At 38.4% G+C, this 118,568-nt stretch overlaps 1 protein-coding gene and 2 non-coding genes across 3 annotated transcripts; 1 reads left to right on the top strand and 2 right to left on the bottom strand.

Annotated features, from left to right (window-relative positions):
* Positions 1–16,924: 16,924 nt before the first annotated feature.
* Positions 16,925–116,814, bottom strand: LOC127214786 (melanoma inhibitory activity protein 2-like; the record flags this gene model as incomplete). Its single annotated transcript, XM_051175048.1, is given in 26 exon segments — positions 16,925–17,147; positions 20,623–20,681; positions 23,964–24,186; positions 28,418–28,476; positions 42,825–43,065; positions 44,190–44,248; positions 55,310–55,434; positions 73,767–73,819; positions 81,385–81,420; positions 81,897–81,957; positions 83,347–83,448; positions 92,430–92,577; positions 96,591–96,681; positions 97,460–97,506; positions 97,802–97,823; positions 98,321–98,431; positions 101,331–101,453; positions 102,575–102,583; positions 105,327–105,422; positions 106,668–106,739; positions 107,891–107,995; positions 109,187–109,258; positions 110,804–110,888; positions 110,984–111,009; positions 112,332–112,463; positions 116,739–116,814. Coding segments are annotated over 26 exon segments (2,398 nt in total), but the record flags the coding sequence as incomplete, so codon positions are not given.
* Positions 95,230–95,358, top strand: LOC127214787 (small nucleolar RNA SNORA61). Its single transcript, XR_007833902.1, has one exon. It is a non-coding gene; the product is annotated as a small nucleolar RNA SNORA61 (small nucleolar RNA).
* Positions 113,680–113,801, bottom strand: LOC127214788 (small nucleolar RNA SNORA26). The gene has a single exon (XR_007833903.1). It is a non-coding gene; the product is annotated as a small nucleolar RNA SNORA26 (small nucleolar RNA).
* Positions 116,815–118,568: the final 1,754 nt, after the last annotated feature.

Genomic DNA, 118,568 nt, shown 5'->3' with positions numbered 1-118,568 from the left:
AGATCTCAGCTTGGGGTAGTTACGCCTGGAGGTGTACCACCAAATCTGCCAGATCCCAGTTCTGCCCAAAAGTGTACCACAAAATAGTGTCCAGAAGTGTACCGCCAAATAGCTTCCAGTAGCAGATCCCGGTCCTTGTAGAATAGATGTTAACAAACTAAGGCAAGAGAAATTTTGTTAAATGAAGGAGTCAAACGAGCTTTGTGCAAATTGCTGGGACTGCAGGGCTAACAGGTGCCGCCTGCAACTTGCGATATCTGACTGCAGGAATGCACAAATGAACAAACAGGGAAGGCCCTGAGTCCCAGGCTTGCATGGGAGCATAAGAGAAGGCCTGGGGTGGGGTGGGGGACTCTGTGGGAATGCAATGTGAGGGAATAGGGCAGGAGATGAGCAGTTGTCTCAGGGCCATAGGGGATATAAATGTAGATGTAGGGCAGACACAAATGTCTTACAAGCTGTGGTGTGTCTGCCTGGTTAGGCAAGGCAACCACCTGTTCAAGGATGGTGGGGGAAGGGAATGGCAACTGCCGCCTGGGTGAAACCCAGGTCCTGTGAAAATCCTGATCCCACTTCTGACACCAGAAATTGCAGTTTAATAAGGATCATGATAAACAAATAGTCCGAATAGATATTTATTTAGGGAGAAATTACTTACAACCTAGACAGATGAACACTAGCAAGTGCCACCAGATGCTCTCCTCTCTGCATCCCACCAGCAAGAGAGTGTTCCCCAGCTCCTCCTCAGACCTCCTTCCACAAGTTACTTCTTCCCCTGGCCCCACCCCAATGGGCGTGGTCAGTGCCACAGAAGGAGACAAAGTGAATATCCAACTACACTTGTATTTTACTCACCTCTAGGATTTCTTAAATCTTCATGTATGCAGGTATCACACTGATGATCCCATCAATATCGCAAGTAGACCCCTAAAAGCCTATATTTCTAACAACCCTAGGTGGTGCAAAGATCCTCTCTTGAGGCCTTTGACAATAAGTTTGTTTCCAAACATTTGTGTAAACCTACCCTTTACTAGATACTACATCAAACCTCCATATAAAGCAATTTTATTTACTCAGTGTTCTATTGCTGTGAAGAGGCCCCATGACAATAGTAACTGTTATAAAGGAACACATTTAATTAAGCCCTGATTACAATTTCAGATATTCAGTCCATTGTCATCATGGTGGGAAGTATGGTGGCACACAGGCAGACGTGTTCGACATCTGCCTACAGAAGTAGTAGGAACAGAAAGAGACTCTGGCCTGACTTGGCTTCTAAAACCTCAAAGCCCATTCCCCAGGGACTCACTTCCTCCAACAAGGCCACACCTGTTAATCTTTTCAAATAGTGCTACTCCCTATGAGCCTATGGGAACCATTTTTATTCAAACCACCACAGAAGTTACTAGTCATTTTTAAAAATATAGGTACGGGATTCAGCAATTTGGCTAGCTGGTACAATTCCAATATGGAAAAAGAAGTATGAGTAGTAAATAATCCCTACCATCAATGAACCACAATACCACAGAGAAGACAGGTAGGAAAGTAAGTAGCAAGATGTGAGTGCTGTTGATAAGCCCAGGGTGTGACAGGATCTTGGTAAGAGGTACTTACTCTACTTTGGATATCATGAAAGGCTTCCAAGACAAGTGATACCTTTCTTGAAGACAAAGTTATCATGACACTTGATAAGATAGTATATAACAATTTAGTTAAAACGGTTATAGTAGATATTAAGGCCACCACACTAAAAAAGGAATGGGTCGCCAATTCAAACATAGCAGATACCTGGATATTATAGCCAATAAGCAAAATGAAGAGATATGCAAAATGAAGGGATAAGCAAAATGAAGGGATAACTCAAGGGTAAGAGTTTCTTTCTAAACCAAACATTTTGGGTATGTATTGTATTTACTTACTGCATCTAGCAGTGTTTTGATACAGATGTACAAAGTATATGAGGAAGAGTTAAGCCCCCTCACACAAACTCACAAAAATTAGTGTTAAGTATGAACATATAAGACATCTTTATTTTTGTAGAGTAAGTACTTAGCATCCATTTTCAGATTTTTTTCAGGAGTCTAGTATGTCTTCCAGTCGCAACACCATGGTATACAGTAGTGCTCGCAAACAGGGCTGTTGAGGAAAACAGAACAAGGACTCAATTCCAAAAGCAAAGGGTGACAAACTTAATAGAGAGGGAAAGATTCCCCTAAACTCATTTAGCTAATTTCTTGTCAAAACTAGACTTAAGAGGCTAAATGAAGACAGGACATCAAATAAATTCAACTGAAGGGAATCGCAGAGATCCTATTCACCTGAAAAAGGCCAGACACAGGACTGAAATATCTGACTGGGGAGGCTCCCTCACTACAAAAGACCTGCAACTATAAATTCCCCATGAACATGCTTACAATTATTCTTTTGAACCATGGGTTTCAAGAGTGCACACCTTCAGTTTAGTGCAGTTTCTAAATTTATTCCCTTGGTTTGAATAGGACTTCTGTCTGATAATGAGTATTCATAACCCAGATCCTTAGTGTTTGTAAATACAGATTCCATTCTATTTTTGACTCATAATTATGATAAGTACTTGAATAGGGCTTGGTTCACATGCCATAAGAAATTTCATATATTGAGTTTAATAGTAAGTTCAATAGGTCCACTATTCAACCTGTGTACAAAGGATAATTGAGGCCTAGAGAGAATAAGTACCTTGCCTACATTACCATTCAAAGTAGAGCTAGGATTTGAACCAGGGACATTGACTGTATAATTCACATTACATTCTTTTAAAAAATGTTTTTATGTTATTTTCATGCCAGTGGGTATTTTGCCTGCATGTATTTTCTGTGACGTTTTCAATGCAGTACCTTCAGCAGCTAGAAGTGGATATTATATTCCCTGGACTGATTGTGAACTGTCTTCTAAATGATGATAATCAAACTCAGGTCCTCTGGAAGAGTAGCTAGTGCTCTTATCTGATGATCCATCTCTCCAGCCCCTCGTTCACATTCTTAACTAATCATTCCCTGGAAATGAATGAAATCCCATACAGCTACAAGATTTTGGTGTGATTATCTTGGGGAGTGCATCGACTTAGCACATACTAAGTGATTTTAAAAATACTATGTCATCTCCCCCTTCAAGTCCCTTCACCAGTGGCTTACATACACTTCAGCCACTGAATCCATCAGAGGCGCCCAGAGGCAGAACAAAGCATTGTCCATCAGCTGCCACTCCACAATGGGGTAGAGAGGTCAGTAGTGGGTGGATCATCCAGCCCAGCCTCCCTCTTTGAGTCCTTGTACCTACAGCAGCTAGACGGTTTCTGACACTGAATTAGCCAGAGGGACTCAGAGGCAGAACAAGCATCCAGAAACAGCTGCCATTGCTGTCTTACTCCTACACCCTAGGGTAGAGGGTGGGTGGGGGGTGACCTGGAACAGAGCAAAGCATCCAGCATCAGCTGTCATTCCTGTCTAGCTACTGTACCCTCTATTAGTGAGGAGAGGATAGAGCCTTGAACCCATAACCACAAGGAGAGGGAAAGACCATACTTCTAGCCCTGGAAGAAGAGGTTGGAAGATGACAGTATCATAATACTTCCAACAACAGAAATACTTCTATGACATTACCAGAGTATAGGGATTCTATACCAGCAAGACCTGAATGTCACAACACAGCTGAAGCAGAAGAGAATGACCATAAAACAACTTCATGATAATGACAGAGGTCCTCAAAGAGGATATGAGAAAAATCCCTTAAAGAAATGGAAGAAAAAATAAACAAACAAAAAAAATGAAATGCAAGATACCAATAAATCTCTTAAAGTATGCATGGAAAGCCAAGAAAAAGCAACCAAAAAGATCAATGAAAAAATTCAAACAGTTCAAGACCTGAAAACTGAAATAGGACAATAAAGAAAACACAAACTGAGGGAATACTGGAAATAGAAGAGCTGAGTAAATGATCAAGAAATATAAATGCAAGCAAAATCAATAGAATATATGAGACAAAAGAGAGAATCTCAGGCGACGATGAAAATAGATTCATTGACTTAAAAAATGTTAAAACTCACAAATCCTTAACAAAAATATCCAGGAAATATGGAGCATCAAGAAAAGACCAAAGGTAAGAATCATAGGGATAGAAGAAGGCAAGGAAGCTGGCTCTGAACTGCAGAAAACATATTCAGCAAAGTCAAAGGAGAAAACTTTCCCAATCTGAAGAAGGACATGCCTATGAAAGTACAAGAAGCTTACCGAATACCAAATATACTGGATCAAACAAAAAAGATCCATAGCCACATAACAATCCAAACACAAAGCATGCATAAAAAAGAAAGAATATTAGGTGCAGTGAAGGGAAAAGTCCAAGTAATAATATAGGCAGACCTATCAGATTTACATCTGACTTCTCCATGGAAACTCTGAAGGCCAGAAGGTCCTGGATAGATGTTCTACAAACATTAAGAGGCCATGGATGCCTACTATTCCCAGGAAAACTGTGAATCAGTATAAATGGAGAAAAGAACATATTCCATGACTAAACCAGATTTACACATTACATATCCACCAATCCAGCCCTACTGAAAGTTCTGGAAGGAAAATCCAACCCAATGAAGTTAACTACATTCAAAAAAACACAGGCAATAGATAATCACACTTTGCCAAAAGGAAAAATTGGGGGAGGGGATTCACACACAATACCACCACCAAAAAAAATCCAAAACAAACAAGATTCACAATCAATGGCCATTAATATTTCTTAATATCAATGGTCTTAACTCACCGTAAGAAGGCACAGGCTAAGAGAAAGTATATGAAGACAGAGACCATCATTCTGCTGGATACAAGAACACACCTCTACTTCAAATACAGATGTTACCTGAGAGTTAAGAATTGGAAAAAGATTTTCAAATCAAATAGCCCCAAGAAGCAAGATGGGGTAGCTATCTTATTATCTAACAAACTGGATTACAAACTGAAATTAATTAAAAGATATGAAGAAGGTCATTTCATATTCATCACAGGAGAAATCCATTAAGATGTCTCAGTTCTAGACATTTTTGCCCCAAGTACAATGGCACCCACAATCATAAAAGGAGCATCACTAAAACTCAAATCATACATTACACCCCATACACTTATGCTGGGAGACTTCAACAGCCCATTCTTAGCTCTGGACAGGGATTACAGACAGAAACTTAGCAAAGAAACAAAGGAAAAAACAGAAGCTTTGACACAATAAGTCTTACCAGACATCTATAGAACATTCCATCAAACAAAAAGAATATAACTTCTCAGCACCACATGGAATGTTCTTTAAAATCAACCCCATATATGGTAATAAAGCAAACCTTAGCAGACACAAAATATTAGAATAACCCCGGTATCTTACTAGAACACATGCCTTAAAATTCTAACTCAGCAGCAACTCAAATTGCAGAAACCCTACAAACTAATGGAAATTGAACAATGCTCAACTGCAACACTCCTGGATAAAGGAAGAAATAGAGAAAGAATTAAAATACTTCCTAGAATTCAATGAAAATGAAGGCACAACATATACAAACCTATGGGATACTCTAAAGCAGTGCTAAGAGGAATGTTCATAGTACTAAGTGCCAATATGAGGAAACTAGAGAATAGACACAGTAGAGAATTACCAGGACTCCTGAAAGCTCTAGAATAAAAAGAAGAAAACTCACCCAGGATTAGTAGATGACAGGAAATAATCAAACTGAGTGCTGAAATCAATAAAGTGAAACAAAGGAAACAGAGTTGGTACTATGAGAAAGTCAGCAAGATGGACAAACCTATATCCATCCTAATCAAAAGGCAGAGAGAGAACATGCAAACTAACAATATCATAAAGGAAAAAGGGATTATAGCAACAGACATTGAGGAAATTCAGGGAATCATCAAGTCATACTTTAAAACCTGTACTCTGCAGCATTGGAAAATTTAAAGGAAATGGACAGTTTTATGGATAACAAAATTAAATCAATAACAAATGAGCAACTTAAATAGAACTAGAACCCATAATGAAATAGAGTCATTCACCAAGATTTCACAACAAAAACAAGCCAAAGGCAAGACAGTTTCAGTGCAGAATTCTAATAGAAATTCAAAGAAGAGCAAAAACTAATACTTCTCAAATTTTTCTACACAGTAGAAGCAGAAGGGTCATTACCAAACTCTTTTTATGAGGCTACAATTACCTTGATACCCAATTCACACAAAGACAGAACTAAGAAAGAGAATTACACAATAGTCTGCCTCATGAACATTGTTGCAAAAATACTCAATAAAATACTGTCAAATCAAATCCAAGAACACATGAGAGAATTGATCAACCATGATCAAGTAAGTATCTTCCCAGAGGTGAAAGGCTGGATTAACATATGAAAATCCAACAATATAGTCAACCACATAAACTGAAAAGGAAAACCACATGATCATCTCACTTGATGCTAAAAATGCCTTCAACAAAATCCACCATCCCATTCATGAGGAAGGTCTTAGAGAAACCAGGGATAACAGGAACATTCCAAAACATAATAAAGGCAATACACAGTAAACTAAATTGAGAGAAACACAATGGGATTTCTCTAAAATCAGGAACAAGACAAGGTTGTCAACTCTCTCCATATATCTGCAATATTGTAATTGAAATTCTTGCTATCGCAATAAGACAAGAAGAGGAGATGAAGCAGATACAAATTGGGAAGGAAGGAGTAAACTTGTGCAATTTTAAATGATTTGATAGTTTACATAAGTGATCCAAAGACTTCTATCAGGGAACACCTTCCAGCTGATAAACATCCTCAGCAAAGTGGCTGTATCGAAGACTAACATAAAAAAAAATTAGCCCTACTATAAATAGACAACAAAGTGTATGAAAAGAAATCAGAGAAACAACACCCTTTACAAAAGACACAAAGACAAGCAATATCTTGGGGCATATCTAACCAAACAGGTGAAACACATGAATGACAAGAATTTTGAGTCATTAAAGAAAGAAATTAAAGAAGATACCAGAAAATGGAAAGATCTCTCATGCCAAAAGCAACCTACACATTCAATGCAATCACAATCAAAATACCAGCACAAACCTTGAAATGACAATATTCAACTTTATATGGAAAACCAAAATCAAAAATAACCAAACAAACAAAAAACAGGATACCCAAAATAGCCCTGTAAAATAAAGGAATTTCTGAAGGAATCACCATTTCTGACAGTTTCCTGTTTACTGTCAGGTTTTTAAAGGCAAAAGTAACAGGAATACATCACTAGGTATGGATTGGTTTCTGACTGATTGACATTTGGAAAACAATCAGGGGAATTTCTCAAAGTCATATTATTGAAGTGAAATACCTTTGTTCCAATTACTATCATTAGTTAATGCTGTTAGGAAACATTCTCTGGTTTCTATACCTTTGTGTTCTTACTTCAGGTGACCTATTGTTCATAGATACAAATAGTATTTCCAAATGTATCCTGGATACCCCAGGGAAGGGTTTGGTCTACCCCAGATTTTCTTTTATGGCCAAACAGTTTCCAGAACCAAGTATTTAGGAGGCTAAAGGTGATGTCTGGAGTTTCTTTGTATCCAGGTTTGGCCATAGGCTCTGGGAGGCCAGGGGATCAGGGGGGAAGTTTCTTTGTGTCATGTGCTGAGTCAGAGGCCTCCATATCTTTTCTGTAGCCTGTCAAGGCTGATAATGCAGGGGTCCAAGTGAGGGTCTGGTCCCTTTTTTAGTTTAGCCCTTTCAGAATTAGTATTCAGTGGTATTTGAATTAGGAAATGATGAGTATTTAAATTTAGGGGTTTATTGAGAATTATGTGTTAATTCCTGCAATTTTGTTGTAGTATTTTCCTTGTTGACTCTTCTTTTTACTTTGTCTTAAAGGTTTGCTGGCTTACTGACTAAAATGTTTGATTCTTCATCATTATATATTCTGTTACAATTTTTTGTTGTTTTTTTTTTTTGTTTGTTTTTGTTTTGATTTTGAGGCAGGGTTTCTCTGTGTGGCTCTGACAGTCCTGGAAATAGCTCTGTAGATTAGGCTACCCTCGGAGCCAGGAGTATTTGCTTGCTTCTTTCTCTCAAGGTGTGTGCCATGAATGCCTGACTTTACATTCATTTATTCTTATTTTTTTAATTTTTTAAAATTTATTTTATATAACAAAGTCCATTTAAATGAAAACAAACATTTATACACAATATTTGGGAATTTGGGCATTGATCTTTCGAAACTACTTCCTGCTGGTGAGGGGCAATGTCATGGGGGATTCGAACAAGATGCAGAAGTCCTGGCTGTAAGTCTGTAAGGCTGCTTTGTCCAGCTGTGTTGAATGTAGGATTCCCCTCATACTCTGTTTCAGGCAGTCTCGCTTGATCAAACCACATTAGTCTGGAAGGAATCCACATCTTTTCATTTTCTGTGGAAACAAAAAGAGAAATCCTTTTCCCCAGAAACTTGTCCTTGAACTTAAATTTTGGAGTCAAAGCATTTTTTTTTTTAAATTTAATTTATTATTTTACATGTCGATTCAAGTTCCCTCTCCCTCTCTCTCTCCCTCCCTCCCTCCCCCCTCCCTCCCTCCCTATCTCCCTTCTTCCCTCCCTCCCCCCTTCCTTTTACCCTCTCTGCCCTCTCACATGCACTCTAACCACCCTCACCTCCCTTCCCCCCACCCCAATTCCATATGTAGGGGAATTGGGGTTATGTAGATCTGACAGGTCATTTGAAGTAGGGACTAGGGCTTCTCTCCTGTCTCTATGTTAAGGCAGTTATCCCTCCATGGGGAATGTGTTTGCAAAGTCCTTTTGTGCTCCAGGGATACATCCTGGCTCCACTGTCTGAGGTCTCTTAGACTGCTCAGTCCTTCTGGCTGAGACCCATATTCAGGGGGGCCTGAGTCAGTCCCATGCTGGCTTCCCAGCTGTCAGTCTAGTGGCCGTTAGCTCCTCCTTGTTCAGGTAAGCTGTCTCTATGTGTTTCTGCCGCATGGTCTTGTCCTCTCCATCTGCATCTGGGTTCTAGTTCGACTCAGTGTTTATGTATGGGTGTTTGCTCCTGTTTCCATCAGGCATTAGTTGAGGGCTCAATGGATAAGTTAGTTGTCGATCTCACTCTCCGGGAAGGGCATTTATGATAGCCTTTCCACGGAAGCTCAAATTGTTACTTGGGAGCAGTCTTGTAGTTCTCTAGACCTTTCTTTGTGTTCAATTTTATCTTCAAACCAATATTGGCTCCCTCTTTTATGTTCTCTCTCTCTCTGTCTCCGTCTTTCTCTCTCTCTCTCACCTATCTTCTATTCCTAACCAGGCTCAATCTTCCTGGTCTCACATGTTTTCCTCTCCTCCTCCTCGTTTTCTCCTACTTCTCTCTCCATGCGCTGCCCCCCCCACTTCCACTGAGCTCTGGGGGACTTTTCCCTTCCCAGTTATGTGAGGGACTTTATATGAATCTCTTCGAATACACCTTGTATCCTAATTCCTCTTGTGATGTGAATTATAGGCTGGTGATCCTTTGATCTAGGTCTAAAATCCATATATGAGTGAGTACATACTGGGTTACCTCATTCAGGATGGTTTCTTCAAGTAGCAGAGTTTTACACCTTGATACTCAGGCAATGGGGTGGGGCCAGGGGATGGGGATAGACTTGACCTGCCATGGGCTTTTGACACTTCAAATGCCATCTCCTGGGCAAACTACCTCCAACAAAGACACACCTACTAATTTTCACAGTCTACCAATTGATGACTATGCATTCAAATATATCAGCTACAGGGACTATTCTCTTTCAAACCATCACAACCAACCTCAGTTACAGGCCACACATCCTAATACTTCCTAAAGAGTTCCACCAACTGACCATCAAATATTGAAACATAAGCCAATGGGCCATTCTTATTCAAACCATTGTAGACATCTACTGATGCAAGTTTGAAGCCAGCTTTGGCTGTTTTAGACCATACCTCAAAAAAAACAAACAAACAAACAAACAAACAAACAAAAAAGGCTCTAGACTGGTTAACAAAATCCCTCTGTACTATACATTCAGTATACATTATTAGTAATTTAAATGGTCTTCTTTTTGCATTTATTAGATGCAGAGATTGTTACCACTGTTTGATACATGCTAAGCCCTATTATTATTTTCTTCATATGATCTCCGTTCTTGGTCCTTGATATTAACTGCTATCATTCAAAGGGAACGAACATAGCTTCTTTATTTCTCTACTTTTCCTTACTTTATTGTTCTAGACTCTGACTTCACAGGCACTGCTTCTCCTTGAACTTGTCTAGTGTCATTTGATTTTTTTATTCATAGACAGATCTGATAACTTTGACTGTGTATGTGTAAAAATAAAATGTACCCATGTGTTTGCAAAAGAAAGAGTAAAGAGGATTGGCATCCAAGTGACGAATGAAACACTGAACTAAAAGGCTCAACTTCTGATTCTTTATCCATCTGCCTAATTCCAGGCTCTTTTGTCAGTTTCCTTATCTCTTACATAAGAACTGCACTTGGAGCCCAGTAGTGGGTCCTATCAATCCCAGCAAGCAGATCTCCTGGAGGCCAGCTAGAATACACAGTGAGTTCCAGGATGGAAGAAAGGAGTTATGGAATAAAGTCTGGGGTGTTCCTGAATGGAGGCCTAGTACAGAGACCATTGTGAAAAAATATGAAGGTAAAGCTTGGATAGCCTTAGAGAACCCAATTATTAGAGATGCCAGGGTCAAGGAATACCTGCTAAAGAGAACTACTCTCAGGGAGTGCAACCAGCCCAAGATAGAGAAGTGCCTTATACTTAACAAACCTGAACATCGTTAGAAATCTGAAAGAGTGTTTTGAGATCACACAGGGAGATGTATGATTGAAGTTTGCCCAGCTGATTTTCAGTCTTGCTTTGGTAGAGTATTTCTTCACTATGCTCCCTTACTTATTTTTGGAATGGTAATGTATATTTTGTGCCATTATGTATTAGAAGCATGTGATCTGCATTTTGATATTGATTTTTATAAGAGATTAGAGGTATTAGATTGCATGAACCTTAGAAGCAAATTTAGACTTTAAAACATTGTTGAGACTCTGTGACAGACTATGGGGACTTTTAGATTTGAAAAAAACACGTTTGCATTATGTTATTGTTCCAAATTTCTGAGTGTTAGTGAGTGGAAAGTGGAAGTTTGAATAAAACTGCCCCCCATAATTTCACAGGTAGTGGCACTGTTAGGAGATGTGGCTTCTCTGGAGTTTAGTGTGTTTGGTCTTGCTGGAGGCAGTGTAACACTGTGGGGACAAGCTTTGAGGTTTCCTAAACAAGGATAGCACCCAGATTTTTAGTACTACCTATGGCCTGCAAGGGGTAGGATTCTCAGCTCTTCCTTGAGCACCTCTTCTGACTGTGTGCCACCATGATCCCCCTGCTGTAATGATAATGGACTGAACCTCTGAATGTGTAAGTGAGCCACGCCAATTGAATGTTTCCTTTATAAAAGATGTTGTGGTCATGATATCTCTTCACTGCAATAAAACCACTAAGACACCATCCTACCACCAGACACTTGCCCAGTTATGTTGTAGCAGCTTCATTAGTAAGAGTCCGAGACTAGAAACAATCCAAAGAAACAATAAATCAATATGGTACATTTCAACCATGGAGTGTCACTCGGCGCTTAGACAAAGAAAAATATCATGAAATTGCAGGCAAACAGAATTAGATAAAAATCTTCTGGAATGAGGTAACAGAGACCCAGAAAAACAAACATATTAAGAAAGGATAACCTTGTTACATTCACAGAACCAGAGAGTCTAAGTAACATGGAGTGGGGGAAGCAATATTCAGGAATCTCCCTAGGAATGGGAAATAGAGTCGATTTAGTGAGTGGACTGAAACCAAATGTGCATGGAAGCACTTAAGCATAGGTTAGGGTGGAGGGTAGAGGAAGAGAGTACTAGGAGAGATGAGTAGATTATGGTGCACATGTCAGGGCTGACCTAGAAACCTAGGTCAATAGAAACTCCCAGGAATCTACAAGGGTGACCCCAGCTAAGACTAGTAATAGGGGATCCAGAATCTCAACCTGCCATATTCTAGAACAACGTGACTTGTCCAGTGGAGGGACTGAGAGACCAACTCAGCAACAAAACCACCAACTTGCATGTAGTGGAGCCTACAAAATGAGGTGGGGTAAAGGTGTCTCAAAATCTGAGAGGCCAACTGTGGTGGTTGGAAAGAAAATGACTACTAAAGGGAGTGGTACTATTAGGAGGTATGGCCTTGTTTGTGGCAGTTTGTCACTGTGTGGAAGAACTGAGGAAAAACTGGGATTTCTTTCTTTTTAATTTTATATAACCAAGTCCATTTAAATGAAAACAAACATTTATACACAATATTTGGGAATTTGGGCATTGTTCTTTCCAAACTACTTCCTGCTGGTGAGGGACGCTGTCATGGGGGATTCAAAGAAGATGCAGAAATCCTGGCTGTAAGTCTGTAAGGCTGCTTTGTCCAGCTGTTTTGAATGTAGGATCACATGGTACTCTGTTTCAGGCGGTCTGGCTTGATGAAACCACATTAGTCTGGAAGGAATCCACATCTTTTCATTTTCTGTAGAAACAAAAATAGAAATCCTTTTCCCCAGTAACTTGTCCTTGAACTTAAATTTTGGAGTCAAATCATTTTTTAAAATTTAATTTATTATTTTAATTTCGATCCCAGTTCCCTCTCCCTCCCTCCCTCCTTCCCTCCCTCCCTCCCTGCCTCCCTTCCTCCCTCCCTCATTCCCTCCCTTTTCTCTCTGCCCTCTCACATGCACTCTAACCACCCTCTCCTCTCATCCCCCTACCCCAATTCCATATGAAGGGGAATGCCATCCAGTTGGGGTCATGTAGATCTGACAGGTCATGTGAAGTAGGGACTAGGGCTTCTCTCCTGCCTCTAGATTAAGGCAGTTATCCCTCCATGGGGGATGTGTTCGCGAAGTCCAAAAACTGGTGTTTCTATGTGAAATAAAAATTTTATTTTAAAAATATATTCATGAATCTATATAAGTATCTCATATGATATCAATGCATGAAACTATATTTAAAAAGACAGTGGAAGGACAAAAGCCACATGGCAACATATTCTGAAGTGTTGTAAACATCACTTCCTAACAGATGTTTTCCATTGATTCAACCATTGTCTACTTTACTAAGTATTGTATACTGCTTTTCTGTTTTCTTTATAAAAGAAGATGAAGCAGAGATGGTTACTCTTATATCCTATAATTACACACTCACATTGCTCAAAAGTAATGCCCAATTCAATTTCATGAGCTTTCACCTGTCCATTATTACTTCAATTAGTCTAAGTATAAGGGAAACTCAATGTGTTATCATGTCAGGCTCTTGTTTCAGGCTTTGAACAGACTATGACAGCAAGAAACTGGGTCTCTAGGATTCACAGAGCAGGAGAACGACATTTAGTATGTGATTACTGCAGGCCAGAATTAGCACTTAAATAATGAATTCGATTTCTTGAGTTGCAAATTTTAGGTCAGATATGGAACAATTTTGCAGGTTTTTATGCCCAATTAAATTAATAGTATTTTGGGAATCAAAATTGCTAATACAAAGTAAAATACTGATCCAGGGAGATAAAGAAGAAAGTGGGTTTAAACAGAGATTTAAGGATGTCAAGATCACAAAAGTTTCAATATAAAACTTGATTGTAGATAAATACCAGTCATAAGTTCTTTTAAATTTGCTGAATCAAGAAATAAAATGGGAATGAAGAAGTAGATGTACATGTTGTAAAATTCTAATTAACGGAATAGGGGGAAACAGTGCATTCAGTACAAATCTTTGCTTTCTGTCTGGAGCAGAAATACCTCCTGTTCACTGAAAGTCCCCATTGCCACTAGGGAACCATTCCAGTCACGATCACACTGATGTGCTAGAGAATGAGTTCTTATGCTGTCCCTTTACACTGAAGCAAAATATAATTGAACAGGTGAAAACCACTGGTTGAATACACCGATGGGAAATTCATTCATTACGTCTCACTCTCTATTCCTATCAGTATGCAAGACCAAGAACATGAACACCAGTCTGAAGATACTTGATCTCCCTACCTCAGAAAGAGGTATCTCAAAGTAGTTACATCATGGCAGCTCTCTCAATACAGCCCATGGAAAACAGTCAATATCTTATATGTTAAGAATAAAATGACAGGCATGGTGGTTCACACCCTTAATTCCAGCACTCTATGGGCAAAATCAGGAATAACTCCAAAGTCAAGGCCAGCCTGGTCATCACAGCAAATACAAGGGCTACACACACAGACCCTATCTTTAAGAAGCAAGCAAACAAAATTAATCAATGTATAAATAGTTAAACTGAGAAAAGAGGAAATATATAAAAAGCCAGTCAGTCTGACAGGAAGGGAATAGGGCTCTATGCCTACTGTGTGAGCTGAGAACCTCAGCTGTCACCAGAATGTACTGTAGAAAGATAATCTTCCAGCTGTCAATTAATCACCATACATTGAGCATCAGAATAGGAATGCCTGTACCTACTTGTGCTCTCTCTCTCTTTCTCTGTATCTCTGTCTCTCCCATCTCTTTCACCCATCACACACAGCATACACAAGCACACTTTTTTTGAAGTGTTAAAACTAGTCAGTGAACTAAGTTGAAAAAACCATGAAGTTCATCATTAGGCAATATTCTGGCTTCTTTAAACCATATGTAAATTTTTAAAGTCTCTTATTTTCCATTTTTGGTCATTCATATCTAACTGCAAAAAGTAGGGTACATATTTTGTAAGATAACCAAATCACAAAAACTAAAAATGCTTTACATCTTTTTATATAATTTATGTCTGCAGATATATGCATTGTTGTTCACTACTCCCATGTTTGATGAATACTTGCATGTCTGTTGTACTTGGAAGCAGAAGTGGCCACTGGAGTGGCACTCCTTAGATCTGGAGTGCTTTAAACCCCAATATGGATACTGAACTCTGGTTTGATGTAGCAGCCAGTCTTAACTACTGAGCCATCATCTCTCCAGCCATAGACATTTCCCCCTTGAACCACTGAATTATTGGTACAGGAAAAAAGACTACATTATGGAATCATGTTTATGGAAACCTGGCTGGGTTTTTGGTTATTTATTTTGTTTTGTTTTGTTGTTTTGTATAATCAATGCCAAACAAGATTATTTAATCAATTGAAATTTATTTGATTAAATATACATTACCTCTACATTTGTCTAAAACCATGGTGAACACATTCCAGGTAAAGATACAAAGCATTTCCAGTTTATGATAGACCAATAATAAAATTACATTTATAAAACTACCATAATTATGAATAGGTAGTCCACCTGAAAAATACTATACAGAATTAAATAAAATGGAAAAAAATTACCAATAAGATTCAGAGTTAAATCATCCTTATTTACAAAATGCTATTCTTTTACCATTTGATTTGAGGAACAATATTATCACATAGGAACAGCAGTTACCTAAACTTCATGGAAAAAGAAAATGGATGCCGAGGAATCGGTCAGGTCTCCTCTGTCTCCAGATGTTCCAGTACAGGCTGGAGGTTCTGGTGCATGTTGACTGGAAGCAGGATTCAAGTCAGGAGAGAACTCATTTCTACTTTGAGATGTAAGAGTGGTGGAAGAACTTGAATCTTGGGGGAAGATAAGATGGAAAGCCCCTTCATTTGCGCACATTTCTCCCTGTTCCAAGAGACAGGAAAAAGACAGTGGGAGTTGAAACCCTGTACTGCAACCTTGTTAAACCAATAGTTCCAGCCCTTATTCTGGTATCCAAACATTCATACCACAATATTTGATCTGCCAAATAAATCTTGACATTACACAATGGACATTTTAGCTACAAAGGACTAATAATAACATCACAAAAAATTTCAAGGGTGTTTGTCAATGGCAGCTATGCAAGATCTCAATACAGTGCAGACTTAACTGGAAATAAGCTTTTCAATACATTAAAACTTTGAAACTTAACATTCAGGTCAGTGAATGTTATCCTATTTGAAGCATTTCCTGTCATGCCAAGGACAACCTTAAATCCCTCCACCACCAAAAAAAGCCTCATGGCATGCTCATAGAAACTTAAGACTAAAGGTGAGGGCACAGAGCAGACACCTAGGACAACTAAGCTAGTTCTTATCTAGTATTGGAAATATGATTTTCTGTGTGGAAACATGTGATTCCAAAGGGGGAAATTATGCTGTAAAATCAATAAATTACTTTTATTTTCAAATGTAAGGGTAGGAAAGAATTTCAAAAATTCAATTAATGACTAAATATGATCTTAGATTTTAATTAGGATCATGTGGGAACCACTTCTTAGGAGACATACTTAATACTTTAAAACAATTTAGCCAGTAATCATAAGACAAACATCTAAGTAATTATTTTAAAGAATTTTTTATTTTAAATATTTTAAATATACACTTATATTACATGAAGTACACATATACTTAACATTAAAACTGCTTGCAACTGAACATTGGTGGCACAGGCCTTTAATCCCAGTATTTGGGAAGCACAGACCAGGCTAGCCTTCCAGTTAAGGCTCCAAAGCTATAGGGAAACCCAGCCTTGGGGAGAAAAACAAAGCAAAACAAATACCTGCTTATACATTCAATGATCTTATGACCTATCATATTACAGTTAAAATTCAAATTCAAATTTGCCTAATATTGATCAAGGTGAAGCTTTTACTTCCTTTGATGCTGGACAGTAACCTGTGAACCATATAAACCCTTTCCCTCTCAAGTTGGTTCTGGCTAGTCTTTCTCCCAGTAAAAGGAACCAAACTTGATGGAAAGCACAGATAAGCACTGATACAAACACGGACCTTTAAAAAAGCCTACATGGCATTGGAGGAAACTGCAGGCCTTCAAAATCCCTTATTGGGGCATACTGTTGAGGATCTGCACAGGTGTTTCTTGGTGGAGGAGTTGGTGGGATCTGTCCCCTAGGATCACCTGGTAAGGCAGGGCCTCCAGGGCCTCTAACCTTGGGAACAAGTGGAGGAATCAAGCCATGGCCAGCTGGTTGGCATTCAGCATGGACATAGTTGGGCACACCTGCCTTCTGTAACAGAGAAACAATCAGCAGTAAGTAAAGACATTTGATTAACAGCTCCTTTCCTGGGTGTGTGAGGCATAGAAGAAAGCAGTCCATTACATTCTAGTTAGGCTGGGGATAGGCTCAGTATCCCATAAAGGTGCAGGAGCTGCTTATTTGTTATTCTAAGTAGTTTTACTGACTTCACTCTCTCTACACCTCTTCCATATTGTAGTTGAAGTTCTAGCTAGGGCACTAAGACAGCAAAAGGAGATCCACGGAATACAAATTGAAAGTAACAAGTCAAACTTTCACTATTTGCAGATGATATGACAGGTTACATCAGGGAATACCTACCACTGATAGACACCTTTACCAAAGTGGCAGGATACAAAATTAACTAAAAATATAAAAAAATAATCACTAACCCTACTATATACATATGATAAAGGGGCTGAGAAAGGAATCAGAGAAACATCTCCTTTTTTGCATTATCCAAGACAACATAAAATAGCTTGGGGTAATGTTAACCAAACAAGTGAATAACTTATTTAATAAGAATTTTGAGTCTTTAAAGAAAAAAAATTAAAGAAGATACCAGAAAAATGGGAAGATCTCTCATGCTTTTGGATAGGTAGGATCAACATAGTAAAAATAGTAGTCTTTCCAAAAGCAATCTACAGATTCAATGCAATCCCTATCATAAACCCCAGCACAATTCCTCACAACCTTGAAAGAACAATAGTCAGCTTCATATGGAAAAACAGTAGACCCAGGGTAGGCTAGACAATGTTGTATAATAAAGGAACTTCTTTCTGGAGGCATCACTATCCCTTTCTTAAAGCTCTACTGTAGAGGTATAGTCCTGAAAACAGCTTGGATCTTTCACCAAAATAGACAGGAAGACCAATGGAATGAAATTTAAAACACTGATATTAACTTATACATCTACCAATACCTGATTTTTGACAAAGCAGCTAAAATTATACAATGGAATATAAAAAGCATTTTCAACAAATTGTGCTGGCATAACTGGAGGCTGACCTGTAGAAGACTCCAGATCACCATAAATAATACTTAAGTCTAAATATATCAAAGAAAGACCTCACCATAAATCCAGCCACACTGAACCTCCCAGAAGAGAAAGTGGGAGGTATCCATTAACACATTGGTACAGGATACAGCTTCCTGAACATAACTCCAGTACCACAGACTCTGAGATCAACAATTAATAAATGAAATCTCTTGAAATTGAAAAGCTTCTTTAAGACAAAGGACACAGTCAACAAGACAAAATGGCAGCCCATAGAATGGGAAAAGAGCTTCAACAACCCCACATCTGACAGAGCGCTGATTTCCACAATGACAAAGAACTCAAGAAGCTAGGTACCAAAACACCAAATATTCCAATTGAAAAGTATGGTACAGAACTAAACAGAGACACCTAAGAATGTGTTCAAAATCCTCAGCCACCATGGAAATGCAAATCAAAAAACTCTGAGATATCATTTTACTCCTGTCAGAATAGCTAAAATCAAAAACACCAATGACAGTTTATGCTGGAGAGGATATGGGGACTGTAGTCCATTCTTCCACTGCTGGTGGGAGTGCAAACTCATACAGACACTTTGGAAATCAGTATGGTGGTTCCTCAGAAAAATGGGAATCAGTGTACCTCGAGTTTCAGTAATTCCACTCTTAGGCATATACCCAAAATATGCACACTCATACAACAAGGACATCTGTTCAACTATGTTCATTGAAACATTATTTGCTCAACTGAAGAATGGATGGAGAAAATGTGGTACATTTAAAGAATGAAATACTATTCAGAGAATAAACAACGTAATCTGGAAATTTGCTGGCAAATGGAAGGAACTAGATGAAACCATCCTGAATGAAGTAACCCGGTCACAAAATGACAAACATGGTATGTACTCACTCATATATGGCTTTTAGACAGAGCAAAGGATGACCAGCCGACAATCCACAATGCTAGAGAAGCTAGGAAATAAGGCGGACCCTCAGAGAGACATACATGTTGCCGTGGAAAAGGAGAAATGGGCAAGATCTCCCTAGTAAATTGGGAGAATTGTGGATGGTGGGAGTTAGGGAGAAAATGATGAGAGAGGTAGGCATGATGGAACAGGAAGATTGAGTTAGGGAAAGATTAGGGGAGAGCAAGAAAGGAGACATTATAATAGAGGGAGCCATAACAGGTTTTAAGAGAAATCTGGCACTAGGGAAATGCCAAGAGATCTATAAGAATGACTCCAACTCACAATGTGAGCAATAGTGGAAAGGCTGCCATAAATGGCTTACCTTGATAATGAGATTGATAACTAACTTATATGTCATCATAGAACCCTCATCTAGTAGCTGATGGAAACAGAAGCAGCACCCACAGCTAAACACTGAGCCAAACTCCTAGAATGCAGTTTCAGGGAGGGAGAGATGTTGAAAAAAGGGTGAAGGTCAGGCTATAGAAACTCACAGAGGCAGCCTACCTGAACAAGGAGAAACTCATGTACCCAAAACTGATAACTGGGTAATCAGCATTGTACCGATTTAGACCTCCAGAACTTGGGTCTCAGGTAGAAGGCCTGGTAAGTCTAAGGGGCCTCTGAGAGTGTAACCAGGATGTATCCCTGGTGCAAAAAAGGACTTTGGGTGCACATTTTCCATGAAAGGATATTCACTTAGCGTAGCGCCAGGAGGGAGGGCCTAGTCCCTACTTCAAATAATTTGACAGATTTAGATGATCCCACCTGGAAGGCATCACCCTCCCAGTGGAGGGTTACGGGAATAGGATGGGAAGGGAGAGAGAGGAATAGGGATCAGTATCTAAAACAAGAAAAAATAATAAATATAACTAAAAGAAGATTCAAATAAGAGTTCAAGGGAGAAAATCTGAAATCGTGTACAGCACCTAAACAAGCTTTGAATTTCATGTAAACGTTGTACTTCTTTTAGGGCAATATATTGGGCTTCTTTCTCTGTTTTTTATCTTAATATATATATTTTTTTCATTAACAGGAATGGATGTTTTCCTGCATGTACGTCTTCATACTATATACATTCAGTTTTCTGGAAGGATACAATAAGCCTTCAGATCCCTTGAAACAGGAGGTAAGAAGGTGCTGGGAATTAAACCCAAGTTCTTTAGGAGAGCAGCCAGGGCTCTTAACCTGTAAGCCATTTAGCAAGCCTATGTGGATTTTTGAGACAAGATCTGCTTATAAGTCTCACACTGGCTTTTAATTTACCATCTTTCTGATGTAGCCTGCCAAAATGCATGAATTACATGGACTATCAAAACCTGTCTTGTGATCTGTACTATTTCACAGAAGGTTACAAGCCAACAATGAGAATGTTAACTCTAAGTACAGGTATATTATATTAATATCATAATATCACAAAGTAGAAGAGCTCTCACCTTGTTCTAATAAAACAGAGAAACTAGTTGTGAATTCTTGGGTAGAATTCAGTTTCCAATACTTACCCCAGGGTCTGTTGTGGTGGCATTCTTCTTGTATTCCAACGTGGAGGATGCTGGCCCATCTAGACAGGAAAATTAAACCAGGAGAACTTCATGAGTTCTCACTTTATCCCACGACTGTTTCCAGATCCAAGTGACCCTGACATGTTCCACTCCCCCTGGCCAGTACAGAGAACAACTGGACACAAATACAATAGTATTCCTCATTAGGGTCCCCAAAGCACCATGAGAACCTTGGAAATTTCAATAGGAAAAAAACACATTCTTTTGCAGTGTGCTGGTGACCTTTCCAACAGGCTCTTAGGTAATCTTACTGAGGTATCCTAAGGGAAGAACTCAGGATGAAGCATCTGCTTCCTCTGTCTATGTGTGCCATCCCTTCCCTCAGTATATAACATATATTTTTGGTAAAAAGTGCCCTTATAGATAACAAATACACAATGAAAATTTAAATGCTTTCATTTTATACTTAATGTGATTTTGTGTCATACCTACAATAGATACACATCTTTCCCACCTTCAGAGGGTAGTGAGTGATAACTGAAGAGGTCCTGGGAGAGTCACTCAACTAGATGAAAAATGATTAAATAAGGTAACTAATAAAGAACATGAAACCAAAAAATTTTACTGGTTGTCTTACACATATCAACTTACATTTTCCTGGCTAAAATTTTTCACTACTACACTGGATATAAATAAATGGTTTAAAAAGTTGAGAAGTTAAAAAAAAAGTTAACAGGTTTGCTATTGAAAAGAGTATTACAACCCTTGAAGGAAACCCTTCAAATGGCAACAAAACTAACCTTAACACATACATTAGATGACATACATGAAATATGACACAACAAGAAAGGGCTAGAGAAATGGGTTTACAGGGTAATGGTATGGGCTGCTCCTCCTTTAGGACTTATGCTTAATAGCAAGCCACTACACAGCAGCACACAACCATCTGTAACTCCACTTCCTGGGGCACTGATGTCCTGTTATAGCATTCTGTGGAATCATACACATATATCATACACAGAAATCAGATGGTAGAGATGACAGATTAATGGGTGCTAACGGGGAATGCAACTAGGCCAAAGGAGAGAAGTGACTTATAGTGAACTGCAATGTGGATGGTGTCAGGGAAAAGAATATAAACCTATGACAACTGAAATGGTACTTGTCTATTACTTGAAATCATGAATTACTGTGTAGAAACTTGAGTAACCAAAGGGGACATTAGGATGTAAAACCAAAAATTATTTTTATTTAAAAATGTAAGTGTATAAAAAAATTTCAAGGACTTCAAAAATACTTATGTTGGAGAGGCTGTGGAGGAAGAGGAATGATCATCCACTGCTGGTGGGAGTGCACACTTGTACAGCCATTTTGGAGATCAGTATGGCGGTTCCTCAGGAAAACAGGAGTCAGTCTACCACAGGTCTGGCAATGCCACTCTTAGGCATATACCCAAATGATTTACATCCATGCAACAAAGACATATGCTCAACTATGTTCATAGCAGCATTATTTGTAATAGCAAGAACCTGGAACTGAAGAATGGATAGAGAAGATGTGGCACATTTACACAACGGAATACTACTTTACAGAAAAAAAAAAAAAAAAAAAAAAAAAAAAAACAATGGAATCTTGAAATTCACAGGCAAGTGAATGGATCTTGAAGAAACCACCCTGAATGAGGTAACCCAGTCACAAAAAGGGGAACATGATATGAACTCACTCATATATGGAATTTAGACATACAGTAAAGGATCACCAGCCTATAATACACACCTCCAGAGAAACTAGGATACAAGGAGGATTCTAAGAGATTCACTTAAGGTCAGTCAGAGAAGGGGAAAGGGACAACGTCTCTGAGCATTTTGGTATTGGGGGGGGGGACAACAGTGAGTGTAGAGGGAGCTAGGAGAAAGAGAAGGGGAGTAGAGGAAAGCACATGGGACTTGAAAGATTGAGTCAGAGGAGCAATAGACGAGAGGAGAGAGAGAGACAGAAAAGAGAGAGAGAACGATAAAAGAGGGAGCCATTAAAGGTTTGAAGAGAAAACTGACTCTAGAGAAATATCCAGTGACCTACAAGACTGACCTCAACTAACAATTTGAGCAACAATGGAATGGTTACCATAAATGCCATTTCATGATAAGGAAATCAAAGACCCTAACCCTAACCCTAACCCTAACCCTAACCCTAACCCTAACCTAACTAACTTATCCTGCATCATGGAGCCCCTCATCTAGTAGCTGATGGAAACAGAAGCAGACACCCACAATTAAACACTAAGCTGAACTGGAATCTAATGCAGAGAGGGAGGACAAGACCAGACTTCAGAAACACACAGAGACAGCTGACCTGAACAAGGAGGAGCTAATGGGCCCCAGACTGATAGCTGGGAATCCATCATGGGACTGAATCAGACCGCCTGAACATGGGTCTCTGTTAGAAGGCCTGGGCAGTCCAAAGGACCTTGGAAAGAGGAACCAGGATGTATACCCGGTGCACAAATGGACTTTGGGAGCACATTCCTTTAACCTGGAGGCAGAAGGGGAAGCCTATTCCCTACTCGAAATGACTTGACAGATTTAGGTGACCCTTCCTGGAATGCATCACCCTACGTGTGGAGTGGGGTGGTGGGAGTGGAGGGTGGTCTGAGGGCATGGGAGAATGGGAGAGAGGGAAAGAGCAAGTGAGGGAGAGGTAACTGGGATTGATACGTAAAATAAATAAAGAAACAAACAAATAAAAATTGTATATCTCCCTCTTTAAAAAAATAAAATACAATCATGTGGGAACTGCTATTCAGGAGTAATACTTGAAACCACTTTTAAATAACTTTTAGAAAACATATAACTAATTATTCAAATAATGGCCCCAATGCATTCCTATGAAATGAAACACACATAATTAAAATCTAAAAACTACTTGCAAGTGGGCATTGTTGATACAGGCATTTAATCCCAACACTTGGGAAGCAGAGAGATGTAGATTTCTGTGAGTTCACAGCTAGTCTGTTCTACTGAGTGAGTTCCAGGGCAGGCTTCCAACATATACAAAAACTTTGCCTTGGGGAGAATAAAACAATCAAACAAAAATACCCCACAAACAGCCTGTACATTTGCTGATCTTCTGGCCTATCACAGCACAGTTCAAATTCAATGTTCCCTGAGGTGGATCAAGGTGAAACCTTGTCTTACTTTGTTGATGGAATGTATCTTTGAACCATGAAATCGGTTTCCCCCTCAAGTTGGTTCGGGACAGTATTTCTCCCAGTAACAGAAACCAAACTTGAGTAAAAGAACAGACAAACATTGATACATGCAGGGACCTTTAAAAATGCCTACCTGGCACTGGAGAGAAAGGTGGGCCTGCAAAGTCCCTGGGTGTGACATACTGTCCGGAATCTCCACAGATGTTTCCAGGAGGAGGTGGAGGCAGGATTGGACCTCTTGGATTCCCTGGAAAGGCAGGGCCTCTAGGGCTTCTGACCAAAGGATCCAGTGGAGGAATCACGTCATGACCAACCGCATTGCATTCAGGAGGGCTAGAGTTGGGCAAAGGTGCCTTCTGTAACAGAGTCACAATAAACAGTCAGTGAAGCTTCTTGATTCATAGCTCCTTTCCTGTGAGTGTAGGAATTCCAGAAAGCCTGGAAACAGCCTGAGTTTTCCACATGTGTGTGAGAGCCACTTATTCACAGTCAGAAGTAGTTTTACTATCTCAACAGAAAGCTTTATGGATGGAACTAATCTTCTACCTAGCTCCACCTCAAACACAAGTACAGTAAAAGCAGATCAAAACAGACACTTTAAAAAACAGATATACACCAGGATATGGTGGCACAGGTCATAAATCTCAGAACTTGTCTATTAGAGAAAGGTGAATATCTGTCAGAATGAGGGTGCCTGGTCAATAGAGTGAGTTCCAGGACTGACTCAAGATCTACTGGGAAATCCTACCTCTAGGAAAAAACAACAAACAACAACAACAAAACCCCCCAAAACATAGAACTTTTATCAAACATAAATGCAAAAGGAAAATGTTTAACATGTTGGTGATATCAAAATGATCCAAATTAATTTTATATTTGAAAAATGAAATACATGTTTAGATTCAAATACGATTCAAGGAAGAAAATCTGAAATAGTAGACAGCACATATACAAGCTTTGAAGTTCTTCTAAAAGTTGTACTTCTTTAAGTAGGAGATATCAAGTTTCTTTCTCTTGCTTTTTTTTTTTGTATATTTTTAATGCCAAAGAAATGGGTGTCTTGCTTGCATGTATATCTGCATACTCGACAAATTCATTGTTAAATTTTTGGTTGTGAGCCTTGCCTTTAATGGCTGAGCCATCTCTCCAGCCCTATAAACTCATTGTGAAAGAATGATAGGATAGGGCTTCAGATCCCTTGAATTGGAGGTAAGGATTGTCTGCCTGAAATCATGTGCTGGGATTCAAACCCAGCTCCTATGGGAGAGCAGCCAGTGCTATTAACCTGTTAGCCATTTCTCTAGCTCAGTAGTTTTTTGATTCACAATCTATGTATATTGGCTACACTGGCTTTGAATGTACCATACTCCTGCCTCATGATGTGGGAGTTGGAAAAAACTCGGATCTTGCGGTGAGGTAAGATGGAAATACCCTGGGTTCAATCACATTTCCCATGTTCCAAGAGATGGGTAAAGGACAGTTTAAGTTCAAAGCCCAAATACAAAACCGAAATCTTCAGCACTTGTACTGATATCCCATCACTCAGACATTACTTGATCTAAGAAATAAATCTTGACATTGAAAAAAAAAACTTCTTAGCTACATAGGACTAATAAGAAAGAAAGTCTCCAGCAATTTCAGGTATATTTTCCCTATCTTGGAAGCTATGCAAGATCTCAATACATTGGAGACTTACTGTAAAATAGATTTTCAATAGAGTAAATCTCACAGACTTAACATTCCCATTATGATCCTGACCTGATATCCTACAGGATACATTTCCTGTGTTGCCAATGAAATAAATTCCCTCCAAAATTCTCATATCATTCTCCTAGAAGGTTAAGAGTAGTTGCCATGGCAAAGTACAGACACTTAGGACAACTTAGCTGGTTCTAGTCTAGTACTTGAACACTTGATTTACCGTATAGGAACATGTGAAGCAAAAGAGAAAATTATGCTGTATAGTATAAACAACAAATAACTGTTATTTTCTTTTTTTATTTGTAAAGGTTTATTTATAAAATGCATGCATATTACCCAGACTGATTTTTAGCAAGTATAATTGCAAAATTACCTTCTTCCAAAGGTTCATACATTTTTACAGTTACATATGGCTTTTTCTATTACACTAAATTTATAGCAAGTATAACTTTTTATTAAAATGACAGGAGAATTAAATCCCAATGTGATTAACCACAAATAACATATTAAAGGTAAATGTTTTTAAATGCATGAAATAAGTTTCTTTTTTGTAAAATAAATGAGCATTTCCTCTAAAAAAAAAAAAAAGTGTGGAAGATGTAGCCTTATAGCCCAGATGATAACGTATTTGTCTAACATTCAATAAGCCCTGTGTTTGATCCTCAGCATAAACCATGTGTACTGTACAGTATGTAGTCCCTGTTCTAGGGAGACACTGGCAGGAAGATTAGAAGTTCAGGCTAGTCCTCAGCTAAATAGTAAGTTTGAGGTTAGCCTGGGCTACAAAAACACCCTGTCTCAAAGGCAGAGAAGAAGAGAGGGAGAATCAAGGAAAAAGGAGGTAAGAGGAAAAGGAGAGAGATGGATGTATAGATAGATGATAGGTAGATGGATAGATGGATAGATGGATAGATAGATAAGTGGATAGGTTGGTAGGTAGACAGACAGATGATGATCCTTGGCCACGATATACCTGAAGGGCTATTAAACCTTTCAGATGGGAAACTGGCTACTGTTGGGATTGAGGACAGTTCAATTTGGCAGCAAGAGATGGGCTTTGAGTTTCTTTGCCAGTGAGGCGATCAGGCTTTGCATCCTGAGGTCTTTGTAATAAAGTATCATCTTGATCGCATCCCTGTGCATACCCAGCCCCATTATACAACACCTTCTGTCTATGGCGATCTTCTCATAGCTGTTCAGGCACCTCGCTTGTGTTGATGGATTTTTTTTTATTTTATTTAATTTTATATAACAAAGTCCTATTAAATGGAAACAAACTTTTATACACAAGATTGAAGATTGATCCTGGTTAGGAATAACTGTTATTTTCAATTGTAAAGGCTGGAAAGAAGTTGAGGAATTCAACAAATTCAGTGAGGTCCATGACTGGCACTATATTTAATGGGAAATGGGAACACTATCTCTAGTAAAAAAAAATAGAAAAGAAAACATAGACACTTTTTAATCGAACACACACACACACACACACACACACACACACACATACACACAGAGGAAAATGATTGATATGTGGACATTTATAAAATGACAAAGTCATTTGAAAAGTAAAATACATACATATTAATATTCAAATAAGATTCCAAGGAAGAAAATATGAAATTTTGTAAAGCAAGTAAACAAGCTTGGAAGTTCATGTAAAAGTTGAACTTCTTGAATGGGAGATATCTGGTTTCTTTCTCTTGTTGGATTATTTTAGTATTTTTTTTTAATTTCACAGATATGGTATATTTTCCTGTATGTATGTCTGCATACTATAGTCATTCAGTGTTCTTTAAGGATAGAATATGCAAATCCCTTGGAGGTAAGATGGATTGTGAGCCACCACTCCTAGCTTGGGAATTAAACCTAGGTCCTGTAGAAAAGGAGCCAATGCATTTAACTTGAATGCCATTTCTCAAGTCTGTGTGGTTTAATGAGGCACATTCTGCATATATAGCCCACACTGGCTTATATATTCCCATCCTACTGCCTCACTCTGGAAACTGCTGGGATCACATGTACCATCAAACAAAGGCTAGTGAGCTAAACAATTTCACATAAGGTTACAGACCAACAAAGAAAGTTAATGCTAAGTGCAAGTATATTTAACTCAAGCCTTGCTCTAAAGTAAAGGTGTGCATCCACGGGTAGAATTCAATGTTCAGTAGAATTCAATGTTCAATGATGTTTGATGGCATTCTTCCCAGAATACAATGTGCAGGATAAATACATATATAATAGGTAAAATACATACATAATAGGATCGCAAAAAGATTTCAAGAAAGAAAATCTGAAAGAGGGTACTGAAAGTAAACAAGCTTGGAATTCATCTAAAAGTGTACTACTTGAAGTGAGAGATATCTGGTTTATTTCTCTTGTTTGTATATTTTAGGATATTTTTTATTTCAGAGACATGGGAATTTGCCTGCATGTATTTCAACATATTGTATTCATTCAATATTCTGGAAATATACGATAGAGCATCATATCCCATGAACAGGAATTAAGAAGGATGGTCATCAACCACACAGGAGTGGGGAGTTAAACCCATGTCCTGTAGGAGAGCCAGCCAGTGGTCTTAAAAGTGTAAGCCATTTCTCTACTCTAGGTGAATTTTTTGAGGCAAATCATCTTAAATAACCCAGACTGGCTTGAAATTCCCCTCCTCCTGGGTCAGCCAGCAAATTGCAAGGAACGCATGGACCATCAAACTCTGGCTTGTATTCTGTAAAATTTCACAGAAAGTTACAAGCCAACAATGAAAGTGTTACACTTAATTGAAAGTATATTTAATTAATATCACATATGAAACAACTCTAGGCTTGTTCTAATAAAATAAGAAACCAGTTGTTGATCTATAGGTAGAATACAATTTCTAATACTTACCACAGGGTCACGTTTGGTGGCACTCCTACCAGATTCCAATGTGGAAGTTACTGGTGCATCTAGACCGAAAAATGAAACCAGTGAAACTCATGAGTTCTCACATTATTCCCAGACCATTTCCAGATCCAAATGACAGTGACTTGTTCCACTCCCCTTGCTGGGACACAGAACAGGTGGACATGAAGCGGCCCCAGATTTAGACAAAATTCAAAATTACGGACATACTTTTGTAGTATGTGGCTGATGCATAAAAATGACACTTGGCAAACTTGACATGTCAACCTAAAGGAACAAATTTGGATACAGCATGTACTTCCTGTTTTCAAGGTGTGCCAACCTTTCCCTACTATCATATACTTTCAGTTTATAGGAACCCTTATAGATAATGCAACAATTACACAATGAAAATTGAAATTTCTGAATTTTATTATTTCTTAATATTAGTTACTATAATATCTATAGTAGATAAACAGCATTCCCTACATTAGTGAATAGTTAGTGATAGCTGAAGACATCCTGAAGGAATCAATCGACTGTATATAAAAATATTAAATTAGATAATTAAGAACAAGAACACAAATTATTTTACTGGTAGTGTTTTACATATCCATTGATATTTGCCTGCCTAATGTCCTTGTGTGGTAAACAGGATCTATGTAAATGCCTTAAGAAGAATGATGGAAGCTATGGAAGAGTAAGTTTGTATTACGACCAAATACAGGAAACCCTTCCTCTCCCATCAAAGCCAATCTTCAACACATACATTGGATTACAAGCCAAAAATATTAGACAAAATAAAGGTCTGGATAAATAGCTTAAGTGGTGAAGGGTATAGGAAATCATTACTATGGCATCAAAACTAACCTTACACACATACACACATTAGATACATGCCTATATCTGACACAGCATGAATGGTGTGCTCAAATGGCTCCAGTGCTCAAGTGGAAAATCTATTCTTTCTTTGGACCCGTGCTTGGTTCACAGAAACCACACAGCAGCTGACAGTCATCTGTAACTGCAATACCAGGGTCTCTGATGGCTCCTTCTGTCCTTCTCACTTCTCACACATGAATACATGAGATACACAGAAAGAAGATTGAAACATTGGAACAATCATGGGATATCTGCCAAGGAGGGCTGATAACAGGGCATACTACCAGCCCAAAAGAGACAAGTGCCTTGCACCGAAGCTCTATGTAGATGCTGGGAGCAAAGCCCAAGTCCTAAGTTTCTGCCGGAGAAGCCAGCATTAAACAGTAACCTACCCTTTTATCAACCACAGACGCTTCCCTCTAGAAACACAGAGTAAAACATAGTCATTATGGAACCATGTTGATGGGACACTGCCTGGGTCTAATATTAACACAGCCAAATAAGACTTTACTTCAATTAAAATTTGGGTGACTATAGCTGAAGGACATATACGTTTGTCTGGAACCAGATGTTTCTACTGTGCCTCTTTGGGGAAAGTAAGATGGAATGCGACTTGGCACCTCCACGTTTCTCAGGATCCAAGATTTAGGACTAGGACAGTGAAGTTGAGCCTGTGTACGGTTCATTTATGCAACCAAAAACTCCAGATCATGTTTTTGATGGGCCCAACTCAACACCACAATACATGATCAAACGAATAAATCTTGAGTGGAAATATGTACTTGTTAAGTACATAGCATTAATAAGAAATAACATCACTAACACTTTCAGGTGCATTTGTCCTATCTAAAGAGCTATATGAGATCTCAGTGCACTGAAGACTTAAGGTAAAAGAGCTTTTCAATGGAGTAAATTTTCAGAATTCACATTCCTATCATAAGACCAACCTGACATCCTAAAAGTGAAATTCCCTGTAATGTAAGAGAAAGCACTTGCACCCCAAAAAAGGCATATCATTCACCTAGGAGCATAAGACTAGAGGCCATGGCAGAGAGGAGCACTGATTGGTTCTTCTTATTCTTCTTCATGTTATAGACACATGGATACATGATTCACAGCAATAAAATAGTAAGTGTATTTTAGATTTTAAACATGATTGGGTGGGAACAATTTCTTTGGGGGAAAACTTTGAAGTAATTGACTCCAGAATTTTTAGCCAAAACATCGAGTCATTACATGCTATATTGGCCTCGTTACATTCTCATCAATGAAGACACAGAAATTTCATCTGAAAATGGTTTGCAGTTGGGCATGTGTGGCCCTGGAATTTACTCTCCGCACCTGGGAATAAAATATATGTGGCTATCTATGATATTAGGGAGGCCTGATGAACAGAAAATTCCGGGACAGGCACACCATGTGAGGTGGAGAGAAAAAAAAAGAAAAAGAGGCAATAAAAACAGACACAACTTGGAAATTTACAGTTCTACTGGCCTGGCAGAACACAATTCATTTTCAAAATTCCACAATGTGTATCAAGGTGAAGCCTTGACATCAAAGACTGTTGGACCGTAAACTGAGATCCCTCACGACCCTTTCCCTATCAAGTTGTTTCTGGCCACTGTTTCTCACAGAATCTAGAACCAAATATTAAGGAAAGCACAGATCAACATTGAAACATACTCAAGACTTTTAAAACAAAACCTACCTGGCATTGGAGGAAACGGTGGGCCCACAAAGTCCCCTGGTGGGACATACCATCCAGGACCTCCAAAGATGTTTCCTGGAGGAGGGGGTGGTGGGATCTGGCCTCTTGGATCCACTGCAAAGGCAGGGCCCTGGGGTCCTCTAAGCTCAGGACCAAGTGGAGGAGTCAAGTCATGGCCAGCTGCATCATGTGCACCATAGCCAGAGGTGGGCAAATGTGTCTCCTGTAAAAAGAGTGACAATATGCTGTCATTGAGGTAGTCTGCTTCACTACTCCTTTCCTGGGAGTGTCAGGCACAGAAGAAAGCATTCTATGACATTCCAGCAATCCATGTACAGCCCCAGGTTTCCAACTGTGTGTAGGTGCCGCGTAATCGCTCTCCTAACTAGGTTTACTAGTTCAGCACAAATCAATAAACATGGCAGTTACACTCTCCCTAGCTCCCTCTCAAACAAAAACACAGTTCATGCTGATCTAGATAGACAGACACTTTATGAAATAGATATGCACCAGGAGGTAGGTAGAGACAATGGCCTTCAATACATGGACTAGAGTTCAGATAGTGGTATAGTCCTGTCAGTATGTGGCCACATTGTCAATACAGTGGGATCGAAGACTGGAATCATCTCTAATGGAAAAACCTTTCTGGAGTGGAAAAATAAAGACACTTTTTATCAGACACACACAAATGGGAAAACTTTTGAGATGAGGACATGTTCACAATGAACAAAATCAAGGGTGTATGTGAAAAGTAATATAGATACAAATTAAGATTCCAGTATGATTTGCAGGAAGGAAGTCTGAAATAGAGCATTGCAAGTAAACAAGTTTGGAATGTCATCTAAAAGTTCTAAAAGTTGATGTGGGAGATAATTTTTTTTCTTTTATTTTCCTGTTGTATTTGTTAGCATTTTTTTCCCATTTCATATAAAGGGCATTTTTGACTGCATGTATGTCTGCATGCTGTTTTCACTCACTGTTCTTGAAGGGCAGAATAGGATATCAGATCCCTTGAACTGGAGTTAAGATGGGTAGTGAGCCACCACAGAGTTTCTGGGAATCAAATCCAGGTCTTTCAGAAGAGCAGTGAGTGCTTTTAATAGTGTATGCCTTTTCAGTTCTACCAGGTTTTTAAGGCGCATTCTGTCCCTATAGCCCAGGCAGGCTTTGAAAATACCATGCTCCTGCCTGAACCTGCGAAATGCTAGGAACATGTGAGCCATCAATCCCTGGCCCGTGATCTGTACGATTTCACAGAAGGCTACTAGTCAACAATGAGTAGTAATGCTAGGTGCAAGTATACTTAATAAATATCACAACGCACAAGAGCTCAAGTCTTGTTCTGATGAAACCAAGAAACTCCTTGTGGATCCACGGGTAGATGCCAGTGCCCAAAACTTACCATGGGGTCGTGTTTGGTGGCACTCTTCCCGGACTCCAATGTTGAGTACACTGGCTCACCTAGAAGTTAAACCAGGAAAATTCATGAGTTCTCCCTTTATTTTCAGGAGGTATCCCAATCCAAATACCACTGACATGTCCAACTCCCCTTGTCGGGATAGAATACAGGGCGACAGGAATACGATAGCAATGCTCATCACAGTGACAAAATCAGCCTCAGACATGGGAGAATTTCGATAGAACACATATGGGTTTGAAGTGTGCTGGTGACATGTACAGCTGGCTCTTAGGCAATCTTGCCTTATCAGCCTTAAAGAACAACTAGAGATTCAGCATTCATGTCCTGTCTGCATGGTATGCCAACCTTTCCTTCAGGACTGGACAGGCACTGTTATGTTCGAGTACTCTTACACATAACACAACAAATATACAATGAAAAGTTCAATTTCTTAATATTATTTTATTTCTTTATGTCCATTGCATTTATAACTACAACAGATAAACACCTTTCCTGATTCAGTGTATAATGAGTGATAGAAGCAGGCATCCCGACAGATTAAATCTACTAAATATGAAATGATGGAGTAAGATAAGTAATTAAGAACAAGAAAACAAATGATTTTACAGGTAGTCGTTTAAATATCCACTGACTTCGGCAGGCTTCATATCGTTGTAGGAAACGGGATGGATATAAATGGCCTGCCATCTATGAGATGATACCCATGGAACTCAGGAGAGTTTGTATTATGGCCGGATAATGGAAGGCATTACTATGGCATCAAAAATAACCTGACACATACACATACACACACATTAGCTGTAACACATATATCGCTCACAGCATGAATGGTGTGGTCAAATGGTCAAGGGAAAAGTCGACTCTTCCTTAGGGCCCGTGCTTGGTTCACAGAAACTACACTGCAGCCGACAGCCATCTGTAACTGCAATTCCAGGGTCTCTGCTGGCTTCTTCTGTCCTTCACATGCCTCACACATGAATGTGATACACAGAAAGAAGATGGAAGCATTTCCACATACATGGGATATCTGCCAAGGAGGGCTGCTACCAGGGCATACTTCCAGGCCAAGAAAGAATAGTGCTTGCACAGAAGCTCTATGTAGATGCTGGAAACAAAGCCCATGTCTTCAGTTCTGCTGGAGGAGCCAGTACTAACCAGTCACCTACCATTTTTTTCCAGCCACAGACCCTTCTATCTGGAAGCACAGAGTAAAATATACTCATTATGGAACCATGTTGATGGGACACTGCCTGGGTTTAATATTAACACTGCCAAATAAGACTTTACTTCAATTAAAACTTGAGTGAATATAGCTGCAGGTACCTATACGTTTGTCTGGAACCAGATGTTTCTACACATTCCTGGTCTAAAGAAATAGATAGTAGTGGTGAAGATATCCCCAATACTCAGACTGCACATAATAATCCAATTAAAAGATACTATCCATATTGAAAGCAAAGGGAAATAACTTACTCATAAGATTAGTAATCATATCACACTTCCTTTCCAAAAACTAATCTGAAATTCTAATTGCATTAGGCTTCCAACTGAGCAACAGCAGCAGTGCAGAAGGAACAGCAGTCACCTAAGCAGCCAATGAGAAGAACTGACTGCCATGGAAAGTGCCAGGTCTCCTTGTGTTTCAGGATGTGCCTGCATGTGCAGTTTGCACTTTCGGGAGCTGGTTGTTGGCAAGGGGGCATCGAGTCTGGTGGGGGCTCATATATACTTTCATGATGTGTGAGTGAGGACACTGTGCCTCTTTGGGGAAAGTAAGATGGAATGTGACACGGCACCTCCACGTTTCAGGATCCAATATTTAGTAATAGGACAGTGAAGGTGAACCCCTGTACAGTTCACTTATGCAACCAAAAGCTCCAGACCATGTTTTTGATGTGCCCAACTCAACACCACAATACATGATCAAACGAATAAATCTTGAGTGAAAATATGTACTTGTTAAGTACATAGCATTTATAAGAAATAACATCCCTAACACTTTCAGGTGCACTTGTCCTATCTAAAGAGCTATATGAGATCTCAGTGCACTGAAGACTTAAGGTAAAAGAGCTTTTCAATGGAGTAAATTTTCAGAATTCACATTCCTGTCATGAGACCAACCTGACATCCTAAAATTGAAATTCCCTGTAATGTCAGAGAAAGCACTTGCACCCCCAAAAAGGCATATCATTCACCTAGGTGCATAAAACTAGAGGCCATGGCAGAGAGGAGACACCTAGGAGCACTGATTGGATCTTCTTCTTCTTCTTCATGTTATAGACACATGGATACATGATTCACAGCAACAAAATAGTAAATGTATTTTAGATTTTAAACATGATTGGGTGGGAACAATGACTTTGGGGGAAAACTTTGACGTAATTGACTCTGGAATTTTTAGCCAAAACATCGAGTCATTACATGCTATATTGGCCTCGTTACATTCTCATCAATGAAGACACAGAAATTTCATCTGAAAACGGTTTGCAGATGGGCATGTGTGACCCAGGAATTTACTCTCCGCACCTGGGAATAAAATATATGTGGCTATCTATGATATTAGGGAGGCCTGATGAACAGAAAATTCCGGGACAGGCTCACCATGTGAGGTGGAGAGGAAAAAAGAAAAAACAGGCAATAAAAACAGACACAACTTGGAAATTTACAGTTTTACTGGCCTGGCAGAACACAATTCATTTTCAAAATTCCACAATGTGTATCAAGGTGAAGCCTTGACATCAAAGACTGTTGGACCGTAAACTGAGATCCCTCACGACCCTTTCCCTATCAAGTTGTTTCTGGCCACTGTTTCTCACAGAATCTAGAACCAAATTTTAAGGAAAGCAGAGATCAACATTGAAACATACTCAAGACTTTTAAAACAAAACCTACCTGGCATTGGCGGAAATGGTGGGCCCACAAAGTCCACTGGTGGGACATACAATCCAGGACCTCCACAGATGTTTCCTGGAGGAGTGGGTGGTGGGATCTGGCCTCTTGGATCCACTGCAAAGGCAGGGTCCTCGGGTCCTCTAAGCTCAGGAACAAGTGGAGGAGTCAAGTCATGGCCAGCTGCGTCATGTGCACCATAGCCAGAGGTGGGCAAATGTGTCTCCTGTAACAGAGTGACAATATGCTGTCAGTGAGGTAGTCAGCTTCACTACTACTTTCCTGGGAGTGTCAGGCACAGAAGAAAGCATTCCATGACATTCCAGAAATCTATGGACAGCCCCAGGTTTCCACTTGTGTGTAGGTGCCGCCTATTAGCTCTCCTAACTAGGTTTACTAGTTCAGCACAAATCAATAAACATGGCAGTTACACTCTCCCTAGCTCACTCTCAAACAAAAACTCAGTTCATGCTGATCTAGATAGATAGACACTTTATGAAATAGATATGCACCAGGAGGTAGGTAGAGCCAATGGCCTTGAATACATGGACTAGAGTTCAGATAGTGGTATAGTCCTGTCGGTATGTGGCCACATTGTCAATACAGTGGGATCGAAGACTGGAATCATCTCTAATGGAAAAACCTTTCTGGAGTGGAAAAATAAAGACACTTTTTATCAGACACACACAAATGGGAAAACTTTTGAGATGAGGACATGTTCACAATGAACAAAATCAAGGCTGTATGTGAAAAGTAATATAGATACAAATGAAGATTCCACAATGATTTGCAGGATGGAAGTCTGAAATAGAGCATTCCAAGTAAACAAGTTTGGAATGTCATCTAAAAGGTGTAAAAGTTGATGTGGGAGATATCAGTTTTTTTTCTTTTATTTTTCTGTTGTTTTTGTTAGCATTTTTTTTCCATTTCATATAAAGGGCATTTTTCACTGCATGTATGTCTGCAGGCTGTTTTCAGTCACCGTTCTTGAAGGGCAGAATAGGACATCAGATCTCTTGAACTAGAGTTAAGATGGGTGGTGAGCCACCACAGAGTTTCTGGGAATCATATCCAGGTCCTTCAGAAGAGCAGTGAGTGCTTTTAATAGTGTATGCCTTTTCAGTTCTACCAGGTTTTGAAGGCACATTCTGTCCATATAGCCCAGGCAGGCTTTGAAAATACCATGCTCCTGCCTGAACCTGCGAAATGGTAGGAACATGTGGGCCATCAATCCCTGGCACGTGTTCGGTACGATTTCACAGAAGGCTGCAAGTCAACAATGAGTATTAATGCCAGGTGCAAGTATACTTAATAAATATCACAACGCACAAGAGCTCAAGTCTTGGTCTGATGAAACCAAGAAACTCCTTGTGGATCCACGGGTAGATGCCAATGCCCAAAACTTATCCGGGGGTCGTGTTTGGTTGCACTCTTCCTGGACTCCTATATTGAGTACCATGGCTCACCTAGAAGTTAAACCAGGAAAATTAGTGATTTCTCCTTTTATTTTCAGGCTTCCCCAATCCAAATACCACTTATATGTCCCACTCCCCTTGTCTGGATAGAAAATAGGGCTACAGGAATACAATACCACCCCTTATCCCTATGAAAAAAGTAGCCTCATACTTGGTGTCAAAACTAACCTTATACACACAGATGCATTAGCTGACATCCGTATATCGTTCACAGCATGAATGGAGTGGTTAAATGGCCTGAAATCTATGACATGATACTCAAGAATTATACCAGTAATATTTATGAGTTTTCCCTTTATGTCCTGACCATTTGCAGATTCAAATATACTGACATGTTCCTATCTACTTGTCTGGACTGCAAATAGGTCGACAAGTATATAATAGTTTCTCATGATGGGAAAATCTCCTTCAAACTTGTATAAATGCAACAGAAAAGATTTGTTTTTCATTTGTGCTATTGACATTTATAGCTGGCTCTAAGACAATCATGACATGTCAGCCTGAAATACATCTGCAGATGCATCATCCATTTCCATTGTTCTTAATATGGTAACCATTAGCTTATAATAGCACATGTACTTTTATTTACATAATATCTTTACACATAACTCAACACACGCCCCATGAAAATTTCAATTTCTTTTATATATTTCTTTATTTATTTTTTATAACCAAGTCTATTTAAATGAAAACAATCATTAGACAATATTTGGGAATTTGGGCATCATTCTTTCAAATCCACCTCCTGCTGGTAAGGGGCTCTGTCATGGGGGATTCTAAGAAGATACAGAAAACCTTGCTGTAGTCTGTAAGGCTGCTTTGTCCAGCTGTTTTGAATGTAAGATCACCTGCTACTCTGTTTAAGGTGGTGTGCCTTGATCAAACCACATTAGTCTGACAGGAATCCACAATTTTTCATATTCTGTGGAAACAAAAATAGAAATCCTTGCCCCAGTAACTTGTCCTTGACTTACACTTCAGAGCCAAATATTTTTTTATTTAATTTATTATTTTTCATGTCCATCCCAGTACCCTCTCCCTCTCTCCCTCCTTCCTTCCCTCACTTCCTTCCTCCTTCCCTCACTTCTTCTCTCCCTCCTTCAATCCCTCCCTTCCTCCCTCACTTTTACCTTCTCTGCCCTCTCACCTGCACCAAACCACCCTCCCCTCCCATCCCCACACACCAATACCATATGTAGTGTGATGCCATCCAGTTAGGGTCATGTAGATCTGACAGGTCATATGAAGTAGGAACTAGGGCTTCTCTCCTGTCTCTAGGTTAAGGCAGTTATCCCTCCAAGGGGGATGTGTTCACAAGGTCCTTTTGTGCACCAGAGATACATCCTGGCTCCACTGTCTGAGGTCCCTTAGACTGTTCAGTCTTTCTGGCAGAGACTCATATTCAGTGAGACCTGAGTCAGTCCCATGATGGCTTACCAGCTATCAATCTGAGGGCCTGTTAGCACCTCCTTGCTCAGGTAAGCTGTCTCTGTGTGTTTCTGCAGCCTGGCCTTGTCCTTTCCATCTCCATCTGGGTTCTAGTTCTACTCAGTGTATGTATGAGTATTTGCTCCTGTTTCCAACAGACATTAGATGAGGTTTCCATAGAAAAGTTAGTTGTCGACCTCAATCTCTGGGATGGGCATTCAGGGTAGCCTTTCCACGGAAGCTCAATATGTTAGTTGGTGGCAGTCTTGTAGTTCTCTAGACATTTCTTTATGTTCAATTTTATCTTCAAACCAATATTGGCTCCCTCTTTTGTGTTCTCCCTCTTTCTCTCTCTATGTCTCTCTCTCTCTCTCTCTTTCTCTCTCTTGTCTTCTATTCCTAACTGGGCTCAATCTTCCTGGTCGCACGTGTTTTTCTTTCCTCTCCCACATTTTCTCTTACTTCTCTCTCCATTAGCTTCCCAGAGCACAGGGGGATTCATCCCTTCCTGGTTCTTTGAGGGACTTTACATGAATCTCTTAGAATATACCTTGTATACTAGTTCCTCTGGTGGTATGAATTATAGGCTGGTGATCCACTGATCTAGGTCTAACATCCATATATGAGTGAGTACATACTTCGTTCCTCTTTTTGTGACAGGGTTACCTCATTCAGGATGGTTTTTTTCAAGTGCCATCCACTTGCCTGCGAATTTCAAGATACCATTAATTTTTTCTGCAGAGTAGTATTCCATTGTGTAGATGTGCCACATCTTCATTATTCATTCTTCAATTGAGGGATATCTAGGTTGATTCCAGGTTTTTGCTATTACAAATAGTGCTGCCAAGAACATTGTTGAACAGATGTCTTTTGTGCATGGACGTGGATCATTTGGGTATATGTCTAAGAGGTGGATTGCCGTGTCCTGTGGTAAACTAATTCCCATTTTCCTGAGGAACTGCCATACTGATCTCCAAAATGGCTGTATGATTTTGTGTTCCCACCAGCAGTGGAGGAGTGTTCCCATTTCTCCACAACCTCTCCAACATGAGTCATCACTTGTGTTTCTAATTTTAGCCATTCTGGCAAGAGTAAGATGGTATCTCAAAGTTGTTTTGATTTGCATTTCCCTGATGGCTAAGGATGTGGAGCATTTTCTTAAGTGTCGTTCAGCCTTTTTGATTTCCCCTATTGAGAATTCTTTCTTCATTTATCTAACCCATTTTTTAATAGGCTTATTTGGTGTTTTGTTGACTATTTTCTTGAGTTGTTTGTATATTTTGGAGATCAGCCCTTAGTTGGATATAGGATTGGTGAACATCTTTCCCATTCTGTGGGCTTCCATTTGGTCTTGTCCACTGTGTCCTTTGCTTTACAGAAAGTTTGAAGAGGTCCCATGTATTAGTTGTTTGTCTCAGTGTCTGTGCCCCTGGAGTTATGTTCATGAAGCTGTCTCCTATACCAATTTGTTCAAGGGTACCTCCTACTTTCGCTTCTAAGAGGTTCATTGTGGCTGGATTGATGTTGAGGACATTGATCCATCTGGACTTTAGTTTTGTGCATGGCAACAGACATGGGTCTATCCGCATTCTTCTACACACCCTCATCCAATTGTGTCAGCATCATTTGTTGAAGATGCTGTCCTTTCCCCATTGTATAATTTTTGCTGTTTTGTCAAAAATCAGGTGTTCATAGTATGTGGTTTAATATGAGGATTTTCAATTAGATTCCATAGTCTACCTGTCTATTTTATGCCAATACCAGGCTTTTTTCAGAACTATAATTCTGTAGTAGAGCTTAAAGTCAGGAATGGTGATGCTTCCTGAAGTTCTTTTATTTTATAGGGTTGTTTTGGCTATCCTGGGTATTTTGTATTCCATATAAAGTTGATTATTATCCTTTCAAGGTCAGTGAAGAATTGTGGTGGGATTTTCATTGGGATCGCATTGAATCTGTAGGTGCCATATTTACTATGTTTATCCTACCTATCTAAGAGCATTGGAGATCTTTCCATTTTCTGTTATCTTTAATTTCTTTGTTTTGAGCGACCAAGACATTATATAGGTCTTTCACTTGTTTGGTAAATGTTACCCCAAGATATTTGAAGTTGCTTGTGGCTAATGTAAAGGGTGATTTTTCTCTGATATCTTTCTCTATCTTGTTGTCGTCTGAAAATTGTAGGGCTACTGACTTTTTTTGAGTTTATCTTGTATCCTGCTAGTTTGATGAAAGTGTTTATCAGCTGTAGGACTTCCATGGTAGAGTTTATTGTGTCGTTTATGTAAACTATCATATCATCTGCAAATAGAGACCAATGAGATGATACCTAGGGAGCAAAGGACAGTTTGTACTATGGCCAAATATAGGAAACCATTACTATGTCACCACAATTACCCTTTCACACACACATTAGATGGCACTCCTATCAACATGAAAGTTGTGGATAAATGGGTTCAGTGTTTAAGGATACAGGCTGCATTTCCTTAGGACCTGTGTTTAATTCCCAGCAACAACACAACAGCTCACAACAATCTGTAACAGCACTTCCAGGGGCTCTGATGCCCACTTCTGGCCTTCTCATACATTACACATGAATGTGATACATAGAAAGAAGATAGTGGGGATGCCACAATCATGGTATATCTGCCAAGATATGCTACTAACAGGGAGTACTACCAGCCCAACAGAGAGAATTGCCTTGCACTGTAGCTATATGTGGATCCTGGGAACAAAGCCCAAGTCCTCAGTTCTGCTGGAGGAGCCAGTATTAACCACTGATCCACCATTTATCCAGCTCAGACCCTTCCCTCTGGAACTACAGAGTAAAAAGTACTCATTTATGGAACCATGTTTATGGGACACAAGCTGGTTTTAATATTAACACTGTAAAATAAGAATTTACTTCAATTAAAATTTGATTGATTGTAGCTACACTTACGTTTACAATTGTCTACAACCAGATGTTCTATGCATTTCTGGTGTAAGGACACAGAGGGTAGAGTTTAAGGTATCCTCATTACTAAGACTGTATGCCTAACTCCCTTCATCACATAAGAGGTAGTAATCAATGTAAATTTTACTATCCATAGTGAAATAAATGGAAATAACTGACTCATAAGATAGTATTTAAATTATCCTTCTTTCCAAAATACTATTCTGAAATTTAATTGTATTAAGCTTCCTTCTGAACCACAACAGAGTCACAGAAGGAACATCAGTTGTCAGAGTGCAAATGACAATAAATTATTGCCATGGAAATTGCCAGGTCTCCTTGTGTTTCTGGAGGTTCCTGGTGTAGGATGGAGTTTCATGTGCATGTTGGGAAAGTGGAATCGATTCTGGAGGGAGATCATTTCTACACTCAGGATGTGGGGGTTTGGGAAGATGCAGCACTTTTGTTGAGGAAACTTTGAAAGCCCATAGGTTCATGCACTTTTCTCAATTTCAAGAGATGTGTCTAGGTCATCGGAAAGTAAAACCCTATACCTTACACTTATTAAACCAATAGCTCCAGCCCCTGTGGTAATATGTCAACACTCATATAATACTTGATCTTACAAACAAATCTTTACATTGAAAAATGGACTTATTTGCTACATATGATTAATAAGTAAGAACATCACCAATGATTTCAGTTGTATTTGTCCGATCTTGCAGCTATGCCAGATCTCAATATGCTGAAGGCCTATTTTAAAATAGATTTCAATACAGTAAAACGTTCACACTTAACAGTCCCATGATAATATCGTCCTGACATTCGACAAGAGAAATTTCCTATAATGCCAGTGGAATAAATTCACTCCAAAAACACATATCGTTCTCCAAGGAGCTTAAGACTAGAGGCCATGGCAGGGAAAAGTCACCAAGCACAAGTGAGCTTGTTCTTTTCTAGTACTTGAAAACATGATTTATTGTGTACAAACACATGATGTCAAAGGGGTAATTATGCTGTAAAAGCAACTAATTACATGTATTTTAAAATGTAAGTGTATGAAGGAATTTCATGAATTCACCAAATAATAAACTGATTTTGGATTTTAAACACGATCATGTGAAAACTATTGCTTAGAGGTAATACTGTGAAACACTTTAGTCCATAATTGTAAGTCCATATTTAATAATTATTTGAAATAATTGCCTCAATTCGCTACTAACAAATGAAACACACATAGTTTTAATCCTAATACTATTTGCTTCTGGGTATGTTTGAAACTTGAATTTAATCCCAGTACAGGGGAAGCAGAGACAGGTGGATCTCCATTACTCAAGGGAAGCCTCATCTACAGAGAATGTCCCAGGACAGGCTCCAAAGCTAGAGAAACCCTGCAATGTGGAGGAAAAAAACAACAAAAACAAGCAAATAAACAAAAAACAGCTTGTAATTTTACTGATCTTCTGGCTTATCATAACACAGTTGAAATTCAACATTCTATAAGATGGATTAAGTTGAAGCCTTTAAATCCTTTGCTGCTGAAATGTAACCCGTGATCCCATGCAATTTTTTCCTCCTTAAGTTGGTTCTGGCCTGTGTTTCTCACAGTAACAGGAATCAAACTTGAAGGAAAGAATAGATAAAAATGGACATATACAGAGACTTTTAGATAAGCCTACCTGACATTGGAGGAAACGGTGGGCCTGCAAATTTCTTTTGTGGGACATACTGTCCAGGACCTCTACAGATGTTTCCTGGAGGAGGAGGTGGTGGGATCCAGCCTCTTCGATCATATTGAGAGGCAGGGCCTCTGGGACCTCTAGAGCCTCTAGGGACTCTAAGCCCGGGAACAGGTAGAGGAGTCAACCCATGACCAGCTGCATTGTTTGCAGGAGGTCTAGTGGTGGGCAACGTTTCCTTCTGTAACAGAATGATAATCCACATCAACAGTCAGTGAAGTGGCTTGACACAGCTCCTTTACTGGGAGTGCCAGGCAAAGAAAAGGAAGTCCATGACATTCCAGCAAGTCTGGGAACAGTCTGAGTTTCCCACATGTGTGTAGGATCAGCTTATTTGATATCCTACTTAGTTTTACTAATTAAACAGAAATCTTCAAGCATATTAGTAACAATCTACCTAGCTCACCCTAAAACAAAAACACAGTTCAGCTACATGAAAAAACTACACTTTTTAAGATATAAATACATCAGGAAGAGAGGGCACATGCCTTTAATCCAAGAAATTCAGTAGTGGGGGATTGTATCTCTGTCCTTTTTAAATACAGTGAGTTCCCAGACTTGCAACATATCTAATGGGAAACCCTAACTCCAGGAAAAAAATAGACTCCTTTATCAAACACAAAACATAAGAAAAAGGTTGAAATCAATATTATCAAAATGATCAAAATCAATGCTATATTTGTAAAGAAAATACATAATTATTAAGATTTTAAGGAAGGAAATCTGAAATAGTGTATAGTACATAAAAAAGCTTGGAAGTTCATCTAAAAGTTGTACTTTGTAAAGTGGGAGATTGTTTATTTTAATACTTTTTCATCTCACTGGAATGTGTTTTTTTTTCTGCATGCATATCTGCATACTCTATACATTCAATATTCTGGAAGGATAGAGTATGATTTCATATCTCTTAAAATGGAGTTAAGAAGGGTGGTGAGCCCACACTCAGGTGCTAGGAATCAAATCCAGGTAATGTAGGAGAGCCACCAGTGTTCTTAAAGTGTATGTCATTTCTAAAGCTTATATTTTTTTTGAGACAAATGCTAGTTCATATAGTCATATTGTCCACATTGGCTTTCAAATTACCATGCTTGGCCTCAGCCTGCCAAAATGATAGGATGGGCCATCAAAACCTGCCTTGTGTTCCGTACTATTTCACAGAAAGTTACAAACCAATAATGAATGTGTTAATGTTAAGTGCAAGTGCATTTTATTAATATAACAAAGTAGAAGAGCTCAATCCTTGTTCTAATAAAACCAAGAAACTAGTTGTAGATCCACAGGTAGAATTCAATTTCCAATACTTACCCTAGTATCATGTTTGGTGGCACGCTTTCCGGATTCCAAAGTGGAAGGTACTGGCCCATCTAGACAAAAATTACAGCCCCCCAAAACAAAACTACATGAGTACTAATTTTATTCCCAGACCATTAACAGATGCAAATGACCCTGATATATTCCACTCCCCTTGCTGGGACAGAGAACAACGTGACCTAAATACAATAATATTCTTCATTAGGGTGCCAAAAGCAGCCTCAGACTAGGAGAAATTTAAACAGCACAGATATCCTTTTGCAGGGTGATGTTGACCTATTCAGCCCTGCCAGCCTAAGGAAACAACTCAGGATGCACCACCCAGTTCCATCCTTCTACCTGTGCCAACCTTGCCCTAAGCATATAGAATATACTATAATGTAAAAATTTCCCTAATAAATAACTCAACAAATACACAATGAACATTTAAATTTCTGAATTTTATTCTTTCTTAATGTTAGCTAGTTTAGTACCTACAATAGATACACACCTTTCTCACCTTCATTGGGTAGTGAGATAGTTGAATAGGTCCTTACAGATTCAATCTACTAAATACTAAATGATTAAATGAGATCATGCATTAAGAACAATTTCCCAAATTATATTTCTGGTATTCTTTTACATATCCATTGACATTTACCTGCCTAATTTACTTACTGGTTAATATGATAAATGTAAATGGACTAAAAACAATGAGATGATTGGTATGAAACACAATAAAATTTCTATTATGTACAGACACAGGCAACCCTTAATAAGGGTCAAAACTAACTTCAAAAACATACATTAGATTACATGCCTGAAATATGACATAACAATAAAGGGTGGGAAAGATGGCTTCAGGAATAAGGGTCACGGTTGCTCTTCCATAGGACTGTGCTTATATCCCAGCAAGCACACTGCCCTTCACAAAAGTCTTGAACTCTGTTACCAAAGGCTCAAGTGCCCTGCTCTGACCTTATCAGGTATCAGGCATGCATGAGATACACAGAAATAAATAAGATTTCAGAAATGCCAGAGTCAATGGGTATCTGCCAAGAAGAGCTGCTAAAAGGGAATGAAATCAGCCCTGGAAGGAGAAGTGCCTTGCAGTGAAGCTCTTTGTGGATGCTGGGGACAAAGCTCAAGTACTGTGTTCTGATGTAGGAGCCAGTCTTAACCACTGATCCACTTTTCTCCAGCAAAAGACTTAAAACTTCCCAAACAAAACTCATTTCATTCTCCTAGAAGCTTAAAACAAGAAGACAGTGTAGAGGGCAGACACCTAGGTCAACTGAGCTGCATCTTGTTTGCTACTTGAAAACATGATTTACTGTTTAGAAATGTGTGATGCTTTAAGGGATATTATACTGTAAAATAAACAAACCGCTTTTAATTTAAAATGTAAGTGTAGGAAGGAATTTCAGGAATTCAACAAATAATAGGATCTTAAATATTAAATGTGATCATGTTGGAACTAGTACTTAGTAAAATACTTTAAAACACCTTTGTCAGTAATCTTAAGACAAAAATATAAGTAATTACTTTAAGCAATGGCCTTTATATGATGGGAGATGCGATTCTGTAAATATGTTTCTCATACTGGTTAATGAATAAAGCACTGTTGGCCAATAGGAAAGGAAGATAGGAGGGACTAGGAGACAAGAAGGAAAGATGAAATAGAAAGGGGGAGTCAAGATGGAGAGTGGAGAGAGAACATAACCTCCTTTCCTCCGCTCTCGGTTATACCACGTGAAAATACATAGATCAGCATAAATGGGTTACTACTTAAGACAGAGCTAGCTGATAAGAAACTAGAACCAGGCCAATTACATTATATCAAATACAGAGTCTCTGTGTGTTAATTGGGGCTGGCTCAGTGGCAGCACAGATCAGCAGCAGGAAGAAAAACTTTACTCCTTACACTTATACATTTGTATAAAATGAAATACTCATAATTTGAACCTAAATACTGCTTGAAGCTGGGCACTGCTAGCACAGGACTTTAATCCCTGTAACTTGCATGCAGAAACATGTGGATCACTATGAGTTTAATATAAGCCTAGCATACAGAGAGAGTTCAAGGAAAGGCACCAAAGTTATAGAGAAACTCTGCATTGGAAAAAAAAATTCTAAAAGTTAAATCTGGTGGAGAAATTACTGATTTTCAGATCTGTCATACTAGAGTAAAATTCAAAATTCCCTAAGGTGGATCAAGGTGAAGCCTTGAACTCTTTTTTGCTGGACTGTAAAATGTGAGCTATATAAACACTATTCTCCCGAAGATTGTTCTGGCCTGTGTTTCTCACAGTAATAGTAACCAAACTTGAACAAAAGCTGATAAATATTGAGTCATATGTGGACTTTCATAAGCCTACCTGGAAATGGATGAAAAGGTGGGTTTGCAAAATCCCATGGTGGCATGCAATGTCTTGGATCTCCATAGAGAATTTCTGGAGGATACAGTGGTGGGGGGAAGAACCTAGCTCTTGTAGGAAGGTAAGGTATAAATCCCCATGGTTCATATGCATTTCTCCCTGTTGAAAGAGATGGGTAAAGGACAATGCAAGTCGAAACCACATACTACACACTTGTTCAACCACTAAGTCAAGCCCATATCCTGATATCCACACACTAACACCAACATATTTCAACTCTCAAATAAATACTTCTCACCTAGGTAGGAAAAATAGTAACTTCACCATCAGTTTCAGGTGTGTTTCTACTAATTTGGAAGGTAAGCAGACTAAACTAGTATGCAGATAGAGTTCCAACACAGGCTCCAAAGTGATAGGAAATCCTTGAATTGAGGAAAACAAAACAAAACAAACAAACAAACAAAAAAACCAACCCTCTGGTAAAATTGCTGATTTTTCTGACCTATCAAAAAACAATCAAAATTCAAAATTCCCTAAGGTGAATCAAGGTGAAGCATTGACCTCCCTTGTGGCTGGGTTATAACCTGTGAACCATATAAACCCTTACAACCTCACGTTGGTTAAGGATAGTTTTAACACAGTAACTGGAAGCAAACTTGAAGGAAAACACAGATAAACATTGACATACACGAGAACCATTAGAAAAGCTTACCTGGCATTGGGGAAAATGGTGGACCAGGGAAGACTCTTGTAGGAAAATAGCCACGTTGATCACCATAGATGATTTCTGGAGGATATGGGAGTGGGGGAAAGAACCCAACTCTTGGGTGAAGATAAGGTGGAAAGCAACTTGGTTCATACACATTTCTCCCTGCTCAAAGAGATGGGTAAAAGATAGTGGTAGAAGAAATCCTGTACTGCACACTTATTAAAACACTAACTCTAGCCCCTACTCTGTTATCCAAACACTTACATCACAATATTCGTTCTCACATATAAAACTTGACATTCAAAATTGGACTTCTTATCTACTTAGGAATAATAAGAACATCAACAACACTTTCGGGTTTGTTTGTCCTAACTTGGCAGATAAAAAGATCTCAATTTAATCCACACTTACTGTAAAACAGCTTTTCCAAGGAGTAAAACTTTCAAACTTAACATGCATATCAGTGATCCTGACCTGATATCCTAATAGAAACATTTCCTCTAATGCCAAGGACTAACTTAAAACTTCCCAAACAAAACTCATGCCATTCCAATAGAAGTTTAAGAGCAGAGGTAAGGACAGAGAGAGAGAGGAGAGAGAGAGAGAGAGAGACAGAGAGAGACAGAGAGAGAGAGAGATACCTAGGACAACTAAGCTGGTTCTTAAATATTACTTAAAAACATAATTAACTGTGTAGAAACTCATGATTCCAAAGGAGAAAGTATAATGTAAAAGCAGTACATTACATTTCTTTTAAAATGTAATGGTAGGAAAATATTTCAATGAATTCAACTAATAACTATGATCTTAGATTTTAAATATGATCCTGTAGGAACTACTACTCAGGAGAAATGATTTAAAATATTTTAGTCAGATATCTTAAGAAAAACAACTATAATTAATTACTATAATGGCCTCAAAACATTTCTGTCAAATAACACACAAATATTTTAAGGTGAAACTGCTTGTAGCAGAACATTTGTGCCTCAAGACTGTAAACCCAGCGTTTGGGAAGCAGAGACAGATGGATATTTGTGATTTCAAGGCTAGTCTAGTCTGCACACTGATTTTTGGGAAAGTCTCCAAAGCTATAGAGAAACCCTGCCTGGAGGAATAAAACAAGGAAAATGTGCTTGTGAATTTATTGATTATCTGATCTAACACTGGACATATTAAATTCTAATTACCTAGGGTGGATTAAGGTGAAGTCTTGACTTCCTTTCTTGCTGAATAGTGACCTGTGAGCCATATAAACCCTTTCCTCCTCAGGTTCGTTCTGGCCTGTGTTTCTTAAACTAACAGGAAGCAAACATGAAAGGAAGCAATGATAAATACTGATGCACATACATGGTCCTTTACAAAAGCCTACCTGGCATAGGAGGGAATGGTGGGCCTGGGAAGTCCCTTGGTGTATCATACTGTGGAGCATCTCCATAGATGTTTCCTGGAAGCAGAGCATGGCAACCTGGATCCCCTGGCAAGGCACGGCCTCTGGGGCATCTGACCTCAGGAACCAGTGGAACATTCAAGTCTTGTCAAGAAGCTTTGTATTCAGCATAGGCAGAAATGGGCAAAGTTGATTTCTGTAACAGAGTGGCAATCAACAATCAGTGAAATTGTTTGATTCACAGCTCCTTTATAGCAAGTGAAAGGAATAAAAGAAAGCAGTACATGGAACTTCAGAAAGCATGAGAACAGGCAGTTTTTCACAGAAGTGTAGGAACCCCTTATTTGTTATCCTAAGTATTTTAAATAACTCAAGAGAAATCTTTAAGCATGATAGGTAGTAACACTATATTTAGCTCATCCTAAAATGCAAGTACACTTCAAAAAGACACTCTAAAAATAGAAATGTATCTTGGGGTGGTAGCACATGTTTTAAATAACAGAACTCAGAAAGCAAAGGTAGTGGATGTCTGCCAGTTCGAGGCCAGTCTGGTGAAAAGTGTGAGTTCTGAGTTCGAGGACATGCTTCATAGCTTCTGGAAAACCCTGTCTCTAGGGGGGGGACATAAAAATAAAAGAAACTTTTACAAAACACACCAATAAAAGGAAAATGGTAAAGATGTTGATTTTTCAAAATGGCCAAAATTAATGCTATATTTGAAAACTAAAATAAACTTTAAGATTCAAATAAGATATCAAGGAAGAAATATCTGAAATAGTGTACAGCATGTAAAGAAATTTTGAAATTCATCTAAACGTTGAACTTTTTAAAGTATTAGGTACCTTATTTATTTTTCTTTTAAATTTCACATGAATTGGTATATTGCCATCATGTATGTCTGCATACTACACACATCCAGTGTTCTGGAAGGGTAGTCTAGGGCTTCAGATCTCTTAAAACAGGATATAAGTTTTGGGAGCCATCACTCAGGTGCTTGGAAACAAACCCAGGTCCTCTAGGAGAATTGGCAGGGCTCTTAACCTGTAAGCCATTTCTCCAGGGTATGTAGTTTTTGAGACAAGATCTGCTTATACAACACAAACTGGCTTTCAAATTACCATCCTCCTGCCAAAATGCTAGGATTACATGGACCATCAATACCTGGCATGTGATCTGTACAATTTCCCAGGTTATAAGCCAACAATGAAAGGGTTAATGCTACATTCAGGTATATTTCATAAATATGGAGATATCATACAGTAGAAGAGCTCTGTCTTGTTCTAATCAAACCAAGAAACTCCTTGTGGATCCACGGGTAGATTTCAATGTCCAATACTTACCCCAGGGTTATGTTTGCTGGAACTCTTCCCGGATTCCAAAGTAGAGGATACTGGCCTATCTAGACAGGAAAATTAAACCAGGAAAACTTGATGAGTTTTATTTTATTCCTAGACCATTTTCAGATCCAAATGACACTGACATGTTCCACTCCCCTTGCCAGGGCAGAGAATAAATTGACACAAATACAACAGTGTTCCTCATTAGGATTCTCAAAGCAGATGGAGACAGAACAGATATTCTTTTGTCATGTGCTGCTGACCTTTCCAGCTGGACCCTAAGCAATTTGTAGATTGTGTGGGGAAATGTCAGGGATGAACAAGAAATCTGGTGCAATAGAAACTCCCAGGAAACTACAAGGCTGACCACAGTTAAAGGATCTAGATCCTGTACTGGCCATTTTCTATAATCAGGTGGGGCTTCAAATGGAGGGACTGAGAGACCAACTCAGCAACAAAACCTTAACCTTACAAGTAGTCCTGCCTACAAAAAGAGGTGGAGGAAATGTCTCACAATCTGTGTGAGAGGCCAACTGTGGTGGTTTGGGAAAAAATGGCTCCCAAAGGGAGTGGCACTATTAGGAGGAATGGCCTTATTGGTGGAAGTGCTTCATTGTGCAGATGGAGAGTGAGAAGAATATGCTGTTTCTATGTGAAATGAAAAAAAATATTTTAAAAATATGTTCATGGATCTATATAAATAAATAATATGCTGTCAATATAAGAATCTATATAAAAAAGGCAGTTGAAGGACAAAAGCCATATGGCAGCATCCTCTGAAGAGTTGTTAACATCGCTTCTGAACAGATGTTTTCCATTGTATCTACCATTGTCTAACTTTCTAAGGATTATATATTGCTTTTATGTTTTGTTTTTAAAGGAAGATGAAGCAGAGAATGTTACTCATGTATCCTATTATTATACATTTGTTTTGGTCAAAAAAAATGCACAGTTCAATTTCTTGAGCTTTCACCCTTCCCATTATTACTTCATTTACCCAAAGTGTAAGGGAAACTAAATGTTTTCAGGCTCTTGTATTGATGCTAAGAGCAAATGATGGCATAGCATAAAACTTGGTCTCTAGGATTCACAGAGAAAGGGACTGAAATTTAGTATGTGATTACTTCAGACCAGAATTAGACCTTAAATCATGAGTTCGATTTCATAAATTGTAAATTTTAGGTCAGATATAGAACAATTATGCATGCTTTTATGCACGGTAAAATTAATAGCATTTTGGGAATAGAAATAGCTAACAGACGGTAAAATAGTGGTCCAGGAAGAGAAAGCAGCAAAATGGGTTGAAACAGAGATTTAATGATGTCAAGATTACAAAAGTTTCAATATAAAACTTTAATGTAAATAAATACCAGTCGTAAGTTCTTTTAAATCTGCTCAATCAAGAATAAAATGGGAATGATGAGGTAGAAATACATGTTGTAAAAATGTAGAAACAGAACAGGGGGAAGCTTTGCTTTCTGTCTGGAGCAGAAACACCTCCTGACCACTGGCTTTCCCCAATGACACTAGGGAACCATTCTAGTCACTATTACAGCTCTGTGCAAGAGAATGAGTTCTTATGCTGTCCCTTGACACCTAAGCAAAATCCAACTGAATAGAGAAAAATCACTGATTCAACCCACTGATGGGAAATTCATTAGTTAGGTCTCACCCTCCATTCCTATCAGTATGCAAGACCAAGAACATGAACACCAGTCTGAAGACACTTCAACTCCCTACCTCAGAAAGAGGTGCCTCAGGACAGTTACATGGTGTCAGCACACTCAACCCAATCCACAGAAAACAAGCAACATTTCAAACATTAAGAATAAAACGAAAGATGTAGAGATTCATGCCCTTAATTCTAGCACTCCATGGGCAGAAACAGGAGTGGCTCCAAATTCAAGGCAAACCTGGTCAACACAGCAAGTTCCTGGACAAGCAAAGCTACACACACAAAAACCCTGTCTCTAAGAAACAAACAAATCAATAACTAGATAGTCAAAATGAGAGAACCAGAAATTATTTAAGAAACCAGTCAGTAGAACTTCCAGGATATAGGGGAATTACTCACTGTGTCAGCCTTAGACCCTGAGCTCTCTAAACAACCTACTGTAGAAAAATTATCTTACAGCTGTTAACTAATCATCATACATTCAGCACAAAATTGGGTGTGCCTGTGTCTGCTTGTGCATGCTCTCTCTCTGTATACCTGTCTCTCAAACACACACACACACACACACACACACACACACACACACACACACATTGGTTTTGAACCTTAAAATTAGTCAGTGGACAAAAGAAAATCCTGAAATTCATCATTAGACAATATCCTGTCTTTCTTTCAAGTATAAAACATATTTAAGGTTTTAAAATGTATTGCTTTATTTTGGGTCATGTATATCTAACTAAAAGTAGTAGGGTGCATACTTTGTAAGATACTAAAATCAGACAATCCACAAATGTTGGCTAGGCAGTGGTGGTGCATGCCTGTAATCCCTGCACTTGGGAGGCAGAGGCAGGCAGATTAAATGAGCTTGAGACCAGCTTTATGAACAAGAGCTAGTTCCAGGACAGCCTCCAAAGCCAAAGAAAAACCCTGTCCCATGTCTCAAAATAAATAATTAAATAAATAAATAGAATGAAAGGAAAAGAAAAAAGAAAAATGTGCTCTCTGGGCTTGGGCTTAGGTTCCAGCTACATGGCTAAACGCGCCAAGATGGTCGGGATCATCGGGAAATACAGGACCCGCTATGGTGCCTCCCTGCGGAAAATGGTGAAGAAAATTGAAATCAGCCAGCACGCCAAGTACACTTGCTCCTTCTGTAGCAAGACCATGATGAAGAGATGAGCAGTTGGCATCTGGCACTGTGGTTCCTGCATGAATACAGTTGCAGGTGGGGCCTGGACGTACAACACTACTTCTGCAGTGACAGTGAAGTCTGCCATCTGAAGGAACTGAAAGACCAGTAGAAATGCTATTGCTTAAGAACCCCTACTTATAATAAATGGGTTAAATTACGTAAAAAAAAAAAAGAAAGAAAAAGAAAAAGAAAAATATTTTATGTTATTTTATGTTGTTTTGTAATTTTTAGTTTTTTTTTTCAGTAATTTATGTATGCAAGTATTTTGTGTACTTGCATGCCTCTGGACTATATATACTCACAACCATGAACTACATACATGTATAGAACATTACATACATGCTGGTACATATCATGCATGCTGTATAATATGGGCAAGCATATTGTACATAGCATTGCATGCATGCCTGTGCTCTACATGCATGCTTAGTGTACTACGTGTATGCCTTTTGCAACAATGAATTCCTGGTACACTACAGGCATGCCTGGTGCACTTCATGAATATCTGTGCACTACATGTATGGGTAAGCACCACATACATACATTGTGAAATTGTAGGCAAAAGAGGCCATTGGATTTCCTGGGGTTGGAACTGCCATGTGGATGTTAGGAACCAAGACCATATCCTCTTATCTGCACTAGATTCCAGTCTTAACTAATGAGTCACCATCAGTCCAGCCCCCCACAAACTTCTCTTTTGAAGGACTAATTTTTTGCACAGGTGAAAAGACTAATTTAGTGGAAAACGTTTATGGGAAACTGGCTGGTTTCAGTAATACCAAAGACAAACAATGCTTTAAATCAATTAAAATTCATTTGATTAAACATACAGTTACCTTTACTTTTGCCTAAAATCATGGTGAACACATTTCTGGAATAAAGAAACAGCTTTTTGAGTTTAAGGTACATCAATTATGAGATTGCCTGTATAAAACTTCCACAATTATGGATGACATAATCAAAGTAAAATACATTATGCATAATAAAATGAAGTGGAAACAATTCACTCATAAGATTCATATTTAAATCATCTTTTCTACAAACTACTATCCTGACAATATGTTTCCATTAAGCTGCAATTTGAGCAACAATATAATCACATAAGTAACAAAAGTGATCTTGAACTGAAAATGAGAAGAAATGACCGCCATAGAAATGGTCAGGTCTCCTCTGTTTGTGGAGATTCTGGGGCAGATTGTTTGGAAGGCAGAATCAAGACTGGAGAGAGTTCATTTCTACTTCTCAAAAGAGAGGGTGGGGAGAAGAACTCAGAAGTTGGGAGAAGGGAAAGTGGAAAGCCCCAAAGTTTGTACATATTCTACCCTGTTGCAAGAGATGAGTAAAGGACAGTGGAGGTTGAAATCCTGTATGGCACACATGGTAAACCATACTGGTAAACAAAACTCACACCACAATATTTGATCTTACAAATAATCTTGATATTTAAAGTGGACTTCTTACCTACATGGGATTCATAAGAACAACACCAACAATTTCAGGTGTCTTTGTGCTGTCTTAGCAGCTATTCTTGATCGCAATACACTCAAGACATATTGTAGAACAGATTTCAATGTAGTAAAACTTTCAAGAGTAACATTGAAATCAGTGATCCTGGCATGATATCCTAAATAAATTTTCTGTGATGACAAGAACAACTACAAAACTTCTGAAAGAAAATACATGTCATACTCTTGGAAGGTTAAGAATAGATATGAGGGAAGAGAACAGGCAGGGATAACTAAGCTGGTTCTTCTCTATTACTTTAAAACATGATTTTAGTTTTAGTAGAAACTTCTGATTCCAAAGGGGAAAGTATGCTGTAAAAGCAATAAATAACTTTTATTTTAAAATGTAAGTGTAAGAAGAAATTTCAATGAATTCAGCAAATAATTAATATGATGTTAGATTTTAAATATGATAATGTGGGAAGAACTACCTAGAAGAAATACTTTTAAACACTTTAGCCAGTAATCTTAAGACAAAATATAAATAATTAATGTAAATGTTAACCTCAGTACACATTTATATAAAATGGTATATGCATAATTTTGGCCTGAAACCTGCTTGTAGCTAGGTATTGGTGGCACAGGCATTTAATCCCAAAACTGGAAAGCAGAGTCAGGTGGATCTCTGTGAGTTCAAGCTTAGCCTCGTCTACAGAGTGATTTCCAGGACAGGCTCAAAAGCTATAGAAAAACCATGCCTTGAGGAGAAAAAAAGTGCTTGTAAATTTGCTGATCTTCTGAACTATCACAGTACATTTAAAATTCAAAATTCCCTAAGGTAGTTCAAGGTGAATCCTTGACTTCTTTGCTGCTGGACTGTTACCTGTGAGCCATGACAACCCTTTCTCCCTCAAGTTGATTCTGGCCAGTTTTTCTCATTGTAACAGGAACCAAACTTGAAGGAACACACAGATACATATTTATTCATATAAGGGCATTTTAAAAAGCCTACCTGACTTTGGAGGAAACCTTGGGCCTGCAAATCCCTTTGATGGGACATACTGTCGAGCATCTGGAGGAGGTGGTGGTGGATTCTGGCCTCTTGGATTCTTTGGAATGGCAGGGCGTCCATGATCTCTAGGAAAAAGGCCAAGTAACATATAAAGGCAGACCTATCAAAATTACACCTGACTTCTCCATGGAAACCCTCAAGGCCAGACGATCCCGGTTAGATCTTCTAAAAGTATTAAGAAAACAGTAGGCTACTATATCCAGCAAAACTCTCAATCACTATAGATGGAAAAAACAAGATATTTAATGACAAAATCAGATTTTCCCAATATGTATCTACAAATCCAGCCCTACAGAAAGTATTGGAAGGAAAACTCCAACCCAAGGAAAGTAACTATGCCCACAAAAATGTAGGCAACAGATAATCCAACTACACCAGAAACCAAGGGTGAAGCAGAACTAATATATTCACAATACCACTGCCAACAACAAACCTAGATCAAACAAGCATCAACAATCAATGGTCCTTACCATCAACAATAATGGTCTTAACTCACCTATAAAAAGACACAGGTTAACAGAATGGATATGAAGATAGAATCCATCCTTCTGCTGCATACAAGAAACACATCTAACCTTCAAAGATAGACATTACCTCATGGTAAAGTGTTGGGAAAAGATTTTCCAATCAAATGGAAATAAGAAGCAAGCAGGCATAGCTATCCTATTATCTAACAAGTTAGACTTCAAACCAAAATTAGTCAAAAGAGATGAAGATGGTCATTTCATATTCATCGCAGGAGAAATCCATCAACACAAAGTCTCAGTTCTGAACATCTATGCCCCTAATACAAAGTCACCCACATTCGTAAAAGAAACACTACTAAAACTCAAAGCTCATATAAAACCTCACACACTTATAGTGGGGGACTTTAATACACCACTCTGAACACTAGACAGGACCACAAATCAGAAACTCAACAAAGAAACAACAGAATTAACAGAAGTTATGTCTCAACTGGGGTTTACAGATATCTAAAGAACATTCCATCCAAAGACAAAAGAATGTGCCTTCTTCTCTGCTCCACATGGAACCTTCTCTAAAATTGACCACATACTAGGTGACATAAGAAACCTCAACAGATACAAGAGAATAGGAATAGTCCCCTGTATCTTATGAGACCACCGTGCTTTAAAATTGGAATTCAACAACAACACAAATAGCAGAAAACCTGCAAACTCAGGGAAACTGAACAATGTGCAATTGCACCACTCCTGGGTTAAAGAAGAAATAAAGAAAGAAATTAAAGTCTTTCTAATATTCAACGAGAATGAGGATACAACATACCCGAACTTATGGGACACCTTGAAAGCAGTGCTACGAGGGAAGTTCATTGCACTAAGTGCCCATATGAAGAAAACAGACAATAGTCACATAAGAGAATTAACAGCCCAACTGAAAACCTTAGAACAGAGAGAAGCAAATTCACCCAGCAGGAGTAGATGCCAGGAAATAATCAACTCGAGGGCTGAAATCAACAAAATAGAAACCAAGAAAACAATACAAAAAAATCAATGCAACAAAGAGTTGGTTTTTTGAGAAAATCAACAAGATAGACAAACCTTTATCCAAATTAACAAAAAAGCAGAGACAGAACATGCAAATTAACAAAATCAGAAACGAAGTGGGGAACATAACAATAGACACAGAGGAAATCCAGACAATTTTCAGGTCATACTATGAAAATCTGTATTCCACAAAATTTGAAAATTCAAAGGAAATGGACAAGTTTCTGGATAACTATCACTTACCAAAATTAAACCAAAAACAGACAAACAGCTTAAATAGACCTATAACCCACAATGAAATAGAAGCAGTCATCGAAATCCTTCCAACCGGAAAAAGCCCAGGGCCAGATGGATTCAGGGCAGAATTCTACCAGACATTCAAGGAAGAACTAATACCAAACTGTTCCACAAGATAGAAACAGAAGGTTCCTTGCCAAAGTCTTTTTTATGAGGCCACAATAACTTTGGTACCCAAACCTCACAAAGACACACCTAAGAAAGAAAACTACAGACCAATATCCCTGATGAACATCGATGCAAAAATACTCAACAAAATACTGGCAAACCGAATTCAAGAATACATCAGAGAAATCATCCACCATGATCAAGTAGGCTTCATACCTGGAATGCAGGGATGGTTTAACATATGACATTTATCAATGTGATACACCTTATAAACAAACAGAAAAAGAAAAACCATATGATTATCTCCCTGGATGCAGAAAAAGCCTTCGACAAAATTCAGCACCCTTTCATGATAAAGGTCTTGGAGAGGTCAGGGATAACAGGAACATACATAACATAAGAGCAATATACAGCAAACCAACTGCCAACATCAAACTGAATGGAGAGAAACTTAAGCCAATTCCTCTAAAATCAGGAACAAGGCAAAACTGCTTGCGTCTCCATATCTGCTCAATATCGTACTAGAATTTCTAGCTAATGCCATAAGACAACAAAAAGAGTTCAAGGGGATCCAAATTGGAAAGGAAGAAGTCAAACTGTCTCTATTTGCAGATGATATGATAGTTTAAATAAGTGACCCAATAAACTCTACCAGGGAACTCCTACAGTTGATAAACACCTTCAGCAAACTAGCAGGATACAAGATAAACTCAAAAAAATCAGTAGCCCTGCTTTTTTCAGATGACAAAGAGACAGAAAAAGAAATCAGAGAAACATCACCCTTTACAATAGCCACAAGCAACATAACGTATATTGGTGTAATGCTTACCAAACAAGTAAAAGACCTATATAATAAGAACTTTGTGACTAAAGAAAGAAATAAAAGAAGATACCAGAAAATGGAAAGATCTTCCATGCTCATGAGTAGGTAGGATAAACATAGTAAAAATGGCGATCTTACCAAAAGCAATCTACAGATTCAATGCAATCCCCATTAAAATCCCACCACAATTCTTCAGCGATCTTGAAAGGATGATAATCAAATTTATATGGAGACAAAAGACCCAGGATAGCCAAAACAACCCTATACAATTAAAGAACTTAAGGAGGCATCACCATTCATGACTTTAAACTCTACTACAGAGATATAGTTATGAAAAAAGCCTGGTATTGGCATAAAAATAGACAGGTAGACCAATGGAATCGAATTGAAAATCCTCATATTAACCCACATACTTTCAACACCTGATTTTCGACAAAACAGCAAAAATTATGCAACGGGGTGAGGACAGCATCTTCAACAAATGATGCTGGCACAATTGGATGAGGGTATGTAGAAGACTGCAGATAGACCAATGTCTGTTGCCATGCACAAAACTCAAGTCCAAATGGAGCAAAGACCTCAACATTAATCCAGCCACATTGAACCTCTTAGAAGTGAAAGTAGGAGGTACCTTTGAACAAATTGGTATAGGATACCGCTTCCTGAACATAACTCCAGGGGCACAGACACTGAGACAAACAATTAATAAATGGGAACTCTTCAAACTTAGAAGGTTCTGTAAGGCAAAGGACACAGTCGACAAGACCAAACGGAAGCTCACAGACTGGGTAAAGGTTTTCACCAATCCTATATCCGAAAAAGGGCAGATCTCCAAAATATACAAAGAACTCAAGAAACTAGTCAACAAAACACCAAATAACCCTATTAAAAAAATGGGATACAGAACTGAAGAAAGAATTCTCAACAGAGGAAATCAAAAAGGCTAAAAGACAGTTAAGAAAATGCTCCACATCCTTAGCTATCAGGGAAATGCAAATCTAAACAACTTTGAGATACCAACTTACCCCTGCCAGAATGGCTAAAATTAGAATCACCAGTGATGACTTATGTTGGAGAGGATGTGGAGAAAGTGGAACACTCCTCCACTGCTGGTGGGAGTGCAAATTCATACAGCCATTTTGGAGATCAGTATGGCGGTTCCTCAGGAAAAGGGATATTGGTTTACCACAGGACCCGGCAATCCCCCTCTTAGGCATATACCTAAAGGATTCACATCCATGCAACAAGGTCATCTGCTCAACTGTGTTCATAGCGGCACTATTTGTAATAGGAAGAACCTGGAAGCAACCTAGATGCCCCTCAATTGAAGAATGATTAATGAAGATGTGGCACATCTACACAATGGAATACTACTCTGCAGAAAAAAATAATGGTATCTTGAATTCTCAGGCAAGTGGATATCATTTGAAGAAACCATCCTGAATGAGGTAACCCAGTCACAAAAAAGAGGGACACAGTATGTACTCACTCATATATGGACTTTAGACCTAGATCAAAGGATCACCAGCCTACAATTCACATCACCAGAGGAACTAGGATACAAGGTGTATTCTAAGAGATTCATATAAAGTCCCTCACAGAACTGGGAAGGGACAATTCTACCAGAGCTCAGGTGAAGTGGGGGGGGCAGCAAATGGAAAGAGAAGTAGGAGAAAATGAGGGGGAAGAAAGGAAAACACGTGCGACCAGGAAGATTGAGCCTGTTTAGGAATAGAAGATAGGAAAGAGAGAGACAGAGACAGAGACAGAGAGAGAGATCATAAAAGAAGGAGCCAATATTGGTTTGAAGATAAAATTGAACACAAAGAAAGGTCTAGAGAACTACAAGACTGCCACCAACTAACAATTTGAGCTTCCTTGGAAAGGCTATCATACATGCCCTTCCCGGAGAGTGAGATCAACAACTACCTTCTCCATGGAGCCCTCAACTAATGCCTGTTGAAAACAGGATCAAACACCCATACATAAACACTGAGTCGAACTAGAACCCAGATGCAGATGGAGAGGACAAGACCATGAGGCAGAAACACATAGAGACAGCTTACCTGAACAAGGTGGAGATAACGGCCACTACACTGATAGCTGGGAAGCCAGCATGGGACTGACTCAGGACCCCCTGAATATGGGTCTCAGCCAGAAGGACTGAGCAGTCTAAGAGACCTCAGACAGTGGAGCCAGGATGTATCCCTGGTGCACAAAAGGACATTGCGAACATATCCCCCATGGAGGGATAACTGCCTTAATCTAGAGACAGGAGAGAAGCCCTAGTCCCTACTTCACATGACCTGTCAGATCTACATGACTCCAATTGGATGGCATTCCCCTACATATGGAATTGGGGTGGGGGGATGGGAGGGGAGGGTGGTTCGAGTGCATGTGAGAGGGCAGAGAGGGTAAAAGGGAGGGAAGGAGGGAGGGAGGGATGGAAGGAGGGAGGAAGAGGGAACTGGGATCGACATGTAAAATAATAAATTAAATAAAAAAAAAATGCTTTGTCTCCAAAATTTAAGTTGAAGGACAAGTTACTGGGGAAAAGGATTTCTATTTTTGTTTCCACAGAAAATGAAATGATGTGGATTTCTTCCAGACTAATGTGGTTTGATCATGCCAGACCGCCTGAAACAGAGTACAAGGTGATCCTGCATTCAAAACAGCTGGACAAATCAGCCCTACAGACTACAGCCAGGATTTCTGAATCTTCTTCGAATCCCCCATGACAGCGCCCCATACCAGCAGGAAGTAGTTTGGAAAAAACGACGCCCACATTCCCAAATATTGTGTATAAATATTTGTTTTCATTTAAATAGACTTTGGTATATAAAATAAAGTGAAATAAAAAAGTTAAAAAAAAGTCTAAAATACTTTTTAAGGTTCAAATAATATTACAAGTTAGAAAATATGAAATAGTGCAAAGAATGTACTGAAACTTTGATGTCCATTTAAAAGTTGTACTTATTTGAAAAAGACATATATGGTCTGTTTATTTTAGTTCCCCCCCTCCAAGGAATGGGTGTTTTGCATGCACATATGTCTGTATGCATACTACAAACACTCAGTGTTCTGGAGGGATAGAATTGGGATACAGATCACTTGAAACTGGAGTGAAGAAAATTGTGATCCATCACTAGGTACTAGGAATGAAAGTGAGGTTCTCTAGGAGAGCAGCCAGTACTCTTAACTTATAAGCCATTTCCTTTGCCTATGTGGTTTATTGAGACAAGTTCTTCTTAGATAGAGCACAGTGGCCTTGGAATCACCTTCCTCCTGCCTCACCATGCCCAAATGCTGGGATTGCAGTTTAAAAAAAAAATCAAAACTTGCCTAGTGATATATACTATTTCCAGAACATTACAACACAAGGATGAAAACGTTAACACAAATAAAATGTATATTGTATTAATATTTTGATATCACCAAGTTGCTCTAGCATTAATCTAATAAAACCAAGAAATTAGTTATGGATCCATGGGTAGAATTCACTTTCCCATTTTCACCAGAGAGTCTTTTTTGGTGGCACTCTTCCTGGATTCCAACTTGGAGGATACTGGCCCATCTAGACAGAAAAATTAAAAAAAAAAGGAAAACTTCATTAGTTCTCACTAATTTCCAGTTTTCACTAATTTCCAAATCATTTCCAGATGCAAATGCCATTCACATTTTCCACTCTACTGGCAGGGACAGGGAAGATCTCGATAGGAATACAATAGTACTCCACCTTAGGATCCCCCAAATAGCCTGAAACCTATAGAAATTTCACCAGAACTGATATATTTTTGCAGTTTGCTGCTGACTTTTCCAGCTGGCTTTTAGGCAAACATGCCCTTTCAGGCAACTCAGGATGCAGCATCCACTACCTGTTTTCTACATGTACCAAACTTTCCCTAAGTTCACATCATATACTTTTTGAGAAAAGTACACTTATAGATAACTCAAGAAATACACATGAATATTTAAATTTCTGAATTTTATTCTTTCTTAATGTTATTTCATTTAATACCTACAGTAGATACACATCTTTCCCAGCTTCTGTGTGTAGTGAGTGATAATTGAAGAGGTCCTGACAAATACAATCTACTAAATATGAAATGATTAAATAGCATAAGTAATTAAGAAGTACACAAATTATTTTACTGGTAGGCTTTAACAAATCCATTGACATTTGCCTGCATAATAGCCATTACAGCGAAACAGGTTATATGTAAATGGATTAAGAACAATGAGATGATAGCTGTGGAAGAGAGTAAAGTTTTTCTTATGGTCAGATATAGGAAACCATTACAAAGGCACCAAAGCTAACCTTCAATACATATACTAGTTTGCATGCTTAAAATTTTTCACAAGAAAGGGCTAGAGAGATGGGTTCAATGCTAAGGGTCCAGTTGGCTCTTCCATAGGACCTGTGCTTAATTCCCAGCAACTACACAGCAGCTCACAGCCATCTGTAACTGCACTTCTAGGGGATCTGATGCCTTGTTCTGACCTTTTCCGGCATCAGTCATGCATGTGATACACAGAAATGTGATGGTAGAGATGACAGAGTCATGGAATGTCTGCCAAGGAGAGCTGCTAACAGGGAGTGCATCCAGCCCAATAGAAAGAAGTGGCTTGCAGCCAACAAAGCTGAATAGAGTTGGAGATCTAAGAGGATTTTGACATCACATGGAGATGGAAAGTTTGGAGTTTGCCCATTCGTTTCTTGGTCTTCCTTGGCCCAGTATTTCCTCACTCTTCTCTTTATTTGGAATGTTGATGTATACCCTGTGCCATTATATGTTAGAAGTATATGATCTGCTTTTTGATTTTGATTTTCATGGGTGATTACAATTAAGAGATTGCAGGATTCTCAGAAGCAACATTGAACTTTCAACATTGTTGAAACACTGTGATAGACTTTGGGGGCTTCTATTGTTGAAAAAATGCATTTTTTCAATGATATTATTATAAACTTCTAGTGCTAGTGAGTGTCAGTTTAAATGTAGCTGGCCCACATACTTTCACAGGGAGTTCCACTGATAGGAGGGTTGTCTTTCTTGGATTTGGGGTGGGCATGGTCATTTGGAGCGAGGGTGACACTGTGTGGGCAGTCTTAGAGGTTTCCTAAGCTCATAATACCACCCAGAATTTCAATAGACTTCCTATTGCCTACAGAATGTAGGATTCTCAGCTCTTTCTCCAGACCCACAACTACTTGTACGCCAGCATTTTATATGCCATGATGAAAATGGACTGAATCTCTGAAACTATAAGTGAGCCACTTCAAATAAATGTTTCATTTATGCTCTCTCTCTCTAACTCTCTCTCTCTCTCTCTCTCTCTCATGCTTTCTCACACTCTATCTTTCTTTTCTCTTGTCTTACCCTCCCCAGGCTAAATCTTCCTAGTCCCACGTGATTTTCTCTCTTCCCCTACTCTTTATTCTGGCCTCCTCTCCACTCACAAACCCCCAAGCTCCCAATATGCTAAGAAGATCTAGTTCTTTTCCCCTTCTATGAGGGAACTTGTATGAATCTCTTAAAATCCTCCTTGTATTCTACTTTCTCTGGCATTATGAAATATAGGCTGGTGATCCTTTGCTCTATGTCGAATATATATATATATATGAGTGAATACATACCATGTTCTTATTTTGTTGACTGGGTTACCTCATTCAGGTGGTTTCCTTAAAGTTCCATCCATTTGCCTGTGATTTTCAAGATTCCATTGTTATTTTTTTCCACAGAGTAGTATTCCATTGTGTAAATGTTCCACATCTTTTTCATCCATTCTTCATTGGAGGGACATCTAGGATGCTTCCAAGTTCTTGCTATTACAAATAATGCCACTATGAACATAGTTAAAAACATTATTTTTGTTGCATGGATGTGGATCATTTGGGTATATGCATAAGAGTAAGATTGCCAGGTCCTGTGGTAGACCAATTCCCATTTTACTGAGGAACTGCGATGAAGATCTCCAAAATGGCTGTACAAGTTTGCAATCCCAACATCAATGTAGGCGTACTCCCCTTTCTCCACATCCTCTCCAGCATAAGTTCGCATTAGTGTTCCTGATTTTAGCCATTCTTGCAGGAGAAAGATGGTATCTCAGATTTGTTTTGATTTGCATTTCACTAATAGCTAAGGATGTTGAGCACTTGCTTAAGTGTCTTGCAGGCTTTTTGATTTCCTCTATTGAGATTTCTCTCTTCAGTTCTATACTCCATTTTTAATAGTTATTTGGTGTTAGGGTGACTAGTTTCTTGAGTTATTTGTATATTTTGGAGATGAGCCCTATGTCAGATGTAAGGTTGGTGAACATCTTTCCCCACAGTGTGGGCTGCCTTTTGGTCTTGTCAACTGTGTCCTTTGCCTTACAGAAGCGCCTCAGCTTGAGGAAGTCCCATTTATTAATTGTTGATCTCCGAGTCTGTGCTACTAGATTTATGTTCAGGAATGAATCTACTGTACCAGTTTCTTCAAGGGTACCTACCACTTTCTCTTTGAAGATATTCAGTGTGGCTGGATTTATGTTGATGTCCTTGATCCATTTGGATTTGAGTTTTGTGTAAGGCTATAGATACGGGTCTACCTGCAGTCTTCTACACACTATCATCCAGTTGTTCCAGCACCATTTGTTGAAGATGCTTTCCTGCTCCCATTGTATACTTTTAGCTGTTTTGTCAAAAATCATGTGTTCATAGGTGTGTGGGTTAATATCAGGATTTTTGATTTGATTACTTTGATCTACTTGTATATTTTTCTGCCAATACTAGGCTGTTTTCACGAATATAGCTCTAGTCAGGGATTAAAGTCAGGGATGGTGATGCCTCCTAAAGTTCCTTTGTTGTACAGGGTTGTTTGGCTATCTGGGTCTTTTGTTTTTCTATGTAAATTTGATTATTATCCTTTCATGGTCAGCGAAGAATTGTGCGGATATTGATGGGGGAATGCATTCAATCTATAGATTTCTTTTAGTAAGATTTCCATTTTTACTATGCTTATCCTACCTATCCAAGAGCATGGGAGATCTTTCCATTTTGTGGTATCTTCTTAAATTTCTTGGTTTAAATAAACAGTTCTTGATATATAGTCTTTCACTTGTTTGTTAAGCATTACCCCAAGATACTTTATGTTGTTTATGGTTATGGTAAAGGGTGATGTTTCTCTGTTTTCTATGTCAGTCCCATTGTCCTCTGTATATAGTAGGGCAACAGATTTTTTTTGAGTTGATCTTGTATAGTGGTAGTTTGCTGAAGGTGTTTATTAGCTGTAGGAATTCTCTGATAGAAATTTTTGGGTCGCTTATGTATACTGTCATATATTTTCAAATAGTGAAAGTTTGGCTTATTCTTTTCCAATTTGTATCCCCTTGATCTCATTTTTTGTCTTATGCCTTTAGCTAGAACTTCAAGTACAATATTGAAGCAATATGGAGAGAGAGGGTAGCCTGGTGTTTTTCCTGGTTTTAGAGGGATTGCATTAAGGTTCTATCCATTCAGTTTGATGTTGGCTGTTGATTTAATAAATATGCCTTTATCATGTTTAGGTATGTTCCTGTTATCCTTAATTTCTCCAAGCCCTTTATCATGTAAGGGTATTGGAATGTGAAAAAGGCTTTTTCAGTAAACCCTGTTTTTTTTTTTTTTTTTCATTTTGTTTATATGGTGGATTACATCAATCGACTATTGTAAGTTCACCAATCCCTGCAACACAAGGATGAAGCCTGCTTGGTCATGTTGGATAATTTCTCTGATGTGTTCTTGGATTTGATTTGCCAGTATTTTATTGAGTATTTTTGCATCTATTTTCATGAGGAATATTGATCTATCCTTCTCTTCCTTAGTTGTGTCTTTGTGTGTCTATGATACCAAGGTAATTGTGGCCTTGAAAAAAATGTTTGGTAATGAACATTTTGTCTCTATTGTGTGAAACAATTTGAGAAGTATTGGTATTAGTTCCTTTTTGATTTGCTGGTAGAATTCTGCACAAATGTCAACAGGCCCGTGGCCTTATTTTGTTGGGAGGCTTTTGTTGACTGCCTAAATTTCATTGACGATATAGGTCAGTTTAAGTTGCTTATCTGTTCTTGATTTCCTTTTGGTAAGTGATAGTTATCCAGAAATTTCTCCATTTCCAATGAATTTTCAAATTTTGTGGAGTACAGGTTTTTAAAGTACAACCTGAAAATTGTCTTGACTTCCTCAGTGTATGTTATTATGTCCACCTTTTTGTTTCTGATTTTGTTAATTTGTGTGTTCTCTCTCTGCTTTTCGGGTTAGTTTGGGTAAAGGTTTGTCTATCTGGTTGAGTTTCTTAAAAAAAACAATTCTTTGTTGCATTGATGTTTTGTATCATTTTCCGTGTCTCTATTGATTTGTGCTCTCGAATGGATTATTCCCTGGCATCTACTCTGGGGTGAGTTTGCTTCTTTTTGTTCTAAGTCTGTTAGCTGTGCTATTAATTCTCTAATGTGACTATCCTCAGTTTTCTTCATATGGCCTCTTATGAAATGAACTTCCATCCTTCGTAGAAATCTTTTCAATGTTTAACATAAGTTCATGTATGTTGTGTCCTCAAAGAAGTCATCCATGTCTTTCTTTATATCTTCTTGACCAGTAATGGTCCAATTGGGCATTGTTCAGTTTCCATGAGATTGTAGGGTTTCTTCGAGATTTGTGTTGTGGTTGAATTCTAGCTTTAAAGCATGGTGGTCTGATAAGATACATAGGAACATTCCAATTTCTTTTTTTAATCTGGTGAGGTTTTTTTTATGTAGCCTAGCATGTGGTTGATTTTAGAGATGGTTCAATATGGACTTGTGAAGAAGGTATATTATTTGTGTTTGGTTGTAATGTTCTGTAGATGTCTCTTAAACCCAATGTAGACATAGCTTCTGTTAGTTCTTGTTTCTTTGTCAAGTTTTGTATGGTGGTCCTGTCTAGTGGTATGAGTGGAGTGCTGAAGTGCCCCACTAGGAGTGGATGAGGTTTTACATGAGCTTCAAGATTTAGTAGAGTTTCTTTTACTAATGTGGGTGCCTTTGTATTTGGGGCATAGATGTTCAGAATTGAGAATTTGTCCTGATGGATTTCTCCTGTGATGTATATGAAATGACTGTTTTCATCTCATTTGATTGATTTTGGTGTGATGTCTAACATGTTAAATATTAGGATAGCTATACCTGCTGGCTTCTTGGGTCCACTTCATTGGAAGATCTTCTCCCAACCCTTTACCATGAGGGAATGTCTGTCTTTGAAACTTAGATATATTTTTTTGTATGCAGCAAAACCATCAATTCTGACTTTGTATCCATTCTTTTATCCTGTGAATTTTCATAGGTGAGTTATGACCATTAATGTTGAGGGATAGTAAGGACCACTGATTGTTAATGCTTGTTTGTTTTAGATTTTTTGTAGGTGGTGTTATTGTGAATATATTATCCATGCTTTAACCTTGGTTTTGGTGAATTGGGATTATCTATTACTTATGTCTTTGTGAGCATAGTCAACTTCCTTGGGTTGGAGTTTTCCTTCCAGAAATTTCTATAGGGCTGGATTTGTAGATATTCATTGTGAAAATCCAGCTCTGTCATTAAATATGTTGTTACCTCCATATATAATGGTTGAGAGTTTTGCTGGGTATAGTAGCCTTGTCAGGCATCTGTGGACTCTCATACTTGTAGAACATCTACCTAGGACATTCTGATTTTGAGAATTTCTATGGAGAATTTAAGTGTAATTTTGATCAGTCTACCTTTATATGTTATCTGAAATTTTTCTCCTGCTGCACTTAATATTCTTTCTTTTTTTGTGTATGTTAGGTGCATTGATTTCTATGTGTTGTGGGGTCTTTATTCTTTGGTCCAGTCTATTTGGTGTTGGGTTTGCTTCATGTGCTTTTATGTACAAGTCCTTACTCAGATTGGGAAATTTTTCTTCAACGATTTTGTTGAACATGTTTTCCACACCTTTGAGCTAGGCTTCTTCACCTTCTTCTACACCTATTATTCTTAGCTTTTGCTTTACCCAGTGTCCCACATTCCTGGATGCTTTGTGTTAAGGATTTATTGGACTTATGATTTTCTTTGGTCGATGTATCTATTTGCTCTAGTTTATCTTCAGCCCCTGAGATTCTCTCTTCATTCTCTTGTATTCTGTTGGTTTATCTTGAGTCTGTAGTTCCTGATCATTTGCCCAGTTTTTCTATTTCCAGCATTCCTTCAGTTTGTGTTTTCTTTATTGTCTCTATTTCAGTCTACATATCTTGAACTGTTCCTTCAACTCTTTGATTTTTTTCTCGGTTTTCCTTGCTTTCTTTAAGCCCTCACAAAAATGCCCCTCACAAATTATATTTCTACATTCTGATCTTGCTTCTTCAAGCAATAATGCTGGTTACACTGCTCTATCTTATATATTCTTTAAAGGTTTTATGTAGTATAACTCCTCATTATCCAGTGTAGGTTGAGTATTCCTTTGGAAGTGCCTGGCACTGTGTTTGCAATTTTATATGATCTGGGAAGTCCTTCTGTATATATTTTGTCTTCTTGGTTGATGAATAAAATAATGACTGATTGATTGGCCAGCCAGAAAATATAGGCAGGACTATGAGATGAGAATGCTTCAAAACACAGGCAGAGGGGTCGTGATTTTTTGCACCAAAGAATTAACAGGATGGAGAATTCTCCCATAAGCCAAAACCAGGTGGAAATACATGATTATAGAAATGGGTTAATAATTAAGACAGAGATAGCCAATAAGAAGCCCAACCACCAGCCAACTGTTGTATACCTAATATACCATCTGTGTATTCATTTAGGACTAAAGGGTGGCAGAGTCAAACAGGATGAGGAACATATATATATATATATATATATGTATATATATATATATATATATATATATAGAGAGAGAGAGAGAGAGAGAGAGAGAGAGAGAGCGAGATTGAGAGAGAGAGAGAATGTGTTTATAGACCTTAAGTGTTGATCATCAAAAATTTAAAATCTGTTCTATGATATGCTTCAAAATTCACCAAGTTTTGAGTGCTACATATACTCAAAGTGTCATTGAGAGCAATCTGGATTCCTGAATTTCCATAGTTCAGGTGGACACTTGCCTTAAACTGTGTGGAAGAAGAATACAGATCAGAACAAGGAGCTACAAAGGATTTTGCTGTTTGGTTGTTTTTGAGGTAGAGTCTTACTAAGCAATTCTCAGAATGGCCCGGAACTCACTCTAGACGAGGCTGGCCTCACACTCACAGAGATCCTCCTGCTTCTGCACCCCAACTGCTAGAATTAAAGGGATGTGCTACCATATCTTAAAAAATAAGTAAGTCTATAATTACAAGCAGTTATGTTACCCAAAAAATTTTCTCTAGAAATATAAGTAAAAGCATTGCCTATACTTCACAAATGTCTACTCATATTTTAAAGGTAAAGTGAGATGAAAAGATAACATATGGGAGAATTTAGAGTAATGAAAATGTTTAAATACTATGCTTCCTCCTCCTCCCCCTGGAAGGAAAGGTGAGGTTCTGAAGAGACCCTCCAACACAGTTGGAGGAGAGAGAATAGCTCCTTTCAGTGAAGGTCAGCACAGTATATAGGGACCATATGGGGAGTGCTCTGGAATAATTAAAACAGCAGTTGTATGTACAAGGTCCTTTTGTGCACCAGGAATACATCCTGGTTCCACTGCCTGAGGTCCCTTAGACTGCGCAGTCCTTCTAGCTGAGACCCATATTCCCATGGAGGGCACTCCCTTATCCTAGAGACAGGAAAGAAATCCTAGTCCCTACTTCAAATGACTTCACAGATTTACATGACCCCACCTGGATGGCATTGCCCTACATGTGGAATTGGGGTAGGGGGATGGGAGGGGAGTGTGGCCAGTGTACATGTGAACAGGGAGAGAGTGTAAGAGGTAGGGAGGGAGGGAGGGAGGGAGAGGGAGGGAACTGGGATAGACATCTAAAAGAAAATAATAGTGACAATGATAATAACAGCAGTCTTAAATGCAGATCCAATTAGCTGAATCATAAGTCAGAATCACATCCTGCAGCTCTCATCGTGTTATCTTACTGTCTGTCAGCTTATGTCTAATATGTGCCCTGAACACTACACAGATTTCAACAGAGCATGGTGTTTTTGAAGCTTTTCAACAAATTAGATGTTTATTAAAATAACAGCATAAGGTGCATATATAAATATTCACACTTTGAATTCCCTCAGCTTTACACCTATGTAAAGAATTCTGATATTTTCAAGGTTTTCTTTTTAAATTGGCGTGTGTGTGTGTGTGTGTGTGTGTGTGTGTGTGTGTGTGTGTGTGTGTCTTTCTTTCTTTCTTCCTCTTATTCTTTCTTTCTACCTTTCTATCGACATGGGGGGTCATGTCCATGCAAGGTACAGTGGCCAATGAGGCCAGAGGCATTGGATCCTCTAAAGATGAAGATTACATGGACCTTGAGCTATTCAATATGTGTGCTAGGAACTGAACTCAGGTCCTCTGAAACAGCAATATGTGCTTTTAAAAGCTGAGTCACCTGTTCATCCCAAATATGAAGGTCATAAGTTTGAGTGGAATGGTGCTTATTTTTATATGTGCAATGTGGAAGGCAGGCTACAAGCTCTAGAGAAATTTTACTTGGGTAAATATCACACCACTCGAGATGTATTTTACATAAAACACAAACAAAAAACAACAGAACCACACACAATGCCAAACTATTATCTACTATGTATATAGTAGTGGCTACTGTGTATATAGCCACACAAGTTAAGCAAAGGATGCTGGTGCTATTTAAGAGTCAGTAGGATTGACGGAGGATGATGTGCATATGCTTTTTGTGTTTCTTTGTTAGCTTGTCATTTTTTGTGTTGCATTTTATTTTGTTTTCTGAAATGGTTTCATTATGTACCCCTAGCTGGCCTGGAAGTGGGTATGCATACCCAATTGCCTGAAAATGAAAATGATTGCCCAGTTTGACTCAGAGTACGATTCAAATGTGCCTGACAGCATACACAGATATTTTTGGAAATTTGTGACCATATACTTCCCAATAATCCAACTTTGAAGGTGATGGGAGATGTCACTCTGTAAATATGTTCCTCATACTGGTTAATGAATTAAGTATTGTTGGTCAATAGGAAAGCAAGACAGGTAGTACTAGGAGACAAGCAGGATTCCAGGAAGGAGAAAGGAGGAGTCAGCATGGAGAGACTGGGGAGACCAGACGCCGGCCCCATTCCCTGGTAAGATGAAACCACTTGGAAATACTTAGATTAACAGAAATGGGTTAATACTTAAGACAGAGCTAGCCAATAAGAAACTAGTATCTGGCCAACAGCATTATATCAAATACAGAGTTTCTGTGTGTTATTTGAGGCTAGTGTGGTGGTGGGCCCAGGTGCCTGGGGGTGGGGGGAACTACTACATACATGAAGGTTTGCAACGTGAAAGCGCTTGATTTAAGTCAGAGCCACATAGGTCATGGCCAACCATGAAATGTTCTAGTCACACAGTTTGGGAGGTTTTATTTTGTTTTGATTTTTAGTTTTTTGAAAGAGCATCTCTCTCCGTGTAGCTCTGGCTATCCTGGAAATCACTCTGTAGTTCAGGCTAGACACAAAATCAGAGATCTGCATGTCTTTGCCTCCCAAGTTCTAGGACTAAAGCCATACACAAACACTGCCCAACTAAAAGTCAGATTATAAAAGTAAACAAATTCATAAAATACTGTGAAGAATCAGAAATTACTTTTGAATTCTTCAAGTTAAAGACTCAAATATTACCATGCATTCAATATGTAATCCAGATGACTGAGACCCCTATCATTTTACAAATTAATCATTCCCAATTGTGATTATGCTTCCAAAGGTAAAAAATAAAAAATCACCAAAATCAGCAAAATCACTTAAACTCCAGGGAATTCCTGTTTCAAGTACAATAAATCTTATAGAGTGTGTACCATCCCAATAAATGGTCTACAGAGACGATCAAAGCATGGTTGACCCATCATAGTGGCATCATCTATATATTTGTCCCACTCCAAGGATTGTTACTACTTGAAGTCTTCAATATTTGCAGTGTAAGATATATTTACATTTTAGTGAAATATGACTCTCAAAATGATTGCTGATGTCCATAGCTAGTTGAAGGTATATACTACCCATGAAGATTTCTCTTTAATTCCACTTCAACTGGAAAGCACAATGCAAATGATTAGCTCTTTGGAAGTCATTAAAATGCTAACTTAATAAATCACCAGCAGAGGTACTAAATACATCTTTGAAGGGCTAAGCTCCCTGGGATTATTACAGTCATCAAACTCTAGACCTTTCCTTAACTTTTAAATCAATACTTTGAAATTTGCTACATAATTAAAATAACCATTCAAAAATTCTTAAAGTATTGTTAATATGTAGTCACAATGCTATTCCACTTAAATACTTCTCATTCATTCTCCCCAAAAATAACTAATGGTACCTTATTAATAGCACTGTGCCTTTAAAGGACCTGCCATGACATTTCACTGAGAAAGTGAGATATCAGTCATTTTCATTAATGCTAATAAGCCAAAACCCAGAGTTAATGAAACAATTTCAAATAAAATCATCACTACAAAATCCTAAATACTGTTGGGTGAAAATGTTAATTTAAACTAAACTAAACTATTATATACAATATATATGGATACATGATATGTATTTAAAATATGGGTTAAAAAAAAACACTACCTCTGGCAAATGCTGTCTTTATACAATCAGGTGAATATCCTGCTTTAGTTAGTCTGCAAACAAAGAACAAATATATCTATGTTACTCATCAGAAAGAAACACCACACTTTAGGCAAAGGCCAATTCCAAAGCAGTTCCAATCTCAAAATCTGCTGAAAAAAAAAAAAAAAAAAAAAACAAAAAAACAACCACTGATCTTCCCAGATCCATTTCTACAGTTCCACACTTCTTATGGAGTTCTGGCTTCTTCTTAGAGGTGTTCATGTTTACAACTGGATGTTTCTATAAATTGTACTTGGTTGAGTGCTATCTTACAGAGTATACATACATTCATGAAGTAGAACATACTAGATACACAAGTAGAAATGTGTCATTTTATGACTAAGGAAACTGAGGCAGGGGCTTTAACTGACTCTGAAAGGAAAAGAACTGCTCTGAGTTACCCACACTTTCCCTTGTAAAATTTAAAATTCCACTAAATGAGGAGACTATTGCATTTCTAAAGTTTGTATCTTTAAGTGTTACATTTTTAAACAAGTGCTACTTAATTCCTGTTTCTTAGACTTGAAATAGAACAGCTTTATTTACTTAGTAATGAAGTACTCTAAGAAAGCATCACAGTGTCAGAAAGGCATCCTTTTTTTTTGCCCACTCTTGTTTTTTTCTACACTCATCATTCTGTAATGTTTTTACCTGACACTTTTAATAGTGTGACTTGTAAAAGCATCTTGAAGTGTCCCCGAAGTAACCAAAGAAAAGTATTTCACACAAATTAAACTTCATAGTACTAAAACTGAACAGATATTTTACAACATTATGAAATTTACTACATTTTTTAAAAAAATTATATTTATAAAGCATTACACAATGAAGAAACTATTTCAAATAAAGTATTCTTATGAATACTTACTTTTGTCTCATCAGAGTATTTTTTCTCTTTAATTCATTGATGTTTATTTCCAAAGCATGAGCTTCCAGCTTGAAAAAAATAATAGATTTTGAAACTATATCTATAAAATCTCAAATGTCTAGAGCATGATGGCATATAACTTCACAACTAAAAACAGGTTAAGAATCTGCACTTATCTTTTCTTCACCCCCATCACCATGCCTCTTCCAGTTACCCCCATCTCCTGACCTCTGCTAGAGTGCCAGGCCTCTCCCAGAATGCCTATCCATGCAGGACCACCCTGAGTCCCTGCCTACCTGATCTTTGGCCCCCATCACCGGGACTCTGCTGGAGGTGAATTTGGGACCAGTTCAGGTCCAATCCCTCCCATACTTCCCTGGAAACTTCCTGGGTAGCCCTGAATGTAGCTCCCACCTACATCCAGTAGCCATCGAGAACACTCCTAGAAATCTGATCCACAAAACCACCCACCCAGAATCAGCCCTCACCCCAACCTGTGCACTAACTAGACCACTGTCCCACACCTCTCATTGAGCACTGGACCACAGAGCAGGTCCAACAATCCCGCCACCTTCAGGGAACTTCCTGGATCTATTCTGAGCACACTAAACCACATCAAGTCCTCTCCTGCATAATCTTTGAACCCCATCGCATGGCCTCTGCCTGATACCTAAATAGCCAGGCCTCTGCCGGAGACCAGACTATCCATGCTGGACAACTGAGTCCCTGCCTACCTGATCATTGACCCCAATTGCCAGGCCCCTGCCTGACAGGTAAGCTCCTAGAGAGTTTGGACCACCCAGAGATACAGACATCGAACTCCTGACACACTTAAGCCCCCAGGGGGAGTAGCATAAACAGGAGAGAAATCCCACATATACCCACTGGAAGAAGTGAAGGTAAGGTGACAATACAAGAAAACACCTAACAATAGAAAGACAAGAAGATAGTCATCAGAATCTAGGGAATCTACACCAACTACTAGACCTGAAGACATGAAAGCAGATGAAGCAGAAGAGGAGGACTTAGAAAATATCGTCATAAAAATGACAGAGGCACTCAGAAACTGTATGAGAAAATCCCTTAGAGAAATGAAAGGAAAAACATACAAAAAAAATGGACAAAATGAACAAATTTCTTAAAGAAAGTAAGAAGAGTCAAGAAAAAAACAGATGAAGGAAATAATTCCAACAGTTCAAAACCTGAAAACTGAAATAGAGACAATCAAGAAAACACAAACTGAGGGAATGCTGGAAACAGAAAAATTGCACAAATGATAAGCATATGCAAGCATAACCAACAAAAACCAAGAGATATAAGAGAGAATTTTGGGCACTGAAGATAAACAGGAGGAAATGATTCATTGACCAAAGAAAATCTTAACTCCAACAATTCCTTAACAGAAAACACCCAAGAAATGTTGGACACTGTGAAAAGGCCAACCCTATCAATAATATGTATAGAAGAAATTGAAAAAGCCAAGCTCAAAGGGGTAGAAAATCATGTTCAACAAAATCGTTGAAGAAAACTTACCCAAGTTGCAAAGGATATGTCCATGAAAATACAAGAAGCATATCGAACAACAAATAAACTGGACCAAGGAAAAAGAACCCCCGACACATATAATCAAACATATGAATGAAGAAAGAATTTTAAGAGCAGCAAAGAAAAAAGACCAGGTAACATATAAAGGCAGACCAGTCAAAAATACACCGGACTTTTCCATGGAAACTCTCAAGGACCGTAGATCCTGGATATGTGGTTCTAAAAGTGCTAAAAGTGCCACCCCAGGATACTATGCCAGCAAAACTCCCAATCACTATAGAGAGAAAAAAAGAACCAGCCAGATTTTCACAATACATATCTACATATCCAGGCCTACAGAAACATCTGTAAAGAAAACTCCAACACAAGGAAGTTATCTAGGCTCATGAAGTCATAGGAAATAGATGATCCCAATTCATCAGAGCCCAACTTAAAAACAGGGCAAATATATTCAGAATTCCATGGCCAAAAAAATATCTAAAGCAAACAAGTATTAACAATCAATGGTCCTTACTTTCCCTCAACATTAATGGTCTTAAATCACATATAAAATGACACAGGCTAAAAGAATGGATAGCAGGACAGAATCCATCCTTCTGCTGAATACAAGAAACACAGATAATCTTCAAAAGCAAACATTAACCCATAGCAAAGGGTAGTGAAAAGAACTTCCAATCAAATGGACCAAGAAGAAAGCAGGTGTGTCTCTCCTAATATCTAATAAGTTAAATTTTTAACCAAAATCAATCAAAACAGATGAAGAAAGTAATTTCCTATTCATCGTAGAGAAACCCATGAGCACAAAATCTCAATTCTGCACATATATGTCCCAAATACAAAGGCACCCACATTTGTAAGAGAAGCACTACTAAAACTCAAAGTTTACATAAAACCTCACATACAGTGTGAGAATTCAACACCCCAATCTCACCACTAGACATTTCCACCAGACACAAACTTAACAAATAAACACAAGAACTAACAGAAGTTATGTCTCAATTGGGTTTAGCAGTCATCTATAGAACATTCCAACCAAACACAAAAGAATGTACCTTCCTCTCTGCTCCACATGGAACCTTCCCTAAAATCGACCACATACTCGGCAGAATAACAAACCTCAACAGATACAAAAAAATGGAATAGTCCCCTGTATTTTATCAGACCACCATGCTTTCAAACTGGAATTCAACAACACACCTCGCAGAAATCCTACAAATTCACAGAAACTGAACAAGGCACAATTGCACCTGGATCACAAAAGAAATAATGAAAGAACTTCCTAGAATTCAACAAGAATGAGGACACAACATATGCGAACTTATCGGACACCTTGAAAGTGTGCTATGAGGGAAGTTCATTGCCCTAAGTGCCCATATGAAGAAAACTGCGAATAGTCACATTAGAGAATTAACTGCAAAACTGAAAGTCCTAGAACAAAAAGAAGCAAACTCACCCCAGAGGTACAGAAGCAAGGAAATAATTTGAGGGCTGAAATCAATAAAGTAGAATCCTGGAAAACAATACAAAAATCCATTCAATAAAGAGTTCACATTTTGAGGAAATGAACAAGATAGACAAATCTTTATCCAAACTAACACAAAAGCAGAGAGAGAATACACAAAATAACAAAATCAGAAACAAGAAAGGAGACATAACAAACGACACTGGGGAAATCCAGACAATTTTCAGGTCATACTTTGAAGCCCTATGCTCTATAAAATTTAAAAACTCAAAGTAAATGGACAAATTTCTCAATAACTATCACTAACTAAAATTAAATCAAGAACAGATGAGCACCTTAAAAATACCTATAATCCCTACTGAAATAGAGGCAGTCATTGGAAGCCTCCCAACCATAAAAGTCCAGGGCCAGATGGCTTCAGTGCTGAATTCTACCATAAATTCCAGCTAAAGCTAATAACATAACTCGACAAATTTTTTCACAGAATAGAAATAGAATGTTCATTACCAAGCTACTTTTGCAAGGCCACAATTACCTTGGTAACTAAGCCAAGAGAAGACACAAAAAAGAGAACTACAGACCAATATCCCTTATGAATATTGATTCAATAAAGTACTGGAAAATTGAATCCAAGAACATATCAGAGAAATCATCCAACATGACTAAATAGGCTTCATCCCTGGGTTACAGAGACAGGTCAACATATGAAAATCTATCAATGTGATCTACTATATAAACAAACCGAAAAAGAAAAACAATGTAATCATCTCACTGGATGCTGAAAAAGCCTTTGAGAAAATCCAATACCTTTCATGATAGAGGTTTTGGAGAGATCAGGGATAACAGGAACATACCTAAATGAATAAAAGCAATATACAGTAAACCAACAGCCAACATCAAACAGAGTGGAGAGGAGATTAAGGCAATTCTTCTAAAATCAGGAACAAGACAAAGCTGCCCTCTTACTGTCAATATCTCTTCAATAATGTACTTGAAGTTCTAGTTAAAGCAATAAGACAACAAAAGGAGATCAAGAGGATACAAATTGGAAACAAACAAGTCAATCTGTCACTATTTGCAGATAATATGATAGTATTTGCAGATGATATGATAGTTTACATAAGTGACCCAAAATAACTCTACCAGGAAATTCCTACCACTGATAAACACCTTCAGCAAACTAGCAGGTTACAAGATAAACTCAAAAAAATCAGTAGCCCTACTTTATTCAGACGACTACAAAGAGGTAGAGAAAGAAATCAGAGAAACATCACCCTTTACAACATCCACAAGCAACATAAAGTATCTTGGTGTAATGCTTACCAAACAAGTAAAAGACCTATATAATAAGAACTTTGTGGCTCTAAAGAAAGAAATTAAAGAAGATACCAGAAAATGGAAAGACAGCCCACAGACTGGGAAAAGATCTTCACCAATCATACATCTGAGAGAGGGTCGATCTCCAAAATATACAAAGAACTCAAGAAACTAGTCACCAAACATCAAATAACCCTATTAAAAATGGCACACAGAACTGAAGAGAGAAATCTCAATTATGGAAATCAAAAAGTCTTCAAGACTCTTAAGAAAGTACTCAACATCCTTAGGTACCAAGAAAATGCAAATGAAAATAATTTTGAGATACCATCTTACCAGAAATACTAAAATTAGGAACACCATGACAACTTATGCTGGAGAGGATATGGAGAAACAGGATAACTCCTACACTGCTGGCGGGAGTGCAAACAAGTACAGCCATTTTGTAGATCATTATGGTGATTCTAAGGAAAAATAGGAATCAGTCTATCACAGGACCCAGCAAACCCATAATTAGGCATATACCCAAGTGATCCACATCCATGCAAAAAAGATATCTGTTTACTATATTCATAGCAGCATTATTTGTAATTGCAAGAATCTAGAAGCAACCTAGATGCCCCTCAACAGAAGAATAGATAAAGAGTATGTGGCACATTTACCCAATGGATTACTACTCTGCCAGAAAGAAACAATGGAATATTGAACTTTGCAGGCAAGTGGATTGAACTTTAAGAAACCATCCTGAATGAGGTAACCCAGTAACAAAAAGAGGGACATGCTACATATTCACTTATATGGATTTTAGACATAGAGCAAAGGATCACTGGCTTATAATTTACAGTGCCAGTGATGAGACTAGGATACAAGATGTTTCTAAGAGATTCATACATGATCTCTCATGGGGGGGACTAGATCTCCTGAGAATATTCAGAGTGGTGGGTCAGTGAGTGCAGAGGGGACTAGGAGAAAGAGAAGGTCAGGAGAGGAAAGCACATGAGACTAGAAAGATTGAGTCATGGAAGGAATAGATGGGAAAAAGACAGAGAGAGAGAGAGAGAAATACCATAAAAGAGGGAGCCATTATAGGATTCTATAAAAATGATTATAGAGAAATGTACAGAGATGTACAAGTCTCATCCCATTTTACAATTTGAGCAACATTTGCTAGGCTACTATAAATGTCCTTTCCTGATAAGGAGATTGATGACTAACTTATGTACAATCATTTAGCCCTCATCTTGAAGCTGATAGAAATAGAAGAAGATACAAACAGCTAAACACTGTGCCAAACTGGAATCCAGATGCAGATGGAGAGGACAAAACTAGGCTATAGAAACATATAGAGACAACTGACCTAAACAAGGAGGAGCTAATGGGTCCCAGACTGATAGCTAGGAATCCAGCATTTGAACAACTCAGACTCCCTAAACATGGGTCTCAGAAGGCCTGGCCAGTCTAAGAGAACTCAGACTGAGGAACCAGGATGTATCCCTGGTCCATAATAGGATTTTTGGAGCATGTTCCCCAAGGAGGGATACTCCTTGCACCTAGAGGCAAGAGGGAGGGCCTAGTTCCTACTCCAAATGATTTGACAGATTTAGATGACCCATCCAGGAACTCATCACCCTACATGTGGAGTGGGGAGATGTTATTTGAGGGTGGTGGTTGGGCATGGGAGGGTAGAAGAAAGGGAGCAGGAAAGGATGGAGCAGGAACTGGGATTCATATGTCAAATAAGAAAAATAAATAAATATAATAAATAAACAAAAGAGAATTGGCACTTATTGTAGTCAATATAAATCATTTTCACTTTTGGGAATGATTCAAAAAGGGAATGAGTTTTATGCCAGCCACATGCATAAATGTAAAGCTGGAGTTTCATTGGTACTTGTCAATTAATGTTGCTGTTTAAATGCAATATCAGTGCCTAAAATCATTTGATGATGAAAATATCCAATCATAAGTGGCTAGTAGACTACCTTAGAGCAAAGTCAATGGAAATGGATGGTCCTTAGGTCCATAATACTAGAAACTACAAATGTCTAAAACAGTTTCACAGAATGCCATTACAGGTCATTTTTTAATAGCTAAATACAATCTGTACATATCGCACAACTATTAAGTATAAGACAATTCACAAACACAATTGCAGCAGTTATTATTTGTATCTCTGCATTTGTTGGTAGTGTGCAGCACCATGCCCAGCTTAGTTATAATAAATACCAAGAACCTGCAATACTCTCAAATAATCATTAACAAAAGCCAAACATATGTTATTCTACCTGCTTCCCAGCCAATCTGTTGACTCTACAGATCAGATACAGAATATAGAATACATTAGATAGATCAATTCAAAATGTAAGCTTACCATTTATAAGTAGCAAACACTAACACTCTTCAAATTAAAGGGACTCTACTGTCAATAACTTTGCAATATAGATGAGAATTGACTTTAGCCAATGAATGCACTTAACATCCACCGTAAATATAGCTTAAATATATTTTACTACTATCAAATTTTTTTTTAGCTAGGCAATGGTGGTGCACAACTTTAATCCCAGTACAAAGGAGGTAGAGGCAGGTGCATCACTAAGGCCACCAGAATTGCCATCAATACACAAAGAAACCTTGCCTCAAACCCTTGCTCCAAAAAGGATGTTTCTCTGTGTGTAATTATTTTCCAATTGTAATCATAAAATCAATTTTAAACGAAAAGGAATTCAGTACAATACCCTGAGCTAGTAAAATGTTACATTTCACTTAACTATTTTAAAATTTTACTTAGTTTTATGTGCATAAGTGTTTCTCCTGACTCTGATATACCTGGACTTATAAGGTGCTCACTGTATGACACATAAATATGAAGATGTGCACATGTTATGTATGTGTCCATGCACACACGAGTCTGAGTGGAGGTGTTTTAAGAGGACAGAAGAGGGTCTAATTTCACTTGGACGTAGAATGACAGGCAAATGTGAGCCATCTGACTTGCTCAGAACCAAACACAGCTCAGGTCTTCTGGAAGAGCAGCAAGTGCTGAGCTGAAATACTGAGCTCTCTCTCTAACCCCAAAAACTCCTTCTCAAGACTTTGTGATTTTAAAACTAATTATATTCAGAGGGGAACGTACAAGTAAAGCACAAAATAAAAGATTAGTTCTCAGTGCTTCCTATGGTCTGGCCTGTAATATGATTTCAATACTGGTAACATTAATAAAATTCATAGAAAGTGATTATTTTTAAATACCGTCTATACCTTTACCTAATATAAAATGAATAGTATATGTTACAGGACATAAAAACTTACCCAATAGTCATGTGCCCTTTGTTCATGAGCAATAACCTAAAACACAGTTATTAAAATTATTCGTAAATAAAAAACATTCATTGCCACCACTAAAATTCATGTCCCAAACCATAATTCCCACTGCCTAGGCATCTCTGAAGCACTATAACCATTTTGAAAGCATAATTTCACATATACAGATGATTTTCTCTCCTGAAATTTTTAACAAACCTGAACATAAGTGTTTTTAATGCCAAAAAACTGCAGAAGATGATCAACTACTAGAGTTTCCAAGGAACAGATAACAAGCCCAACATGGGACTGCGATGGTGCCAGACATTGCTTTGCTGTATAATACTCATTCCAAAAGAAAGGGAAGTTGCAGAAGTTTTTTTATTTCAGTATCGTTGGCTCTCTGGGTATATTTCAGTTTCTCAAAACACATCAGGAGTGATGAAAGCTACAGTCCTGCATCAGTTCTATCCAGTCAGAGTGCTCTAACTGCATATACAGCTGTCACTTGACACAAATACCTGCCCTTGATAGGAGCAAATTGTTCTCTCCAATTCTTCTTCGATATCCTTGGCACGCCGTCTACATGGAACAAATAGTTACTCCACTGTGCTGAAAGAATAACAGCACGTGGCTACAAGAATATTACTGAGTGTTCTTCCTTATTTAATTATAACCTAAAGACTCCTCTTTTGAGAGATGCTGACAGGTATTAAAGACCATCTTCTCCTCCCCTAGGTCTAATGTCAATTAAACTATGTGAATACTACTACTTGGATGTGCCTAACACAATGTCACAAAAATTTACACAGTACAGAAAGTCTTAAGGAGCCTGTTCAGGGGCTCAATTGCAATCTTACCACGCCCCCATCCTAACTGCAAAAGTCTCAGGCACATGCAAGCATGCCTCATCATCTGGATTTCATTTTCAGGATTCAAAATCATGAAAGATTAACTCAGATCCTGTAAAATTAACAGATTCCCAGAAAAGGAAATCTTTTTTGTTTGTTTTGTTTTGTTTGTTTTTTTACTTCAAGACAGGGATTCTCTGTAGCCCTAACAGTCCTAGAACTGGCTCTGTAGACCAGGCTGGACTTGAGCTGACAGAGATCCACCTGCCTCTGATACCAATGCCCAGCTCAGGAGAGGAACTCATAAGAGGTAAAAGTATAACTAACTTACTGTCTTTATGAAACAAAAAAGTAATTTGTCCTTTTAGACAAAGCCCAAACTTACTCTTCCTAAGGTTGACAGAAGTGTCCTATGACTCAAGTTGCTGTGGTGAGCCTCTAACAGACATTCTAGTGTTTCCTCAGGTCCACTGAGGACTGAACCAAAGACTAGCTAAGCATTTACTAAAATTGTAAGAGTGGCTTGTTCATTTCATGGCAAACTTGCTGGATGCTAGTACTGTGTATATTCTTCCCCAGCTGAAAAAATCTTCATGAATGAGCTTGAATTAACTGCTCATCATGTCCTTCTTGAAGACAGGGTCTCATGGAGTCCAAGCTAGTTTCAAACTCACTATTTAGCCAATATTGGTCTTGATCTTGTGACCATTCTTTTCCACCTCTCAGTGCCAACACACACAACATCCATACCTATTTATAAACTTCTTGATGTTAACATAAAATATGCTTATACTTATATATCAAAATCCCCAAAAAGAAAATTTTCCTTTTTATATTTTCTGAATATCAACAAAATTCCATGAAGTTCAAATACAAAGTAATGAAACAAAAATATGCCAATTCACTGAGTAGTGGTGTTAGGGCACACAAGCCTTTAGTCCTAGCACTTGGTAGGCTGAGGCAGGCAGATCTTTGAGTTCAAGTCAAGTCTGCCTCCAGAAAGAGATCCGGATGGGTCAGGTATACAGAGACCTTGTCTGAGATCAAACAAAACAATAAAGCCATTTTATTTTACTGCTTCCTAATGCCAAGCATCAAAATAAGAAAGAGGATGTCTTACCTATAGGTCTCTAGTTCCTTGTTCACATGGCTGGTTCTCTTGTTCACTTTGAAAAGTTCTTCCTCTTTCTCCAATCTACATTTTTCCTCCACTGTTATTTTCCTTAAAAAAAAAGTTTTTTTTATTCCTTCCTTTTAATGTATGTAATCAATATAATCAACTACAATCACAAATGGTGTATCACAGAAAGCAATTGTCATACACCACAGCAAAGGCCATGTGCAAAAAAAGAAAAAATAAAAAAAAAATTTGTGAGTCTCTGATATGAAATTTGGCACTGGGCCAAAGAGTGGTTCCAACAAACCCTCCACTTCTGTGGAACTTCCTGGCTCTGCTCTGAACCCACTGGAACCACCTATCCACTCAGGAACACCTTGATGCTAAACTGTCCTAATCTTTGAACCCCACCAACTGCCCTCTGCCAGGGGAGCAATCTCCAAGAGAACTTGGATTATTCAGGGTTGCAGAAATCGAACTCCTGACCCACCTACATTCACCAGGACAGCAGGGTAAAGAGAGACAGAAACCCCAGCTTCGCACACTGGAATAAGCGATGGGAAGACAGCAATAGAAGAAAACACCCAACAATAGAAAGAACACTATGATACAACCAGAATCTAGGGACTCCACACCAAAAAGAACTAAACATATCAAAACAGATGAAGAAGAGAATGACATAAAAAAAATTCTTAAAAATAACACAGGCCCTCAAAGATGCTATGAGAAAAAAAAATCCCTTAAAGCAATGGAAGAACTCCAGAGTAATGTGGTTTGATCAAGCCAGACCGCCTCAAACAGAGTAGGAGGTGATCCTACATTCAAAACAGCTGGACAAAGCAGCCTTACAGACTACAGCCAGGATTTCTGAATCTTCTTCGAATCCCCCATGACAGCGCCCCATACCAGCAGGAAGTAGTTTGGAAAGAACAACGCCCAAATTCCCAAATATTGTCTATAAATGTTTGTTTTCATTTAAATGGACTTTGTTATATAAAATAAATTAAAAAAAGAGTAACCCACTCATAAAAAGAGGAAATGGTATATACTCACTTATCTATGGATTTGAGACATAGAGCAAAGGATTGCCAGCATATAATTCTCACCGTGAGAGAAACTAGTATACAAGGAGGAACCAAAGAATAATACAAGGTCCCTCACAGAAGGGGAAAGGACAGGATCTCCTGAGCATATTGTGAGTGGGTGGGGTCAGTGAGTGGAGTGTCAGGAGAAAGAGAAGGGGAGGAGCAGAGCACATGAGGGACCAGGAAGATTAAATTGGGAGACTAATACATGAGAGAGAAAAAGAAAGATAATATAATAGAGGGAGCCATTACAAGTTTGAAGAGAAAATGGACTCTTGAGAAGTGTTCAGAGACCTACAAGGATAACTAACCCCAATTATCAATCTGAGCAATCGTAGAAAGGCTACCTTAAATTCCCTTCCCTGATAATGAGATAGATAACTAATTTATATGCCATCATTAAGTCCCCATCTAGTAGCTGATGGAAATAGAAGCAGAAACTCACAGCTAAACACTGATCTGAACTCTTGGAATCCAGTTGCAAAGAGGGATGAGTGATAAGAAAATTGGTCAAGACCAGGCTACTGAAACCAACAGATACAGCTAACCCGAACAAGGGTGAGCTCATGGCCCCCTGACTGATAGCTGGGAAAACAGCATTGTACTGAATCATATCCCTGAACTTGGACCTCAGTTAGAAGGCCTGGGCAGTCTAAGGGACCTCTGACTGTTATACCAGGATGTGTCCGTGGTGCATAAAAGGACTTTGGGGGCACATTCCCTGTGGAGGAATACTCCTTTAGCCTAGAAGCAGGAGGGAAGTTCTAGATACTACTCCAAATGATTTGACATATTTTGATGTCCCCTCTTGGATGGCATCACCCTCCCTTTAGAGTTGGGGGGGGGATGGGAAGTGAAGGTGTGAGCGGGCCATTAGGGAAGGAGGGAGTGGGAACTAGGATCAAGTTTTATTATAGTAAGTCATTATGTTTGTTAGTAAGAGGGCCAATAACTATAAATATGGCTTGTGTTTTTTGATTGGTTTTTATGACAGTGTCTCATAACGTAGACCTGAAAATCACATTGTAAACCAGATTGGCCTCTAATTCACATAGATCCACCTGTGTTTGCTTCTTGATTGCTTGAAGTAAAGGTGTGTAGACTCAATATTTTTAATTGGTAGTCAAAAATAATAAGAGAGTGAGCCCAATCCCCACAGAGGGATAGTCTCTTAGCCTAGACACAAAGGGGAGGACCTAGGCCTTGTCCCAAATGATGTGACAGACTTTGATGATCCACCATTGAAGGCCTCACCCTTTCTATGTAGCAAAAGAAGGATGTGATGGGGTCTTGGGAAGATGGGAGGGAGAGGGAACTGGGATTGATATCTAAAATAATATTGTTTCTAATTTAAACTTTTAAAAAGGAAAAAAGTAACAAGAGAATAAATAATCACAGCACCAGCACTAATCCTGCACTCCTTTTATCTTTTACTAACGAGTAACAGGTAACTCATTGAACAGTTACTGTGTGCCAGAACTATTACTAGACTTTTCTGTGGGGAATTAAACTAGTCAACAGCCATACAAAACTATTATTTACATTGCATAAAAATGAAAACAAGGTACAGAAAAAGCAATCATATACCATGTAAAAATAAGTCTCTGAGAAATGAAGCAACAAGGCATTTCATCACTGTGTGGACATCAGAGTATACTTAAAGAAACAAATATGGCCAAGAATCAATGGGTGGCATTGTCCTATTTGTGGTTCATTTTGTACCAACATGTTATTATATGACACATGATTGTCACCGGAAGCAGGCTTTGGGAGCATATGGCCTCTTCCTGCTTCTAGTTTTATCTTTCTTCTTCAACTTTAAGGGGGTTATGATCTCTCCTCTTCCTGCTCTAAGAACATGCTCCCATCCTCCCCTCACTATCATTGGCTCTCACTTTGGAACTGTGCACCAAAACAAGTTCTCCCATCTACTAGTTGCCTTGACCTGAATAGTTTGGTATTTAGGGGTTTTTGTTTGTTTGTTTGTTTTCTTTCTACCATTGTATTTTATCACAGCAACAGAAAAGTAACTAATACAGCCTAAATGTTGAAATTTAAACTCTACTGATAGAACATCAAAGAGAAATCACATATATAAAGCAGTATACTAAACTCCTAGATTCAAATATTTCACTTCTTTCTAATATTAAACTTAAAGAGCTGAAGATAATGTATCAGTCATGAAAAAAAAAAAAAAACAAGAAAATAACATGAATGAAAGAAGGCAATCTAGAAAATAAGTTAACCAAAATTATAGCCTATAGAGGCAAGAACTTATTCTGATATTTATACAGTTTTACAAAATTTCAATGTCCTACCCTGAAGAACAGCTTGTGGCATAATTCAGCTTGAGCTGTGAGTTGACTCAGAGCAGAATATATAATATAATACTATTAATAACAGACATATTCACTGGGCTTAATTGTCAACTTCTCACAAACTACAGAAACTTGGCAAAAGAGAATCTCAACTGAGAAAATAACTTCCCAGGACATGCTTGAGGCAAGCTTATGGGCTCGTTCTCCATGTCTAATTGATGTAGGAGAGACTCCAACCAATGCAAGTGGTTCCAACCCTGGGTTATATAAGGAAGCTGATCAATGCATGGAAAGCAAGGCAGTAAACAGTCCTCCTCTATGGCCTCAATTTCAGTTGTGCCTAGATATTTCATTATGACCAGTGTGATCAGGACAGCAACAGAAAGTAAAGTAATACATGATATCACAGTGTGAACACATACAAACAGAACACAATGCATATTTTCACCACTGCTTTGAAAATGGACAGAAAATGTGTTGCACCTTTGAATTTTTAAGCATTACACATTAACTTCATTAACTCATTAACCATTAACTGGCAAATTAGCAAATAATGGGGTCACTGGTTCCTGGGGTAAAACAGGAATACTTCTCTGTTGATCTCTTTTCATGAAACATATCATGTAAAGAATACACAACTTTGAATCCTGTGTAAGTATTTTATTTAAAACTCACCATGGGACTGGAGAGATGGCTCACACCTAAGAGTGCACAAACTGCTCTGGCAGAGGACACAAGTTCAGTAATCAGTACCCACATGGCAGCTCACAAGCATTTGTAACTCTGTTTCAAGGGATCCAACGCCTTCTTTGGGCCTTAGAGAGCACCAGGCACAGGCATTGTGCACAGATATACATACAGGAACTCTCACATACACATAAAATGAAAATAATACTCCATGGGCAGGATCAATAGTTCAGCCATTAAGAAGAGTACATCCTGCTCTTGCAGAGGACATGAGCTCAATTCCCAAGACCTATATCCAGTGACTCATAACAGCATGTTATCTACAATTCCAGGGAGAACCAACATTTCTGACTTCTACATGCACCAACACTTATGCTTACAGGTGCACACACATTATACATAATTTAAAAGAGCAAATCACTGTTTTGTTTCTTTGTTTTGCTTTGTTTGATAAGATGAGGTTTTTCTATGTAGCTTTGTAGACCAGGCTGGCCTCGAACTCACAGAGATTTAGCAGCCTCTGCCTCCTGAGTGCTGGGATTAAATGTGTGCACCATCCATGCCCAGCATAATAAATCATTTTTTTAAAACTAAATAAAATCTACAATGGTGGAAAACACCTGTTCCAAGCACTTGGGAAGTGACTGCAGAAAGATCAGGAATTATGAGACACAGCTGACTGTAATCAGGGTCAAGCCAGCATGGACTATATGAAAGAGTCTCGAACAAAATAATACACATCTTAGTTCATCATAGTTAACATAAGTTGTAGATTTCCTAAAGTAAATTCCCAACCAACAGCACTGTAAGTTAAGACAAAACAAAGTTAATCTTATACATAGCATTTTCTCCACAAAGTATATTATGGCCTTCTTACCATCAAGAACACGTGACAGCACTCAAGCACATGCTTGGTTTCTATGTGAACAGGTACCTCACCAAATAAACATCACCAAATAAACAATTCTAAAAAGATGAGGTAGTCAGAAAAGACAATTGTTTACAGAATGAGAACTGAAAGAAGTTGCTGTGTTTGCCCTCAACCAGGAGTTCTCACACTGGGCCTCAGAATCTTCATCATTCTCAGTTTACCCATGAAAGGCCAGCAAATCTCTGGGGGAAAACACAGGCTTTAAGGTTACAAACAAATTTAACAATGGACTTTATATCACACACACACACATACATAAATACATGCATACTTAAGGTATGAAGGAATAGGACATACAAGGGACTTCCAAAGGGCAATAAAAGTCAAAGTGTGCTTGGTTTTATAATGAAAACTTTAAACTATAATTCTTATTAGGAAATAAGCCATTGCAAGATTGGTATCTCAAGGGTCTTTTCTCTGCCTCTGGGCATGTCAGGGCAATGTCTCATATTGCCATCAATATTTAAATACACTGAGCACAATTTTATTTATTTCTTTTCATTTTACATATTAATCCCTGTTTTCCCTCCTTCCCTGTTTCCCTCCCTTCATACTCTCATGCCCCCCCACCACACTCCTCTCCCACCCCCTACTCCACATGTAGGGTGATGTATTCCAGGAGGGGTCATCTGAATCTGTCACATCATTGGGAGTAGGGACTAGGTCTTCTCTCCTGTCTCTAGGTTAAGGGAGTATCCCTCCATGGGGGATGTGCACCAAAAGTCCTTTTGTGCAACAGGTACATATCCTGTTTCCACTGTCAGAGGTCCCTTAGACTTCCCAGGCCTTCTGGCAGAGACCCATGTTTAGGGAGTCTGAGTCAGTGCAATGCTGGAATCCCAGCTCTCAGTCTGGGGGCCCAGTAGCTCCTCCTTTTTCAGGTCAGCTGTCTCAATGTGTATTTGTAGCCGGTCTTGTCCTCTCTCTCTGCATCTGCATTCCTGTTTTGCTCAGTGGTTACTTGTGGGTGTCTGCTTCTGTTTCCATCTGCTGCTAGATGAGAGCTCTATGATGGTGGATAATACAGTCCTCAATCTTATCATCAGGGAAGGGCATTTATGGTAGCCCTTCCACTGTTGCTCAAATTGTTACTTGCAGTGAGTCTTGAAGGTCTCTGGACATTTCTGTAGGTTCATTTTTCTCTTCAAACATATAATTGCTCCCTCTATTATGTTCCCCCCTCTCTCTCTGTCTCTTCTATTCCTCCCCTGACTCAATCTTCCTAGGCCCACATGCTTTCCTCTCCTCCCTTTCTCTTCCTCCTAGCTCCCTCTCCACTCACTGCCCCACTAATCCCCATATGCTCAGGAGATCTTGTCCCTTTCCCCTTCTGTGAGGGGACTTATATGAATCTCTTAGAATCCTCCTTGCATCTTAATTTCTTTGGCAGCGTTAATTATAGGCTGGTGATTCTTTGCTCTGTCTAAAATACATATATGATTGAGTACATACAATTTTATTCTTTTTGTGACTGGGTTACCTCATTCAGGATGGTTTCTTCAAGGTCCATTCACTTGACTGCAAATTTCACGATTCTATTATTTTCTTTTCTGGCAGAGTAGTATTCCATTGTGTAAATGTGCCACATCTTCTTTATCCATATTCTTCAGTTGAAGGGCTTCTTGGTTGCTTCCAATTTCTTGCTATTACAAACCATGCTGCCATGAACATAGTAGAACAGAAGTCTTTGTTGCATGGATGTGGATCATTTGGGTATATGCCTAAGATGGCGATTGCCGGGGCCTGTGGTAGACTGATTCCCATTTTCCTGAGGAACCGCCTTAATGATCTCCAAAATAACTGTACAACTTTGCACTCTCAACAACAGTGGAGGAGTGCTCCCCTTTCTCCACATCCTGTCCAGCATAAGTTGTTCTTGGTGTTTCTAACTTTAGCCAATCTGGCAGCAGTAAGATGATATCTCGTAGTTCCTTTGATTTGCATTTTCCTGGTAGCTAAGGATTGTGAGTACTTTCTTTAGTGCCCTTCAGCCTTTTGAATTTCCTCTATTGAGAATTCTCTATTAAGTTCTGGACCCCATTTTTAATAGGGTTATTTTGTGTTTTGTTGACTAGTTTCTTGTGTTCTTTGTATATTTTGGAGATCAGCCCTCTGTCAGATGTAGGATTGGTGAAGATATTTTCCCAGTCTGTGGGCTGCCATTTGGTCTTGTCAACTGTGTCCTTTGCCTTATAGAAGCTTCTCAGTTTGGGGAGGTCCCATTTATTAATTGTACATCTCAGTGTCTGTGCTACTAGAATTATGTTCAGGAAGCAGTCTTCTGTACCAGTTTGTTCAAAGGTACTTCCCACTTTCTCTTCTATGAGGTTCTATGAGTTTCAGTGTGGATGGATTTATGTTGAGGTCTTTGATCCATTTGGACTTGAGTTTTGTGAATGGCGATAGATATGGGTCTATCTACAGTCTTCTACATACCCTTATCCAATTGTCCCAGCACCAGTTGTTGAAGATGCTGTCCTTGCCCCATTGTATAATTTTAGCTGTTTTGCCCTAAATCAGGTGTTTGTAGCTGTGTAGGTTAATGACAGAATATTTGATTTAATTTCATTGGTGACCTTGTCTATATTTGTGCCAATACCAGACTGTTTTCAGGATTATAGGTCTGTTGTAGAGCTTAAAGTTGAGGATGGTGATGTCTCCTCGAGTTTCCTTATTGTACAGGATTGTTTTTGCTATCCTGGTTTTTTTTTTCTTTTTTTTCTGTATAAAGTTGATTATTATCCTTTCAAGGTCATTGAAGAATTGGATTGGAAACCCACTATTTTCCTTTCAGTTTAGGCACTGGGAATATAAATAAAAGTACCATACTTCTTACAGGGTTTAAATTATTGAGAAGTGGAACACATGATGTTTAGAGAACAAAACAAGATGTGATGAGAAATAGCGGTTCAGTTAGGGTACCAAGAAAGTCTTCTTTAAGATGACAGTGGGACCCACATCTGAATGAAACAAAGATTCGAAAATGCAAGCACATAGAACACCACATAGTGAAAAAAATAAAAAGAAGAAAAGAAAAAGCTTGAAAGATGAAAGACCTTACCATACAGATATGCTGGGCACACCAAAAATGAAGAAAGCCAATGGTAATAGATAGCAACAAAGAAAAGAGACATAGTATAGTCTATAGCTTCTCACAAGGTGGGTATGGTAAACTTGGCTCTGAGAATCTTGTTTTAAGTCTGTTTAAAAGCCTTTGGGGGGAGGGTTCAGGAAAGACTGTGACAGTACACACAATTTATGTTTTAGGAGTTATTCTGAGTTTACAGAGAAAAGACAGTGTAGGAAGTTGAGGTATAAAGATATTCATAGGGCTACTGTAATGAACCAACTACTGCTAATGATGGCTTTAACCAGAGTATTAGTAGATGATAAAAAGCCATCAGATTAAAGGTTAAGAAATTTGACAGAATTTGATGATAAGACAAACAAATATGGGACACAAAAGGGGCACTGAAGGATGACTAGCAGCTGCCCGTTCACAAAGACAATGATACTGCCATTTAGTAACTACAACAAGGAATACTAACCAAGACTAACATGTGCAGAAGAAAGCAGTCAGTTTTATATACACCAGGAAGTTCCATCCAAAGACACTACTTAGATTCCCGGACCCTGTGTATCAGCATGAGTTTAAGGCAATAATCTGATAAATGTTACTAGATACTGAGAAAGGTAGCTTGGGAATTCCAACATATTTACATTTTGTTCTTGAAGAAAAACGTTCAAGACAAAATAACATTCTGAAATGTGAATGATGTAGCCAGGTAATGTAGGGCACTCCTTTAAAACTAGCAGTCAGGAAGCAAAGGCAGGTGGATGTCTCTTAGTTCAAGGCCAGCCTGGTCTACAGAGTGAGTTCCAGGATAGGCTGCAAAGCTACACAGACAAATCCTGTCTTGAAAACACAAACACCAAATTAAAAAAAAAAAAACAACATGAATGATTGTATGTAATTGATAACATCCAATAATCAATGTGTAAAGCCTCTAATACATAACATGCATTTAAAGACATTTCACTTGCCATTCACTGGAGTTACCAAACACCTCTCATCTGTGAAGCATCCTTTCATTGTCTTGGTACAGCTCCCTCATCACTGTGATTTTCCTTTGAAGCTTCTGTTTCTCGATTTCAAGTAGTGTATTACCTGACTGCAGAGACACTTGTTCAGACTTGAGACTTTGCATATGCTCTAGACAAGCGTACAAAATCATAAAGAAACAAAATTAAAGGAATTTCATAAAATTAAAAACATATTGAAGATACACAAAATTGGCCAGATCACTGTGACTTCAAAACCCACCTACTTTATAAAGATACACAGAGAAGACCGTCCTGAAAACAAAAATCCTTAGTCACATGCCTAGGGATTTTTAAATGTATATGGAACCACTCAGACAATATACAATTAAAAATATGTCTTAAATTTTTAGTGGCTAGAGAGGTTAAGGGGAGTGTTTGTTTTTCCAAAGGTCCCGAGTTCAGATCTCAGCAACTACATGGTGGCTCACACAATCTGTAATGGTGTCTGGTGCCCTCATCTGGCTTGCAGGTGTGCATCCAGTCAGAACACTGTATACATAATAAATAAATAAATCTTAAAGAAAAAAAGATAATGGACAAGATTGGACATGCCCAGGGACATACAGCTATAGACAATTACTATAGACAACAACAGTTCAGTTACTAGTACCATAATAAATCAGCCTTTTTTCAGTCAAAATTGTTCATGTGCTGTCATTCAAATTAGCTGATAATAAGTGCTCATTTCCACTTTCCTGAGAGACCAAGTCTCAAACAAAATGAAGACTGGAAAGAATAATGACTTTTCCATTATTTCAACTGCTATACTACTGAATCACCCACAAAATTGGGGAGATAGCTCAGTCAGTTAGGTACTGGCTAAACAAACATGAGGACCAAAGTTTGGGTCATGAGCACCCATGTAAGACCTGTCTGAGTGCTGGAAAGGGAAAAAACAAGATCCCTAGGGCTCACTGAGCAGCACAATCCAGGTTTAATGAGAGCTTTCTCAATGAATAAGGGGGGAAAGCTATTGAAGGAAAGCCTGAAGGACTTTTGTCCTCTATATACATATGAATACAGACACACACAAAATGGATTATCAATTATAAGTGATTGTGAATTCTGTATGAACTAGCATACCATTATTTTTACATATCTCACTTTTCTTTCATTATGATTACTACAACTCTACACAGCTCTAATATTGAAATGAGATCCTCAACTCTGACCTGCTCTAAGGTATCATTCCCAAAACATATGTGAACCAATCGAATACAAGAAAAAAAATGCACTATACTTCAAAATGGCAGTTTCAAAATCATAACAAGGAAAAGTTTAGTAACTATATGCAATGGGATGTTATTATTCTAAAATGCAAGCTAAATAAACATATGGACCAAAAGGTTTGTGTCAATACAGTAATAGCAAAGGGAACATATACAGGAAATCATGCATAGGTGACTTCTGCAAAAATTGTAAAGCTATATCAGAAAAAAAAAATGCCCATCCATGCTTTCTGCCAAATCTAACAAGTCACTTATCAAGAAATCAATGATCAATATAAGCTGTAATATAATTGAATCATACTAATGCAAAGAAGTCTTACAAAACAACACAAATTATTTTACCATTATATACTCAAGCTCTTTTTTCTAGTGTCTTACTTTATCTCATTTTAAAGCTTTTAAAACTAAGTGTTTGGGAGACATGGAAGGCAGGGGCTCAGAGGGAAGGGGACTTGGAAAAAGTATAGCTCAATTAAAAAAAAAAAGTGTGTGTGTGTGTGTGTGTGTGTGTGTATGTATGTGTGTGTGTGTGTTCACCTGAGCCTGCATGCCCAGGTGGGTAAAGGTCAGAGGACGACTAGCAGGGGTCTGTTCTCTCCTTCCACTGGAGACTGAATTCAGACCATCAGGCTCAGAAGAAGGGGCTTTTATGCACTGAACCCACACACTATAATAGGGCACTGTACAGGCCAGGTGCAGTAATTTTAAGCCTATATAAAGCAGACATGTGAGAAGCTGAGGTAGAAATGTGAAGACTTCAAGAAGCCTGGGGTTACATAGAAACATGCATTTAAAGGAAGAAAACTATAAATTATTACCAAAAAGGCCAGATACTATGGGAGATGAGAGATGGTTAGAGAAAAATGCTCCCATATGGTAAAAATTAATTATTGAAAAATTTTATGACGCATTAAGGAAAGAATGTTGGTGCTGGAGACATGGCTCAGCAGTTACGAGCAATGAATGCTCTTCCAGAGAACCTTGGCTCAATTCCAATCACCAACAGGGCAGCTCAAAACTGTCTGTAACTCCAGTTCCAGGGGATCTGACACTCTCACAAAGACATATATGTGAGCAAAATCCCAATAAAGTAAATAAATAAAAAACATTAAATAATTTTTAAAAACACCATGGAAAAAAGAAAAGGTGGATTTGGAGAAATGCTCTACACACAAGAGTTTCCAGTATTACTTGGGGTGGGGGGAGGGGATTAAGACTGGCCAAGAGAAGGAGTAAACAATGGAATAACTGGTGAACTAATTGCTTGCTACACTGGTACTTCCTAAGATACATGTACGTTAATGTATGCCTCGATAAAGCTGCCTTGAGAACAGAGTGCCTATTCCTCTCTGTATCTTCCACACTGTTAATACCATTCATCTCAGATAGCAGCATTTTTTTTTTAATTAGACTAGTGTTTCTTCAGGTCTAATAACAATACAATTACTATAATCAATGAGTAGAGCAATTTAATCCAATGGTTCAATCTTTTTTAAGCATTTTGCTCATTAAAAGTATTAAAGGCCTTTGAGACCCTTTTGGTCTTTTTCTCATCAGATCTCAACCCTGGTCTTGAATGTTATAAAGAAGATAAAGTACACTGAAGCTGGACTCCCAATGATGAAGTCTGGTATAGAGCATAGGTCCAGATTCAAATGGTTCTGGCTATCGTTTGGAACACAGAATAAGTTAAGAATGAAAAGGAAGAAATGTGAAGTTCTGGGCAGCCGTGGCAATGGTTGACTACATATTGACGTTTCTTGTACTCATTGAGAGGATTATTTTGTTGTTGTTGATTTCTGGTATGTTTATATTCAGCTGTGTAATCAGTGAAGGGGCCTTGCCTGTGATCATAGGTGTAGAGTTAGAATCAGGCAGGTGGAAATGAAGCTCCACAAGCAGAAGCTTTTGCCTTATGTTGCATCATTTATTAAAGTGTAACAGGATCAATAAAGCCTGTTTTGAAAAGAAAATATAGATGAGGAGAAATAAAAAAAAAATGATGCCTGTGGTTCCATTCTGAGTTAACCAGCACAGACACTTGAATATGTCCATCCATTCTCTTCTGATATAAACATATGAATTTATTTCATTAACAAAGTGAGATGTGATATATCTTTTACAGCACAAACACAACTGGAAAAAACTATTTTTCAATGTGAACAAAATCAGCAAACTTTTTTAATGCTTTCCCTAAAAAATATATATTTTATAGGTCTAAAGCCACTCCTGTGTATGCTAATAAATTATATGAATTTATTAAAGTAGTAGACATTACAAGAGCAAGTCCTGAAGATCACTTTCTCAATTTTAAAAAATGTAAGGAAAAATTTAAATTTAAAACTTTTTAACATCTAAAAATATATCCAACATTGTACTCCTTGTGGTGGCTTGAGTGAAAAATGTCACCCTAGGCTCAGAGGATGTGACACTATTAGGAAGTATTGCTTTGTTGGAGGAAGTTGTCACTGAGGGTGAGCTTTGAGGTTTCAGAAGCTCAAGACTGACCCAGTGGCACTCCTCCTTCCTGCTGCCTGCAGATCTAGATATAGAACTCCTGGCTCTTTCCCCCAGCACCATGTCTGCCTGTGTGATCTTCTGCAGTGCAATTACTATGGAATACTACTTTATGGAATACTTATCATTTGCAGGCCCTAGAACTCTGAACTGTAAGCCAGATCCAATGAATGTCTTTCCTTATAAGAGTTGCCAGGGTCAAAGTGTCTCTACATAGCAATAGAAACCCTAACAAAGATGCACCATACTCCACATTCTTACATGCTTTTAATAATTTGCATAAATATAAGAGAAAATGGAGTAAGTTTACCACTGACAGTAAAACTCAGAAGTAATTCATTCTATTTAAGGAGACATGCTCGTCAAGAACCCTTACCTGTAAGATCATCATTTGTTGCATCTATTTCAGATAACTGAGTATAAATTTGGTTTCTGTCTCCTTCTAGGGATTTTAACGAAGCACTTAACTTTAAAGAAGGAAAAGAAAAAGAAAAGCAATTATCAATTACACACACACACACAAAAAAAAAAAAAAAAAAAAACACATCTCCAATATACCCCATACTACTGTTCTGCAGTTATTTTCCCTGTGATGATGTTATCATGGACAACATAAAGACATCAGTGCAGCTGCTAAAGCAGCCTTCAAACTATACAATCAGGACTTTTTACACAGATTAACTAAGAACAGACAGAGGGAATAAACCAGAAGAAAACACAGCTATTATTTATTTCTCAAAAGAGTATGTGGAACCATTGGAACCAGAAGGAAAGAATGAACAAGGTGAATGATGAAACAAAATAATAATATTTCTGAAGATATCTTTAATGGAAGGAATGAGTGTACAATTTGAACATTTCTAAATACTCTAATTATAAGAATTTCTAAAGTTGATATAAAAAAAGAAATTGATAAGGAAATCCTAGGGGCTGGAGAGATAGTGCAGTGGCTGCTCTTCCAGTGGACCCGGATTTAAGTCTCTACACCCACATGGCAGCTCACGACTGTCTGTAGCTCCAGTTCCAGGGAATCTCAAACCCTCATAAAGACAAGCATGCTGGCAAACCACCAATACACAGAAAATTAATACAGCAAAAGAAAAAGAAAATTCTAATCATTTATCACATAACCTTATACAAAAAAATAAAAGCAATCTTTAAATTAGTTACATAAGGACACACAGATTTCATCTCTGCTGTAGGTCCAGCTCCTTCTCATCTAGATTTTTACTTACTAATACAAACCTCAGTAGCATATATTAGCTTCCTCAAAGCTCCCTTAGGCTGATTACCTACAGTGAAAAATAAAACCATACTTAGTGAACACATCCAAATTAATGCATTAGTTCTTCATCTAGTCTTGCAACCCCTCTTCCGGCCAAAATTAAACAATTTGAGGCTGAGCTTACTTGCTCTTGACTCCAATTCCAACATTTCACAGCTAAGACAAGAGGATTCCCATGAGTATAAGGCCAGCCTGGACTCCAAGGTGAATTCCAGGCCAGCTTGAGCTACAGCAAGATGCTGTCTCAGTAAAAAGAGTAATTAAAATAAAAACAATAATTTACATGAGGTAGAGTGACCTACACTCAGGAAAATAGACAGTGCACTACAGAGACCCAACAAGAACTGAATATTTACATAAACAGTGTCCATGGACTTAACTATGCTTAGATTCTTATGGCAATACAGCATCCAGGTTAATTAGTCAATCGTGGCTTCAACACTAAAATTATTAATGAACCATGGCTCCAAGTTAAGTACTATTAAACATGAATAGAATTTATGTTTCTTCTATTATAAAATAAAAATGAAAAATACAAATATACCTTACTATACCTTACTATAGTTCCCCTTTTGTTATGGAACTTAAGAGCTGTGTTGTTATAATGAAGAAATATGGGCTATAGAGAAGAACAAAAGAGAAGTCTATAACTCTGAAGAAGAAAAGAAAGATTTACACAAAAGACTAGCTAAATAAGGTGGAAAGAGTGCGTGGTACTTCATGAAGATAGACAAAATGTGCCAAGTCTAAGTATATGAGGAGCTCGATACACATGTGGAATGAAGAGGAAACAAGGAGCCGGTCGCCACAAGTCAGTGCACGTTATTCTCTAAGTCATTGTTCACTTCTACATCCAGATTACCATCATCAGTTACATCTTCCCCAAGCACAGAATTCCAGTCTTTCATCCTTAGCAGGCTCTCCATCAGAGACTGGATATTGAGTAAAAAGAGAAAACAAAATAGAAGGTAATGACTCATGATAATAGCTTTACAATTTAGAACTTAACTCATCTGAAATTCAATCCTGAGCCAATGAGATGGCTCGGCAGGTAAAAGCATCTGCCACTTAGACTGATAATCTGAGTTTAATCCCCAGAACCCACATGGTAGGAAAATTGCCTCCCAAAATTTGTCTTCTGAACTCCATACCCACATCATGGAATGCACACACCTGACACATACATACACAAGTAAGTGTTTAATTATTATAATTTTTTAAATCAATCCCCATAAATAAATCCTTTTGTGCCCTAAGTATCTGTCTGCAATTGAGATATGTAGATAGTTGGTTTTATTTTCTAACTCCACATTTAGGGACTATTAATCCTGAAAAACTAACTTGCTGAACATGGTACATCTTTTACCCCACCACTCAGAAGGAATAGGCAGGCAGATCTATGTGAGATGGGAGCCAGACTGATGTAATAAAGTGAGTTCTGGTAATATAAAAATACCTCTTGAAACTCTGTATGCAAAAAAAAGTTATTATGAATATTATGGAAGGGAGGGATGGAGGAAGGGGAGGTAGTGAGGGAAGGAAGGATGAAGAGAAAAAGGAAAAGAAAGAAGAGAAAACAAAATCAAATGCAGTGTTTTATAACGGTTCATTCTTGTTAACTACAAAGCTACAAAATATTTTCTTTTGTGTGTATCATACACACATGAGTATGCAGGTGCACATACAGCTGCAAGAGCATGAGGTAAGAAGATGCAAGTGTCTTCTTCCATCATACTCTAGCTTACTGCCTCGAGACAAGACCTCTCATGGAATCAGAACTCTACTATCTCAAAACCATGGCAGCTCAACAGGCTCTAATCTCCACTGTCTCTGTCCCCTGTGCGGGGCTCTCAGGCATGCGCAGCCATGCTCTTTTATGTGGGTGCTTATAATTCAAACTCAAGTCCTTATGCTTGCAGACCAAGTGCACAAACCCACTAAACCATCTCCCCACTTCCTAAAATACTTTCTTTTGACATTTTTTATATTTTTTTTACTAATTTACAGTTGGACTGGAGAGATAGCTGAGCAGTTCAGGACTCATTACTCTGCTAAAGCATCTAAGCTCTTTTCCCAGCACCCACATCAGATGGTTCACAACCACTTGTAACTCTAGCTCCAGGACATCCAGTGGTCTCTTCTGGCCTCTGTGGGAAGCATGCAGGCAAGTGGATGGCACTTGAAGAAACCATCCTGAATGAGGTAACCCAGTCATGAAAAAGAGGAACACAGTATGTACTCACTCATATATGGATTTTAGACCTAGATCAAATGATCACCAGCCTATAATTCACATCACCAGACGAACTAGGATACAAGGTGTATTCTAAGAGATTCATATAAAGTCTCTCACAGAAATGGGAAGGGGCAGTTCACCCAGTGCTCAGGGGAAGTGGGGGGGGCAGCGAATGGAGAGAAAAGGAGGGGGAGGAAAGGAAAATATGTGGGACCAGGAAGATTGAGCCCGGTTAGGAATAGAAGATGAGAGAGAGAGAGAGAGAGAGAGAGAGAGAGAGAGAGAGAGAGAACATAAAAGATGGAGCCAGTAATGGTTTGAAGATAAAATTGAATGCAAAGAAAGGTCTAGAGACCTACAAGACTGCTGCCAACTAACAATCTGAGATTCCATGGAAAGGCTACCATAAATGCCCTTCCCGGAGAGTGAGATCAACAACTAACTTATCCATGGAGTTCTAAACTTGTGCCTGATGGAAACAGGAGCAAACATCCATACATAAACACTGAGTCAAAGTAGAACCTGGATGAAGATGGAGAGGACAAGACCAGAAACACGTAGAGACAACTTACCTGAACAAGAAGGAGCTAATGGGCCACCAGACTGATAGCTGGGAAGCCAGCATGGGACTGACTCAGGCCTCACTGATTATGCATCTCAGCCAGAAGGACTGAGCAGTCTAAGAGACCTCAGACAGTGGAGCCAGGATGTATCCCTAGTGCACAAAAGGACCTTGCTGACACATCCCCCATGGAGGTATAACTGCCTTAACCTAGAGACAGGAGAGAAGCCCTAGTCCCTACTTCACATGACCTGTCAGATCTACATGACCCCAACTGGATGGCATTCCCCTACATATGGAAATTGCATGGGGGGATGGGAGGGGAGGGTGGCTAGAGTGCATGTGAGAGGGCATAGAGTGTAAAAGGGAGGGAAGGAGGGAAGGAGGGAGGAAGGAATGAAGGGAGGGAGGGAGAGAGGGAGAGGGAACTGGGATGGACATGTAAAATAATAAATTAAATGAAAAAAATGCTTTGACTCCAAAATTTAAGTTCAAGGACAAGTTACTGGGGGAAAAGGATTTCTATTTTTGTCTCCACAGAAAATGAAAAGATGTGGATTCCTTCCAGACTAATGTGGTTTGATCAAGCCAGCCTTCCTGAAACCGAGTACCAGGTGATCCTACATTCAAAACAGCTTGACAAATAGCCTTAAAGACTACAGCCAGGATTTCTGCATCTTCTTGGAATTACCTTGATAGAGCCCCTTACCAGCAGGAAGTAGTTTGGAAAAATGATGCCCAAATTCCCAAATATTGTCTAATGTTTGTTTTCATTTAAATGGTCTTGGTCATATAAAACAACAAAAAGGTAAAAATCATTATTTTATTTCTTTATTCATGAACTCCAGGCTAAAATACTGGAGAACAAAGACATGGAGTGTTAACATATATATTACAAATCTATGTATGTTCTAGAAGCATTTGAAATGTAACAAAAAGACACAATAGCAAATAAAAGCTGTTAAAATTATTTGAATTTACAATTAAGTATAAAATTGTGACCAACTAATGACTAAACCAAACAAGCCATTACCTTGATCTGATTTTCCTTAACTTTTAGGAGTTGCTCTGCCTGTACGTTGGATACTTCGATTGCTATTTTCTGTTTATTGAGTTGATTCATTTGTTCTTTCATGATTTTAGCTTCTTCTAAATACTGATAGGAAAACAATAACAAGGATATTAAAGACACAATTTTTACATGAATGTTTTCAATATCATTAAAAGATACTAAATGTGTCATTAAATGATATTTAAAAAGATAGGGCTGCTACTTAAATAGGGACTCAGATGTGGTTCCTTTTTATAATGAACTTTCAAAGCAGAAGACTATAAAATAAGAAATACTCTTCAACTGATTTCCAAGGAAAATTTTCATCAAGTACATGATTTTGACACATACTTGTATGAAAAATCTAGTCAATTATTTCTATCTTTGTACCCTATATACTCTGCTACATCTCATTACTTTTGTTTGTTTGTTTGTTTTGTTTTCCCAATAGAGTTTCTCTGTATTGCTTTGGAGCTTGTCCTAGAACCAACTCTGTAGACCAGGCTGGCCTGGAACTCACAGCAGAGATACAACTGCCTCTGCCTCCCAGGTGCTGGAATTAAAGGTATGTGCCACCAATGTCCACATATATATATATATATATATATATATATATATATATATATATATATATATATTCTGCAGATAATCTGAGCCTGAACTTCACTGTGAGTTCCAGTTTAGCCTGGTATACATGGTAGGACTTTGAAGTGAGGATGACTCAGCTTTTATTATAGTAAGGACAATCAACACAGGAGTCCTCACCACCATGTTTTCTAAAATCTGAGATGATAGAACAAAGATGTGAAAGGAAAAGACATCAACCCCAAAAGAAAATGGACAAACAGAACTAACACATGTGAGACCAAACAATCCACAGACAATAGAAGAAACATAAGCCAGTTAGAAAAACATAAAATAAGATGACTTGACACAATCCAGAGAGGCTCATGATTGAAAGCAGTAGTAGTAGAGGGAGGAATGGAAACCAAAAGGGAAGAATTAGGGAACTGGAGAGACAGTAGAGTAGTTAAAAGCACATACTGCTCTTGCAGAGGACCCACACTCAATTCCCTGCACCTGCACGGAATAGCTCACAGGTGCCTGTAATTCTACATGATCTAATGTCCTCCTCTAGTCCCTATGAATGCCTGAACATATACACACATACCAACACACAGAAGCACACACATGCTCCTGATATCTCTCCTATTACCTCCCTGTACCTGTCTTCTCTCAAACATGCATATACACATCACATTTTCTGCCACTCATCACATTTTTTCTTTTATGCATACATACAGCTGAGTGTTTCATCCCTACTGGCAAGCTTCAATAGTGCTGTAAGGTGTTATGCATACAGCAGTACAAAACATATTCATCAATATCACCTACCTGTGAAGCACACAAGCTGAAATAACAACCCAGCAGCAAGATGTGGCTTATGGTACCACAGTAGCATAAGTGTATTAAAGTAAGCAACCACTTTCTATTTGGATTTAAGGCCAACCAGCTCAATGAGATGAAATGTTGTCCAGCACAGCAATGCACACCTTTCACCTCAGTGCCCAGGAATCAGAGTCAGGTGGAATTCTGTGAGATCAAAGTCATCCTGATCTGCATAGGGAGCTCCAGGATAGACAGAATTACTTAAGGGAGATTATTCTTTCTAAAAAAATGAGGTGGACCATTCCTGACACTGGTAAGGCCTCTAGTCACTACACACAGTTACACACATGTATCCATGTGCACAAATGAACACACACTCACACCCACAAACACACTCAACAAATCAGGTAGTCGTCACTATCATTATCATGGAAGGGCTTTAAAGTTAGTCTCTCCAGTATTTCTTGGATTGCTATTTGGTCACGGAAGGCCTCACCTTCCATGGGAAGCAGAAAGGGGATAGGGTGGGTTTTGGTGGGAGTTATAGGCATGAATGGGAACATGAGGGAACTGAGATTGACAAATTTGTTTCAAATTTAAATAAAAAGGAAAAAAAAACAAAATTTAAATTATCACAATAAATAGTTCTAGTAACCCACAGTTTCAAGAGTTTCCAGAATGTAAGAATCCAACATATTAAAGAAACCCTATGTGACACATCATCACACAATCTCAGAGAGCTAAAGACAACAGAAAGATAATGTTTGAGGAGAAAAAAAGGGCAGAAAGCAAAGAAGGTCCCATAATCAACACATCATTCAAGTTTCAAAACCAAACATGGAAAGGGAAGACAATGCAGCAATATCAAAGTTTTATTTTAAAAAAAATGCAGCACAGCAGATAGATCTCCTGGTTTGAGGCCTGCATGAGATTATAGTGAGTTCCAGAACAGCCAAGACTATTACACAGAGAAACCCTGTCACACTAACAACAACAAAAGCAGAATCAAAACACCAAGAAGTGCAAATAAGTATCTAAATATCTGAAACATGAAAGAGAACAACGAGTTAGAGCAATTTCTCAGTGGTTAATACCATGTACTGTTCTCCAAGGGGTCCTGAGTTCAGTTCCCAGAACCTATATCGGGCTCATCACAGCCACTTATAACTCGAAGTACAGGAGATTCAACATCTTTCCCTGGCCTTTGAGAGCACCTTAATCATGAACACAAATGCACACAAATAACACATGCACAAAATTAAAAAATAATAATTAATTTCAAAATAAAATCTTTTTTTAAAAATGGAAAATAAGACCTTTACAGCTATGCAATCTCCTTTTAAAATTACCTACTGTACCTTATTATCTGAAAGATAAACAAGTTAATGAATCACAAATATTCTCTTTTGAAACAGGAAACAGAACATTTAAGATAAGGAAACAAAAATCCTTGGCTGCTGAGTGAACTGTAGTATCAGGACAAAAATGCCCAGTAGATCTATAGAACACATTTTTCTTTTTCTTTCTTTGCTCTCTCTTTCCTTCCTTCCTTCCTTTCTTCCCTTCCTCCCTTCTTTCCTTCTTGGAGACATGATTTCTCTGGCTATCCAGGATCTCATTCTGTAGACTTGGCTGGGCTCAAAGTCACAGAAATCTACCTGCTTCTGTTCACAGTGCTGGGATAAATAGGTATGTGCCACCAATGCCACTCATTACACATTCTTATTGGACTAGGAGAATGTAAGATTCCAAGAAAAATGGCCCCCAGAAGAAAATGAAGGAGGAGTCCAAGAATATCTATGGTTATTTCAGGAGACCTGAATTTGGTTCCCCTTACAGACTATGTTAGGGATCTGATGCTTGTGGCCTCCAAAGGTACCTGCACTTGTGTGCACATATCTACAATCAAGTTACACACATGCACATAATTAAAATAAAAAAATAGAAGAGGAAAAATCTGGCAGTAGGCACACACATACCTATGAACCTAGCAATTAGGAGACTGAGTACCTCAGTAAGTTCCAGGTCACCCTGAATTACAATACAAGACACTCTCAAAAAATAAATAACAATAATAATAATAATAGAATTGTAAATGAACAAATTAGCCAAGGCAGTTGAGTGATTGACATTTCCATTGAGATAGATTACAAATATCCATTACAGGAAGCCAAGTAGTAAAAAAAAATAAAACGTCGGGCAACTCAGGATATATAGTCAAGACAGACAGAGAGGAGGGTGAGGATAAAAGGTAAGTTGTCCCTTTACATTACCCAAGAACTCCTCCCTCCTCTAGGACCCCAATTGGTAATCTGTTAACTCTTACTGCAGTCTTTATTGTGAGGAATCCTGTTAGCCGATGTCTCCTGTGAGAGTAAAAATTCTGACTGCCTTCTCTCACGGGAGAAGACAGATGGAAGAACACACTTTTAAATCCTTTATGGGAGTCTGCAGGGGAGACTTCCTGCTCTAAGAAGTTTACTCGTTCACTACACAACTCCACACATGGTTCATTCGTGAGGTGCCCAGAACATCAAAGGCTATATTCATATCTAAAAGAATATCTGTAGTCTACAAACCCTGATGCACGCTTTCCTGAAGTTGATAATTTTCATTCAAGGTATCTGTTATTACTCCTTTAAGTCGTTCTTTATTTATTTCAAATATTCTTAGTGTGGTTTTGGCCTAAGTAATAGAAATACACCGTTTAAAACAATTTAACAGAAAGCCCCCTGATTATGTCTTTTCTGAAGAACATAAAATGTAAGCAAAGGCCAAAACATTCCACTATTTACAGCAGAGGAAGTATCAACACTACTTTGATACACTCATTTGCCACATGACTTTGAACAAATTATTGAATCTTCCATGTACAATTCAGACAATTTTGTTAACTACTGAAATAGAAAAGAACAATTATTAGTTACAGAATTACTGGTTTATTTAGCGGCTTACTTAAAACACTGCCTTACTGCCTATTTGCTACCAGGAAGGGAATAACCTGGAGAAATAGCTGAAAGAATGGGTTGTCACCCTTAGCAACCTGCTACTGCCATGTACACTTTAGAAAAATTTGCTTGCTTGCCTGCCCACTTTGTGATTTTAAAAAAGAAACTCTAACCAGAATTGAAGGCTTTCTGGAGGTCTCATGAGGACAGTCCACTGGTGACCTCTCTCTTCCATGCTCACTAGTGCAGGAGCAGATATTAGAGAAAGACCCCATACTCCTTACTCTTTGTCTCATGACCTAAACTTTATATGGCAGGAAGCAAATCTATTTATTATCGATACATGTTACACAACTTCAAGAGTGCTCAGATACATTCCTAGGTTAAATATATCCAGAGGAAAATGAATTTCAATCAAGGTAACACATTAAAACAAATGCATATTTAAGCTTGGCTACATTTCAAATACTAACAATATATTATTACCTAATGTGATGGCTATGTTTGGTTATCAACGATAACTGGAATTAACTAAAACCCAAGGAAGCTGTGAGTACTGTTTCTAAATTAAATCATTTCAAGTGGCAAGACCCAAATTTAATCTGGATCTTTTGAGGTGGGAAGATCCACCTATATTCGGGGCTATACCTTCTGGCAGCAGCCTATCTAAAGGACATGGAAGGAGGAAGCTTGCTGGTCCTCACCCTCACTGGCATTACAGCTTACTTCTTTGGTATTCCAGTGTATACTGAGTATCAGGTGAGACATCCAGCCTCATGGACTGAGAAAGTGTTGGATTCTTGGACTCTCTGTTGGTAGACTGACATTGCTGGACTGAGTGGAACACAGCCTGGAAATCGCTTTAATAAATACCCGATATGTTCTGTTCCTCTAAAAAAACTCTGACAAATATACCCAATAATAATATGAAACATAAATGGTCTTCAGAAGTGACAGACCAATTTATTTCAACTTAACTTACTTCAGCTAGCTGTGATTTGACAGACTGTGATTCATCTGCTAGAGACTGCATCATTTTTGAAAGGTCACTCATCTGAAAAGACAGTATCAGTCAATAAGTATTTAATAAGTCCATTTTGCTCCAAGACAACATGTATTAGTTAGGTACATTGTTAGTTTACTGTTAATAAAAGGGAGAGGCCAGATGAGGAGGCCTTGTCAGCTTGCATTCCAAGTGCTCACAAGGATTTTACAAATTATGTAATCACATGATGTCCTTACAAATGCAATACATCATGGAACTTTTCAGGTTTAAGGTGAACCCACTAATTTAAATAATCACACACACATCAAGATTTTGCTTAATCCAGAATTTAAAGTAAAATAAAAGATATTCTTTATGGTTGCTTGCAACGTAAATATTGAAATTTTCCATTTAAAATAACAAGCGAGCCAAGTGTGGGGGTGCACACTTGTAATCCCAGCTCTTAAGAGGCACAGGCAGGAAGGTAATGAGTTTGAGGCCAGCCTCACTTATACATACAGGGCTATATTCTAAGACTATGTCAATAAATATAAACAAGAACACAGGAATATGCACAAGCCACTCATCATAACATCTAAAAAGTAAAAGTTTGATGGGAGGTGTTGGCACATGCCTTTAATCCCAGAAAACAGGAGGTAGAGGGAGGTGGATCTTTGTGAGTTCCAGGCCAGCCTGGTCTGCATAGTGAGTTTCACAACAGCCAGAGCTATTGTACAGAGAAATCCTGTCTTGAAAAAACAAAACATAACAACAAATAAACAAAAGAGGTGAAAAGATCAGATCAGATGTGAAAAATTTTGTTCTCATATTATTCTACATCATTTTTTTTCTTTTGATTTTTCAAGACAGGGTTTTTCTGTGTCACTTTGGAACCTTCCTGGAACTCGTTCAGTAGAGCAAGCTGGCCTCAAACTCCCAGAGATCTGCCTGCCTCTGCCTCCAGATTGCTAAGATTAAAGGCATTTGTCAAGAATGCCCAGCCTGCATTCCATTTTTTACATACATGAGTTTCTTTACATTTTTGAAGATAGTATATCCTCTCTCTGTTCAGGGCAGGACAGCTTGGAACTGTTGTTTTTTCCCTACCAAGTGCTGGTATTATAAGTTTGTGCCACTTTGGTTGGCTCACATATAATATTTTAGTCAATATTTAATTTATATGTAAGATTCATAATTCTCTTGGAATATATAAGACTCACCAATTCCTCTTCTTCATAATGTTTAGCTCTCTCTTCTTCTAGTTTCTTCTCTATAAGTAATATTTCTTCTTCAAGTTTAGATTTATCTCTTTCTAGATTTTTATAAGTTGCCTAAAATAGAAAGCTAACTTTAAACAAGCCAAACATAAGAATTTTTCGTTAGGGTAAAAATCAGATGAGTATAGGGTAAAAATCAGATGAGTATACTCAAATTAATAAACACTTTACACATTCTTTCATTTCTCAAATATTAAAATAACAGCAGATTTATCAGTTGCCAGCAACTTCTATAAAAAAAAAAGTGTAAGTATTTTAGGTGCCCACCAGTTAACCATGGCAAACAATGAATACCCCCTGAAGGAATTAAAACAGTTGTATTCCAAAAACACTTTTATGTAAAAATAAAGAAAAATTAATGAGTTTATTTGGAGTCTAAACTCCCTGTGGATTCTACAAAGGCATTCTACATCATAAGACACAGACTTGCTACTCAGGACAGAGGATGACAGAACTGCCATTCTGGACTGAACACATAATCAAAGGGACAAAGTTTTTTTCTGTTTTATCATTGGGAGGAGCAGGATATTTCTATTTACTATACAGGCTCACAACTCAGTTTTAATAACCGTTCCACTTGCAAAGAGTATTGAGGCACTTCATCACATCATACTCTGTCTGTTAGGACGAGTCATTGTGTCCTCTGAATCAGGAGAGTTAACTGTCCATCTCTCCTAAACTCTCCATTCTGTGAAATCATGGTTATGGACTGAAAACTGGCTGTGATGGAGTGTGTAGACAAGGGTTGATGCACAGAAAGGATTAAATATTTATCACCATGCTCTTTACAATGTAAACCTCTGGTCTAATTTTAGTAAATGTCTACTACCATGGTAAGAAAAAAATAATATGGTTACAACTTACTTGTCTGCTACTATGCTTAAATTTGTGAGAGTTCTATGTCTCTTTCCTGGAGCAAACTATGTCAAAAGTAGGAATTGTCTTTCCAATCCTTTCACCGGAGTACAGAATGCAGAATTTTTTTCTTTCTATAAATCTATAGCTTCTGATAAACTGATTTTATATCACTCAAAACAAGTTAATGACAAGAGTTGAAACTGTTATATTTTAAAATATTTTATGCTACCTACAAATATTCTGTTTCCACTAACTTTTTCTGTACATTGTAAGATCCAGATACACAATTTCATATTTCTCTGACATAATTATTTTTGAGGAGACAAGATATTTCTAATAAGAATCTTTTCCCTAGCTTTTATATCATATTTTTTTTTTTACCTTCAAACTCTGTACTTCTGTTGATGCCTTGTCAAAGTTGTCCTCCTTTAAGGATGACTCTAAGCCTTCATACTGAATGAAACAAGGGAACACGTGAGGAAAAAAATATAAATTTTATCTCAACTTGTATCTAAATAGACACCAAAGAAGGAAACAGAATTTATATCCACCATGTAAAGTACCCTTGGATTTTCTGAGCTTAGTTTTGCAATCTAAACACTGTGCTGAGGAAAGCCAGGTCTACAAACAAGCCACAACCATCAGCCTAGGCAACATATGGCAGAACGTTTCCATTGTGACTAGCAAAGTTGCCCCCACATCTGCTGGGGCTGAAAACCCTAACAGCAAGTGTGACTAAAGTGTATCTAAAGAAGTGAGTCATCTACTATCCCCTGAACGGATTAATGGCTTCTCCAGTCTGTCAGTAGAACAATATGTGGTAACTGGCTATCAGACATTTATATCATGTGATAAATAAGGCAAGTAAGGAAGATAAAATCTGTGAGTTGCAGACCACCCTGGTCTACAGAGTGAGTTTCAGGACAGCCAGTGATGCACAGAGAAACCCTGTCTCCTATATCTCAGCACCTCAGAATTTGTGTTATTTAGAGACAAAGCCTTTGAATACAGGTAGGTTAAAAGGAGGGATTTAAGATGACCGCAACGTAATATGACTGATATCCTATGAGGAGAGCACTAGGACAGAGAAAGACACAACAAGCAGACAGTACTATCTAAAGTCAAGGGACAGGTCAGAGAGGAAGCAAAGCCTGGCTATATCTCCATGGACTCGTTTCAAGAACTGTAAGAAAATTCACTTCTGCTGCTAAAGGTATTTTGTCACAGTAGTCCTAGCATGTCCAAATGAAAACAGTAAAAAAAGTCTCTACATGATAACAAGTAAAAGTACCTTTACATCCTTGATAAGCAAAAAATCTCATGAAACATTACACTACATTAAATTGTAATTCAAATCCTCTACCTTCTAAGACACCAAACAAAACAGAAATGTAAGCCACAGAGTAGAAGAGATTTACAATCCATATATCTGAAAAAAAAAAACTCTTATATATGACATAAAATAGTAAAAGCAAAGGCCCTAATCTATATGGCATAAACTGAGAAAGATTACGAGTGCATTTAAAAGGATGGAAATGCGCAAGTGAGATGGCTCAGTAAGTAGTTAAGGAGCTTGCTGCCAAGACTGATAACCTGAGTTCAATCCCAGGGACCCAAGTAGTAAAAAAGAGGAAAGTGACTCCTCCATGTCCTATGATCCTATGATCACCACACAAATGCCTTCTTGGTACACACCTACACACATAGACACAAATAGACACACAATAAAAACAAAGTCATCTTTTAAGGTGGATAAGACATAAAAGGCAATTTTACAATATCTAAATGAGCAATAAGCAAATCAAGGTGCTCTGACTAATTAGTCAGGGAAGGTAAACACTACACATCACCAGGGTGGCTGCAAAGAGAATGGCTAAGTGATGAAGTTGAGCAGCAACAGAGCTCTGGTCTGAAACAAAGCTCTGATGGCAGACAATAACCCATGGAGAACAATTAAGCTCCACACTGTGATGGGTGGTATTTTCAAACACATCTTACCTCCTCTTGAGCAAGGCACACTTTGTCAATTAGATCACATTTCTTTTTGATTTCCATTGCAAGTTCCACAGCCAGTCTATTCTCTCTTACTGAGCAAGCAAAGGAAAGATTATTATGACTAAAGTGTGAAAACGCTTTAAATTAGATACAATCACAAGATCTAAAATCAAAAAAGACTACTTACTCAAATAAAGTCGGCTTTGAATCTGAAATATAAATTTAACAAAATTACATTAAAACAAATATATCTTCAAGCAAATCTATCTGACTTCTACTTCCAGCTTTAAGACGCCAACTTTCTTATGGCCTTATGGTAAATAAATTACCCAAAAGCCTTCTATTTCAAATGAAAACAATGCTATATAGTAAGGTCTCCCATTGTGTGGTATCATGTGTGTTATTATATTAAAGGCTCTGAAACAGTCTCATTCTAAAGAAAACTGTATAATTACACTTAACCCCATGTTTCCCATGCATATATTGGCTCTAACAAAAAGTATTTTAAGGAGCCACCATTATTAAATCTCCTACGGTTAATAATCAAAATAAAAATATATGAAATATCATTGGATTCTAGACCTTGACTGACTAAAAAACTCATTAGTCTTTTTTCTTCTTCATACTTCAGCTTTTGATGAGGAAGGGATAAATCCACCCTTGAGAACAGTGGGGATAGGGTAAAGTGGTCAAGGGACGCAAACAAGAACACTCATGCCACCTAGAAAACAGAGACAGAAAACTGGAAGAAAAAAATTGACAAAAAAACAGTGGGATATATGTAAGCAGAAGGTAAGGAAGAAAAAACCATGAAGACATTAGAAATGAAGTCAGTCAGAAGCACAAAGGCCAACATCTAAAAAGAAGTCTCAGAAAGAAAAGGCTATGTTATGACTCCCTCCTTAAAAACAGTTAGCATAGGAAAAAGCAATATAGGATCCAGGAGAGCCATGAAAGTAGCGATTTTTACTCTTAGTTGGGAAGTAGATACAGCTGCAAACTTTTTAATATTGTTAAAAACAAACACAGACACCCCAAATTTAAAGAAGAAAAGGGAAAGAAAGAAAGTTGAGGCTTTAGTACTAGTGTGTAGTATCCCTACAATAAAATCCTTTAAAATATACTTACATAAAAATATTTCTGTTAATCCCTGTTCAGTTTTTAAAAACCACCTGTTAGCATAACGCAGAACACTAAGACCTAACTCATTTCCCTGAAATAACAAGTTTCTCCAATTAGTTGTTCAGTCTAAACACAAAATGAAGGTTAGAGAGAAATGGCTCAGAGCATTTGTTAGTCTTGCAGAGGACCAAGATTCAATGCCATCATCGACATTATAGCTCACAGTCATCAGTAATTCCAGCTCCAGGGCATCCAACAATGGCCCACTAATCACTTCTGTAGACCAGGAACACATAACACACACACATACATACAAGCAAAACAGTCATACACATAAAAGGAAATAAACTAAAAAACAAAACAAAAAAACCCTAGAATGACCATTCACTTATTATAAGTGGCTACTTACTGATCGGTATCCTCTCCAAAGAAATAAGAAAATGGTAAGCAGTACAATGGCAACCACACATATCAGCGATTCTAATGATGGCTCACTAGGATCAAAGCTTGTTGTCATATCTTCAGGCACTGCTGCCACAACCTTCGAGACAAAGAAAATAAACCTATAAGCATGCTTCTTCAACAGTACTGGTACAAAGACAGGCGCAGTTGGCTGTGGCCAACTCTATTCATATTGAATGGGCTACCATAAAATACAAAGCAGAATGCCTCCAAACATGTTTTCTAGTAAATTACAATTGTTCTTATTGAGGGGCTAAGTGTGGTGAAACAGTAGTTTTCAAACAGAAGTTATGGGGAGATTCCAGGAGAGTTAAAGGATAAGGATATAGTATCAAGAAAAGACTGTGTTTCATTCTTTTATGTTGCATTTGTTTAACTCTGTAAAGCTACATTACTTTGCCTGTCTAAAACACCTGATTGGCCTAATGAAGAGCTGGACAGACCAATAGCTAGGCAGGAAAAAATAGGCAGGGCTGGCTGGCATGCAGAGAGAATAAATAGGAGGAGAGACCCAGAGAAGATCCAGGGACAAGAGGAGGAGGACACCAAGGGCACCAGTCACAGAGTAAGAAGGAAAGCAAGGCATATAGAAAGCAAGGGAAAAGAGCTCAGAGGCAACACATAAAGAGAAATGGGATAATTTAATTTAGAAAAGCTGGCTAGAAAAAAGCTGAGCTAAGACCAGCCATTCGTAAGTAAGAATAAATCTCCATGTATTTATTTAGGAAATGGGTGAGGGACACCATCCCTACCAAAGATTTTTAACATCCAGTAAAAAAAAAAAAAAAAGTATCAATGATCTGGATTGGGTTCTTTTCCCTGAGTTTAAGTTCATGATTTATCCATATGCACTGGGTTTGAAATAACATTTCCTGCAGAGGAAAAACACTTATCTGCAGCTTGTCCTCTGAGGAAGGGAGAGTGACAAGAAACAACTGACAGAGCTTCAGAGTTGGGATTTAAACCCTTCCTTCCTGTCTCTTGAGTTAAATTAATGCAGTTGGAGCCCAAAAAGAAAATGGCTCTTTCAAAAACAACCCTAGAAATGATGGGCTTGACTCTTTCCAGGCATCAACATACACCATCTAGAAACTCCACAGCTGTCTTCTCCTTGGGGTCTGACAAAATGAACAACAAATCCTTAGATAATTACTATCTATAAAACCTGTTTTATGCTAGTACATGACAAGGACCTTTTACAAGCTGCTATCTACAGCTTCTACCAAAAAAAAAAAAATATATAATGCAATAGTATCCTCTTTTTTTATTCCCTGTATCTTTATTTTCCTTTTTACATCTGTGACTCCAGAAAGGATCCAAAGTGTAGGTGCACAGCCTCTGCTCTGGGTTTTATGGAGAGTTCCTTTAATCTTGTGTTTTAGATCCTTCAGGTACAGGACTGACCTTGCAAGGGCTCAGAAAAGGGTTAAAAATATTTTATCCTGGTCCTGTCTCTTTCTCACCTGAGCCACATACACAAAAGTGTGATATCATGTTGCAAGGCAATGATAACAATGATTTGCCTCTAGGATCACAAGAACAGATATTCAGGCATGGCAAATATTTCGATTATCTCTCTCCAAAGACTATGAATGTATAACCAAGCCCTCCACATACCCTCTAAAATATTCTTCCACATCTCACAGAGTAATTAATTGCATATATTATCTCTTCCTGAATCCATCTTCCCTCAGTGGGTTATTCTAGTCTTTATCACCAGGCCCCAATACTAACTGATCATAAACAAGTAGATTGACTCCTCTGATAGCAGGTAAAAAGACTAAGACTAAAACTGTTACTAGACACAAAGATGTGATTGAAAAGGCTAGCTCAGTCTTTAAGTTGTAGGATTTTATGCAAGAGAACCACAAAATGAAGTAAAATCTGTTGAAGTAAGGATAAAACAAACCGTTCATCAACAGTAATTATTTTTAGATCTCACTTTCAGTGAGTCAGCATGAAAAGAGAACAAGGTAAAAAACACTACAAATAAGTTAGACTATCATATTAGCAAAATACTATGCAATAATAGCAGAAAATACATTCACTCTCAAATGTACATGGAAGATTCTTCAGAAAAAATCCAGGCACTAAGCTAAAACACACCTCAATGGTTTCTTTGTTTGTTTTTTTTGTTTTGTTTCTTTAAATAATCAAATCACAGGGCCAAGCCCAAAGAAATGGCTCAGCAGCTGAAAACATTTGCTGCTCTTGCAGAGGAGCAGACTTCAGTTCCCAGAATCCATGTCAAGAAGTCCCTAAGTGCCTGCCCATGACTCCAGCTCTGTGAGATCTGATGCCCTCTTGCTGCTTCCTTGGGCAGCTGAAGCTTACAAACACATACACACATACAAATAGTTTAAAATAGTAAAAATTCAATTAAAAAATTCCCATGTCAAGAAGCATCTTCTCTGATTACAACGGCTTAAAATTAGTTATCAAAAAAACAGGAAGGGCTGGAGAGAGAGCTCAGCAGTTAAGAGCATTTGTCATTCTTGTAGATAAATGACCCATGTTTGGTTCCCAGGATCCACTTGGTGGCTCACCACTATCTATGACCCCATTTCCAGGTTTCTTTAAGCACAGCAAACATGTGACACATGGACATACATGCAAGAGCAAAACATCCATGAACATAAAGGATTTTTTTCAAATAATAAAATGCAACACAAAACAACGAATTCAGTGTGTAATAGGAAAATTTATAGTCATAAAAGATTTTGTAAAAAAAATATGTGGGGACAAGGGCTGGAGAGATCTCACAATGGTTAAAAACATTAGCTAGTTGTCAAGAGGTTCTGAGTTCAGTTCCTAGCATCCACACGGTAGCTCACAACCATCTGCAATGAGGGTGCCCTCTTCTGGCTTGCAGGGATATAAGGAGAAAGAACACACTATATATAATAAATAAATCTAAATAAAAATTTTAAATATTATTGGTCCAGGAAGATAGCTCAGCAGGTAAAAACTTTGCCACCAATCCTCAGGACCTGTGTTTGACCCCCATCACCAATGTGGTAGAAGGATAAAACCGACTCTTGGGGCTTTGCATTTACACACACACACACACACACACACACACCATATATACACAGAAAGGTATGTAATGTTCAGTTAAAAAACCCAATGTCAAAATCCACAGTAAAAGAAATGAAGAAAAAGAAGATCTCAACAGATAGTAATAAAATATGTAAGAAAATCAACCTTCTAATCATCAGGAGACTGCAAACTAGGACTACTTTTCTCAATCTGACAAACAGCACCAATAGAAAACTCACAGCTAACACCATCCTGAAGGGGAGAGGACTGTTCCCTTACAAAATGCAACACACATCCACACAGCCCACTGAACCACAGAAAATCCAGACAAGTCTGCAAAATCCCTCCATGTTCCTCACCCACAACCTTATCAAAAATAAGTGTTGGTAACTGCTAGGTGCCTGTGTATTTTATATGAAAAGCCAGAGGCTGCTGTGGTAATGTCTTCCTTTTCTACCTCAATTTTTCTAAGGCAGAGTCTCTCACTCAATCTAGAGCTCACACATTCTCTGATAGACTGATTACCAGTGAACCTGGGATTCCTCTATTCACACCTCCACCCAGCATTTACATAAGGAACTCCAGAGCACTTTCCTTTCTGAACTGAGCCATCTCCCTAGGCCCTAATTGTGGATTCTGAGGGAGATGTGTGTGACCTGAAATCATCTCTCATCTACAATATGCTTCTCTTCCCATAAGCCCCATCTCAGTAACTTAACTGACACAGCCAGGAACTTGGGATTATTCTAGATTCTCCACACATCCCACCCCCCTCTCTACAGCTAATCAAGAAAGTCACACTCATTTTAGCTCTTATTTCTTCTTGCCCCATTTAGGACCAACTTCTCTAGATCCTTACCCCTATCAATTCTCCTTCCTGTGTTTTTTCCCTGACATTTGATTCTCATACTATCAGGAATATCTATACATTTTTTCTATGGGTCTCACCACTGATGAGCCTGTGCTGGATCTCACACCCCACACCAATCCTTGAGACCCACTGGTCTACAGTAAGCATCATTTCACATCAGGCCCTTGGCTCACTTATGCTGTGAGCTCCTGTCAATGCTGTTTTCACACCTCATCTACTGAAACTTATTTGCTCAGTCTAAAGACTTTCCCAGCAACCCAAGGAAAAAATAATCACTCCCTTCCCTTGTTTTGCATGTGTACTTCTATAGGCAATAGACTTCAACTGTGGATTAATTTTGTGTATTTTCTCCCCAAACAGCCAACATGATGAAAATGACCAAAATCCTAATTTCATTTAGAACCTCCATAGAGCATTTTTATTCATGAGCATGGCACTACTTACTTTAAATTCACAGAACATGAAGATAATTAGAACTGGCAGCAGCTCAAAAATCCTCCATGGGCACACCACGGTGGCAGTACGAGGCACCGCCATCCCTTCGCCCACGATGGGGGGCCTTGCAGCTGGACAGATGGACAGCAGCAGAGCAGAGCACAGTCAGGGGGGCACTGGGAAAGGGAAGGGTTCTGGGGCCGGCTGGCACCACTGCCCTCTCCACCTCCCTTATCTCAGTTGACGCGTCAACACTGGCACTCTGACCTCCAGCACCAGAGTCCTGGAGAGCTGGAGCAAGAGAAGCTGAAGCACCCAGTGTGGGGCTGCAGGCCTACACTCTGAGGCCTGGGGCACAGCCCCGGAGTAAAAGCTCAGCCCCCTATCCCCAGCTACTATTGCACTCTGTCCTATCAAGTCAAAAAACACTCTTCTATGGAACACTAAAAGCTGAAACACCAAGTTTGGGGCTACAGCCCTACACTCCGAGGCTGGGGCACAGCCCCCAGAGTGAAAGCTCAGCCCCCCAAGTTACAGCTACTATCACACTCTGTCCTATCCTCTACAGTCCAAAAGCCACACTGTAGTAGCTAGGCGGAAACTCTCCTACGCAGAGACGTCATCCTCTGTCATAATCAGTGTCAGAAAACGGCCTCTGATGTAAGAGACGATGACGCATTCACACTTAGAACTCACTGTGATCAGCCCAGTTATACTACTTGACTCCTAAGAAATATCCCTTCTTGACTCGGAATTAATAGCAGTGGTGTGTGTGTGTGTGTGTGTGTGTGTGTGTGTGTGTGTGCTAATTCCTGAGTGTGTGTGTGTGTGTGTGTGTGTGTGTGTGTGTGTACTAATTCCTGAAGACATTCTGCTCAGCACTGCCCTATTTAGCATCCTATTTGTAGGCCTCATGAAATAAGCTGATGCTCTTGTGTATCTCAAATGTAGGACCTGAGAGTCACTGCTCTGAAATGTCTTTTTATTTTTCAGGGTCAGGTCTCATTTCATTGCTCCATGAGCTTCCATATAATGACTGCTTTGAATTTACTCCAAGAAAACTATGTAGGAACTTGGCAAAGTATGTTGGAAAAGAAAAACAAAAACAAACAAACAAACAAAACAGACCATCTAAAGTTTTTAAGCAATAGAATTTTGGTTTGTTTTTCCCCCCTAAGTTACCTTCAGGGTGATTGAACAGAAGAATCAACTGATAAGTATTAATTGCCCTCAAGGAAGTTCTGGGAGCTACCTGTGTTTGCTGTACCCAATGAACCACACCAAGTTGCAAAACTAGGTACCACCTGGTACTTGCCCCAAATTCAGTTTATCACTTTGGACCATGTGGTTTTAGGGCAGAGCTGACTGGTATGGGGTTTTGGCCCCAACTAAGCTTTCATACATGCAGAATAAGCCTGAAACTCCAGTGCATGTGTGCTGTAGGCCAGCAGTACACTGTTCAAATACACTAAGCAGAAAATGTCAACATGGCATATTGGCAAGGTAGTGAAGAAGAGACTGAGATCCTTTATAATTTGGATCTGGTTGCATTCTTGATGACTCCTTTCATAGTTTTCTTAGTAGAATTTTTTTTTTTTTGTTTCTTGGAACAGGTTTTTCAGAGGCTGCCTGGGAACCTGCTCTATACACCAGGCAGATCTTGGACTCATAGAGATCTGTATACCTCAGCCTCAAAGGCTGGGATTAAAGCCTGCAACACTCCTGACTGGTTCTTAATAGATTTTCAATAGCTGTTGTAATCCTTTAGTTTGGAGATGGAGATATGATGAGTATATACCCACAAAAGGTTATTCTTTATTAGTAGTTTTTGGTATTACC

This window comes from Phodopus roborovskii, unplaced genomic scaffold, assembly GCF_943737965.1.
Source record: "Phodopus roborovskii unplaced genomic scaffold, PHOROB, whole genome shotgun sequence".
Classification (NCBI taxonomy): Eukaryota; Metazoa; Chordata; class Mammalia; order Rodentia; family Cricetidae; genus Phodopus; species Phodopus roborovskii.
The sequence above is the reverse complement of the archived record's forward strand: the minus strand, read 5'-3'. Positions and strand labels throughout refer to the sequence as shown.